Source organism: Cololabis saira, chromosome 4 (genome assembly GCF_033807715.1).
Source record: "Cololabis saira isolate AMF1-May2022 chromosome 4, fColSai1.1, whole genome shotgun sequence".
In the NCBI taxonomy this organism is placed as follows: Eukaryota; Metazoa; Chordata; class Actinopteri; order Beloniformes; family Belonidae; genus Cololabis; species Cololabis saira.
Genome location: NC_084590.1, coordinates 27,055,671 through 27,199,849, shown reverse-complemented (window position 1 = coordinate 27,199,849; position 144,179 = coordinate 27,055,671). Strand labels below are relative to the sequence as shown.

General features: G+C 40.4%; 1 protein-coding gene across 2 annotated transcripts; it reads left to right on the top strand.

Annotated features, from left to right (window-relative positions):
• The first annotated feature begins 55,566 nt into the window (after positions 1-55,566).
• LOC133441707 (cGMP-inhibited 3',5'-cyclic phosphodiesterase 3A-like) lies at positions 55,567-141,859 on the top strand. Of its 2 annotated transcripts, none has more exons than XM_061719283.1 (15): positions 55,567-56,029; positions 113,003-113,248; positions 119,000-119,145; positions 119,225-119,340; positions 119,427-119,670; positions 120,769-120,845; positions 120,950-121,146; positions 122,996-123,133; positions 124,892-125,003; positions 128,293-128,400; positions 128,905-129,104; positions 129,841-130,044; positions 130,128-130,289; positions 136,023-136,287; positions 140,167-141,859. In XM_061719283.1, the coding sequence occupies exons 1-15, from the start codon at positions 55,724-55,726 to the stop codon at positions 140,496-140,498; spliced, it is 2,853 nt and encodes a 950-aa protein (XP_061575267.1). In that variant the 5' UTR covers positions 55,567-55,723; the 3' UTR covers positions 140,499-141,859. The 2 variants fall into 2 exon arrangements, with proteins under 2 accessions (XP_061575267.1, XP_061575268.1); XM_061719284.1 differs by lacking the exon at positions 55,567-56,029 and adding an exon at positions 106,334-106,416.
• Positions 141,860-144,179: the final 2,320 nt, after the last annotated feature.

The window sequence follows — 144,179 nt, the reverse complement described above, 5'->3', positions numbered from 1 at the left end:
GTGGTTTTATGATTTGACCACAGCTGCTTGTGCAAACAAGGTACCCTGTTAATAGCATGTTTGTGGATAAAACACATGATAAACGTCTCTATTGCTTTCCAGCAGCATGACATTGGATTTGGGTTAAAATTTACCCATTAGTCAGAACAATGAGCCGCGCATAATAACGTGCAGAGATTATTCTCATTCAGATACTTTTCAGTTCAGTCTTCAAGTCTCTCAGAATATTAGGTCATGTCTTTATTTCACATTGACTCTTTGAGATACTTTCTATCTTAGCTTTTTTTTTCTCCATTTATATTTTTTTGCATCCTTTTCTCAAACAAATGAACTTGAGAAGCCTTCATTGAGATTTTAAACAATCCACGACACAATGACCAAACAATTTAGCTGCATAGAATTTACAGACTTTTTGTCAGCAGCACGATAATGATAGCCTGTGATGTGCTCTTGAAATAGCAGCAGTGACATCGGTGGTGAATGGCAGGAAGGAAGTTCTAAAACGAGGAGATGAATGCGCATAGAAAGCAGCCGTCCACAGAGTTCCACACAACAATCGAGCCACACAAGACCAGCCCATCCCAGCAGTGATGTGACAAAGAAAAATAACAATAAAAACCCCCAACCACAGTAATCCAACATTTGAGCCAACAAAAATCGCGAGCACTGACCCGATTTACATTCACACGAGATTTGAAAAACAAGACAAAAAAAGGGATTTTTTAATTCTTTGGGAGTGAACATTGAAAAGGACTATTGTGTTGATCTCCCCTGACAGGTCTCACAGGAGCAGTGCTGCATTAATACTTAGGTGAGAACAGTTCTTGAGGATGTTAGAACTTATTCTTGATGGATAATGATGCTACCCTTTTAGGAGTGTAAGAACATAACAATAACTAAAGCCATGTGAAAAAGAAAAGTATATTGATTTTTGATCTTGGATCAAGATGGCTGCCACTAATCTTCCTGTGTTAGAGTCTCCTTGCAAATCTGCCTAAAATCACCAAAATATTATGCCATCCATATGCTATGAAAGCATTCTTGGTGGTAAAGTGTTGGTTTAATTTTTGAGGACATTTGCTCAGTTTGGTGCTTTTGACCGTAGATTTTGAAAGGGGCCTGAGAGCACATGGTGACCAGCAACAGAGCTTCAAGCTTCCTAGAGCATACTATTCTGTAAAAAGGGTTGAAAACATGGCAACAACAACTAAAAAGTTGGCAGAGGGAGTTGGAAGAGATTAAAAAAACACTCAATTTCATGACTGAGGAGATCAACAAAGTGGTTAAGCAGTAAGCCAGACTGTTGGGCCTAGTGGAAGAAGTCCGTGAGCTGAAGGCCACAATCAAACTTAAAGATCAGAAGATCCAACTACTCGAAGAAAGGATTGATGATTTGGAGCAGTACTCCAGGGGAAATGACTTGATCATCACTGGGCTGGATACCAGACATCGCAGCCAGGACTGCAGCAAGCGACCAGCAAGGTGTGGATGCACCACCTGAAGAACTGCTCACACTAGAGACACAAGTTGAGCAGTGATTACATTGATCTGGACAGTGAGAACATCTCAGCCTGCCACAGCCTTCCACGTAAGGATAAAAATGCCAAACCTACCATTGTTGTTCAGTTTACCAACAGAAAGTATACAATTAATTTAGTACGACAGGCAAGAAAACTAAAGGGCACAGGGGTGTACATAAATTAACATTTGACAAAGAAAAATGCTGAGATAGCTAGACATAGCCGCATACTCAGAAAACAAAATAAAATTCAAGCAACATGGACAAGGAATGGGAAAACATTCATCAAGTTAAATGGATCACCAGAGCAGGCAAAGGTGATTGCAGTGAGGAATCTGGGAGATTTGGAACAATACAAGTGACAATGGATGCAGCTTGGTTAGCAAATGGCACACTCAGTGAGGATTGGAAAATGTTGGTTTATTGGAACAAAAAAGCAAGATAAAGAGTTAGTGTCAAGCTTGCAGTATGAAAATAGAATTTGTTGCTTTTACTTTGAGTTATATCCTGTGCTCTATGATGACAAGAGAACAGTTGTATTATACAAGCACATTGTACCATCTTGTGACTCATGTCGATATTTGCTTTTTTCAGTTAGGATATGACAGATAAAAATATATCTTTTCCTTTAGAACAGGAGTATGATGATTATCCTTTAGAACAGGAGTATGGTGATTTCTAGGAAAATGAAAACTTTTTAGCTGAGCCCTGTTTCAATAGAATAGTGAAGAGTCACACTTAAAGGGGACCTATTATGACATCTAATACCTATTTTAAACAGGCGTTGAATGTCTTAAAAACAAGCTTTTGACTGTTTTTACTAAATAAATGAGAAATTCAGCCTCTGAGCCATGTCTTCAGCATCCCAATCTCTAACCTCATTATCTATGCGGGATTCTGAGTGGGCGGGAAGGCTATGATAATGAGGCTCTGTGCTGATTGGCTGCCTGAATGACGCGATACACCGCTACGAAAAAATGTCGGAAGCTCCGGCCGACGGAGTTTTTATTACACCGTGTCCTAACTGCATGGGACGCGAGCGAGTGTCAACGACAAAATCAATTCGGTTGCTTTATTTTCTATTGGACTGTCCTAACTGGCCGCAGCGATGCAGCGCGCCGTTTTGAGCTAAACTTTTGTCGGACGCCCTGCTTCTATTTTCTTCCTGTCGCTGGGAATCAAAATGAAAGTGATGTTAATATTAAATTAAAAATCTGTAATGTTGACATTGAAAGGGTTTTTGAGACTAAATTCCTTGGGATTGTCATCGACCAAAAGTTAACATGGAAACAACACATTGAATACATTAAAGGGAAAATTTCAAAATCACTTGCAATCCTGTATAAATCCAGAAATGTACTGAATTCCAAGGCCTTGCATTTGATCTACCACTCATTGATTGTTCCCTATTTATCTTACTGTGTGGAAAGTGGGGATCCACCTTTAGAACCACCTTAAATTCAATAATAAAGCTAGAAACGAGCCATACGTATCATCAATAAGGCTTATTACTACGCTCACACAGAGCCACTTTTTCTAAATTCTCATGTTATGAAATTTTATGATTTGTTTTATTATAAAATCATGCAAATTATGTTCAGAGCAAAATCAAAAATGCTCCCTTACTCAATACAGAGGTTCTTTTCAATTCAGGAGACTCCGTATAATCTAAGCTAAAAAAGGTATGAACATCGAAAATTGAAAAAGGTATGAAAAGGAGATGTCTCCATTAATGGAGTTAAATTCTGGAATGATGCCAACATAAATTTAAAACATGTCATCCTCTTTTGGTTGTTAAGAAAATGGTTTGTAAAGCTATTTTTGAAGCTTATAAGTGCGATTGACTATCTGTTAATGTTTCTTTGCTTTTCTGTTGTTTCTTTGCCTTTTGTTGTTTCTTTGCTTTTCTATTGTTTCTTTGCTTTTCTGGAGGTTGGTAGCCAAAAAAAGAAAGTTGATAACATAGGATAGGCATTTATAAGCAGTCTGCTTCTGCTTATGCCTTTTCAGTCATTGTTCAACACATGATTATTGGTTTTGTGTGAAATGTCAATGCTGTGCACAATGTTTTTTGGTGTTGTGTTGTTGTTTTTTGTGTTGTCATGATTGAATAAACTTCATTCATTCATTTACAATATATCTCCAATTCTCCAATTCAAAATAAATTTGGATGCTGTGTAAAGTTTAAATAAAGATATAATGGATTTTTTATAGAAAACAGAACACATTACATGTATATGTTGAAAGTAAGATACTTTGCCTTTTCATGAAAGCTATTGCTTCATTTTAAATTGATGGCAGCAACATTTTACAAAAAAAAACAACAACCTGGTACCTGGGAAAGAAAAAGGTAGCAACGCGTCATCATTCACAGTACAAGGACAAGGACAAAAGTCAGTACTGGTTGTCTGAAATCTTTGCGCTCCTCTGTTGGTTCTGGATTACAAACAGGCTTCATCATGTGATGCCAGATAGAAATGTATTGTTGATATTTGACATTGTTCACGTTTATGTACACCAAAGAAAAACAAGTACAAAGCTATGTACCAGAACATGAATCAATAAATCATGTAATGTCATCATTACATGAACAAATGCCACAATAACATGAGCGTGTACGTGCGTCATCCACTCCAGAAAGGAATGTTACATGCTAGGGTGGTTTTTGATGTGTTTTGCATTTCATATCAATGTTTGCAATCTGTACCATCTATCATCGATGTCTATTTGTTTTTCCGGACTTAAAGCTAAAAATACGTCCAGTGCAACCCTCGTGAGGCCTTACAATGCCCTCGTTGGCATCCTGCCTTAGTCAACAATATTTCCCAGGCTCTCTGCAGTGTACTTTATGTCTCCTCATCTCTTATTTACACACACGTCCTGCATCTAGATGGACTGTTTATGTCACTTTGCACTTATTAGCACTTTTACCTGTTGTGAGCCCTGCTTAAACACACATGCATCTCACAAATCAGGGGAGGTCACACTGGGGATTAAGAACTTGTTGTGATAATGGGACTGATAAATGGTACGGTAGTAACGTGAGAGGAGCTTTCCGTGCTGGGGTTTTTAGCCTTAAACAGATGACGTACACATTCAAAAACAAATTCATAGAGAGGATTACCTGCTTGTTTACACTTGAAAACTGCAGTGCATGGAGGGCATATTGCTGCTACTCTGACTGAATTTTTATGTAACTTAAGTCTTACAGTTTTCCCACCTGGGCCTGTGCAATATGGAGGCAATAATCTCACAGCTATCTCAAAGAGAAATCAAAGGGGAACAGCTTTAAAGTCCCCCCCCGCTTCATGCCTTGGATAGTTTGACAGTCCATCTCAGGACCACGCAGAGACAAACGAGACTTACAACCATTCACGTATGTGTGAACATCTAAACTGTACATAGAAAGGCCCCAACTGAAATGTGAACAGCAGACCCTCTTGCTGCTGCCTGTGTTGCATTTATACAAATCATTATGAACTGTATAAATAGTTTGCCTCTTCACTGTAATGCTACCATTTGTGTATCATAAGAAGTTATACATTTCTGTTTTCCTTTTAAAGAAGCACCATCCTGCATAACAGAAGTTGTAAATCTTGTCATGAAACATCAAGTTAAGGTCAACTGTCCTGTGTGTTTCTGCAAGGCAAATATGTTTTGAGTCCAAATGGAGAGAAGAATTCATATTGTGAGTGCAAGTACAAAGCTCATAAAAGGGAGCCATAAAATCGCACTCGCAGTCTTATTTGGACATCCACTGTTCAACTCAGGGAAGCGACTCCAAACACTTCCAGGGAGCCCAAGGTGAAAGCTATGAATAATGAAAAGAAACTGACAAATGTCACATTAACCAACCAATATTTAATTTAAATGTCCTGGGTATAGCCTCAAAATTGACATACAGTATATGTATATCTGATAAAAACGTATCTTATGTTGAAAAAACGGACTCCAGGAAAAACAGTATCTAGGAAAATTCAGGCATTTTTAGACCTTGTTATTTTCTCTGGACGAAGAACTTGTGTTTAACGCTTGGTGGGCAGTGTTAATGTAAGGTGTGTTATTACCTCCCCGGTGCCTAAAGCCGGGTTGAAGGGAGGAAAGCAATCAGGAGGTGTGATCGAGTGGTATTGTGTGACATGACGGCTCCGCTGTCTGCTTAGTTGACCTCGTTGGCTTCCCCAACATTGGAAGGTGGTTGATGTAAGACTGGGTGCAAGAGATGGACGGGTGCCAGATCCATGGCAACAATGGGATTTGCAGAGGGACAAAATCATGTACTGTAGCACAAATCAAAATATGACCAGTCCAATCTTCCTCTGCCGCTCCTGTCATTGTGTTTCTTAGAACCTTTTCTTCAATGTGCTAATTACCTGAGTTCTGTCTCTTGCTGTTCCCTTAATATGCCAATTTATGCAGTCCTCGAGTCTGAGGATGGGGACCTTGCACCCCTCCTCGTCTGTTTACATCAGAGCTTTTTTTCTTCTGTTTTAAGGTCCCAACACAGCATTTCAGATGGGTTGAAGTCTGGACTTTGAATATGCTGTTCCAAAACCTTGATCCCTTTCATTTTTAGCCATTTGCTACTGTAGCAAATCTATATCAAAATGCTGCTGTGCTTCGAATCATTATCTTATTGCATGATTCAATTAGCCAATTAACCAAGATGTAGATGTTTAAAAAAAACCTCAAGCGTACTCTGATATACATGCTTGACTTGATGACTGCAAGGTGCCCAGGTCCCATGCTCCCATGGTCTCATGGCTGCAAAACAACATCAAATCCTCACACCTTCACTAACGTGCTCAACAGTAGTATGATATGTTTCTGCTGAAATGCTCTTATTAGTTTTCACTAAATATAAAACTGAGAGAGAGAACTCTGATTGTTTATTCCCGCCTGCAATTATGGAAATAAAACCAGATATAATTTCTTTATTGAGATTTGTCTACTGTCTGTTAATGACGTTTAAGAAACTCTGGAGCACTTTTTAATATCATAGAGACAGAGCAAGAGCTGGCTGACAAGATCAACTTTCCGAAAATAGAAAGTGAGATCTGCTGTGGAGGATGAGCGAGAAAATGAAGAAAAGAACTCATGAGAGAGAGAAAAACATTTTTAGACATGGATTCAATAGTCGTATTAGCATTTTCAAAAAAAACAAACCCATATTTATGTGCGGTTGTTCCAATGATTAAATGCAAAATAGAAACAGGTGTTCAGTAACAAACTGTACCATAGCATATGTTTGTATTCATGGATGCAAACAAACACATTGCTTAATAAATACACAAGAAGCGCACCTGTTTATCAGATCTGAGACTGGGTTATTCCAAAACTACTATCAGCATCTTGCAGAAAACCCTCAAAAAACAAAGTATAGTGCACACTTTTGGTTTGTATTACATTTTAACATTTTATCAGCAAATGAAATACCAAGCATTCTAATTTTCATGTATCAAATGATCTTGAAAGCTTCATGCATGGTGCCACTGTCACTACTGTGCACTGTTACCTGTTTAATGTGGCAGCCACAGATCATATCAATAAAAATAAAAGAATGAGCTGCATACCAGCTTTGGGCAAAGGCTCAATATATAAACACCAAATGCTCAATATTGAAGGCTCTATTTTAGGGTGTGTTCTACAGTCTATCTCATGCTATAAATGATTTATTATATAGTATTGAAAGCTTTCTTTAGATCTATGAAAATACCTATAGCTAATTTCTTAGTCTCTGTGGTATTGGTAATTTCTTCAATGAAATCAGTTACGGCTAGAGGTGGACAGAGTACTCGACCCCAGTACTTGAGTAAGAGTACAAATACTACTGGTCAAAATTTACTCCGTTACAAGTAAAAGTAGCTCAGTCAAAATATTACTCGAGTAAGAGTAGAAAAGTACTTGCTTTTAAAGGTACTTAAGTATCCAAAAGTAAATGCTTTTAAATTTACTTTAAGTAAAAGTAAGGTTAAGAGTAAATTTCTTATTTGCGATAGATGTCTTGTCTTGACTTGTTGCGGCTCTGTCTTGACAAACGCAGGCTACTTTGGCGGTATCGTTTTGAGGAGGCTTGACGTATTTCTGCTTTACGTACATCCCAGTGGAGAGCGTGCACTGTGATAGGTCTCCTCCTTTGACAAAAACAGCTTGTGTCCAATAGGATTTTAGGGAAGAAGAAAAAAAAAGCAGACCTGAAAGTAACGAGTACTTTTCAGCCTTCCTAGAAATTTACTTGAGTAAAAGTACAAATATTTGTCTTGGAAATGTATTCAAGTAAGAGTAATAAGTACCAAAGAAATCTCATACTCAAGTAAAGTACAAATCCTCTGGATATGTACTTAAGTACAGTACTCAAGTAAATTTACTCCGTTACTGTCCACCACTGGTTACGGCCAGTAATGTTGACCGGTTTGATCTGAATCCATATTGGCTATTGTTGAGTAGTGTGTGTTTGTCTATGAATTTTCCTTATCTCTCATTGAAAAGTGTTCCTGGATTTCAGAGAACTGATTGAGAAGAGAGGCAGGCCTGTAATTTCAGATCAGAACACATACACACATAAATTTTTTAGGGGATTATGCACAAAAAAAGCTAAATTATTTATGTGTTCTGCATGTAAATAATAATAACAATAATAATGATGATGATGATACTAATAATAATAATAATAATTAAAGCTGCAAGCAGCAATGAACGGGCCCTCGCACTCACGGCCACCGCCCCCCATAAGTATCAGAAAAGACACCACCCACGACTTCCTATGTCAAACCATTGAAAAGTTATACCAGAAAATCGGGACAACCAATCAGAAGAAGGGGCGGGGCTAATTAAGGCCAACGAAGCTTAAGGACTCATTACAGAGTCCCATGACACCACCCACGACTTCCTATGTCAAACCATTCAAAAGTTATAGCAGAAAAAAGGGACAACCAATCAGAAGAAGGGGCGGGGCTAATTTAAGCCAATGAAGGTCAAGGGCTCCATAAAGAATCTGATGACACCACCCACGACTCTCTATGTTAAACAATTAAAATGTTATAGCAGAAAAAAGGGACAACCAATGACAAGAAGGGGCGGGGCTAATTCAGGCCAATGAAGGTCAAGGACTCCATACAGAATCTTATGACACCACCCAGGACTCTCTATGTCAAACCATTCCAAAGTTATAGCAGAAAATCGGGACAACCAATCAGAAGAAGGAGCGGGGCTAATTAAGCCCAACGAAGCTTAAGAACTCATTACAGAGTCCCATGATACCACCCATGACTTCCTATGTGAAACCATTCAAAAGTTATAGCAGAAAAAAGGGACAACCAATCAGAAGAAGGGGCGGGGCTAATTAAGGCCAACGAAGCTTAAGGACTCATTACAGAGTCCCATGACACCACCCACAACTCTCTATGTCAAACCATTCAAAAGTTATGGCAGAGAAAAGTATTCTAGGGGGCGCTGTTGAGCCGTTAGGCCACGCCCATTAATGCAAACCATGAAATATCAAATGTATCGCCAAGTCTGGCTTGCATGCAAAATTTGGTGACTTTTGGAGAACTATCAAAAATGGACCAATCACATGAAGGGGGGGGGGGGCGCGCCTTTTGGCGTCTAGCGTCGCCACGGTAACACTTTTGAAAGAGAAAAGTAATGCGTGGTGTCGCAGGATGTAGACGCACATTTTGATGTATAACACACCTGGGGGCACGTTACGGTTCGGGCTGAATTAACTGCCGAAGGAATGGCATAAATTTCGCCAAAATGACACAATGTATTCAAAATGGCCGACATCCTGTTCGGTTTCGGCCATGGCTCCAAGAGACTTTTCTTTAAGTTGTGCCATGATACAGGTGTGTAGCGATTTTCGTGCATGTACGTCAAACCGTATTGTGGGGCTTGAGGCACAAAGTTTTCTAGGGGGCGCTGTTGAGCCATTTTGCCACGCCCATTAATGCAAACCATGAAATATCAAATTTATCGCCAGGCCTGGCTTGCATGCCAAATTTGGTGCCTTTTGGGGAACTATCAAATATGGACCAATCAGATGAAGGGGGGGTGCGCTTGTTGGCGTCTAGCGTCGCCACGGTAACACTTTTGAAAGACAAAAGTAATGCGTGTAGTCGCAGGATGGAGACGCACATTTTGATGTATAACACATCTGGGTTCACGATACGGTTCGGGCTGAATTAACTCTCGAAGGAATGGCATATATTGCTCCAAAATTACGCGATTAATTCAGAATGTTCAAAATGGCCGACTTTCTGTTCGGTTTCGGCCATGGCGCCAAGAGACTTTTCTTTTAGTTGCGACATGATACAGGTGTGTACCGATTTTCGTTCATGTACGTCAAACCGTATTATGGGGCTTGAGGCACAAAGTTTTTTCTGTCGAACCAATCAGATGAAGGGTGGGCGCGCTTTTTGGCGTCTAGCGCCGCCACGGTAAATCTTTTGAAAGAGAAAAGTAATGCGTGTTGTCGCAGGATGGAGACGCACATTTTGATGTATAACACACTTGGGGGCACGTTACGGTTCGGGCTGAATTAACTTTCGAAGGAATGGCATAAATTTCGCCAAAATGACACGACTAATTCAAAATGGCCGACATCCTGTTCGGTTTCGGGCATGACCCCAAGAGACTTTTGTTTAAGTTGTCCCATGATACAGGTGTGTACCGATTTTCGTGCATGTACGTCAAACCGTATCGTGGGGCTTGAAGCACAAAGTTTTCAAGGGGGCGCCGTTGAGCCATTTTGCCACGCCCATTAATGCAAACCTTTAAATATCAAATTTTTCGCCAGGCCTGACTAGGGTGCAAAATTTGGTGACTTTTTGGGCATGTTAAGGGGGGCGAAAAGGCCTTCACTTTGTCAGGAAAATAATAATAATAAAAATTCCTGCAAATACAATAGGGCCTTCGCTCTGAAGGTGCTCGGGCCCTAATAATAAAAATTCCTGCAAATACAATAGGGCCTTCGCACTGAAGGTGCTCGGGCCCTAATAATAATAATAATAATAAAAATTCCTGCAAATACAATAGGGCCTTCGCACTGCAAGTGCTCGGGCCCTAATAATTAAAGCTGCAAGCAGCGATGAACGGGCCCTCGCACTCACGGCCACCGCCCCCCATAAGCATATCAGAAATGACACCACCCACGACTTCCTATGTCAAACCATCCAAAAGTTATAGCAGAAAAAAGGGACAACCAATCAGAAGAAGGGGCGGGGCTAATTCAGGCCAATGAAGGTCAAGGACTCCATAAAAAATCTGATGACACCACCCACGACTCTCTATGTCAAACCATTCAAAAGTTATAGCAGAAAATCGGGACAACCAATCAGAAGAAGGGGCGGGGCTAATTAAGGCCAACGAAGCTCAAGGACTCCATACAGAGTCCCATGACACCACCCACGACTTCCTATGTCAAACCATTCAAAAGTTATGGCAGAGAAAAGTATTCTAGGGGGCGCTGTTGAGCCGTTAGGCCACGCCCATTAATGCAAACCATGAAATATCAAATTTATCGCCAAGTCTGTTTTGCATGCAAAATTTGGTGACTTTTGGAGAACTATCAAATATGGACCAATCAGATTTCAAAATGGCCGACTTCCTGTTCGGTTTCGGCCATGGCTCCAAGAGACTTTTCTTAAAGTTGTGACATGATACAGGTGTGTAGCGATTTTCGTGCATGTACGTCAAACCGTATTGTGGGGCTTGAGGCACAAAGTTTTCCGGGGGGCGCTGTTGAGCCATTTTGCCACGCCCATTAATGCAAACCATGAAATATCAAATTTATCGCCAGGCCTGGCTTGCATGCCAAATTTGGTGCCTTTTGGGGAATTATCAAATATGGACCAATCAGATGAAGGGGGGGTGCGCTTGTTGGCGTCTAGCGTCGCCACGGTAACACTTTTGAAAGAGAAAAGTAATGCGCGTAGTCGCAGGATGGAGACGCACATTTTGATGTATAACACACCTGGGGTCACGATACGGTTCGGGCCGTATTAATTCTCGAAGGAATGGCATATATTGCTCCAAAATTACGCGATTAATTCAGAATGTTCAAAATGGCCGACTTCCTGTTGGGTTTCGGCCATGGCGCCAAGTGACTTTTCTTTTAGTTGCGACATGATACAGGTGTGTACCGATTTTCGTTCATGTACGTCAAACAGTATTGTGGGGCTTGAGGCGCAAAGTTTTTTCTATCTGAACCGATCAGATGAAGGGTGGGCGCACTTTTTGGCATCTAGCGTCGCCACGGTAACGCTTTTGAAAGAGAAAAGTAATGCGCGTAGTCGCAGGATGGAGACGCACATTTTGATGTATAACACACCTGGGTGCACGTTACGGTTCGGGCCGTATTAACTGCCGAAGGAAGGCATCAATTTCGCCAAAATGACGCGATTAATTCAAAATGGCCGACTTCCTGTTCGGTTTCTCGACATGACGCCCAGACACTTTTCTTTAAGTTGTGTACTGATACAGGTGTGTACCGATTTTCGTGCATGTACGACAAACCGCATTGTGGGGCTTGAGGCACAAAGTTTTCAAGGGGGCGCTGTTGAGCCATTTTGCCACGCCCATTAATGCAAACCATTAAATATCAAATTTTTCGCCAGACCTGGCTTGCATGCAAAATTTGGTGACTTTTTGGGCATGTTAAGGGGGGCAAAAAGGCCTTCCTTTTGTCAGAACAATAAGAAGAAGAAGAAGAAGAATTCCTGCAATTACAATAGGGCCTTCGCACTGCAAGTGCTCGGGCCCTAATAATAAATACTACTACTACTACTACTACTACTACTACTGATAATAATAATAATAATAATAATAATAATAATAATAATAATAATAACTAGACAATTTCTTGCAGAAATTTTGAGAGTGCCACGGCGGGCTGCTGCAAATTTGTGTACATTTTACAAGCAATAAAGGTGAAGGACTCAATACCGAGTCCAATGACACCACCCATGACTCTCTATGTCAAACCATTCAAAAGATATTGGACTTTAACGTATCAGCCAATCAGAAGAAGGGGCGTGGCTAATTTGCACCAATGAGGGTCAGGGACTCGATACTTAGTCATTTGACACCACCCATGTCTCTGTATGTCAAACCATTCAAAAGATATTGGACTTTAACGTATCAGCCAATCAGAAAAAGGGGCGTGGCTAATTTGCACCAATGAGGGTCAGGGACTCGATACTTAGTCATTTGACACCACCCATGTCTCTGTATGTCAAACCATTCAAAAGATATTGGACTTTAACGTATCAGCCAATCAGAAGAAGGGGCGGGGCTAATTTGCACCAATGAGGGTCAGGGACTCGATACTTAGTCATTTGACACCACCCATGTCTCTGTATGTCAAACCATTCAAAAGATATTGGACTTTAACGTATCAGCCAATCAGAAGAAGGGGTGGGGCTAATGTGCATTCCCTGGGTCATGTGACCAGTTCTGGGTCACATGACCCGGAAGTGTATACTGTATTATGCTGTATATACTGTGGATGGATGGATGGATGATGGATGGATGATGGATGGATGGATGATGGATGGATGATGGATGGATGATGGATGGATGGATGATGGATGGATGATGGATGGATGGATGGATGGATGGATGATGGATGGATGGATGATGGATGGATGATGGATGGATGGATGATTGATGGATGGAGGGATGGATGGATGATTGATGGATGATGGATGGATGGATGATGGATGATGGATGGATGGATGGATGATGGATGGATGGATGATGGATGGATGGATGGAGGGATGGATGGATGATGGATGGATGATGGATGGATGGATGATGGAGGGATGATGGATGGATGGATGATGGATGGATGGATGATGGATGGATGATTGATGGATGATGGATGGATGGATGATGGATGGATGATGGATGGATGGATGGATGGATGATGGATGGATGATGGATGGATGATGGATGGATGGATGATGGATGGATGGATGGATGGATGATGGATGGATGATGGATGGAGGGATGATGGATGGATGGAGGGATGGATGATGGATGGATGATGGATGGATGATGGATGGATGGATGATGGATGGATGGATGGATGGATGATGGATGGATGATGGATGGATGGATGGATGGATGATGGATGGATGATGGATGGATGGATGATGGATGGATGGATGATGGATGGATGGATGATGGATGGATGGATGGATGATTGATGGATGATGGATGGATGGGTGATGGATGATGGATGGATGATGGATGGATGATGGATGGATGGATGATGGATGGATGGATGGATGATGGATGGATGATGGATGGATGATGGATGGATGGATGATGGATGGATGGATGATGGATGGATGGATGGATGATGGATGGATGGATGATGGATGATGGATGATGGATGGATGGATGATGGATGGATGGATGGATGGATGATGGATGGATGATGGATGGATGGATGATGGATGGATGGATGATGGATGGATGGATGGATGGATGATGGATGGATGATGGATGGATGATGGATGGATGGATGGATGATGGATGGATGGATGATGGATGGATGGATGGATGGATGATTGATGGATGATGGATGGATGGGTGATGGATGGATGATGGATGGATGATGGATGGATGGATGATGGATGGATGGATGGATGGATGGATGGATGATGGATGGATGGATGGATGGATGGATGATGGATGGATGATGGATGGATGATGGATGGATGATGGATGGATGGAGGGATGGATGGATGATGGATGGATGATGGATGGATGGATGATGGATGGATGGATGATGGATGGATGATGGATGGATGATGGATGGATGATGGATGGATGGAGGGATGGATGGATGATGGATGGATGATGGATGGATGGATGATGGATGGATGGATGATGGATGGATGATGGATGGATGATGGATGATGGATGGATGGATGGATGGATGATGGATGGATGATGGAGGGATGGAGGGATGGATGGATGATGGATGGATGATGGATGGATGATGGATGGATGATGGATGGATGGATGGATGGATGATGGATGATGGATGGATGATGGATGGATGGATGATGGATGGATGGATGATGGATGGATGATGGATGGATGGATGGATGATTGATGGATGATGGATGATGGATGGATGGATGATGGATGGATGATGGATGGATGGATGATGGATGGATGATGGATGGATGGATGATGGATGGATGGATGATGGATGGATGGATGGATGGATGGATGGATGGATGGATGGATGATTGATGGATGGATGGATGATGGATGGATGGATGGATGGATGGATGATGGATGGATGATGGATGGATGATGGATGGATGATGGATGGATGGATGATGGATGGATGGATGATGGATGGATGGATGATGGATGGATGGATGATGGATGGATGGATGGATGGATGGATGATGGATGGATGGATGGATGATTGATGGATGATGGATGGATGGATGATGGATGGATGGATGGATGGATGATGGATGGATGATGGATGATGGATGGATGATGGATGGATGGATGATGGATGGATGGATGGATGGATGATGGATGATGGATGGATGGATGATGGATGGATGATGGATGATGGATGGATGGATGGATGATTGATGGATGATGGATGGATGGATGATGGATGGATGGATGGATGATGGATGGATGGATGATGGATGGATGGATGGATGGATGGATGAATGATGGATGGATGATGGATGGATGATGGATGGATGGATGATGGATGGATGGATGGATGATGGATGGATGGATGATGGATGGATGGATGGATGGATGGATGGATGAATGATGGATGGATGGATGATGGATGGATGATGGATGGATGGATGATGGATGGATGATGGATGGATGGATGATGGATGGATGGATGGATGATGGATGGATGGATGATGGATGGATGGATGGATGGATGGATGGATGAATGATGGATGGATGATGGATGGATGATGGATGGATGGATGATTGATGGATGATGGATGGATGGATGATGGATGGATGGATGGATGATGGATGGATGGATGATGGATGGATGGATGGATGGATGGATGGATGAATGATGGATGGATGATGGATGGATGATGGATGGATGGATGATGGATGGATGGATGATGGATGGATGGATGGATGATGGATGGATGGATGGATGATTGATGGATGGATGATGGATGGATGATGGATGGATGATGGATGGATGGATGATGGATGGATGGATGATGGATGGATGGATGATGGATGGATGATGGATGGATGATGGATGGATGATGGATGGATGGATGATGGATGGATGGATGATGGATGGATGGATGGATGATGGATGGATGGATGGATGATTGATGGATGATGGATGGATGATGGATGGATGGATGATGGATGGATGGATGATGGATGGATGGATGGATGATTGATGGATGATGGATGGATGGATGATGGATGGATGATGGATGGATGGATGATGGATGGATGGATGATGGGTGGATGGATGGATGATTGATGGATGGATGGATGATTGATGGATGATGGATGGATGATGGATGGATGGATGGATGATGGATGGATGGATGATGGATGGATGGATGATGGATGGATGGATGATGGATGGATGGATGGATGATTGATGGATGATGGATGGATGATGGATGGATGATGGATGGATGATGGATGGATGGATGATGGATGGATGGATGATGGATGGATGGATGGATGATGGATGGATGATGGATGGATGGATGATGGATGGATGGATGGATGATGGATGGATGATGGATGGATGGATGGATGATGGATGGATGATGGATGGATGGATGATGGATGGATGGATGGATGGATGGATGATGGATGGATGATGGATGGATGGATGATGGATGGATGGATGGATGGATGATGGATGGATGGATGATGGATGGATGGATGGATGATTGATGGATGATGGATGGATGATGGATGGATGATGGATGGATGGATGATGGATGGATGGATGGATGATGGATGGATGATGGATGGATGGATGGATGATGGATGGATGGATGGATGGATGGATGATGGATGGATGATGGATGGATGATGGATGGATGATGGATGGATGGATGATGGATGGATGGATGATGGATGGATGGATGGATGATGGATGGATGATGGATGGATGGATGATGGATGATGGATGATGGATGGATGGATGATGGATGGATGGATGGATGATGGATGGATGATGGATGGATGGATGATGGATGGATGGATGGATGGATGGATGATGGATGGATGATGGATGGATGGATGATGGATGGATGGATGGATGATGGATGGATGGATGATGGATGGATGGATGGATGATTGATGGATGATGGATGGATGATGGATGGATGATGGATGGATGATGGATGGATGGATGATGGATGGATGGATGGATGATGGATGGATGATGGATGGATGGATGGATGATGGATGGATGGATGGATGGATGATGGATGGATGATGGATGGATGGATGATGGAGGGATGATGGATGGATGGATGATGGATGGATGGATGGATGATGGAGGGATGATGGATGGATGGATGGATGATGGATGGATGGATGGTAGAGGAGGATGATGAAGGTAGAGGATGATGAAGGTAGAGGATGATGAAGGTAGAGGATGATGAAGGTAGAGGAGGATGATGAAGGTAGAGGAGGATGATGAAGGTAGAGGATGATGAAGGTAGAGGATGATGAAGGTAGAGGATGATGAAGGTAGAGGATGATGAAGGTAGAGGAGGATGATGAAGGTAGAGGAGGATGATGAAGGTAGAGGATGATGAAGGTAGAGGATGATGAAGGTAGAGGATGATGAAGGTAGAGGAGGATGATAAAGGTAGAGGATGATGAAGGTAGAGGATGATGAAGGTAGAGGATGATGAAGGTCAGGGTTCAGATTTCTCCATTTTCCAGGTTATATTATATTAAGTCTGTACTGACTGAGTCATGTGACCAGTCCTGGGTCACATGACCCAGAAGCCTGCGGGGGGGATGAGTCATCAGAACAGAGAAGCTTCTAGAAACTTCAAAAGCTTACTAGTATATATACAGAGGTAATGATTCAGCTATATTTTCGGTTGTGACAAACCTCAAATCACTCCACTTTGTCATCAAACCGTAGCTCTTAGCAGAAAAATGAAAACATCGTGAGCGACGGAGAACCCAGCAGATTCCGGAAATGTTATTTTCATACAGATATCACTTAAAATGTGTTAGTAACGGCAATTCGAAAACAAAAATGAGATTTTTTTGAAGAAAACTTCATTTAACATGGGAGTCAATGGAGAGAGAGAGAGGATTTGGCGTGTCTGTTGGACCTGCCGTTCCAATTTTGTGCACACAACGCCTGTCAAAGTCACATTATTTGAAACTCAACATCTATGTCTACATTCTGACCAAAAATTATCTTTCTAGCTTTTACGGTTTGCCCGTGAGCTCGAGTTACAAATAAAAATTATGATCATTTTTCGAGAGTCTCTCCACTCTAATGAATTCGAACCGCACTGAAGATTTGACAAAAAAGTGATTTCCAGTCCTCGCTTGAGCGCTCATATCTTGAAAAGTGTACATTTTAGGAAAAAACAGTTCCAGGTTCAGAGAGAGAAGAGAAGTTTTCCTCCGTTTTGAAGTTTGAATGACATTTCTACTTGCAAGTATGAGAAAGATACGTGACTGAGAAAAAAGGTGAATTTCGTCTTTTTTCTCCCATCCGCTTTGAATGGCGCCATAGGAATGCATGGGACGTGATCTCCCCATTAGTTTGGGAAATTTGGAAATGTTTTTGCACTTCGTGCAAAAACTATTTGTGCCATCGCTCTGAAAATCCACAGGACTGTAGTTAAATTCAGGGCCTACAACTTTCTAATTTGGTTCAGAATTTTTCGAGTAACCGTGTGCGAGTGGTGAGGCCCCAAAGTTCTCCCAATGCATTCCGGATGGGTTTTAGCGCGCACGTTTGTGCACGTTGCGCAAAAACGTGCACGCCAATTGCTTATAAAAGTCATAGCACACGATTCCCGATTAAGGCGCATGTTTCTACGTTTTTACTTTTCGCGTTTTCTCAAAGCTCTAGGAGGAGTAGCGAACCGAAAGTTGTCCGGAAGATGAATAATAATAATAAACCCGCAGAATAACAATAGTGCCTCTGGCCTCCGGCCAGAGGCCTACTCCTCCTTGCTATTGCATAGCTTTGGAGGAGTCGTGCCTCTGGCCGGGGGCCGTGGCACTAATAATAATTAAAGCTGCAAGCAGCGATGAATGGGCCCTCGCACCCTTGTGCACGTTCAGGCGTGCTGCAGTGGAAGCTTGTATGACTTGCATGCAGATGTCTTCAGGCCTGGCAGAAAGTAGGAACTATCAGATATCGACCAATCAGAAGAAGGGGCGGGGCTAATTCATGCCAATGAAGGTCAAGTACTCAAAACCATGTCCAATGACACCACGCACGAGTCTTTATGTCAAACCATTCAAAAGTTATTGCAGAAAATAGGAACCATCACATATCGACCAATCAGAAGAAGGGGCGGGGCTAATTTGCACCAATAAAGGTGAAGGAGTTAAAACCGAGTCCGATGACACCACCCACCACTCTCTATGTCAAACCATTCAAAGGTTATAGCAGAAAATAGGGACTATCAAATATTGACCAATCAGAAGAAGGGGCGGGGCTAATGTGCACCAATTATGTTCAAGGACTCAAAACCGAGTCAGATGACGAGAAAAAAAAATAAAATCATACAGAAACAATAATAATGAAAACACACTCAAAAAAGAACAATTGATATTTAACTTCAGTTAATTTAAAATTATTTTTATTATAGAGCACTATAGTTAACATTGTTATTCTAAGAATTAGATTTTTCTTTATAAATATAATATGGCAATTGTTTAGACCCGTCATTTTCAGTGTTTTGTCTTAAAATCCAACCTAGCTCTCAGGTTAATGCAGCAAAAACACATTTCTCGTTAGCAGAGGTCAGGGTAATGAACTGGATGGGGAGTATAGATTACTAAGAGCTCTATATGCCATCGGCTAATGGGCCAGACATCCCCTTTCCTGCATCTCCAACAGCACGATAAGGCTCAATAATTTGGAAGGTAGAGCAGTGTAGCATGGCCCATGTATTGTAAAAACTAATGGACTTGAACAAATATCCATTGACAGGCTCTTGGCGGGTTTATGTGTGTCATGCAGTCCAGAAAAGTTCATTTGATGAGTCCATTTAAAAAAAAAAAGCAAATAGATCTGTAGATAATATGAGAGCTGAATCGCTGTAGAAACATGTTTTTCAGTCTTTTTCATTGTACTCACTGAGTGTAAGGCTTTTTAAGAAACTCATTTCAAATGTAAAGTATATTCAGAACAACCAGGACACCGGAGGAGTGCAGTTTAGTTACAAGCATCAACAACATCCCAGTTTTTCTGGGTGTGTGTTCATCGCACCAAATTACTTCTCAAAGTGTTGCATTGCATCAAAATGTGGTTCAAAGCTAATAAGGCAGACTTTTGAACTCCCTGTGCCAAACATGAATACAGCCCTGACTTAAAACATTTGAACTTCGCTGTATTCAGATGAGAGCTCACTTTTCTTTTTCCATGCAATAGCATACACGCTATAAAACACAGACACCCACATCCAGCAACGTCCCCAGCTGACACAACCATTTAGTGAAGACAAAGGTGAGGGAATCAAGCAGTCCCTGCCCAGATCTCTCAGGATTGTTTAGCAGTGATCCAGCTAGAAGGAAAACATACTGTATATGTGCATTTGCAGCAAAAACCTGACAATCACAACTAGAACAGACAAAACAATAAGAGTAAGGTTGTGAGAAGTATTTTTAAATCTATCAAAACAAAGGACTGAAACAGAGTTTTTGTCCATGTATGCAGTTCAAGCACAATCTCGTGAGTTTACTAGGTTATGTGAAATGACAGGACTGTTTACTGAGGCAAGAGAAGGCAAAGGGAAAGCAATGGGGAGCACTTTGGCCTTCAAGCTTTTAGGAGCTTGAATGAGGTTTGGCGTAACTTCATTAGTGTCCCTAGGCAGCACTGAGAGCAGGTGGTCTGCACTGAGGGACTCGAGGGAGGAGGGACAATCCCATCTACAGCCAAACAAGCAATTAGAAGCATGGAGTCGGCCACCTGCTTCAGCTGTGTTGAAGAAAGGCCGGATGAAGATTGCTGTGTAATTATGATAGCTATCAAAGCCATCTATCTCGGTGTTTATGGTTGAAATGCACTACCCATACTGGATTATTGTGTTTGTGTGTATTTTAGAGAGTCGTTTGTAATACCTGCATGCGTGTATTAACAGAGCTAGACATCGGACCGCTGTCGGCTGAGCAACAGTCAGGGCAATGAGGGCATTCATAGATTTGTATGCTCAACACAATAACACATACAAATAGAGAGAAAAGAAGTTGACTGAAAGAAACTGAGGGACTGTATATGAGTAACCTTATGAACAGTATCTTTAAGGTCATGCTGCTTTCCATTAGTGTCAGACACTCTAAACTTTCACCTCGCAAAATATCAAGGTGAAAGGGTTAAACATTAGCACCATGGACAATCTTTTAAAAGTAAAATATATTAAAACATTTTGAAAGGTCAAGCAGACATCATTCAGTCCTAAATCTTTTATCTGAGGCTACACATGAAAATCCTCTTTAACTCTTCCGATGAATGTATGTGTTAGTGGCTTAAATGTGTTTTAAAACATAATTAAAAGGAGAGTGATGTGAGGCTGGGGCAGTTGTTTCTGTCTCTTCCTGATCAGTTCAAACAGCCTGTCCCTGCTCTGGATTCAGAGTTCAATTTCTGAAATACAGGAATTAGCATTCAAGGTTTTAATGATGGAATAACAACATTTTAATGTGGGAAATATGAGCTATGTGCTTTGTTTAAACAGCTCACTAGTATTGTTTTTTGTCCTGCAGCATCAGCTTGTGGATGGTGGAAGTACTGCCATAGAAGATAAGTGCCTGCTGGTTTGTGTATTGTACAATAAAAGCACGTGTTTAGATTTACATTTAAATATAAATTCTGATGCTTTGTTGGTTATTTACTGTGTCAGCTTAGTAAACAAGTCAGCATCAGTAAAATAATAAATTTGACATTTTGTTGGCCTGCCTGACTATTTCAGTAGAGAGCAAAAGTTATTAGACACAGCATCAATTTGCAAGTTAATTTTAAGTCTTTACAAGCTCTACTTTACACTTTAATACATCTTCTGTAAATTGTAAGCGGTCACCACATGTATTTATACTACACTGTGTATAAACTGGAGTCCTTATGAAGTATCATTCAAAATGTATGTTGTGAATTTTCTTAAGTTTGATGAACCTACTGGGAAAATGTCACATTATGTCATTGCAACACTTTGAGTAAGTGTAAAATATAGAACAGTGAAGGATGAAAAAGTATTGAAAAATTACCTCCATTTATTATTATTTTATTTATTCATATTTTTACTTTTTAAAGTCTTATTTTGTTTTTAGCAGGTAGGGTTATTTTTCATATTGAAAGAGGTCATTAGCAATAAATAGTACAACAATATTCATTGAAAAAAATGTAAAATAGCTTACTTTAGATTGGAAATATTTGAATCATTTTCCAGTTTACCATTAGGGGGCAGCACAACCCTTCTCCTCTGCCGTAGAGGCCTGGGGGCAGCTCATCACTTCCTCGGCAGCTGAAGCAGCAACTTGATGTCAGTTCAAAATCAAATTAAAGCAATAAACAAAACAAAAAAAAACTAAACAAAACTTTATTCTGCAAGAACAGCCATTCTGCACCTCCTTGCTTCTCTTATAGTGTCCGTCACAACGTCTCACATTTACCTTATCATTTTCTGGTTCCCTCTTAACATGATTAATTATATTATTTTTCCATTTTCAGATTAAATATCTGTTATATATGTACATATTTTATAAGGGCAGGCGTAAAAATCTGAATGGTTAAGAAGTGATGGCGGATATTTATGAACAGTGGCCTAAACAGCGCCATCATGTGGCCAGTAAGGAATCACATCTTATTTTAATTAATCATTTATTAAAAATAAAAATAAGAACAGTGATTTCTTCATGTAAGTTATGAACCTCAGATAACAACAAAACAAAACCCACCCTTCATTTGCATGTAGGCAACAATTAGCTGGTTATTTCTCCTCACTGTGACTCACTTATGCACGAGGGTAAAACATGCACAAATCCAAGGATTGTGCATGTGAGATCCCGTCAACGAGTATATTAGGGCGAGTATATTAGGTACAAAACACTCTGGGTAACTGGTAACTGGTATGCCTGCCTAACTTCCACCTGAGATGGATTGATGGTGTGTGTCAGCTTCATTCCAGGTCACCAATGGTGTCGTTCTTTTCAGTCATTATATTGATCACTTGTCCCTAGAGTTAAAAGGTTGTCAAACTGTATGGTTGAGAAACGAGTAAGCATATTAGAAATGTGGATTCAAATGGCATTTAGTCTAAATTGTGCTGGCATTTAGCAGCTCCCTAATCCCATATTTACATGATATGAAATAAAATGCTAATAAAAGTGTTTTTAACATATGCAGAACTGAAGAGGAAGAACGTTTAAAGTTCCCAGTTTCTAAATCATCCGATAAACATCGGGGGGTCTCCAATAAGGTCTTGGTAATTTTGTCATAGAAAAAACAACAAATGATAAGGATATTTATAGCCAAAGCTGCATGAGTCCTAACAACCAACATCCCACACAACTCTGGTGCTTGCAGAGACGAAGGGAGGACTTCTTTGTTTGGGGCACATTAAACAATTGTCTTGACTTCACATTCGTGCTCATATTACAGAACGGTCAGCAAACAGATATTTGGTATTCCTAATTCGAAAAGATACCAAAAAATATCGACGAGGTTGAGATGTTTCAATACAAAGGAAATGTTAGATGTTATGGTTAGAGCCTTCATTTGCAAAACCTTTCAAAGTCAAATATATTTGCATTTTATTCTTAAAGCAGGTGTTAGCCTTCTTGGTGGACGGACGGACAGACGGACGGACGGACAATTGGATGGATGTATTTCTCATTCTCATGCAACCTCTAAGCTTATGTTTTCTTTTCCTTTTTGATGAACTGGTTCAGTACAGTGATTTGCTGTCTGGTAGATTGTTTCATAAGTGGTTTAGGTGTAAATACTTATTTTTGTCATGTTCTACAAGACCCTCTTGTTTCTTGTGTGCTAAAAATAGTTATTTTTCTTTTTTTAAATGAGCTACAAAAGGACTTTTTTATAGACAGATTAGATGAAGGTAGGCTCAGGATTATCAAAGAATGACCATCTGACAGTATTCACTCATGCAAACACACTCTGAGACTGTGAGGAATGATGTATGCACTTATCACCATCTGCCCTCATGGCAGGCTCTTCCTTCAGATGGGAACCGGGATATTAACAAATGCTGACCACATATACACACAAACGCACGAGTTCTATTCCTGTTTCTGACAGCTACACGCATCACTGGCTGGTTTTGTCTCAGCCAATCACGAAACGGCTCGCTGGGTGTTTCCTTTTACTGCAGCAGGAGGGATGCAGAGCAGTGCAGACAAAGTGCTTGGAGGTGTACATGAGAGAGGGGGAGAGAGATCAGACCACTTACTACAGGGATGTGAATTAGCTAATTGTACGTCAAACAGGAGGGCCGTGCCACGCTGCATGGACCAATAGGATGCAAAGAAATGGGGCCACTTATGACATCAGTGCTGGCTTGGGAAGAGAGCTGCCTGCATGAGGGAGCTTTCCATTGAGTAGACAGACGGAGGGAGCAGGGTGATACTCAAACATCTGCGATATGGAAACCTTACCCACAGTCTTTTTGCATTTGCCATTTAAGTTGTGTATGCATACAGCTGAAAAAAAATTTGGAACTACACCAGCAGTTTAAATACAAATAAATGAAATAAAAATTATACTTGTCAGAGATAAAGTGTTGGTAAATGTGTTGACTCTAACTGGAAAAATATTTTAATGTCACATTGGAGGCAAAAACACTTTCTTTTATTCACAACTTTATCCTGTCAATGACAAAATGCATTATATATAAGTTACTATTCATATTTACCAATTTGCATGCATTTGACTTCGTCAGTAACATGCATGTATTGCTCATACTGACGTGCAACATCAAAATGTAATAATTACTAATAAATAAATTATTACTTTACTGTAAATGTATTTCAATAAATGCACAACTTTGCCAGCTACAATTTGACGAAAATAATTTTTCTGACTAAATCAATGTGTAAGAACTCACAAGGACTAAAGATTCATATAATGCGTCAGGCCTGAAAAAACTATCTTATTGTATTTTTTTCTGTCTTGAGCATATAATCTCACATGCACGGATTACGAATGAAACAGCTATGCCCCACTCATAGCATCCTGTTTTTGAGTGGAACACAGGATTATCTGTAGTTTGCTCTACTCAGTATTACAGTAAAGGTTTATACACATGCAATCCTAATACTCATTGTAAACACAACATTAAGAATAGTTTAAAGAAATTAGTTTTTCTTACTTTTAGAATATTCAAATAAGATATTCAGGTATTCAGGTAAATATTTGGCTTATCATATTAATGTCATTAACTGATCATCAGTGATACTTGTCATGACCTCTTTGAAAAGAGTTGTTTCAGCAGTGGTGGGCTCGAACATTCAGTGTTTAGCACAATGCCAGACATCAGCAATGATATGGAGGAGTCATTTATTCCTACAGATCAATAATAGGGGGGGGTACAAAATATTTTACTATCAATTTGGAGAGCATCACTTTATAATCAGAAAGCTTATTTACAATTGGGAACCTTTTAATGTGGTTGCCAGTCTTCACAGGAGTGGATGTTCCAACAAGATCAGCTCAAGGTCAGAACTTCACAAAACAAATCAAATTGCAAAAGCTACATTTCAGACATCATGAGCATGAAAAAGAAAAGATAAATGTTCAAGTTAGGGTATTTAGAACAAGATTACACAAGGACGGCTTGTTTGGAAAGGTTCCCAGGAGAAAGCTTTTTCTCTCAAAACAAAATGGCAACACAGCGTAGATCTACAATATTGTGCCAGGACTTACCACAATGCTATTAGTCCTTCCACCTTCAGACTTTATCTAGAAGCTCTCCAGGTGTCCTGAAAATGTTGCATGATGCTTTGAATTGAATCAGATATTCAAACTGTCCTGATGCACCCTTGTCTCTTTTCATGGTTGTTTAAATTACCTGTATAATCACTGTGATTATTCCATTTTTTTAGATTTAGATGCTTCAGTTTTTTTCCCTTTTGAATATTGTAAAGAGTGTGCTCAAGGAAAGGCCTAACAGGAAGGGATCAAGAGTCAACAGCTGTGACTCAGGAAACTGCAATGAGAGAGATTCTCAAATTTACAGAAGAACCTCTGGGAAATGTGGGAAATCTGTGACGTCATGATGGCCTGGCGTGACATGTTTTTCTTTAGAGAGGATTTGCTATGTGAAAGTAAGACAGAGCTTGTGTATAAACTGAGGAACATATTTCCACACTTTGGATATACTCCACAGATACTCATATATTTATTCAGACAAAGAGCTGGCCTCATAGCTGAGATAGAAAAAAAACACTTAACAAGATTCATTTTTGGTCTCAGGAGCAAAATGTGAATTGACCAGCTTTATTTGGACTGCCATTGTTAATAATACGTTCCATTTTAACTCCTACACACAGAATAATAACAGATTGTCCATGCGTGTTTGTTTGGAGGAGCTGAGTTGATTGCTATAAAAGAGTGTCACTCCATAATATGAATCTTTGGATTTTCCTGTACACAAATCTAGTTCTTTTTTCTTTAAAAAAAAAAAGTTTTCTCACCCTCCCCCAGCTCTCTGCTCTTGTGAGCCCACAGCTCCTATGGGAAGGTGTCGGGGCGATAAGAAACAGACAGCGTCAACAGCAGGGAGAGGCAGGAAGGGAGGAGAGGAGTGGAGGGACCTTTACAGCTGTGTCTAGTGGTGAACTCTCTTCATATTTATGATTCCCAGATGTTCATATGACAAATTCTTCTTCAGTGGAAGTACACAAGTAAATGCATAAACACAGATGCGTGATGCACACAACACACACTATGAAGATAAAAATCTGGTGGGTTTTCTATGTTCTGTAAGATCAACGAGTGGTGAATTTTGTTGCATAACCACTTTTTTTTTGTCATGTTCTACTTTCCTAAGAAAAGAAGCAGGAGCAGTTGAAGATAAATAGAAAGAAGAAGCTTTGGGGGTAATGACATTGCCAGTGACTTTGTAAGTTCTTTATTTATACAAGCTGAAAAACAATACTGTGCTTCATGACCTAAAAGCTGCTCTCTGCACAGCTGCATTATTTTGCTATCTAGTCACTGACATTGTGATGGTAGCATTGAGGCAGCAGGGAATGTTGCTTATTTACTTTCTACGATCTGTTGCTTGCTGCTGTTGATCTAAACAATCATCTGTACAGAGGAATTTTGAATCATACCCTTTGTGTCTGGCAGGTATTAAAAATATCTGATCAGATTTTTACCACTTCATGCAATACATTTGCATTATCATCATAAACTCTTGCCATTTTAGGGGATTTGCATTGGACAATTGCAGGTATGTAAGACAAGAATCAAGGAACACTGGGAATTACAGGCAGCAATGCTTCTCCAGTGCTGAACCTGAGACTCAACTACTGAGAGCATTTCCTGCACTGTGGTAGTTTGACTTCTCAGACTTTGAGTCTTCCTTCCATAAATCTGTTCATTTTTCTTCACTTTTACAACTTTGTTTTTGTTAACCTTGTCCAGGGACTTTGGAGCTACTCGAGTCAAGAAGTAGATAATCTCTGATTAAGCCCACTTGTGATCTGAAAGGGCAGGGGTGAGGGATCGCATTATGATACACCACAAGTGACTGATCTTCACAACAAACCTTCTCCATATTAATGAATTACAATTTGGCAAAACAGTATGTACTACTAATAATCTAGAGTACAGTACAGGTATAGTGTTCATATTAAAAGACAGCCAGTGTATGTATTTCTATGTATGAATCATCATGAACTTCCTGCTGCACTTTTTCTGGGGCTTTTCCTGCAGTCTAGCAACAACCTCTTCACAGTACCAACACCGAATGATAAAGATGAATTCTTCCGTGAATGAACTCTGGATCAACCTCTAATATAAATGTATTTTTCAATAAGAATGGTAATGTGTTCCTCTTTATCACAAATTATATTTGATTGCTTCTAAAATTGTAGAAAAAGGTGCAAATATGGCTCCAAAGAATCTTTTTCCCTTCTTTAGTCTGGGTGACCGCTGCTGAGTTTATGACTTTACAAAAGTGTTTTTGAGTGTGCCTGTTCATTGTGAACCAGTAGGATGCTGGTAAAAATGGCTCATAATGGCTTGCTTGCTGTGCAAGGAACCCATAGAAATGACTAAATAGATGTTTTTCTCTGAATCCAGGCAGTGTTAGTGTTGTTCATCTGCACATGTGCAGATGAGCTAGCCATCCATCCATCCATCCATCCATTATCTATACCCACTATATCCTTTGCAGGGTCACGGGGGTCTGCTGGAGCCTATCCCAGCTCATTCACCCTGGACAGGTCACCAGTCCATCCCAGGGCCACATACTGTATATACACACAACCATGCACACTCACACTTACAGGCAATTTAGAATCATCAATTAACCTACTACGCATGTTTTTGGACTGTGGGAGGAAGCCGGAGTACCCGGAGAGAACCCACGCAAGCACGGGGAGAACATGCAAACTCCACAGAGAAAGACCTTCTTGCTGTGAGGCAACAGTGCTAACCACCGAGCCACCGTGCAGCCCGCTATATGAGCTAGCATGAATATGTATTTAGAAACTAAATGCACTTGCTATTGTTGTGGAATTTATCAAACCAGTTCAGAAGTCCGCTTTGTGGTTTTTTATGAGGTTTTATTGAGCCGGCGGTGAGCACGTCTGCACAGACCAGAGGTCTGGTAGAAATGCTGACCTCGAGTGACGTTGTAATCAGATTTTTATACAAGAAGTTTCAGGAATACACCAGCCCAGTGAGAGGTGGGACTTTTAGCTTTAGGACCACCCCTGAGGGATCAGGAAGTCCGTATATGTTCTTTGTCTCTGTGGGGGCTGGAAGTCTCGGCAGGGATGCAGAACGCCGGACCTTGCGTGACAATGTCCCGGCAGGGGTCCCCAGGAACTGGAACCCGCATGTCTATGAGCATAAGGGGGGCTTGAGCAATCTGCAAGGCGTCGTTGTGTCCCTGCAGGGGGGCCAAATGGTCAAAATGCTTCATCAATTCACAATTTTTTTTTTTTTTTTTTTTTTTTACAGTGGAGTACATCATTTTAGTAATAGTTTGAGTGATACATGTGTTTGCAAGTAAACCTTAGACATGTGGTCGGAAACCAAATAACAACAAGCCAACAAAGCAAATTCAAATATCAAGTAACCAACGTGTCCTAACTGTTCTTTAAACCAATGAAACAAACTACTTATGACAGGTGTATGTAACATTTTGGCAATATCTTTCAAGTGATGCGTTATTTCTTGGACTGTGGCATTGCGGGTATAAATGTACAACATTCAGTTTTAATGACAGCACAAGTTCCCCTTGAGAAGCTAGTAAGTAGTCCAATGCAGCACGATTCCGCAAGGCCATCATCCCTAGAGCAGCCATCTCCCGTGAGAGCATCGGCATGCCCCCTGTTGCGGTCCTTGCCGAATCCTCAATGGAATCGGGCAGTGGTTTTTGGCTTGTTTTAGGCTTAACAAGCGGTTCTTCAGAAGGAGAGTATGTGGAGTCACATCTCGATGCTACACCATAATTGTCTCGCTTGTGGGGGTCTGCGGGGCCTGTGCTGCTCCTCCGCTCCTCAGCTCCTCCACCAGTCGTGGAGGTCCTGGGTGTTGGAGCTGGGCTTTCCTGCCCGTGTTGCTCCCCTCAATGGCTCCGACGGGGTACCACAGAAAGAAGAAGGAATCGGCCGGTCTCCGGTGCAAGGTCGAGGAGCTGTGCTCCCGCAGTGGGACGCGTGGAACCAGGCCAGCGCCCCCCACCCTTGAGTGTCGGTGGTGCAGGACGTGCTGAGCCCTGGACCACCGAGGCCCTCTCCGACACAAACCCAGTCTCCGGGTTGTGGCATGGTTTGCCACTACAGAAGAGACTGGACAGCTTTTACTTTTCTGTGGATTGACTGAACAGCAGAAGTTTAGAGTACAACAGAATGATATCATGGATTCATCCATGGCATGGAAGTCCATCTTCTTCATATATACAGAACTGAATTGCTTTGTATGGTCATAGGTCTACCCATGATCCTTTCATGAGGCGTGAGTTTTGTGCTTCCTAATGGGTGTTAACAGGTGTCAACATTGTCCATTTAAGTCCAGTTTAAAATTCTCTGCACATACCAAAACATTTTCATACATGAACATTTTCATACAAGAATAATTTCATATCCCTCACATAATGTCTATTTGCAGAGCTTCAAAAAAGTCACGGTGGGGGGGAGTGTTGATAATGTTTGCAATATTTTTATAGGATGCAAATCTTGGAGCTTATCAGTCTTTCAACACTATCTGACACATTCCCCCTTTTTCTCATCTGTGATTGCCAACTGTGATCAACTATTCACGTGTACAAGGATGTGGGTGCAACAACGCGGCCGTCGTTGCTGACCCACAAATTATTTACATTTTTACAACCATGGGAATGCTACAATCCGTTTTTTTCTTCACCTCAGTAGTCTTCTTGTAGGAGAGCTACATCATTAGGAGAAACCAGGTCGTTAGCGGGTATAGAAGGGCAAAGTTTTACATAGACAGGTAAGCCAAATTTGGCAGTTTCTTTTGCTGCATGGTCAGCTGAAGCATTGCCTAGTGAAAACAGGGTTGGACTGGGTGTGGGCTTCACATTTAACAAAGCAATAGATGAAGGTAGTTGACAGGCTTGTAACAGTTCACCAATCAATTAACCACATTTATCTCCGAGGATGAAATAAATCCTTGGTTCGCCCAAAAATATAAAATCTATAAAATACAATATACACAACCAAAAGCATATCTGGAATCTGTATAGATTGTAACAGTTTTACCTTTTGATCAGTATATAGTTTCATCTACTTGGGTGGAGCTGGAGATGGAGGGCGCTTTCAACAATTAAGAATTATCACAAATTGTATAACCTGCGTATGGTATTCCATTTTTATAAGCAGAGCCGTCAGTGAGGAAAACAGGAAAGGTCAGGACGAGTGTTAAAGACAGAGGTGTCAAAAGTATTCACATTCATTACTCAGGTAGAAGTATAGATATTAGAGTTCAAAAATACTCCTGTAGAAGTTGAAGTATCAACTCAAAATTTATTTATTTTATTTTATTTTTTTCTCAAGTAAAAGTATAAAGTACTGGTTTCAAAAGTACTTAAAGTATAAAAGTAAAAGTAATATAAGTGGGGAAAAACCATTAAGGCTAAAAGCCATTGAAAATGAATGCATCTTAGTATAATGCAAATATATTAAAGAACCATATATGTGCATTATTGAGCATTAACATGTGTTTCAGAGAGCAGACACGTACAAACCAAATATGTTTATACTTCTCATCCAACCACAACCAAATTCACTCTATCCGGATGGCACAATTTAACTGGATAGTTTTTTAAAGGCCGAAATGAAATAGAGTAAGGCTGTTTTTAAAACGTAAGGAGTAAAAAGTAAAGATAATTGCGTGAAAATGTAAGGAGTAAAAGTAAAAACCGTCTGAAAAATAATTACTCCAGTGAAGCATACACAACCAAAAGTTCTACTTAAGTAAGGTAATGAGGTATTTGTACTTCGTTACTTGACACCTCTAGTTAGAGATTAGTTATACATGCATTCAGAGACGTTATAGTAGGCCACAGACAGATTTCCATGCACTTACATGATGAATTTTACCATAGGCAGGATAAGATTATGTAAATTGGGATGTTCTGATTTGGCTCACCCCAATGGGAGCCGATCATTGGCTGTTTCCTCTGCGCCTCCTCTCAGCGCTCAACCTGTGTAGGAAACACTTTTGAAAAAGACATTAGTATTTTCATACATTTCAGATTCTTTTTTTTTTTTGCGTTATCCAGGCCTACCCTTTGTGGAGGGCAATTAGCAAATATATATTTTGCATGTACCCTGGAGGGAATCCATCAATCTGATCTCGTGACAGACCACAATTCTCTTTTGCTGTCAAAATTGTTTTAGCATAAAGTTCCCTGGGATTATCAATTTTCCCTTTGAACTGTTAAGGCAATAAATACTGTGAAAAAAAGTCTGAGCTTGCTCTGGTGTGATTTTGGCAACAGCTGTGGGATTAAAAGGGAATTCTACAAGCATCAAGTACTTTGCGCATCAAGTACTTTACTTTTCAAATCATGTGGCAAAGTTAGTTTAACCGCTGTTTCCTCTAGCCATTTTGTTTATTAATTTAAAATCTCTTACCATTATTTGGCTCCAAATTTTGTAGGCAACAGATCTTGGATTTTTGTAAAATCCAGTCGTCATCAGAAGTGTCATCGTCATTTGATTCTTTAATCAGTTTCACCGGATAAAGGTTTTGATTTTATCATTTAACTGGTTCTCTAATTTCTTTTTCGTCTGCGTTGTGTTTTTAAATCCTTCTAGCCATCAGCTTTTTATTTTGATCAGTAAGCGAAGCTATTTGAGATTCTGCATTACGGCGTCTACCTTCATCCCTCCAAAAATCTGAGGGAGTTTGAAGTGCTTTTTAGTTATTTTAACAATATTTAATACTAACTAAGTAACAAACAAAACTAACAAATAAAACTATCGGTACCGTGATTACCATACATGTATTTAAAGAACTGAAAAACTTCCCAAAAACTTTCCAACTATCAGTCTACCTGAGCATATAAATCATTCCTGTTGATGCAAAGAAGAGCGAGTCGATTCTTGCAGAAATGAAATATACTCCATTTTGGGAGAGCGTGTCATCCCCACGTCTATTTCTCACAAATATATCAGTGTTCCAACACTTACGGACCCCACGTCCTGCATATGCATAAGAATAGTCCCCCTGGACTATCTTTTTATTGGTACCAGACCAACCATGGCGCTCTTGGCCATTTCTCTCTTTAATGTTACCCGAGATATTAAACCTTTTTTTAGAAGAGCGAGTCAGATTCTTAAGGCAGGAGAAGCAGAACATTCTCACAACACAATCAAATTCAAGTGTTATGAAATTGTCAGCATTCCTAAAACATCTCTACAATAACCTTCCCAATAACACAAAATAATAATAAAAAATATAACCTTCACAACCACACAGCGGACTTACCTAAATTTAAGGATAACGTCAACTTTCTCTGGCACTCCAGTTCACAGACTTTCGACAACAGCCCAGAAACAATAATTTGGGATTTAAATGGATCCCTTACCTTTGAAAATTTAGATAGAGTCGCTGGTTGTGTCGTTGGTCTGGAAAAGGAGTTTCCGTCGAAGGTTTATTGTCAATCCGGGTCACAGCACCAAATTGTTGTGGAATTTATCAAACCAGTTCAGAAGTCCGCTTTGTGGTTTTTTATGAGGTTTTATTGAGCCGGCGGTGAGCACGTCTGCACAGACCAGAGGTCTGGTAGAAATGCTGACCTCGAGTGACGTTGTAATCAGATTTTTATACAAGAAGTTTCAGGAATACACCAGCCCAGTGAGAGGTGGGACTTTTAGCTTTAGGACCACCCCTGAGGGATCAGGAAGTCCGTATATGTTCTTTGTCTCTGTGGGGGCTGGAAGTCTCGGCAGGGATGCAGAACGCCGGACCTTGCGTGACAATGTCCCGGCAGGGGTCCCCAGGAACTGGAACCCGCATGTCTATGAGCATAAGGGGGGCTTGAGCAATCTGCAAGGCGTCGTTGTGTCCCTGCAGGGGGGCCAAATGGTCAAAATGCTTCATCACTATCATAGCGTCCCTGTGCATTCTATAGAGAACATGCAATAGTGAACATACAGGGAACAGTTTTAACCACACAGAGAGGAACAGCAGCCAAGAATACATTTTTACTCAAAACCTGGATCCTTTCTTACAAAATACAAACAAGCTCACAAATAACCAAAACACGTTACATCACACCAGGCTTCATTCCATATACCGTATTTTCTGGACTATAAGCCGTTACTTTTTTCATAGGTTTTGAACCGAACCATGCGGCTTATACAAAGGTGCGGCTATTCTGTGGATTTTTCTTCCACCGCTCGGGCGCTCTAACCGGAATTAGAATCAAAACTAAGACAAAATAAATGCAAAGAAGAATACGCTACTTCTTCTTTAGCAGATAGAAGTAGAAGCAGATTTCAAACAGATAAACAGATAAATAAATACTGGTTATTTTCTCTTGGTTCTGTCCCGTTTTAATCAGCAAAGTTGCTGCAGTGTTAAAAGACACTGTTAGGAAAGGATCTATTTAGGTACAAACATGTACATCATTTACAGTTCAAAATGGTTCTGTACATGTAGTAAATATCTAATCTAACAACATAAATATTTGTGGCTTGCATATCTTTTTTTTTTGAATAGAGCGGATGCGGTTTATATACGGGTGCGGCTTGTATATCTTTTTTTTATTGTTTTTTTTAAAATAGAGCGGGTGCGGCTTATATACAGGTGCGGCTTATAGTCCAGGAAAATACGGTAATCATAATTTTTCTTTATTTTGGTCCACCTTCACACTATTTCACATTTTGGAAATCCACTTATTTGACATAATTTGTGGTGATAGAGTTGGTATTAGTAGAAGTCCAGAATAGAAAGTACTAGAGAAGGTTAACTACAATACTACATTGGGCCTGAGGGATGGTTACTATTTCAGTGTAAGTACACTATCTGCCACTGGATATGCATGAGGTGATTAGAGGAGGTTTGTAAAGGAGAGGGATGGGAATCTGCTTGGCAAGTCCCTCCGCCAGTTAAGATCATGTTATCTATCCCTGATGGGAAAGCATATGCTGCTGAACATAATTTATATTTGGTAAAATGCAATATGGAAAATAACAAATGATTAAAATTTCAGCAAGAAACCAGCCTTGTTATTGTTTTTTGTCTCTTAACTCAGTGTAGAAAAGAGCTCCATTCTTTATAAAAAAGGATGCTGACGTTCATTAACAACCAAAAACCTATGTTCAAACTGTATGTCTGGAAGCAGTCTGTTCACAATGATTTTGTCTTCCTGAAACGTTACAATGTCTCTGAGCACTTGTAGTAAACTACTCTGGAGCTTGTACATTATAGCACATTCACGATAATCTGGGTCTTTTGGCTTTATGGACTAAACTAACACTTCCAATTATAGAATGTCACAACACAGGTTTGTCAATTCAGTCAGTCAAACGGGATTGTTGGAATGTGTGCCTACAAACAAAAGATGTGATGTTGGTACTTGCTGAGCAAATAGGCAGCTCAATTAAATTACATTTTTATTAACAGGACAGATTGTGTTGTACTTTCAGCTTTTGTTTCTCTATTACATTGTCGGCTCTGGTAGGAACAAAATGAACTAGCAAACTAATACTTTACACCACTAGGTAGCTTTTAACTTTCGCTCTTTGCCAGTTGTAAATAAGTCCATCTTTAATGTCTGTCACTGCTGATTATGTTGAGCAATAATAAGTCATAATGATGATTTCAATTGTATTTTTAAATTTACTTCCCAAATCAGTGGCACTAATGAAAGACTTATGCCATCACACCTCAAACAGAGTTTTCCCCACATTACCAGTTGTTTGAAAGCAGGCAACATGCATTTGCAAGTGCATTGCTTTACATGTGCAAAAAAGAGGGATATCAACACACAGATGAACATCTGTACCATTAAGAAATCTTGTGCATGTGGCAGAGTGAATGGTTTTTCTTTAGTTTTTCATCCCATAGGCTATATGTCATTTGTTCCCTGATTTCTCTTGTAAAAGCATTTACAATTGAGATTTTTCCTTTCAAAAGCAATAATTGTCTTTGTTAAACTGTGAGGCAACATCTAATACCTTTTTTCATGATCTCATCACAAATCTGGTTTACAACTCTAAAGACCCCTTGAATTTTGCTTTAGTCATCACTCTAGAAATAACTGGTTGACTATGTCCCCTTTGGAAGCTTGTAGTATACCTACTTCTGCTTCTGTATTTACACAGGAACTGAAGAAACCTGATGAACCTGATGGTGATCCTCCTGTTTGTAATATAACCAATCTTGATGCAGGATTTGTCACTGGAATTAGGAATAAAAAAATCACTTTTAAAAGTTTGCTTATAAATATTTTGTAGACCTTACATTTTGTATGTAAGTTTTCACAGTAATACAGTCATAGATTTTGTAGGAGACTGTATGATAAGTATCAGTGAAATAAGGCCAGCGCATGATAACATGCTGTAAGTGTCACGGTGCCTCACGGGCACTGTGTGACGACAAGGGAGCTCAAGTTCACGAGGAGCGACAGACGAGGACATACATGGGTCAGCATCATACAGACAGCTTGGAATGCTGATCCGCGCTCAGCCAGGGACAATAAAAAAAGAGATCCTGATGTTAACATGAAGTGAGAAGGGAGAATTGCGCTAAATGGGCTGGTTCTGTCACACACAGTAAGATCAAATCTGCAGGGATCTGAAGTCCTGAGCCCTCTCACAGAGGATGAATCCCTCCTGCCCTCCACACACACATAAATACCTGTGTATAAGAATAATTGTCAAAATAAGATTCTGTTTTCTACCTTTTATATCAACACTGCTTAGCCAACTGTATTCATATTTGAGAAGATACGTCTACATCCACATGTGAGTCTTTGTTTGTGTGTTTGTATGTGCTGGTGTCACCGTCTTAACGTATGCAACCATGCTTGACCTGGTACAAGCGTGTTTCCATTCTGCCTGAATGTATCTTACTTTGAATGTTTGGTCTTTGTCAGCATGTGCTTCAAATACTGCATGACAGCATGCTTTCAGATGGGAGTATAGTCATAATATTTTTAATGAGTCACTTCTGCACATTGTTAAATCCACATTGCTTTTGCACAAAGATAGCTGGGATAGGCTCCAACAGAACCCCATGAATAAGAAGATAGGACCCTAAAGAGGAAGAGGCAAGGATAGATGAAGGATGGGTTAATGGATTGATGAATAAACCAATTCATATGGGTGAAATATTGCATTGCTTTTCAAAATGAGCGGATTATTTGGATGATTATCCAAATAAATTACCATTAAATTGCCCCAGTTCTACCCAAGGTGGGAAGTAACTATGCATACAGTAAACACATGCATGTGTTGTAGTAGTTGTAATTAATAAGAAAACTACATAACAATAACATTTAGAATTGAATAAAAAAATAGTTGGTATGTTTACTACAAGTATACATCTTGAGCAGCAGGTTCTGCTACTTCAACAAGCCACTACCCAGTTCTCGTATGTTTATTCCTCAAAATATTGCAACTTGACTGCACCCTGGGGCAGCACAAGGGGCTGGTTAGCACTGTTAGCTCATAGCCAGAGGATTCCCATTTCAAATCTCCGCAGGAGTGCTAAACCTCTGGTACCTTGTGGTATTTGTTTGCTCACTGTTCATTTTAGGCTTACTTTTGGGACTTCTTGTCTGACATTATTTTGTAATCCTTACCAGGCAGTGGTGGATATATATTTCAGGCTGCACTGAAAACAAAGCACAATCCTGAAATGAAAGCACAGTTTTCTGTCTTCGTTATATCTAACCAATGCTGTGGGCTACTTGAATGGCATGGTGAAGTCAGTAAAAAAGAAATATTATACATCATTACATTTTAGACATAGCTTGAGGCCATAAAGATGATAGCTTTGTGCTAAGCTAAGATTCCTATTTGCACAAGATCAGCTGAGATGTAATGTAAGCTTTAGAGATCCTCATAATTTCTTATTCTTGGACAGAGCTCAACTAGTTGTCCCAATGTTCTTGTTGTTTGTTGCCCTTATTCCCACCTTTTCTTTATGGAAAACTAACATATCTTAAGTAAGTCACAGGATCCCATTTCAATGCATTTAGTGTTTCTCATAAAAACATCATGTGAAACTACCTGGGTTGAGGCAGAGCTTCCAGGAATTATGAAAGGGAGCAACTTTATAACATTAATGTACAGTGAGATAAGAAATTGTGCTTATTGTATTGTGTTTAGTGTTTAAGAAAAATAAGATGATTTGTATGATCTAAGTTCAATGGTTATTTTTTGCAGTAAATCCTTTAAATACTTGCATTTTTTAACCAATTTTCAGTGTCCTTTTACAAACTGACAGCAGCCGAATTTCAGCAGAGAAATGCACACTGAGAAACCAAAAATCACATTTCCAACACCAGCAGAGGTCAAATCCTCTGTTTTGTTAACCTCTCTTCATTGACTCCCTGAGAATCAAATTCCTCACCAAGATACATGATACATATTCTGCTCTTTTGTTTTTTTAGAGGTTGGCTCGATTTCCTAATATCTAAATGAAAGGTTGTGGCATTGTTTGTTTAAAATATCCTAAAGATGGTGAACAATAGCTCCCTTTTCAACCATGTCTTCACAACTCTGACAGCTGATTTTAGGGTCTCTACAGACTCTACTGGACCCCACAGCTTTCCTCTGCAGTGCGGTGAATCTTTTGAAATCCGAGTTACAGCTATGTGCTCCCCACTTTAGGGGAACAGCAGCATGCAGCATCAAGTGAAGATGTGTGGCGGAAAATATGGGGAATTCTACTCACAGGTGAGTCTTTGATGTCATCATACAGACAAATCTGAGCAGCTCACTTGACTACTGAATTCAGACTCTGGCTGTCCAAAACTTAAGCACGCCAAAATAAACAAAAAAACATAAGGAGTTAGATAATGACATTGTTTTCCTCATTGACCTCTCTTTGAAACATGAAGCAGCAGCTTCTGCAATTTCTTTGCTCTTATGCCTGTTGCTAAGTAATAAAATTGATCTTCACTGTTGAATTGTTAAACTATAATTTATCATTGCATACCAATAATGCATTTTATACTCAAGGTAAGATTTATTATAACTTTTTTAACAGTCAAAAACTCTCAACTTTTTGGCATGAAAAGTGTAAGCATTTACTATCCAATGGCAGTGAGAAATTAGTGCCTCAAATGTAAGGACACTGTGCTTTTCGTGCCTCGCTCTGTTGCATATGTATTTATAGAAGTTTCCTTTTCAGAGTTTCACAGAAGAGATTATTTAAATGAATATGATAGGCTTGTTTATACTTATTTGCTTTTACAATTTGCAGCCGGCTGCCTTACTCCTGACTGTCATAATCTTTAGGGTGTATTTATGCTTTATAAATGATAAATAGAAAATATAACAGTTCAAGACAAAGTTCAAGCTGGAGTTAATCATCCTTTCTGGGTCTAACTCTCAGGTTGAGGCCCATGTGTAGCCAAGACTCCTTGCAGTTCCTCTACTGGCCCCTAGAGGCTGGCTGCAAAAGCAAGTCACTCTCCGTTGAGTCCCATTTGAAAATGTCTATTTTAAATAAACATATTTACAGACTGGTTAAAAAACAATGTTTTGGTCTGAATTATTTGATCTCACATGCATGACAACTTTGAGGAGGGTGAATTGTTTTTGTACCACATCAGGATAATTTATATAAAGCAATAATTGTATTTCTAATATGATTGACTGTCAGTCAGCTCAGCAAAAAGAGCTGAACATTATCACTTCCTCATCTCAAATCGTCATGCTACCAATTTACCAAACCAGCCGATGCTGGTAAAGTACAGAGCAGCAGGAATTTTTGATGTCGCCAGCGAATTATCATGTGAAACGGGATATTCTGCTGTAAATGTGTGCCAGCAGCTCTGCAGCTATTTTGGCAAGGATTGGCTGAACGAGCTGGTAGCCACTGCTAACTTTGATTGGTGTGTTCCCGTTGGCTTCCCAGGTAACTAGATGCATCGGTTCACACATGGCTGCGCTCTATACAAAGAAAAAGAGGCTTCAAAACCACTCTTTACAAACCACTGTGTTACGGTTTCGAACCCGCCACATCCACATTCTGCGCACTACCCATTGTGCCATTGCCGTTCTGTCACTTAGACACTCAGGATCACCTCAGAGTTTCCTTCCTGGAGGTGAGCTGGCTGAGTGTAGGCACTGCACACCTGCCATTTACCAATCAACACCAGAGTCTTCAAGTAACCTGCCTTTTTTCACTCCTCGCCAGATCATCCCATAGAATCACCCGGCAAGTACTGTATCAATAGAGGCGTAGATGTGCCGTTCGTGTATTGTGGAGCATTTTCGTCCGTTATTCTGACTGCTTACACAAACCTGGATTTGAACTACTCTTCCTGATTTTTCTGGCAAATTAAAACGCCCAGCAGGGCATTAATCCGTTCCTTTCTCCTGAGTGTTGCATTGGTGTTCAGACACTACCCAGCCTTAACACAATGGGTCTCATGACTTAGTGGTCGGTTCACCGTTTCTTCAATCCAAACGGGTATAGTTAAATGAAGTTTGTTGAAGCATGCTGCATTTATTTTAAATTTACACTGTTTGGCACAAATCTAAGAAATATAGTATAATTAATATTTGTCATTTTTAAGATTTTAAGATTTTTTTTAGGTCACTGAGATGGATCCTGTGATCTGTGATATGTTAAAAATACAGTAGTTTAGTTATAATCATCTTCTGACTACTGTGAAAACCACAGCCTTCTGTGGAGCGAAAACTGGCTATTATTCATTCAGCTGTTCACAGAGAGGCTGTATTGGAGAAAACAACAAATAAAACATCATTGTGAATTGCAAACGGGTATAAATACACAATTACCATAAGGTTCAAAGGCGAAAAGCAACAAAGAGATTCTCGTTTCAAGGACAAACAGTTGTAGACATAAAACCACAATGTTTGGAGAGCCCTCACCACCACCACTCTGTTTTAATTCTGAGCACAAATTACCCAGATTGTTTTAGATAGATTTTTTTTTAAAAATATAATAGACCACTTAAACACGTCCTTGAGTACAGATGCAAAATAGGAATTTGCATATAAATAGTCCAGAACCTACAATGAGTTGTTTTTGTGAATTTGCTGTATTTATTATTTTGGTTGCCCTGTGCTCTTTATCACAATACCAAATTATTTAGATATTAAATAGTTATCTTTTACATCATAACATAATATAATGCATATCAAAGGTGAGACCCTGTACTTTAATACAGTATCCATTAATTACTTTATTATAATTGAATGCAGTGTGCAACACAATCATATACAGCGCTGTCAGAAAATAGTGACAGCCCAAAGACACAAAGCTTCAAGAGGTTAAGAAAAAATGGCAAATTTGAACCTGAATTATAAATCATTTTACTTAGTCACAATAAAAGAGCCTTACTTCTTCTACAGGACAAAAAGCAATGTCATGTAATACAAATCCTCACAAAGGGGAAGTCTGAGCTAAAGATATGTGGTAAGGTTACATTAGCTTTAGCTTTAGGCTAGGGCTGTGAAATTAGTAGCAGGATTTATTTATTGTAAATTAATGTAAATCAATTTAATGGGCTCAGTTGAACATGTGGATTCACAGGGTGTTGTTCTTTACCAATGTAACAATGTATTTAATGTAAATAAAAAAAAGGGATGCAAGAAAACCTGTGGAGCATTTCCCCAGTTGCAGAGAAGTATAACTTCACCAAATGGCTCGGAGGGAGTGAATCACCAGCAGAATTACAATAACGTGTCTTAATTCTCCAGAGTAATAGTGGTTTACAGATATCCCAGATGTGGACAGCTGAAAACTGGCCCTTCGTTAAGTGTAAAAGTATTTACCAGTTATTGTTATTTGGCCTCGTGTTAGGCATTAATGACACTTTTTCATTTGTGTGCGGTGTCTAATCCTGAACAATAAAAGAAAACATTAACACATTTAAATGCAGTTAAACTGAAGTCTGACACAAACAAATTGCATCTGTACTGTTGGTAAACTACAGGCTCTGGAAAATCAACAGAACTGGACACTCCCATCAGCACTGTTTATGGTCTCCCACAAGTCTCATGAAACTCAACTTGGGAGTTATTCCACAATCTTACTGATGGACAACCAGACAAATGATACTGAAAACATAGTTTCAAAGTAACCTTCACTTTGGTAAATAAAGTGTGTCCTCTGGTTAACTCACACAAGCAAATACTCAAGACCTGTACTGATTTCTGTTGACAGGTGTGTTCTTTCATAGTGAAGGACTTTACTGTAGAAAATCAAGTCTACTTCTTACATGTTTCTTATATGACTTCAAATATCAACTACATGTATCTTTTATCAGGATTTAACCAGTTATAATGATGTGTTTCTTTGTGTCAACAATATTGTACTTGTGATTGAAAGGTGTTACTTAATGAAAGTCTTATTTTGTTTCATAAAAAGTAGGATCTTGTAGGTGAAAGTGACACACTGTTAAAATATTACCAACATGTAGCACTTCTATATCATTTATTGCTACAGTAGGATGCTCCATCCAACCTCTCATCTCAAGCCGCTACTGCAGTCACGCTAAGTTAGTCTTCATTTTTATTCGATTTAAGCAGGATGCACAAAGCACAGTGGAATGAGTAACCCCGTGTGTCGGTGTTAAGTGTGTGCTCTCCTAGCGGACCACAGAAGCTTGCAGATATCTGGACAAACTCAGAGTGACAAGCGGGCCACAATGGAGGGCCTGCGAGCAAATAAATTGAAATGAAACCAGTGGTGAAGCAATGGTACCAAAGCATGCATAGATAGAGGAAGGAATTTATGTTCAAGCCACAAAATTAACACTATCCACGGAGCCACAATAGCCAGCTCTATGGGAAATACACCAGGATGCTATTAACCAGAATTATCCTGAAAGTGATAAACGCATGGACACACCCACCCAGGCATCCACCCCACCACACACGCACGCACGCACGCACGCACGCACGCACGCACGCACGCACGCACGCACGCACGCACGCACGCACGCACGCACGCACGCACGCACGCACGCACGCACGCACGCACACACACTCAAACACACTGCTATTATCGTTCTGATAAGCTTTTTTTATCCATGGATTCCTGAAGGGTTACCAGGCACAGCTTATCTTGGTCCCCAATGTAAAATTACCCTTTCTAGTTCTACCAGCAGGGACTAACTGACTTGGATTTGTTTCCTGGTCTGGTTGGATCAAGAACAAGCAGGAATCATAGGAAATATGCTATTTAACTTTGAAAGAAAAGACGAATATCTTTTCTAGATTTTTCTATTAGTATCACAAGCTTAAATTTTTCCTATTTGTATGATACAAGAACATTCAATTGCAAAGTTCAATTTCTCCTCTTCTACACACACGCACAAGCCTGTAAACAAAAGGGCATTTAAGCTACATTTTCCAAGTTATTAATGGTGAGAACAGGCCACAGTTTGAGATTTATGCCTGTGGACAGAAAAAAAAACAGGATAGGTTCTACTGCACTAACTCATAAACAACTCCTAATCCATCAACACACAGTAACAGTTATGGCGAGACTGAAAGGTCCGGTACAAGGTGTGCATGTGTGTGTGTGCGTGGTGCGTGTAAGTGTGTTGTTTGAGTGAGTGATGCCAGGAAAACATCTTGTAAAGTACTCTAGCCAATTTATATCTTGTGTTTTTCTGTAATAGATGTTTGGTGGTAATGATTTAGCAAAAAATATGTAAATATTATAATATTTATAAATCATTTATAATAATATATGTATTTAATTTGCCTGTAGTTTCCATTTACCTTGCAGTGCGCTCATCTTTGTTTACTGTAACATATATTTGAAAAAGAAAAGCTCTACACATTTTATGATGATTATTTTTACTTTTCTCAGCACTGACAGGATTTTAGAGAAGCTACATATTGACTACGGCACACTAAAATCCTAAAACCCTAGCCCATGCTTGCGCATGTTTCTGCAGTACACCCAAAAAGAGTTATAGTTGCATGCAAATTTGTATTGTTAAGAAGAGAAGTGTCAGTTATGACGTACTGTCCACAAAAAGCATTATTTATGTGCTGTAAATCCCCTCACATTTGCCATGTAGTCAACCAGCGCTGCTGTGAGAATCCAGCGTAATTATAAAGCCCTGCTGTAATTGAAATAGTCTCTGAAAGGCACGAGCAGTGGTCAGCTCCATAGCATGTCCACAATGTAACAAAGATTAATAGTCCATGGGACAGGGGGGCAACATGAGAAATGTAATATTAATGATAATAATAATGTGATGGCTTGGTGAGCTGCCCAAGGCGTACCACACTTCTCATCCAGTGACAGCAGGGATAGACCAGCAGACCTCTGTGAGCTCAGGAACAGGAAGAGGCAGGTATAGGGAATAGATGGGTGGAAAAAGAACAAAAACTTGACTTTTACTGTGATATTATATCATTGTAGCTCATTGTGTCCCTGGTACTTCAAGAAAATGTGTCCAGACCCATTTTGGTTAAAAGTCAAAATAACATTTAAATGTGTTTGTAGAGAATTTGTTTTATCCTGTTCCAAAACTGGAAGTTATTCATTGCCTTTCTGTTGCCCTTTCTTGTTTTCCGTCATAAGCAAGAGCCTTTATTGTCATAATCTGTTATAGCTTGGGTTGGTTGGGCTTTTCCTGTTTTCTTTGCATTATTGCTTCGATTTTTGTTGTTCTGTAACTGTGGTTTCAGCGGTTTGTTCTGCTCATCGTCTGCATCTTTCTTGATTAGTTGTTTTTTATCTGTAATACAGAGAAAATGTATATTCGTTTTCAGCTCTCCTTTATCTCATTATTTGTGTTTTCACTAGTAAACCTGACATTTATTCATCTTGAATGAAAGAATTAAGCTGATAGCCCAATCAAACATGACTCCCATTGCCTGCACGCTGTTTTCAGCCTAACTTTTGCAAGGTGTTCACTGCAATTTCTCAGAAATTGGAAGTCTTGTTTGAAGAAATCTACTGTAGAAGACTATTTTAGACTATTTTACTAGTTTTAAGAATTCTGTAACCTCTCAGATGAGCATATGAAGATGGATGAATGGATGCAACTTTTACGAGACCTTGTAAATTGTCTTTTTTTAAATAATATTTTTAATTAGGCATTAAAGTCAGTATTCTGAGATGGCAGCTGAAAAAGAAGTAATTTTCCTTCACTATTTCAAAGTAACATCAAAGAGATACATACTGTATTCCATATCCTACAGGCGTGTTTTCTTTGCACTCCTATTTGAGGCTCTTACTCCACAGAACAAATTCAGCAATTCATTACAACTCCACTGCTTTTTTTATTCCAAAGATATTACAAACCTGAAGGAGCTCCTTCTCTCTGATGCTCTTACTGGATCAAAGTCAGCTTTTTCTGTGACATCCTCGGGCAAGTGCTAATTTGGCGTGCCTCGTTTGGAGCAGTGAGTCGTATGTCTCTGAAATACGGGATCCTGTCGGTCACTCTTTCAACGTGCCACCGGGCCAGCAGGAAAGGGTCAAAGCTGCACCCTCAAATAATATCTCTGGCTGTTTGCACAACAAGGAGAGGCAGGAGAAATAAGTGAGGAAGGGAATTCATCTCACCACTGCAGGCCTCTGGAGACACGCTCCCCCCTTGCTCTTCACATTTGTACAAGCACACAAACTGAGGTCCACTGAGTCGGGACACGCGCACACGTCTATGCACACACGGGTTCTCGTTTAACGGAAACAAAGAGCTGCTAGTCTGTTTTCTCTGGAAGCCAAACAACTACACGTTTTTTTCTAGCTCAGTGTGTAAGAACATGACAGGAAGATGTATGTGCCATTATTTAAAAAAAAAAAAAAAAGTAAAACCACGCAGATATGGTCTTTTACTTCAGAAGGTTGAACAAGAAGACATACAGTATGGTTGCGTGTGATGTTTCAATTTGTACAACAACAGGTTAACCAAAGAAGGTGACATGTTTTGTTTTGGTTGACAATTTCACACATTTAGAACAGAACACATATGAATCATTGTATATTTAAAGGTGTGGATGGGCAGTAGAATGAGTTGGAAATGATTAGTAGCAATTAGACCTTAGCTCAAGATAATTGTTTTTTACTGAAGAGAAGAAAAAGAAAAGCCAAAAGCGAACCAGAAAAACTCTTGATTAGAGGCTCAACATCTCAGTAGATTCTCAGCAACGCTAATGTATCTAAACCACGAGGAAAATAAACAGTTTATCATTGTGAAAATAAACAGTTTATCATTGTGAGCCACTGTTGTATTTTGATACTTATATCTGTTGCTGGTAATTAGGGATGGGAATTGATGATATTTTTATGATTGCCAATTCCATTTTTGATTCTGCTTAACGATTCAGTTCTTATCGATTCTCATTTGGAAATAAAGGACAATAAAAGGTTGATTAGCATAACCAATATAACATTTTAATAATAATAAAATAAATATTCTTCCCTAGAAATTAACAAAATACAACATAAATTATTCTGTGGCAATTCCCCGAGAGTGTCCAACATTTCTCTAATAAAAATTAAATTGGTCTTTTTAAAAGGATATATGAACTGAGCACTCAAAAATAAAACTATGTCAGCCAGTGACAAATACTGTCAAGTAAAGTCCAATCAAACTGTGTATTTTGCAAATCTGCAATCCTAACCATTTGAAAAAGAATCCACTTGGCAAGTATTGCAAGTTGCAGTATGTGATTTATATATCAACAGATATTTTAAAGAAGACAACCTCCATTATGAAAAATCTCATTCTGCTTTGATTGTTTGGTAAAATGTTGCATATCTTCAAATCACTGATGGATTATGAGGAAGTCTGACTAAATAAATATACACCTCTCGTAGTAGCTTGCTTTGATGCATTTCATTTTAAACAACCATTAATTCTGTCTGCTTGCGGAAACTAGCATGTTTTTGAACATTTGGATGATGCCGATTTGGTTCTTTAGGTGAAAGGTGGGAAGAATATTTACAAAGGAAACTACTTTTGGTTCCTAAAAGTTACAAAAGCAGTTCTTTCCTAATCTTAATCAAGCAGTGACTCAAATCTAAGGTAAAATACCCTAAATATAAAAAAAAAAAAATCAAAAAGAATAAAAACCCTACCACAAAACTATGAGGAATTATTCCTCTAAGGAATAAAATAAAGTCTTTTTGTTGAAATCCTTAAATCTATTTCTCTCTCAGAAACTGCCGTCCAAGGACAAGGCCCCATTTCTTCCTTGTCTCTTAGGAAACACACCAAAATGTATTGAGTCCTTTTTTGAACTACGCCCTATGGCCCCATTATATTTCATAAAATTTGTAATGCCAATTCCAAGGCAGAAGAACTATTCACAAGTTTTTACTGGCAAATCCCCAAAACATGCCTCCTTCAAACTCATGTCAAGTTTAAACCCCACTATATTTCAAGATTTGTGAAACTACATATCAGTTCAAGATGAGGGAAGAAAAATAATTGTACATCTGACAGGATGATGTAAGAGAGGAGTTCAAAAACAATATTTTTTTTCTTTTTCGTGCAACACACAAAGATAAAAACATTTAACATAAGCGAATAAAGGGTCAGGATACAAGAACCCTCACTCCATGGAAGTGACTGATTGCTGTATCACAGTAAAACCTCTTTGACCTATTGATGTTGTTTTGTTTCTGCGAGTTTTAATCTTTGCATTCTTCTAAAAGTTAATCCCACATGTCTTGTAGGAAAATTTCGTGAGGACATCTGGTCATCCACTCCTTCAGATCAAAACATAAAAAGGAGTGCGGATATGTATCAGGATGAGCAAGTGTGATTGCGTAAGCAACCCCATACTGATAACCTGGAAGAAAACAAAACTATTGTACATACACTCACATCCAGTTCTTTTCAAACGCTTCACGATGACAGATGACACTGTTGCAACACTTCCGTTGTACAGCTGGAGGACTGTGCCTGGACAATTTCTCGGAGTGGAAAGGACAAGGAATGTTATTATTGTGGCTACCTTTCCCCACAGTGATTTATGGCATGTTAGTGATGAAGTATAGCAAAGACAGGACGGAGCCCAGTATACTGTATTGCCATATATCACCCATTATTTTATTACTGAGCTAGAATTCTTAATTCAAGTTGCAAATTCTTCCCATTTTCGAGTGGGTTTACTGCAGTTACTTCAGTCCCAAAAACATCCATGTAAGGCTGATGGGATGTGCAATTTGAAAAGTGGAAAATAACCCGATCGGGAATGAAAAGCAAGAACATTTTGTAAACGAGTTTTCAAAAATGCTTTGAAATTAAAACCAAAACAAATAAAGTTTGGATGTTGGATGGATGGATGTTGTCCATGGATGTTGTTGATGGATGGATGAGAACTGAAATTACATATTTACAGCATCATTAACATCCCATTTGTGTGGCCATTTGCAGTCCCTGCTTCTGATCAGTTTAATTTAAGGATTTAACTTTAATATTATCCCCCATGTGTCTTTATTCAGCAGCCTTCCAATATTTTCCATCCATCCATCCATCCATCCATCCATCCATCCATCCATCCATCCATCCATCCATCCATCCATCCATCCATCCATCCATCCATCCATCCATTTTCTATATCCGCTTTATCCCTTGCAGGGTCACGGGGGTCTGCTGGAGCCTAGTTGGGATGTTGTGTAACATATAAATCCGATCAGAATGCAATGCTGTGAACCTCTCAAACTCATTTTATTCCCAACATAAACAACCTGTCAATTGTTGAAACAGACATTTTTCCATTTCATGGAAAGTATGAGCGCATTTTCAATTTGATGGCAGCAAAACATTTTTAAAAAAATTGAAAAGGGCAATGTTTACATTGTGCAGCATCTTTTCTCAGCCATGCTGTTGTGATGGATATGCAGAATGTCTTGCTGAAATATGCAAGGCCCTCCCTCAAAGAGATGCTGCCTGGATGGGGCAGATGTTGCTCTAAAACCTATATCGAGGGCCGAAGAACATAACTTCCTATCTGAAAATTTCACTTTTTTGGGAAAACACAAAAAAACTGTGTTGTTTTGTTGTAGAATGCTATTTTTTTTTAAGGATACCTCTATACATATGGGTGGAAATAAGGTACAGACAGGCTGAATAGGTGCAGCCCACCTTGTGATGTCCTCTAAAGTGAAAAACACCAGTCAGACAATTTTACAGATAGGAGGTTATGTTCTTCGGCCCTCGATATGTACTTTTGAGTCTTGATGGTGCTTTTCCAGATGTGTAAGCTGCTCACGTGATGCAACCCCATACCATCAGAGATGCAGGTTTTTGAATTACATGCGGATAACAAGCTGGATTGTTCTTCTTCTGTAGTGTGCAGAACATGGCAATTATAGTTTCTAACCTCAGAACACCTTTACATTTTCCCTCAGACCATTTAAATGAGTTTTAGTCCAAAGAAGATGGCTGTGTTTCTGGATCGTGCTCCCATATGGACTATTTACATAATAGGGCAATAAGCTGCCTACATTGACTGCAAGCCAGGCTGCATTCCCGGACAGTGATCTCTGGACGTGTGCCTGATTCCATGCAGTTATTTCCAGTAGGGAATCATACCTGTTTTTAAGGCGGTGCCTGAAGATCACAAGCATGCAGCGTTGACATTTGGCCTTTTCGCTTGCACACATAAATTCTTCCTGATTCTTTGAATCTTTTGATGAAATTATACACTCCAGAGTCAAAGTCTTCTCAATTTCACATTGAGGAACCTTTTCCTGAAATACTTCCAAAATCATTTTTGACCCAGTTTGTTGCAGATTAGTTAACCTCTGCCCACCTTTACGTCTAAAAGGATCTGCCCTTCTGAAGTGCTCCTTTTAGACCCAGTCTGTTATTGACCTGTTGCAGATTAACCCAATTGTGAAATGCTCCTCCAGCTGGTTTTATTTGTGGCAATAATTTTTCCTGCCTTTTGTTCCAACATTTTTGAGGTGTGTTTCTGCCTTTATATTTAAAATGAACTAACATTTTCAGTGAATTCTCAAAATGTTTTAATTATACATCTGAGATGTTGTTTATAAAATCCATCCATCAGTCTTCTCTACCTGTTTTAATCCTGTATAGGTCACGGGGGTCTGCCAGAGCCTATCCCAGCTCTTTACAGGCGAGAGGCAGGACCCTGGACGGGTCGCCAGTGCATGGCAGGGCCACATATACGGACAGACAACCATGCATGCACGCTTTCACACCTACGGGCAATTTAGAATCATCAATCAACCTAACATGCAATTTCTTGGACTGTGGGAGGAAACTTATGCAAGCAAAGAGAAAACATGCAAACTCCACACAGAAACCCCCCCCTGGGCCCAGGAACCGAACCAGGAATCTTCTTGCTTCATCAGATTTGCAATTCAATGAATTCTGTTTTTATTTACATTTTAGGCAACATCCCAAATTCATTGTAATCGGGGTTGTAAATAGCCTACTCAGATTTACTCAGGGGTCAGTCCCAAACATGCTTTAAAAGTTGTCATCTGATTATTAAAGTCAATTCTGAAATGTAAATATAACCAGTGTGGAGGTGGAGTGATGATAATCTTTTATCCATTTTTTTTCTTGACCACAGTGCACATTTCCCACAGTACATATATCTGCTTAATCCTAAATAGGGTCACAATGGTCTGCTGCAGCGTATCCCAGCTGTCAGTGGGCAGAAGGTAGGGTACACCCTGGACAGGTCAACAACCATAGTAGTAGGAGCAGAATAACAGTCACATATGGGCAGTCTGAGTTTTCAATCAGTATGGAGATTATAAAACGGAATCATCAAAAGCCAAATGCCTCTACCGGGTTAAACTGCCCTTCCTCTTTAGTCAAAACTCACTTAAATACCAGTACACAAAAACACAAGATGTATATTACTGACTGCACTAGATTTATCACACTGAGTGGTGTTGTGTAACACCCCTATACGTAGGAACCTCAGTCTTGCACCACATCACTAGTCGAACAAGTAATGAGAGGAATAAGAGCTCTTGTACATTTCTGACGTACTTCTATAAAAAAATCCAACTGTACCCATCTATTAAACAGATGTTTTTGATGTCTTTTCCAGCAAGCCAGAGATAATCCAGCAGATATAATGCTTCTCTTTGTAGAGAAGCAATTTAGTTGACTTTATTGAATTAATAATGCATCAGAAAGAGATCACAGAATTGAATAGCTTCGTGAGATTGCTTTGTTTTGTGTGCGTTTTTAAATCCTCTCATACAAAGTAGAGCAAACTAGTGAAGTCCACAAACCTGCCCTGCACTCTGCCACACAGCCGAAAGACGATGATGCTATTACATATTTGCATCCAGGAATTAAAAAAAAAAGACATACACATATTCACAATCAATATTACAAGCATAAAGTGAGTAATGTGCTGTTTGCTGGACTGGTTTTTTAATTTTTTATTTGTTTGTGGTTTTAGAGCTCCATACTGTGTACATCTATGGAAATCAAAGGTGGGGGAAATATTCCGAGCCTTTATAAAAATAAAAGTCCTCGCTCAGCAATGTCAAAATCTAACCATCTAACTTCCGGATTGAGCCTCATGCGGAAATAAAATGTGTTGCTGTTCCTCGACTGACCGCTAGATGCCGGCTGCAAAAGCGAGTCCATCTCCACTGAGACCCACGTTAAAATGTCCAAATTGGGAGCAGAAATAAACATACTTACATATCTAATTGCACAACCTGACAAATCTTAGGGGGGTGAATTGTTTTGTACCACACCAGGAGAATGTATATACAGCATTACATTTTGTTCTAAATTGTTGATTGACAGTTGGGTCAGCCAATGGCTATCCCTTATCATTTCGTCATCCATAGTCGCCATACTACCCTGCTTAGTGAAGCAACACCCCGTTTGTATTAACCCAGCCTTGGCGCGACTGTCAGTTTTGATTTCACCATCAAGTCAACAGTTTAAACGGTATACCCTGCTGTAAATGTCTAATAGCAGTTGTGCAGATATTTTGGCAGGGTTAGGATGAAGGAGCTGGGAGTAAAGCTAACTGATTGACATACGGTGGGCGTGTTTCTCAAGCAACAGGCTATCAAAACCACTTTTTCGCAAACCACTGGGTCTTGTGACCTAATGCTTTGTCCATTGCTTTATAAACTGTATGGGCTGGAGACACATTTCACTCCAGAAAGCCTCAGAGCTGATGTGACTTACCAATTCTCACTTTTCAATATGAACTTTGAAAAGATTCAAGTCTGTTTTTCATGATTTATTCTCAACAGCAGAGTTCTCCTGAGTTGTCCACTTCGACTCTAAGAGTGACGAATGGTGTAGTCTGACACAATTGTTGTGGCGCGGCGCAACCTGCGGCGAAGCTTGCCTTTATAGACTTCACCTTTAACATACTTGATTTTAGTTTTCTTTCTGATCTCCTGAGACAACACTCTCCTTTGCTTTCTCTGGTTTATGTCCACTGTGGTGAACACCATGATAACAAAACAGCAGCCAGACGAATTTCCACCCTTTAAAAAAGGCATACCGGCTGCTTATGAAACTGAAGACACATGTGATGCTAAATCAAGGACACATTTATTTTCAATCTATTAATTCAATCTATTATTTTTATGATTCCAATGAACCACAATTCAAAAGCAATGTTTGATTTCTATGACTCAACCTCAGTAAATTGTCATTTATTATTGCATTTACTGTATCAGTTTCTTTCATCTAAGGGTACAAACATATTTGTCCACATGTGCGTGTAACGCAATCAAACCAATAACACTGATTCTTCAGTGTGTGAGCAGCATGGTTCTGTTGTAGGAGCTGGAGATGGAGCTGATTTAAATTCTATAAGCTGAACATTTACTTTAGATACAGGAGACGTGGCAAAGTGAAAAAGAAGAGAAAAAAAGTGCAGTATGTAAACAAAACAAATTCCAAATGTATGTGTTCACAGAAGAACAAAAATTTTGACTTTAAGAAAATGTGGAATTTTGTGAAAAAAAGGTCATTTTAAATTTGATGACAGCAATATACAGTATGTCAAAAAAGTTAGGATAGGATGATGTTTACCACTATCTCCTCTTCTTTTAACAACAGTGCATGTATGTCTGGGAACTGAGGAGATCACTTGTTGAAGTTATAGGAAGGACTCTTCTGCTACTAACCCATGCTTTTAAAAAGGATGTACTGTAGTATGATGAGCTTTGTCTTGTTGAAAAATTTTCACAATTTATAGATGCAGTTTTTTTGCAGACTGATGAATCCCTGCCCATCTTACTTCTGAGAGACCAACTCGATAAAATGTTCTTTTTTACGCTCAATCTTGTTACTCAATCTATCCCAAATGAACCTAATTAGTTGCAAGATGTTCCTCCAGCTGTTTCATTTTGGTATCACTTACTTTTCCAGCTTTTTTTTTCCACATCCCCAACATTTTTGGCACATGCTGTTGCCACTGAAATCAATACAAGGTAATATTTTTCATGAAATAGTAAAATATCTCACTTTTAATGTTCAATGTGTTTTATGTGTTCTATTATTAATAAAACTTGGATTTATGTGATCTGTAAGTCCTTGTCTGCTTTTACAGTATTTCCATTTAACACTGTGCACCATTATTTTTGGAGCAGGGGTTATACTTTTAGAGAGTTTTCATCCCTTGTGAAAATGACATTGGACCTAATTCTAATGATTGGATCGTCATCAGCTTCTCATCAAGATCTACACAAGTCTGTCAATGGTCCACTAATTTGAGCCAGGAGTAATCGAGCAGAGCAATATCTAAACCATGCAGGACAGTGGGACCTGAGGAAGAAGAACACTGGAGAGAGATTTATGCAAAATTGGTGAAAGTGAAAGATTTAACGGCGACTTTCCACGGGTTTCTATAGCATGACTTAATTTGGATGCAGCCTGATCTTGTACCAATTAATCATTGCCTTCAATGTTTTGTGGCTGGTACCATATCCATTTTTGGTGACCTGTCATTACAGTGAACCGTGCTCCAGAAATATATTACAGGATTACTATAGTTAATTCTCATAATGAGCTGCTCCATCTTCCAGAGCTATTGCCAGGAAATCTTCCATGTAAACATGGCATGCATCCACTGCGAACTGAGTCACATCCAGGGCAGACTGCAGCCCCCAGACCGAGCTGAAACGTGATGGAGTAATCACCGGAGCGGCACAAAAAAGGGATAATGTCTAGTGGGAGGGGAGAGAGAAGGAGAGAGTCTGAGAGAGAGACTATGTGGAGGCATTATGGAAGTGGCCTAGATGTGTGAAACGCCGGGGGTTGCATTTTGGTTGACAACTAGGGGCAACTCAATAGTCCACCAAATATAATACGAAGTTCTGACCCAGATAAGTAAGAGAAAAGTTGCGCACCCCAAAAGAAAACTCTTGCACTTTTGAAAATGATATGCAAACTTTAAATCTTGGAGTTCAGTTTCACCTGACAAGTGCCCAGACACACGCATTCACTGCAAAAACTCAAAATCTTAACAAGAATATTTGTCTTATTTCTAGTTAAAATGTCTCATTTTTAGTCAAAGAAATCTCATTGCACTTAAAACAAGACTCATCACTGGAAAAAACAACAATTTTCACCTGTTTCAAGTAGATTTTCACTTAAAATAAGTAGAAAAATCTGCCAGTGGAACATGGTTATTTTGCTTGATAAATCTTGTCCCACTGGCAGATTTTTTCTACTTATTTCATATATTACAGGTGAAAATTGTCAAATAACAAGTTATTTTTCTGGTAATGACTCTTGTTTTAAGTGTAATGAGATTTTTTGACAAAAAATGAGACATTTTAACTAGAAACAAGACAAATATTCCTGGTAAGATTTTTTGCAGTGTTAGGATGTGAATGAAACATGTGGACTGAGACCCCAACACAGAGTCACAGGATCGATTGTTTCCCAGGACGGTGTGGCGTGGGTGATAGCGATGGCCTTGGAGGCGGACAGCGGCAGAGGTTCATCCAGAGCTCAGGACAAACACCCCCGGGTGCTGGAGCGCAGTTACGCGAGGACATCGCCTACATGTGTCCAGGGGCGTCAATTGGGTATGGCAAGGTATGGCAGCCGCCACACCTTTGCTTCAAGGGTTAAATGTAAATGTTTGTTTTTTTAAATATATTTATGGAATAACTACAAATGCAAATAAGAACAACATGATCGATTTCACTAGTTATTATACACTGCAAAAACTCAAAATCTTAACAAGAATATTTGTCTTATTTCTAGTTAAAATGTCTCATTTTTAGTCTCTTTTTTTTTTAAATCTCATTACATTTAAGACAAGCCTCAAAAACAACCATTTTCACCTGTTTCAAGTAGATTTTCACCTCTAGAAAAATCTGCCAATGGAACAAGATTGTTTTGCTTGTAATGAGAAGATAAATCTTGTCCCACTGGCAGATTTTTCTACTTATTTCAAGTGAAAATTTACTTGAAACAGGTGAAAATGGTCAAATAACAAGTTATTTTTCTGGTGATGACTCTTGTTTTAAGTGTAATGAGATTTTTTGACTAAAAATGAGACATTTTAACTAGAAATAAGACAAATATTCCTGGTAAGATTTTGAGTTTTTGCAGTGAGTGAGACTGCATTTGAAAAAGTTCCAATTTTCTTAACCAGACAGATAAGCTCCATAGCAGACTTCTGTGATGAGTATTTGCTGGACGTGTTGATTGATACTCTAGTTCAGTTCTGTGACTCGTAACCTTGCCATACCTTAGCTTTGACTGAATTGACGCCACTGCATGTGTCACCCTGCTGCTCCGGGAGGAATAGAGTCGCTCGTGGCTGAAGCCTGATTTATGGTTCCGCGTTAAATCGACGCAGAGCCTACGCCGATAGGGTTCTGCGTCGGTGTAACGCGGAACCATAAATCAGCCTTGAGACTCGCCGTGACACGCACTTACCGACGCGCGTCGTCTGCGCTGTGCGTCGCCTCTCCTCTCTCTCAGTGATTCTCGCTCATGTGCTCAGATTGGTCGACTGGGATGCAGCCAGCAGCAGCAGCAGCAGCAGCAACGGAAATAGCAGCAGCTCGGACTCTCCTCTTCATTTCAGGGGCTGCGCCGTGGAACTGTTTTTGCCTGCGTGTTATTGCGTCTCCCCCGCGTCTCTCCTCGCATGTGCCTTCTCCCGGGGCTGGCTGTGGTTGATCCGCTGCGGGCCACCTGGAGACCCTACCTGGCCTACCTGCTGGGGCTGCTGGGGGTTCTGCTTGCGAGGTATGCTGACCGGCTCCTGCCGGCCTCGGGGACCAGCGGGACGGGGTGCTGTGGCTCTGTGACCGGGGCGAAGGAGGAGGACATCCCTGTCTTCAAGAGGAGACGGAGGTCCAGCTCCACAGCGGCCTCGGAGATGATGGCGCACGGCCAGAGCAACTGCAAGTCCCACCGCAGGACTTCGCTGCCCTGCATTCCGCGGGACCAGGTAAGGCTCGGCCAGCTTTCAGTCCATGGGCCAGACCAGATATGATATCAGTACCACTCAAGGTGACAAAACTTGCTTATCATTTTTGAAAATATCTATGTCTGTAGATGATATTCTGGTATGATAACCCTTCCTGAGTGGCAGCAGTACCATAGTTATCAGCTCATGAAGTTACCCATCCCCTACAGAAAATGACATTTTAGATGCTGGTGCATATCCTGGTTTAGACTCATGTACAGGATATCTGTCAATGTTTCACAATATTGTCTTAAAGGGGACCTTTTAAGCATTCATTCAAGCTAAGATGTGAATCTTTCTGACCAACATAGAGGTCACTGCAGCTCTTTAAACTTTAAACAGAGCACATTTTTACACCATTTTCGCCTAAATAATATACTATCTTTTAGCCGTGTCATCTAAGAACAACAGAGACACAAAATACAAAAACTGGAATACTCACGGGACCATACTGATTCAGGAAATGTATAACATCTTAGCTTGAATGAATGCTTCAAAGGTCCTCTTTAAAATGATACCAAACACAATATTGTGAAACATTGACAGATATCCTGTACATGAGTCTAAACCAGGATATGCACCAGCATCTAAAATGTAATTTTCTGAAGGGGGTGGGTGACTTCATGAGCTGATAACTATGATCCAGCTGCCACTCAGGAAGAGTTATCATACCAAAATATAATTTATAGACATGGATCTTTTCAAAAATCATAAGTAAGTTTTGTCACCTTGAGTGGTACTGACAAGTGAAATTTTGGGCTCTGGCCCATGGACTATTTCAGCATAGATAGGGCAGACAAACGCCAAATGTTTGGGTTCTGCTTATATGACCTTAAAACATCTATGGGCCTGTGACATTTTCCCCCTATCCACGTCTCTGATGGCATGTGCAGCAGCTTTACGCGCGTTTCCTTCATTGCGCCGGGACAGCTGGGATACGAGATTGCAACAACAAAGCACTGTCATCATCCTCATCATCCTCATCCTCATCATCATCATCATCATCATGGCTGTTTTCTCAGCAGGTCCTCGGCTAAGCCAATCAATAATCTTATTTTTGCTCTTATTTCGGGGCTTGCTTGCTTTGCGTGCATCTGGCGTCCCTCGTCTCTCTCCTGCAGCGGGGCTGCAGCGGGGCTGTTTACATTCCCCTCTGCTGTCAAATGCGCCGTCGTGCGCTGATAAGCAAATACATGGTACACACAGCCCACGCCAAGTTTCTACGTGTCTGCAAGGGTGTGTGGCCGCATGGATAAGTGTGAAGTCCCATCAAAATATTTTGAAAGCCTCTGCTTATCGTGGTCGCTGGCGTGTGCTGCGGTGCCAGACTTTAAGCCTGAATTATGGTTCCGCGTTAAATCGACGCAGAGCCTACGCCGTAGGGTACGCGGCGACGCGCACCATACGCCATAGGCTCTGCGTCGATTTAACGTTGGTGTAACGCGGAACCATAAATCAGCCTTTAGACGTCGTGGAGCCTATTGCAGCAGCAGCAGCAGCAGCAGCAGCAGCAGCAGCAGCAGTGTCTTTGATAGACTTTCATCTGTTTCCCTTTTCTATGTATTTATATTCTATTTTGCACGCACATTTCTGTAGAAGTGACCACCTAGTAGTATGAAATAAGCAAGAAAAGAGGAAGGGGTTGTGTGCGGATGAAGGGAAATGCAGTATTTATAGTGTGACTCCCGACACGAAACTAGATGTGATCAAAAGACCATGGATGATGCAAATGAGTTGCACTTTAGAGAGGACTGGTTCAGTGAGCAAGTTAGAAATGGAAGTCTGGGGAAAGTACAAATATATATTTTTTTACCTTCCAATATTTGTAGTCTATCCTGAATTAAATCTATTTAGCTTATTTTGGCTTTGTGGTATATTTATAAAACAGTGGGATGCTTTCATTGTGAAAGGGTGTTGTTGGAGTAATGAACAATACAAAAAAAAAAACAGAAAACAATTTTATTAAAGAAAAATGTGAAGAGGAATTTATACACTCTAAATCAAAGAAACTGGTTCATTTTGAGACCGTTTTATTAGTTTGTGGATGAGTTTCCATCCTGCTGAGATATTCATTCTTTTGTTGCTCTTCGTTTTATACTAATACATGTATCCTGTCTGGTCTAAATGTTCCTTTGCTGCATCTTATAACATACTGGGATAAAACCAAAGTTATTATTTTTTTTCTTATAAAAGGCAACTTTAACTGGACTCATTACAAAGAAGAGAACATTTTACTGTTTAAAAAAAAAGCTTAATTTCAGTGGTTAAATGTCTATATTTGTGTTTTGTGAAGTTCTTTTTTGTATCTTCTACATGTCATCTACGTCACTGAGGCAGTTACCTTGGGTGTATCTGCCCTCTCTAGCCTTCAAACTTTGTAGCCGCTTATTGGTCTCTTTTCATTTTCTAATCTTGTTTTTAAAGACGTAAACATTCTGGAATCATGTTAATTTGGATTTTATTTCTCTGTGTGCTAAAACATTTCCAAATGCCCTAGCATAAGTTAATGGAACACCATCACTGCGAATTACCACCACCAACAGTGATGAGCACAGCAAAGAAAATGCTCCTGAAAAGCAGTAAGAGAGAAAAAAGAAAAAGAAATAATGAAAAAAAACAGTCAGTTAACTAAGGCCTTTAAAGATTTGGGTTCTTATTGATAATTTCCTCTTTCAAACCAGTTTTGGAAATTCTGATGTCAGAGGTTGTGATTTCACAGAAACTGATCTCTGATAAGCAAGGCAATTCGACTGCCTGATGGTGGTGAGCTGCCACACACACACACACACACACACACACACACACACACACACACACACACACACACACACACACACACACACACACACACACACACACACACACACACACACACACACACACACCTTACAGAGTGCCCTGAAATGGGACCACACACATCCCAAGTTCTTGTTCTCTCAAATGGAGGCTGGAGTTGTTCACCCATCAGCTGTCTGACTCTTGATGCTTGGTTGTTCATCACTAATTGGTATCTAGGGAACACTGAGTTAGTGCACTATCTGTACTATTAGAACAGCTCCATTACCCGTTCTGCTTCATCATGCCTGGGACAGGCATGATGACAAATTGATCTCTACCCTTTAAAAAAAAAAAATTGATGCTGAGGACAGTGTGTCCTGCTGGTGCCTGTCCTCTTTGTATAATCTGTAGGACCAGCATGTTGAACAGGGAGACTCATGTGGGACACAGTGAATCACCAGTAGTAGGAATAAGCTTTAAGTAAATAATCACAACTAGGGGTGTAACGGTACATAAAAATCTCGTTTCGGTACGTACCTTGGTTTGGAGGTCACGGTTCATTTCTTTATATAATGTTGTCTGCCGCCCGCAATATTTTTTCTTTTTTTGGCCGGCGCCATAGTTGGCTGGCTACAAACTCTATACATCCCATAATGTATAATAATATGCCCCCGCTCTCAGCAGCGGTACTCGCATCGTTATGGTGCCGCGTTACACCAACGCAGATCCTAGGGCGTAGGGTACGCGGCGAGCGGCTGTACGGTGCACGTCGCTGCGTACCCTATGGCGTAGGCTCTACGTCGATTTCACGCCGAACCATAATTCAGGCTTTACTAGGCAACGAAGCAGGTTGACTCACGTTGCAGAACAGCGCTGCAGAGGCGCTCATAAACGTAAATGATCATTGTTTTTTTTTTTTAGGCCTGGCCAGGCCCCGCCAGGCCTAAACAATGGTAGGGGAAACACTGGACTTGTCACAATTATGTGCTTAGCTCTTTAGTTCTTCATTAGTTAGTGCTTTTTTCTTTAATCTTAATACTTTCTTGGTGTGAGCGCAACTGCCTATGTGCAGCAGCGCTCTGCTCCACAACGTGCGGTCCTCTACTTAATATGTCCGTGTGGAAACTCGTTCGGTACGCCTCCGTTCCGAACCGAACACGCTATACCGAACGGTTCAATACAAATACATGTACCGTTACACCCCTAATCACAACAGTGCATATTTCTCAGTTATGCATTCGTGTTTTGTTGTATAGACTTATTCATACAGAATATGTACCGACTGCATTACTAACGTGCAGACTCGTGGGCCAACAACAACTCGTGAGCCAAAACAGTTGCACAGGCCCTCAAAGTTTGACGATAAATGGCTGTCATTGATCTCATTCAATAATCACATATTACAGCTTTAGCTTTGTCTCATGCGATGTGGAAACACTCTTCTTATGGTAGCAGTTGATGCTTGGCAATTTTGGATATTTCAGTCTTACTTCTAACTTTGGCTTCTAATGATTATGAAAACAGTATAATTGAGGTGGAAATATAATTTTGCCATATTCTGTTTACATGCACGTTTCCAAGGCTCTGAGTAATGATGTGAAGTTATGATGAACGGCACTGTATCGACCAAAATAACCATGATTCTAATTTTTGCCATAAATTAGAGGTCGTACCTCCAGATAATTGCTTTGTGCTAAAATGTTGATTTTGAGTTATAAAAAACATCCTAGTCAGAAATATCCTCTGCGGACTTGCTATGATAGAGATTACATGTGACAAATGAGCAGCGTTTTGATGGCGTTATCCTGCCACCCGGGCGGTCTGAAGTCATTTAGCGTTAATGTTGTCAAACTGACATCTCAGATAAACATGCACAGATTATTTGGAGTCACCAAACAGAATTCAAAGACATTTTTCAATACAGGAAATTCAGATTTGTACTCTTAATAATCTATTCTTCACTAACGTTGCAGTTTCTCTCTGACACAAACACACGGAGGTTGTTGGTACAGTTTATCCACACTGTAGATAATGAAGCTCTCCAGAGTGCAGTTGTACCTGAGAGGAGTGGGGGTTTTCATCAAGCGTAGGCTGTGCAGTATTTATGAAGCAGGCTGGTGCAGACTGCCAAGCCAGAGGCAAGACAAGCACTCTGCTGATCTGGAAACGAGGAAGTCGCATTGGCTCAGCTTCATGGCTTTATTTCTGTATTTTCCTCTAATGTGAATGGGATTTGATGTTTCGTTCATGAACTATTCTGCATTTTTTTCTGGCGACTGCATTGATAAGTTTGTACACTCAACAAGATGGAGTTTGAAGCTAGTCAAAGATTTTCACATGGCTTTACTCTGCTATGATGTTTCTAGAGTAGGTTTTCAAACAATTTGTTTGTTTTGTCCCAGTTGGACGGGGATTTTGGGGAGTAGTGGTTTTTGGGTCACATGTATATGAGAAGCATTGCCTGTATACAAGATAACACAAGCTATAAATAGAATACTAACCCCCCCCCCCTCAAAAACAGAGCAAACTTTGACAGCGCTTTATTTTGTTTTATGCAGTTTTCTGGTCCTCCAGAGAGAATTGCACAAAAGCTTGGCCATTTTTTTCATCTTCATGGACGATTACGATGGCTAAGTTATGATACACTTGACTATATTATGCCACCAATAAAGCAATCCTGTCTTTCAAAGTACATTCATCCTTTCATCAGTGCATACAGTATCTGTATCATACCGGAGGAGGGAGGAGGCAGGGAGACATACTTTGAAACAGAAATGTGTGCTCTGAAATCTATTTGAGGGAGGGCCCACAATCTCTCTCTGACGCACATACTTTCCCAAGGAGACACACAACCTGCTCCAGTCGCCAGAACTATCTCACTCTAAATGGTATCCAGGCTTAATTTATCATTTTCAAAGATGTTGGTTTTTTGGTTGTTTTTTTCTTAACCTTTCTTTTAAATGATCATCAGTGCTTTATCAGAAACAACGCAGTAGCCTCCACAGTCAGTTGGCAGCTGTTTGGGACACTAAGAAAGGACACCTTAATGGTTCACTGGAGTGGATCGCTCTACATGTATGGCTGATTTACAAAATATTTTCCAAATTGCAGTTGTATGCATGGATATTAGCAGTTAACATGGCTGATTAACCGCTTACAAGGGATAAGAGTATAATTCATCATTCAGGATGGAGCAGTGTTCTCTGTCAAGCTGCCCCCCGACTCACTTGCCGTTATTGAAACCATGAGTGCAGCGTGTTGCTGGATTAATGATAAGCTCCATTTCTGGGGCTGTAGGTGATATGTTTAGTTGTGTTTTGCTCCTGAGGAGATGGTTGTTTAAGAAGGAGAGAATGACTTGCTCACTTGATTGAGGACAGAGAGTGGCTCTGACCTGGAGTGACCGTAGGGACGCTTGTACATAAAGTTCATTATTTGTAATTGAAAGCTTGTCTGTTGGACAATTAATCAGGCCTGTTGATGAAAACTTTTTAAAAATCTGCACCACTCTGCCTGAGAATATCGATCTTAACAGTCATGTGCATCTGCTGGCGGCCAGGTTGTTAACCACATTGCAGTGCCACTTGTGTTATTTAATGAATTTCATGTGTGTATATGAGGGCATCATAAATTGGCACCAGGTGACCTGATTTCTAAACTGAGCCTCATCACCAGCCATAAAAACCCAAATATGTCTTCTATTGTGGGAGTGACTTGGAAACGTAACTGCTAAGAAATCTTTGTTTCTTTACATGTAGTTTTACACAAGTAGTTCTACATTTAAATGTGTTACTCCTACAGTTATTCTTACAAAATTAAATGGAACATTGAACAGTAAAATGTCTGTGATACACATTATGAAATCTGGGATCAAATTAATTTTTAGTGTTATTATTTGAAAAATGTTATGCGCGGCAAAATAATGATATACCATAGTGCAGACACCTTTGCTTACAATATTTTATTATTATTATTATTATTATTATTATTATTATTATTATTATTATTATTATTATACAAAATAGAGAGCAAAATTGCTTCATTGTGCTTAAAATTCACATTTTGGATCATATTTACAAAATAGAGAACTGAAATTACATATTTACAGCATCATTAACATCCCATTTGTGTGGCCATTTGCAGTCCCTGCTTCTGATCAGTTTAATTTAAGGATTTAACTTTAATATCTTCCCCCATGTGTCTTTATTCAGCAGCCTTCCAATATTTTCCATCCATCCATCCATCCATCCATCCATCCATCCATCCATCCATCCATCCATCCATCCATCCATCCATCCATCCATCCATCCATCCATCCATCCATCCATCCATCCATCCATCCATCCATCCATCCATCCATCCATCCATCCATCCATCCATCCATCTCTTAGTTCTAATCACCAATCAAGCTAACATATATATATCTTTGGACTGTGGGAAGCACTCAGGGTACCTGGAGAAAACCCACACAGGAAATTTTAACATATCATCAACATAGATTGCAAAGCCAAAGCACTGATATAGGCGTTTTTGGCTATAAGCCAAGTAAAAAAAAATTAAATAAATAAAGGAGAACGTATCTGAATGATTTTGGCTATTTGTTTTAAAGAGGATAGCCAAACAAATATAAAACTGTTAGTGCCACAATATTACCACATTATTAAATAAAGCAAATTAAACTGTTAATCCGAGACATTTATAAGACAATCATTTATTTATGACATTTTCATGTGTATATAGCAATAGCTTTAATTGACAATTTTATGTTAACACACTCAAAGCCAAAAATTCCACGTGTTCATCCTTTACTTACAAAAATATTATATTTTCTCATAACGAGTAAAAATAGTCTGGATGTAAGACACTTTGATGAAAAATTCATGCAAATGTGGGACACGAATGCCGGTTAATACATTATAAAAACACATGGCATTCATTTCTAAGGACTGAAGATGGGTGAATGCAAATGCAATCAGGGACCAAGAGTGCCCCTGCATTTATGGATGAACTGTTAACTGTAACAGGCTTGATTGTTCATAGAGATAAAAAAATGTAAAAAAAAAAAATTGAGAAAAAAATACAGGCAAGCTTTGAAAACTGAAAGAGTGGAGGCATGAATTCACAAATTAGGTAGTTACCAGATCTGTGGAGCTCGAGCTTTCATGTAAGGACGATTTAATTCAAAGGGAACTATAGGAAAAACAGAGAGAATATAAAGTGGTGGAATAGTGATGGAAAGGTTTCAAATGGATAAAAGAAAGAACACAAGGTTTCGAACAGGTTGCTTCCATCTCTAAGCAGCACTTTAACAGCCAAAAGTGGAATCGTGAATGTGCATGCAGTTTTTGCAAATGTATGTTTCTGTGTGTGAGAGACAGAGAGAGAGGGAAGGAGCGTGAGCAAGAGGCATGGGGGACAAACAAGCTGGGGGGGGCAAATGCAGGAGAGACGTGAGGGAGAAGGAGTGAGGAGTGCAAAGCGAGTGTTGAAAGATTTGCTGAGAAGGGTGAGAGAAAAAGGTGTCGTAAGAGGAAGTTTGTTGCTCAGCACAGGCGAAGTATTGATGGTAAAAGGACAACTATCTGATCCCTGCATTCGGCCTCGCTGCCGTTGTTAAAAACACACCATCATTCTGAGCTTTGAGCGCTTACACGGACACATAAATGTGCCGTCCGGGCAAGTTTGCATCGATTGCCTCTGGTTTGCACATCAGACATTACACATACATGAGTTTTTGTGTGTTTGTGTCCATGTGAATATGGCTTTATGCCAGACAGGGCCCGAAAATGACGCAAGAGAAGTGAATGCAGCCTCCACAGCTTGCTGGTGAAAGGCTGCAGCAAATCATTTTTAATCTAGCCTGGCCACTTCTGTATACTGTACACATGCTTACACATTCACACACATATACACATACAGTGGCTTCCCTGCTGGCTGTCCACATGAGGTTTGGTGGCCCTGGACAAGGGTTTCCTTGTTGCTCCCTTCAATGGTGTGTTTTAGCTCCAAAATATGCTTGGTGAGAGGTGAGGGGGGGAGGGATGTTGGCCTGCTCAGGGGGCAGCGTTGAGAAGCAGACTTGAGACCTGTCCATATGCCTGTCCTGTCTATCCACTCTCCACTGTAAACACTGTGACAGACTGTCAGCGGCGGGGTTATAGACAGTTCTGCACCAGTTCGCTTTACTTTTCTGATATTGGTCAGTCTAAGCGCTTCAAAAATGTGTAAATCTATTTTATACACCGATATTAGGGAATCTTGATCTTTTGAGAGCCCTAAGATCAAGCTATGGATGACAGGTACAATTTTAAAACTATTTATTCAAGAATTTGTGGTATTTATTTGTTTCTTTTACTACTTACAGACGGTGAGCACACTTTCATACCTAGTAATGGCACCGCTGTAATCCTGACTGAGTTAACTAGCTTTGTTTGATTGTACGATTATATTATTATAATCAAACCTTGTGAATTCATCAAAGCCACATAACACTGGCCTCTGTGCCATCTATAAACACTTAAACATCATCAAATGCTCAATCTATTGTACTGTGTTAAGCATCGTGATGAGTATTTACGACAAGCTTTAGTTTACTTCTTTTGTTATACAGTATTCACATTTCTAAAAATGAAAAATCGGCAAAAATCTTCTGCTGGGGGGGCTGATGAGAGACGGCTGTAGACTTTGCCCTGTGGCTCCGGTTTGTTCCTTTCTGCCTTGCGCCTCCTGCATAGGACAGTACGTGTCTTGCCCCTCACGGGGCAGCAGACAGTGGCTGGGGCTGGCGGCCGCACCCATGTGCCATCTCCTTGGCATTGCAGGTGTGTTGGTTGGTGCGCTTTGTGGATCCTGGGCTGTTTTCGCTTTCTGCCATCTTGGGAGTGGGGCCTCATCGCCTATGCTTGCCAGTATCCATGCGGAGGGCTGGCCGGGTAGATGGTTCTTGATGGGCGGGGTACCGAATCTAGTGCACTGGGGGAGGACTGCTGGATGATACAATACAATACACCAGTACCAACTGGGATTCAGGCAGAAGTTTTGGTTGCGATCACAAGTTATTCCTGAACTCGTGTTGAAGGTCAACGTCACTGTTTTATGTGTCTCTTCAGCTCTGACTGTTTCAGCTCTTGCACAAATCAGGGGGTTACATCAAAGAGAAACCACAAAACAGTAATCATAGACTCACTTCCACACATCCCACCACTCTACACACACACAAATGCATTATCAACAACACATATAGCATCCATCACAATCTTCTGTTTGTCTGTCTTTCTGTATTTCACTGTCTGTGACTTTAGTCCTTTTTGACAGAATCTGTCTCAGGTCCTAATAAAGTTTTACAATTAGACTGTCATGATGGCACTTTCACCATCACTCTCACATATATACACAAGAAAAACTTATGTCTGATGCAAGATTGCATATCAATAGTTATTACATTTCTGTTGTGAACAAATTAAGGTTTATTTTAGACTCTTTATTGTTATACTTAAGTGTTTCTCTAATGGTTCATAGGCCATTTAACATATGTCAAATATAAAAATATAAGCTTTCTTAAAAAAACAGTGTAACGGATAGAATTAGCCACATACTGTATATCCTTACTTAGTGTTAAGTTAGTCTTTTAGCCACACAAAACAGAGTGTAAGTGTATGTATTAATGTGAACAGGAACATCGTTGCTGTGAGGCAACAGTGCTCATCACCAAGCCACTGTGCTGCACCACATTTAATCAACTCATTCAATTAGACATTGCAGCCTTGAAACAAATTAACTGCTTGAATTAATTATATTTATTGGATACACTTCATATCTTGGAGGTGTCATTTATTTATTTATTTTTGACAAAAGACAGCATGATAGACAAAGAACCAGCAGACTGCAACAGTTCACATAAGTAATTCAAATTAATTACATGAGCTCTTTAGTGTCATCTTCTTTTTCTGCTTCAAGCCTCTTTCATTTAGCAGAATGATTGATGCAGAAGTTCTTTATGGTAAATGGTGTTCAGTTTGGTCTGTTCTCAATTCATAGTTTTATAACTTTGATGACATTCCATGCCCCAACAATCATTTTCGGCAGCATGTCAATGTCTACACGTTTAGTTGCAGCTCAAAATATATTGGACCCAACCCATTGGTGGTGAGCCCACAGGAGGGCTAACCCATAGCTCATTTGGGCCGAGCCAGGTTGAGCCAGGAACTGATTGATGAGCCCCTACCCCAGGACGGGCTCCAGGGTGGTGCCTTGGTTACCCTGGTCCAGGCAAAGGAGTTACATTGGAGTCTTGGCTTGATTTATTTATTTATTTAAAATTGTTTTATTATCCAGATTAATCATTTAAATCAACCTTTGTTTGGTCCATTCCCAAGTACCTCTTTTCCTAGGGAAACCCAACCCTAAGGGTTGTTTTCCTGGACAACATACTGTAGGTCCTGGAATCTCTTCAATCGCGTAAAAACCCTCCATCACGATTAGTGTCAACTCCCTTAGAGATATGATGAAAAGTTCATTCATCCCAGGGACAGAGCAGAGTTGCGTCTCCTACACATCAAGAGGGGAAATTTAGGTGGTTCAAGCACATGGTTAAGATGTCTCCATGATACCTTGATGTAGACCTGGGACACACTAGTACTTTTCTTGATCGGTCTGGGATCCCTCTTGAAGAGCTGGAAGAGGTGGCTGGGGCGAGGAATGACTCTGATCAGTCCTGAAGCCAGATTAGCAGAAGATAATAGACGGATTGATGGACAGATAGACGGATGGATGGCTGGATGGATAGACTCTGATATCGGGGTTTGCTTAGTAGTAATACAGCTGTTATCTGTGACAAGGGCATCATTTAAGTTCTACCTTTTGGGTTTTTAAACAAAAAAATGTCAAGTATTTATGAATATTTTGAACTTTTATGCAGAAGCAAACACCCATTTGCACCTGTGCCTGATCTCTTGTTTTCTGTAGTGTGGCGGGCGGTCCAGCTGCTTATGCACATTAGCTTACGAGATACAGGGCGAGTCAAAGGCAGGGATAGTGTCTACGAGGTTGTGGGGGGCTTGTATACGTTGATGATGGACACGCCTTCGATTTTGGTAGCTGTCCATTCTACTGCAGAGTTTTGAGGGGAGGTAGCAATCGCCGTCCACCTTGCATAGCTCCTAACGAAGGTGGCTATCCCATGGATGTCACTCTCTGTAAAGGCGGCCAAGGTGAAGCCAGGAATTTTGAGGCGGGAGCTTTCACTCGTGTGGGTTTCTTGAAGGAGGATGGCGGTAGGATTATGGGCTTCTATTAGATGCTCGATGATCGATGTCTTGGCCTTGGTGAGGCCTTCCACATTCAGATGAAGCACAATGATGCCGTCCCTTATGACATCTTCTGACGCCCGCCCTGAAAAGCAGCCTGCCCATGCGGAGCCGAGGAACAGACCACCCACCACATCATCCACGAGTGCCCCACCTTCCCCCCACCCGATGACCTTGACCTGAATGACCTGAGTCCCGACACAGAGAGCTGGCTGCAGCGGCTGAGCGACATTGCCTAGCTGCCTCACACGAAAGAAGAAGAAGAAGCTTACGAGAGACACTGAAAGAGAGAAATAAGACCTAAATCTGCATTGCCATTCCTTCCCTGACATAAAAATGTTAGAAAGTTATACTGGACCTTTTGGTCTGCTCAAGCACAAATTCCAGTTATTTCCTAAGAACCAATGATATGAAATCTGAGCAGTAAACAGCCACCAGGAATTTATACAAAATTTTCCTTTCTATTAATTAAAAATAGGAGAAATTTTGGTGATATATGCTTTGTAACAGCCAGGTATAGAGGCAGCCATATGCGCAACAGTGATCAAATGAGCTCAACTGGTATGTCTTGGGTATTTTAATAGGATGAAATTGTTTATAACAATTCGTGGATTTTGAGAACATGGGTTCTCCAAACCTCTGTTTGTCTTTACCATCTATGTATGATGATTTTTTGAACAATTTTAGAGCCTCATTCTAGATAATATTGAGCAGAATGACTTAAGCCATTGACTGGTGAGAGGATGGAATGAATTCATTTTCTTTTAAGCAGGGTTGCATAAAGTACTTGTAAGTTGCTAGTGTCTTACTTGCAGTACACAGAAGTCAAAGTTTGGATAATCAGGGAGGAATTCTGACGGGTAGGTCAGCTAACAGCTGCTCAAAATGAAAAACATAATCAGCTAATTTTTCTTGATTTCTTCCATAACAATAACCTAACTCCCATAACTTACTCTCTTTCCTTCTACTCCCATCCACATCATACTAAGCTGTGTGTACACATGATGCAAATACTAATGTTTTGTGAAGTATATAAAAAAAAACTACTGTTTTTGTCGTAGTCTTCCTGCGTGGTGTTCATGATATGTCACTGAGCACATGCTTAAATACAGGTGTGTGTGTGTGTGTGTGTGTGTGTGTGTGTGTGTGTGTGTGTGTGTGTGTGTGTGTGTGTGTGTGTGTGTGTGTGTGTGTGTGTGTGTGTGTGTGTGTGTGTGTGTGTATGTCCATCCACGTGGTTTCTGCTCAGTCAACAGTCTGCCGACACCATGTTTGTTTTGGACGCCTGTAGATTACCCAATCAGATAATCAAGGGTATAATTGCATCACATGCATCTGGGAGTGTTTTTCCCTTCCATTATCCCTCATAATGCACACACACACACACACACACACACACACACACGCACATGCACAGACACACACACACGCAAACACAAACACTCACACACACACACACACACACGCATACGTGTACTCTGCAACTACTCTGATGACGTTCATGAACCATCTAATTGCCAGAGGTTATTGCTTTGAAGGATAAAAAGTTCTGCTGTAGTTTCATTTGGACATGAACATGCAACGCTTTCCTGTCAAAACAGGGTCCAGACAGGTTTGCATGTTCATGTCCAAATGAAACTACAGCAGAACCTTTTAGAGCAGGTACACCGGAGCCTCTGTCTTGAAAGCACCTTTGAAACTAGGCCTGAAGTTATTATGATGATGGGGAAGTGGACTGTGAAATGACAGATAAGAGATCATAATGACATTTTGCTTCTCATGTTTACGATAGCTCACAAGGGATATTGTGGTTTTAAATTGGTCCCTTTATGCAAAGTTTCAATTTTCTTTCATTTCTTTAAGGCATTAAGGTTTCACACCATTTATGTGCAGAGATGCCTTAAAGTTTGTGGAGTGTTTTTGCGTAAACAGGACCTTAAACACCCCACCATGTCCTAAAACTAAATAAAGTGAACCAATTTAAAGAAACAGTATGGAGATTTTGTACTTAGTTTGTTATTTACTCAGGAAAACGATTCAGTGTTACATATGTGTGAGTGGCAAAAGTATATGTAAACATTAGCTCAGTGCTTTAAGTGGGCCGGTGTCATGCGGCTCTTGCAACTTTATTTGATAGGTGCAGTGAAAGACAGACTCGTAGGAAGTGGGTGCAAAATATGCCGCGACTGGAATCGAACCCAAGTTCGCTGTACGCAAGTCGCCTGAAATATGAAGGTAAACACAGAAGGTTTTTAACAGAGTGGGAGAGTTTAATATATGTATATATATATATATACACAAATTTACATAGTCCCATATTTGTATGACTGGAGGGGGAGAGTACCGGCACTTATTTTTTCCCACTTAAAGCACTGCATTAGCTTTAAAAATCTGAAGTGTGACTGCTAAATGTTTCCAGTAACCTTTAATCAGTACTTCAGCTTGGAATAATTTAGTACATTTCCACAGAGTAGCACAGTTAAGTCTGGGATGTTTTTTGTTTTTTTTCTTTGGGGGGAGGGGTTTGGGGATGTGAAGTCCTTCTGCAGCATTTCTACTTAGTACGCAGTACCTGTACACTTCACAATGTATAACGTTAATTTAAAACATCTGCAGCAGTGACTTGTGTGCTTATGACCATTGTCTTGCTGTGTGAATCTATCATTGTGGAAGAGTTCACAGAAAAATTTATTAACATAACATAACAGAATTCATGCGTACAGTATAGAATCATAGATAGATCAACGAAGGAAGCTGCAGTGACCAAAGTCACTAACTTATGATACGTCATCACGTTTCACATTTTCCTAACATCACGCATCAGTGTTCTCTTTTTTTTCAAGCATTAACATTTCTCATTTAGACATGAATAAGTCAAGTTCATGACGGTCATGATGACACATGGAGAGGTAGGAATAAAGAGTGAAGACAGGTGTTCAAAAATATATCCACATTAACATGTTACACCGCTTGAGTGTGTACGCATCACTTTAGCGTTGAACGTGTATAATGTGCATGTGCAAGACAGATCAGAATGAAAAATGAGCCGCAGGATACCGGTCAGGCTGAAAATCGCAAAAAAATAATATTTCCAAAATTTTGATCCTCTCTGCTTGCTGAACGATAGATAGAAAATCCAATAAAATATTTGTGTATTGACTGTTAATAATATTAATTTGGGATGTAACGATTAGTCAACATTGTCGTCAAAAATCGATAATAAAAAAAATTTGCAAAGGAATTTAATTGTCAGCAAAAAAAAAATCAACAGAGGTATCTTCTTCTTTTCTATGTCTGCTGAGAATTGCACAGTAATAGCGTTCAGCCACTATTGTAGCCACATGTGTTTTTTAACAGAGTGACCCATCCTCCTCCTTTTACATCTTTGCTCTGAGTTGACATCAGCCCCCCGGTCTCGCACTCAGAAGGCACGCCGATTTTTCCCAGTGGCCAACCGCGGTACTGCAACAAAAAATCCCATGGGGCCCAAAAAGCTTTTTTATTTTCCAAAGACCGCAATAGTAAAAGAGAAGCCTCTAAAACTGTTCACAGGACACCTCCAGCTGTAATCACCGTCACTTACTAATCTTTGTATTCTATATTTTTAAGTCATGGACTTTATATCCGTCAAAAATGTTTTATAACGGCCAGAAAAGTCAAAGAAATGTCTCTTTCTGGGCGTGACGTCACGGCTGACGTCACGGCTGTGTCCGTGCACTCCATGGATGTATTATATTAATATATATATATATATATATATATATATATATATATATATATATATATATATATATATATATTATATAATTATATTATATTAATACATTAATAATATATGTAATACTATGTAATAATATACATTAATTAATATATTATATTAATACATATTATATTAATACTTGCGTCATTGCCCCGGGGCATGATGGGAGGCCCCAGAGCATCATGGGAAGTGACTCAACTGCGCATGCTCTATGGGCCGCATAACGCGGAAGTAAACCTGGAAGTCCGGATCTTTTTTTGGCTTATGCGCTACGTGAGCAATTTACATTGAAATTTACATTGAAAACATTTTACTGTGTCCTATCCAGTTATTTAATACATCCATGGTTGACATGCCCAATAGAGTACAGCACCCTGCAACATCAGGGTGACTGGGAGCAAAATGAATTGTCTTAATTAACAATTAATTGTTAATTAGCACATCATTTAAACAACCTTGTGTAACTTTTTAAATGCTGAAAGCGAAATACGAGCTGTTTGATAGTTATGAGATTCATAATTTGATTAGTCAACTAATTGTTTCAATAGTCTATGACGAATCAACTGTCAGAATAGTTGTTAGATGCAGCCCTAATATTCATGTATATGGATAAGAAATATTTTCCTTTATTATTTTCCTTCTGCCATGGGCATCTGCACACCCAAAAAAAAAATTCTTTATTTGAATCTGTCCTCTTATATGCTTTCTCTGTTTCATCCCTTCCACCTCTATCTTTCCCTTTCTGCAGTTTTTTTAGTTTGCTTGTCCTTCTCTCTTACGTCTCCCACTCATCGGATCTGTCCAAGTTCCACAGGACAAATGCCAAAGGCAGTTTTATTGTGTCCTAAGCTGCCATCACTCTCTGTGTTACGTAAGACACCACTGATGTGTGTGTGTGCTTGTGTCTTTGCTCGACTTCAGTCCTGATAGGTGTTTACTGGTTTCACTCCTAATTCTCATCAGTGTAACCTGGCTTATTTCACTTCTATGGACGTGTGTTGTGTTTTGACAGTTAAGTTGTTATGCCCTATTCAATTTGATAAGGCCTGACATCTAGCAGTTGGTTTTCTAATCTCTTGCTTCAGAGGTCAAAGATGTAAAGTTTTACCTCACTAGTTGGGAAGGACCCAGAGTTAAAGTAGAATGAGAACAATGCTTGGTCCACTACATTAGGCTGTTCTGGGAATTCCAGTTGCAAATTGTTGCAAATTGTTGCAAATTGTTGCAAATTTTTCAATTTTCAAATATGATAAATCGACCTCAGTATGGATAAGTCACATGTGGAAAAATAATAAGAGTCAAGCTTTTTTCATGACTGTAAAGCAATTTTGGCCTTCTCTTATTTACATTGTAGCTTCAGTTGTGGACATTTGTTTATTCACAGCTTATTTAAAGGAGACCTATTATGAAAAACACGTTTTCTCTTGCTTTAACATATATAAAGTGGTCTCCCCTCAGCCTGCCAACTCAGAGAAGGAGGAAAGCAACTAAATTCTGCAGTGTCTGTACAGCCGCCTGGATGAGCCATCCAGTGTGATGTGGATCTACGAGCCGTTAAGATTCTGCTCCCCGACGACGGGAGGGATTTACAGAGGTTGGCCTCCGATGCGTGAAACCACACAACTAACTCTGGCCGGAACAACAACAACTCCGCCGGCCGGAGCTTCCGCCATTTTCTACGCGTCATTCAGGCAGCCAATCAGCACAGAGCCTCATTATCATAGCCTCCCCGCCCACTCAGAATCCCACATAGATAATGAGGTTAGAGACTGGGAAGATAAAGACATGGCTCAGAGGCTGAATTTCTAATTTATTTAGCAAAAAAAAACAAACGCTTGTTTTTAAGACATTCAAGGCCTGTTTAAAATAGATATTACATGCCATAATAGGTCTCCTTTAAAGTTCTGCAGCTACATTTAATTTGGGTTGAGGTCTTGACCTTGAGTGGACCATTGTAACACCTAAACTCTTTTCGTTTTCAGCCATTAAGTTGTTCATTTTCTAGTTGACTTAGGGTCATTGTATTGCTGCATGACTCAATTTGAAAGTGCCTCAAAACAAAAGGACAACTTTAAAGCAACTTCAGTAGAAAATGGTAGAAATCACCTCACATTTGACTAATGAATACTTTTGTAAACAGAGGGACTTTTCCTCAAGGAATTCAGGGTATAACTGTAAAAAACTGAAATCATCATCCCTACACCAATGTGCTTGATAGTTGTAAAGAGTTATTTGTGCTGATATGGTGCACACTACGGCCAAACAGCTCTGCTTTGGTCTCATCTGTCTGAAGGATGTTGGTGCAAAATGTCATTGTTTCTTCAGCAGCGCATCAAGGCAATGCTGTAATGATCATTTTTGAGACATTAAGTTTTTCCTGACAACCCTTTTGAAACAAGTAATTGAAAAAAAAAGTACTGCAATGCATTATAACTGTAACTTGCTTGAGTATTGTAGACTCCTATGTTTATCTTCTGAAGAGGGGTAGAGTATATTTTGTTGGAAATGGTCGTACAACTCCTCTCAGGTTGGTGGGACTTGCTGAAGTCTTTCCCCTTTGACACTGTATTAACACAATTTTGTAAGCTTTATCCTAGGAAAGTAACACAAATTCAGCTTTTATGAAAGCATTTTTCGTTGTATATTTATTTTAAGATGTCCACACATTGTTTGTCTCCAGTGGCTGGCATATATCAGTTGTAACACATTAGTGATGTACTAGCAGAGCCACGTTTTTCTCACTTTTTTAGGGAGTCAAACTGTCCAGGCTCTCTGCCAAAGCTCAAACCAGTGTTGCTGGACGAGGTTGGGGAAGAAACTCTTAACAATTGCACCTTTATTTTAGAAGAGTCATGGGGAGTCCTATTGCCATTGCATCAGAAATATGTATGGAGTGCCATTTCATTCACAATTACATTTAAAAAAATAAACTTCTTTACTTTCTGTAGACTTTTATTTCATAATGGCGTCTTTTTTTTATGAGTGAGACTTTTATTTTGCATTGCCATTTTTATTTCAGGGCTCTTTTTATTTCAGTTCCTTCAAATGAAGGGGTGTGGTTATCTAGGTGACTTGTGAACTTCAGCGAATCCTCATGAGGGACAGGAAAACTGGAAGAAAACAGAAAACTGCTGTAAAACAAAGGAATAAAAATAAAATGCATTAAAGTTTTGGGTAGACTCAGACTTTCCCAGGAGGTTTCAGATTTTACTATTGTTAAGTGTCTGGGACTAAAACTATCTCAGACTTATTGAAAGAGGCTGCCAATCACCTTGATGAATGGCAGCGTGATACACTCCTGCACTGATGCCGAATTAGTCACACCAAGCCCCAGAACCCCTGTCCATGACCAGCGTTGCCAAATATACAACTATCTAATAGGCCTGTGGAGCGCCATAGAATAATTATTATATTTATTAATTAATTAGAATTGTATATATTTTTCTATTTTATTTTATCATTATTAATCATTATTGGTGTTTTTATATGGTGCACCATATAATGGGTTATTATATGGTGCTAGTGCAGGATCAGCCAGTGGTGGCTTCATGGATGTGCGAATCATGTACAGTCTTGATGCGGGGGGATGGGGAATATCTCCTGCCTTGGCTGGAGCTGGGAAGGACTGCCGTATGAGAACTGGACTGCCAGATGATGCGGGGGATCAACAAACAGAAAAATAGCCAGAGGGGTCCGAAAAATGCAAGATATAGTGACAATGTCTAAGTTAAGATGGTGCTACTGACAGTGTTAACTTCCATCACAGTTGTTTCTTGCTATTAGTTCTTCATGGTACAGTTAGTGTACAGGAAGGTCTTAGGTTTGGGCTCTTCAGAATGTCCTCCGGATGTTTTGCTGATGATGCTGTTTCATCAGATTATGAGCTGCGTTTAAAGGGGGCCTATTATGGCATCTAATACCTATTTTAAACAGGCCTTGAATGTCTAAAAAACAAGCTTTTGATTGTTTTTGCTAAATAAATTAGAAATTAAGCCTCTGAGCCATGTCCCTTATCTTCCCATTCTCTAACCTCATTATCTATGCGGGATTCTGAGTGGGCGGGGGGGCTGATAATGAGGCACTGTGCTGATTGGCTGCCTGAATGACGCAACCTATAATCGCGCCCGTCGTTACGTAGCGACGGGAGCAGAATCTGAACGGCTCGTAGAAGCCACATCACACTGGATGGCTCATCCGGGCGGCTGAACAGACACTGCAGAATTTGGTTGCTTTCCTCCTTCTCTGAGTTGGCAGGCTGAGGAGAGAACACTTTATATATGTTAAAGCAAGAGAAAAACATGTTTTTCATAATAGGTCCCCTTTAAGAGTGGGGTGGTTTGACGCTGTATGAGGAGATTGTGATCAGCATTAACTCCCCTGCAACAAAGGTTTTCCCACCTATAACTAAATGCAGTTTAGATCAAGTTGGTCAAGGATGACAGAGTTGAAGTGTCTTGAGGTCTTAAATGTAGAAAACAATTGTATTGATTGATTGATTTTTTTTTCACATCAGCAGTGGGTGCATTGTTCCACTGTTGTTGTGAAAAGTAAACGGAAGGCAAATGGTTTTAATTTATTATTTCATTTACAGTCAAAAAGACGCATACAGTTGAAATGAGTGCCTTCTTAGTGTGATGGGGCTCTGCATTAGAGAGAAGTTCAGATATCCAGAGATGAGTTTTAGTAGAGCCACTGGTGCTTCGCTTTATACGTCTGAGCTGACCTCAAACAATTTGTTTCATGTCACATGGATTCAGACTAGAAATGGCACCGTTTTCCGGGGCAAAAAAAAAGTGAGTACTTCGTTGTTAACTGAAGAGCAGACGAAAGACTTGGCCTTTGATTGTAATGTTCATACTGAATGACATGAACTACACTCAGGAGTACATGCACTCTCTACCACTCTCTATTCTCATAGTCTCATTGCCTCAGTCACATAAAATAGTTCAGTTCCATCATGCTAAAAGCAATGTTTTCCCTGTTTTCATTCAATTTTTTCCCACTGATTCATAGTTTTTTTTCTTTTTAATCTCTTGAAAGATTTGTTTAAATTAAGAATTTGCCTATTTTTCTTTTCTTTTGAGCCAATCAGTTAGTAGATTCTTGATTTCTGCCATCAGATCTGGTTGCTCTCTTTGGATTTGATCTCTTGGTGTGATCTTGATTAGGGCCCTCGGGTTTCACACACTGAGTGTATTACCCATGCATTTCAACAAGTTCACACACCACACACGCTATCTCTCACGCTGAGAAATTATTAACTTTAGTGCAGAGAAATCCAACAGCCCATTTTACAAAGGATGCACAGGCAGACTTACTGTGTGCTGAGCGCTCATACAGCTCAGAACAGCTGTCTTTGAGTTATCAACCTAACGGCCAATCAGAAAATAGAATTTTTTGTTGCCCCAGTGAAATTAATTACAAGATGTTTCAGAAATTACACAGACAAACTTAAAATAACTTTTCAAAAGGGGGTAATTAATCAGCTATTAATGAACTGTCAATAAGAAATGATGTGCTGAATAATGTGCCAGAATTATCTGCAGTTAAATTAATACAAACTAGAAATAATAGTGTTTGGAGCCAAGGAAGAAAGATTAAAAGTCAGTACTCAACTTCAAGTAATGCAGCTAAAAACCAAGAGCCATGCCAGAAATCTGGGAGTGGTTCAGGACTGGAATTTTAACAGCCACATTAAGACAATAGTGACATCATCCGATTATCACCAAAAGAACATATCAAGGATTGAAAGACTGATGTCTCTGCAGGAGTTAGAAAGACTTGTCTATGCTTCTATCTTCAGTAGATTGGACTCTGTTCTCAAAGGTCTCCCTAAAACATCCATCAACCAGCTGCAGTTAGTCCAGAACGCTGCTGCTAGAGTCCGCTCAGACTAATGGCCTTTTTCCACTAGTACCTACTCAGCGTGCTTCTACTCGCCCCGCCCCCGTCTTGCGCTTTTCCACTACGGGCCGAGGCGGGTAGAGCCGTGCAAAGCAGATACTTTTTCTCTATCTATTCTGCCGAGGTTCTGAGCGTGCTGAGTCGGCCCTGGATCTGACGTCATAACCCTCCGTGCCACCGATTGGTCGGGGGGCGGGGCCGTTAGACGTTTGAATCAGGAAGCGGGAGTCAGCGCGAGAACGACTGGCGGCTCGCAGCGATTTTATTATACAGCGCAAACGTCTGTTTGGGGATCCAACTCTGAGGTGCAGATGTTCATAAACCTGGTGGCTGATCAGAGAATAAAAAAAGGGATGTAGACAGGCGATAAGGAACGATCAGATCCACCAGGAGCTCTGTTTTACTCTCAGCCACTCGAAGCTCAAGCTGATTTCTGATCAGCGCCGACACAAACAAAGGGGTTGCGCAATCGAGTACGTAACAGCAGCTTCACCCCAACCCGCCCACTTCTCACCTGGGTGTCGAAAAACAAACGAGGACAAAGCGGGTCGAGGCGGTACGAGGCGTGACGAGCCGTACCGAGTCGAGTCGGGCTGAGGAGTAGGTACTAGTGGAAAAGCGCCATAAGAGAGTGGACCATATAACTCCAGTTCTTAGATCTTTACACTGGCTTCCTGTCTGTCAGAATATATTTTAAAATCCTGCTGTTGGTTTATAATGCTCTGAATGGTCTCGGGCCAAAATACATCTGATTTCCTGGTCCATCATGAACCAACCAGAACCCTCAGGTCATCAGGTTCACGCCTACTTTCTGTACCCAGAGTTAGAACCAAACACAGCGAGGCAGCGTTCAGCTTTTATGCTCCTCACCTGTGGAACAAACTCCCAGAATGCATCAGGGCTGCTGAAACTCTCATTTGCTTCAATCCTTTACAGAGCAAGTGACCATATTATCAGGGGTGCACACAAGCCGGTACTCGAGGGCTAGTCTACTGCATGTTTTAGATGTTTCCCCGTCTTCAACACACCTGATTCTAATCACTGGTCGTCATCAACATGTCATCTAGGTTTACACAACTCTGTTGGTGACACAGCCTTGTCTATCAGGGTTGTGTTGAGGCAGGAAACATCTAAAACGCGCAGTAGACTGGCCCTCGAGTCCCGGCTTGTGTGCACCCCTGCATATTAGCTAACTTCAGAACTACATACAGTACTATGATTATTACAAAAAACTTGCAAAGTTAATAGAGGTTCTTTAAAATTGTTCTATAACCCTCGAGAGTTGAAATTTTAGGTATTTTATTCACTGACTGTCCTATAAAACGTTAAGTCAAGATTGAAAACCTTTTATATTTACTGCTGCATTTCAGTAATCTCCCACAATGCACCTTTATTTCTTGCATCTCATTTGTTTTATTCATTTTAACGTATGTCTGTCAGTCTTTAATTCTGCTTTTTAACTTTTATTTTTTAATGCATTTTTTGTTAAGTTTTGTGTTAAGCACTTTGAATTGCAGTGTACATGAAATGTGCGATACAAATAAACTTGCCTTGCTTAAATAGAAAAAGGAAATACTGATCAAAACGGTAAATCCAAAACAATTAAAGCAATATCTTCCACGTTATGCAATTCTCCTCAAAGGTTTTGGAATCCACAAATATATAAATTGCAAAAACATTATAATCAGCAATTCCCTGAAAAAGAAAGTCACAAGAAAGATGAACTTTAAGAGCCAAAAAGACAAAATGAGATGTAAGCTATTATGCATGCAGCTTCAAATGGAAGACCAGTGTCCGGGCGCTCGCGCTGTTCCCACGAGACCACGCCGGAAATGCTAATGCCTGCCGATGTCAGTGTCAAACAGTAAGAGCAGAGAGCTGTCACAAAGAGGTGGGTCACGTGAGCTGTGACGCACACACTTTTTTTTTTACAGTATCTGGAGAAGAGAATGACAATCTGGCCCAACATGAGAACAGCAACACAAGGGGAAAGCACTTAACTTAGCAGTGGAGCCTTGGAGAGGCGAGGGAAAGGGGCTACAGGCAAACGACGTGTGTTTGTGTGTTTTAAATGAGTGTTTTTGAACACAAGTTGGCTCATCTGCTTGTGATGCCGCATACTGAGTGAAGTAAAGATTATATGTAAGGTGGAAGGTAACGCATAGTCGAATTTCAACTTAAATAAAGAAAATAGTGTTATTTTACTTTTTAATATAATTTATGTTACTCTTATCTCCTTACACTTCTTTATTTTTATTCACTGCATTACATTTATGACACATTTTAGTGTTATTTAGATCTGTGTGTGTGTGTGTGTGTGTGTGTGTGTGTGTGTGTGTGTGTGTGTGTGTGTGTGTGTGTGTGTGTGTGTGCGTGTGTGCGTGTGTGCGTGCGTGCGTGCGTGCGTGCGGATGGGTGGATGGTAAAACAGTTTTTGTATGTATATATGTATAAAATGCTGAATAACAATTATTGCCATTCAAATAATTCCAACAATAATTTAATTCTTCTCTTTTCACTTTTATGTCACTTCAATTGCATTAGGCAAGGCAAATTTATTTATATAGCACAATTCAACACAAGGTAATTCAAAGTGCTTTACATTGACATTAAAAGCGGCAAGACATAATAACAAATAGGTAAGAATAAGAAAAGAAGTAAAATAATAAAAAGCACAAGCTGTTAAAAAAAAAAATACGTATTAGCGTATTATTAATGTCATAATTCCTACAACACATTAAAAACAACAGTTATTATTTTGGAAATTCATTTTTGACATTAAGAGGTGACATTAATGTGGTATGCTTGTAAAAAAAAAAAAAAACTGTTTGCATATACAGTATGTGGTGGGTTATGGTCAAGATTTGCAACAATAACAATTTTTTCATATGTAATGGATGTGTCCTTCAGCCCTCTTTTTAAATTTTATTGGGACCTGAGACTGACTGTCAAAGGGGACTAAAATCACAGACGGACAAAGACAGAAGACAGTGATGGTAGTAGAGTACGTTACACGCATTGGTGTTTGTGGAGCATGTATGGTGTGGGTAAATGACTGTATGATGGTTGTGTGGTTACGTTGTGATTTTGAATGTAACAGCAGCGCAACATAAAGCAGTACAACTGACCTCCAAGACTAGTTCGGCAACAAATAGTTGAGAGAGCAGCCAGAACTTCAGGCTGAATCCCAGTTGGTACTGGTGAGTTGGGTCAGTGTCATCCAGCAGACCTCGACCAGTGCACTGGATGTCGTCTCCAACCCATGAGAAACCATCCACCCTGCAGCCCCCAAACCTGGCTGTGAAAGCATAAAGGGGGAACCTGACCTATGGTAGAGCTCCACAGGCCCCCCAGCTGCAGCGGTCACCACTTGTCATGGAGAGCTGGCCATCCTGTATCCCCCACCAGGAGCTCAGGTGCTCAGGTGCAACCCCCCACACTCACACCCAACCCACCACAGCCCACCAGGAGCCCCCACATGTAGCAGACCCGGGGCTAGCACGACTGCCCTGGCTGTGTCTCCCCAAGGCAGGTCAGCACCAAAGAGTCTCAGAACCTGAACCCTAACCACATGTGGTGATGTGAACGTGACGTTTAGGCTGTTTTCTAACTTCCTGATCAGAAAACAGTGAGTGGGATGCTGCAAAACACTGGAATCCCCAACTAAAGCCTGAATTATGGTTCTGCATCAAATCGACGCTGTGCACACGCCGTCGCCGTGACGCCGTCGTGAACCCTTCGGACTTCTTCGTCACTCCATTTCTCTGCAGTGCAGTACCCCCCGTGACTGCTAATTCGCGATCTTTTCCTGAATGGTTTATCCGACTTTTTCCGGTCACAGTGAATCAAAGAGATGAGGACAACTATTGTGCAAAAAAAAAAAAAACGGAAACCGGAAATGCGTTGCTACCAAGCGACCCAATCACAGCCCTCTCGTCTGGGTTTGGTCTGCGTCGCCTCAATGCGTAGTTACAATTTTTGGGAGGTGCGTGTCAGTGACGGCGTCAGTGACGGCGTAGGGTACGCGTCGACGCGTACCACACGCCGTAGGCACGGCGTCGTTTTGACGCAGAACCATAACTCAGCCTTAAGTGATTAGGATAGTTGGATGCTTTAAAAGGAGCACACGAGTGTGGTATACTTTTGGTCACACCTGTATTGTGTTTGAAAGTATTTACCCAAGAACACATTTGTTTATTTTTCTCTCTTTTGCTTAAATCTTTTTTAATCGCATGTCAGTCACAAAGTTCACACATATTTAAAGGGGACCTATTATGGCATCTAATATCTATTTTAAACAGGCCTTGAATGTCTTAAAAACAAGCTTTTGATTTTTTTTGCTAAATAAATTAGAAATTCAGGCTCTGAGCCATGTCTGCAGCATCCCATTCTCTAACCTCATTATTTATGCGGGATTCTGAGTGGGCGGGGAGGCTATGATATTGAGGCTTTGTGCTGATTGGCTGCCTGAATGACGTGTAGCAGGGCAGGGCACAGAGACAGAATACAGACATTTGTGTTGGTTTTTACAACCAACAACAGAGCAATTTGCATGTCTAGCTCGAACAGACGCCATTACGATACACCGCTACGAAAAAATGGCGGAAGCTCCGGCCGGCGGAGTTAGTTGTGGGCGTGGTTTCACGCGTAGAAGGCCAACCTCTGTAAATCGCTCCCGTCGTTACGTAACGACAGGCGCAGAATCTGAACGGCTCGTAGAAGCCACATCACACTGGATGGCTCATCCGGGCGGCTGTACAGACACTGCAGAATTTGGTTCCTTTCCTCCTTCTCTGAGTTGGCAGGCTGAGGAGAGACCACTTTATATATGTTAAAGCAAGAAAAAACTTGTTTTTCATAATAGGTCCCCTTTAATATCCAGAAAAATGGGTTGTGTTTATCACGAATATCAGTTTAAAGATGGCAGTAAAAAATCAAATACATTATCAATGTAGCTTTCAGTGTTAGTCATGTCTATAAAATTCTATATTTACATTCTGCATTGTTACATCGTCAACTGCAGAATGCCTTTTTGTTTCCTGCCTGACTCACAGTCACATTTTTATTAACCATGCACTCTTACTTCTTACTTCAGTCATCATTATGGCACTGCAACATTACAAGCATATCTCAGGCAGCCTAAAGTGTATCATTTTTTCCATTATGTTTTCTGTAAGAAAAAATTGCTTAAAGGGTCTAAAAAAGCAGAAACGTTGCAACATGAATTCTCCAGCCTCAACCGTAAAAGCGGTCCTTTTGCACATGATCATTGATTTAGTGTGTCTGCATTTAGAGGGGAGGGGTTGTTGTAAGGTGAGCATGAGAGAGAGCGGGGATCCAAAGAACTGCTGCTCGCTGTTCCGTAGTAAAAGAAAACGTTCATATTTTGGGTAGTTAAAATAGCTAATAATGTTAATCGGCCACCAAATATATGTGAGCAGCTGTTAGATACAGGGGGCTGATTAGCATCGTGGCATTGTAAATAGATGACAAGCCTATATGTATATATATATATATATATATATATATATATATATATATATATATATTTATATATATATATATATATATATATGTGTGTGTATACTGTATATATGTTCATACAGTGGGGAGAACAAGTATTTGAAACACTGCCGATTTTGCAGGTTTTCCCACTTGCAAAGCATGTAGAAGTCTGTAATTTTTATCATAGGTACTCTTCAACTGTGAGTGATGGAATCTAAAAAAAAATCCAGAAAATCACATTGTATGATTTTTAAGTAATTAATTTGCATTTTATTGCATGACATAAGTATTTGATCACCTGTCAACCAGTAAGACTTCCGGCTCTCACAGACCTGTTAGTTGTTCTTTAAGAAGCCCTCCTGTTCTCCACTCATTACCTGTATTAACTGCACCTGTTTGAACTCGTTACCTGTATAAAAGACACCTGTCCACACACTCAATCAAACAAACTCCAACCTCTCCACAATGGCCAAGACCCGAGAGCTATGTAAGGACATCAGGGATAAAATTGTAGACCTGCACAAGGCTGGGATGGGCTACAGGACAATAGGCAAGCAGCTTGGTGAGAAGGCAACAACTGTTGGCACAATTATTAGAAAATGGAAGAAGTTCAAGATGACGGTCAATCTCCCTCGGTCTGGGGCTCCATGCAAAATCTCACCTGTTGGGGCATCAATGATCATGAGGAAGGTGAGGGATCAGCCCAGAACTACACGGCAGGACCTGGTCAATGACCTGAAGAGAGCTGGGACCACAGTCTCAAAGAAAACCATTAGTAACACACTACGCCGTCATGGATTAAAATCCTGCAGCGCACGCAAGGTCCCCCTGCTCAAGCCAGTGCATGTCAAGGCCCGTCTGAAGTTTGCCAATGACCATCTGGATGATCCAGAGGAGGAATGGGAGATGGTCATGTGGTCTGATGAGACTAAAATAGAGCTTTTTGGTCTAAACTCCATTCACCGTGTTTGGAGGAAGAAGAAGGATGAGTACAACCCCAAGAACACCATCCCAACCGTGAAGCATGGAGGTGGAAACATCATTCTTTGGGGATGCTTTTCTGCAAAGGGGACAGGACGACTGCACCGTATTGAGGGGAGGATGGATGGGGCCATGTATCGCGAGATCTTGGCCAACAACCTCCTTCCCTCAGTAAGAGCATTGAAGATGGGTCGTGGCTGGGTCTTCCAGCATGACAACGACCCGAAACACACAGCCAGGGCAACTAAGGAGTGGCTCCGTAAGAAGCATTTCAAGGTCCTGGAGTGGCCTAGCCAGTCTCCAGACCTGAACCCAATAGAAAATCTTTGGAGGGAGCTGAAAGTCCGTATTGCCCAGCGACAGCCCCGAAACCTAAAGGATCTGGAGAAGATCTGTATGGAGGAGTGGGCCAAAATCCCTGCTGCAGTGTGTGCAAACCTGGTCAAGAACTACAGGAAACGTCTGATCTCTGTAATTGCAAACAAAGGTTTCTGTACCAAATATTAAGTTCTGTTTTTCTGATGTATCAAATACTTACAGTATGTCATGCAATAAAATGCAGTGATTTTCTGGATTTTTTTTTTTAGATTCCATCACTCACAGTTGAAGAGTACCTATGATAAAAATTACAGACTTCTACATGCTTTTCAAGTGGGAAAACCTTCAAAATCGGCAGTGTATCAAATACTTGTTCTCCCCACTGTATGCATACACGTAGGAATACCTGCTTTTCTTTTTTTTCTTCACAATTTCCATGCTGTCCTACATTTTTTTGAAAAAAAAGAAAAAAGATTTGACATGAGTATTAAAAATACTTATTTTGTCTTTTGATGAGCAGACACACATATTAACAGAGACAATCCAAACTTTAAGATGTTTTTTAATGTCCGTGTTGGATTTATCTCATGGTGAAATTTTGTTCATCAAAACTAGATGCACATCCACTGCTGCAGTGCACACGGTCACATAAAACTTCAAAACTACACATGACAGCTCATGCATCAAACATGAAATAGGGAATACAAATATGAGACGTTTTCATTTGAACTTGCTGACATATTCATGCATGCGTTCACTTGAAAGTATGTGTAAGGCCTTAGTCATGCAACTCCACTTGCAGCCGGAGGCTACTGGCTGCCATCAGCACATGCTTTACACATGGGAAGAAAAGGGGTGTGTATGAATTGACAAATAAATAAATGTGGATATTTTAGCTTCTATTCCATGGAAGCAAAAACAAAAAATGCAAAGTATTGTGTCAATGCTTTGTTAGCGTTAACACAGTCTCCATTTTAGAGAGGACAGAGCAACCATTTAGTGGGAAAAGTCTTTAGGAAATTCTCCCCCAAGACACTGGCTTACTTTTAGTTACACATAAATGTTGTATTTACACCTGTAGGGACACACTGATCTAGGGTTACATTGAATTGATTGTGTATTAAAAAGTGTTTAAACTTACTTATATGGTGTTAATTACTCAATAATTGTGTCATTGTCATATGCTCACTACAGGGTTAAAGTGATATCTTGGTATTCTAAGCAGATGCATTTACTGTCCTTCTTTTTCCCAAAATTAAATAATAAAAACTAGGCTGTGCATATAATACAGTACATGTATTGTACAAATAAACTCTCTCTCTATATATGGAGGTTTATATATATATATATATATATATATATATATATATATATATATATACATATATATGATATGCTGATACAGGTCGGAACTGATCAGACAATTATCATCTGATTCCAATCACCAGCCGATTAAGTTGGTACATTTCAAGTCTGAATGAGGTCTATCTAACCCACCATAGTCCCCAGTTGTGTTTTGTCAGTGTAACTGAGTTTCTCCACTTGACATTTTATTGTGTAAACTATATAACTATGCAGTCTTGAATGATATAGAAATTATTCGTCAGACTACAGAAAAAACGTTATCAGGTTTTGCAGAATGTATGCTTAAATGGATTTCCTTTGTTTATACTTTATACCTGCGTGAAGTCATGTTTGACACATTAAATGCGAAAAATAACATGAATGCTTCCAGTTTGCAATTATTATCAGCAAATGATCATCTGTATATACTTAATAAAAAGGGGGAAATGTTTCTAAAGTGCTCAAACTACTTGGTCCAACTTTGTTATAATAAAGGAAAGTTGTAAGTAAGGGAAAAGGAATTGTTTAAAGGAAACGTGTACATGGTCAGGTGGCTTATCGGGGAATGAAAATGCTCAGGTCATCTCTGAAACCAGACTTTCTCTCCAGGAGGAGTCCAGAATAGTGTATAAGAATAAGAGTTGCCACTTTTCGGTGTACTGGGCTTGTGGGCTGCACCGTCTCCTCACGGTGTGTCTTAAAGAGTTCCCCGTACATATGAAATATTTAACGGAGTGGGGAGATAGTCTCGATACGATAGAGAATGTTTGGTTACTTTGGTTACTACAGAAAACGACGTGGCCTTTATTGACAATTGGGAAACGTTCTGGGGAAAGCAGGGTCTTATTAGAAGAGAAGGCATTCATCCCACCCGGGATGGTGCTGCTCTTGTCTCTAGTAATTTGGCCTGTTTTATTAGACCCTCTCCCTGACATCGCAGGGTCCAGGCCAGGATGCAGAGCTGCAGTTTAACACACTTCTCTGCTGCTTCTCGAGGACCAACGCCTGCCAACAAAACTGTAGGATTGCATTATGTAATTGGCGACTCTAAAACTATAGGATTACATGGTGTAATTGGTAACGTTAACCAGGTGCCTAGCAAAATAGAAGTGGTTGCAGTTCCCCGCCCTCCAAAAGTTCACCAGGTGCGGCGTTATAGAGGCGTTAACCAAAATAATCTTGTAAAAATTAAAACCAATGCACATTTGGTACCAATAAGAGACCGAAAAATTAGATGCGGACTACTAAATATACGATCGTTAAGCTCCAAGTCTCTGTTAGTAAATGATATAATTACAGAGAGTAGGAGTGATGTTTTCTGCTTAAAGGTATTGTGACATCATTTTTAACATGCTTTTAACACTATTAAAAGTCTTGGCCAACATCCCTCAAATGTGTCTAAAAGAGTGTAACAAGAAAAACTTCACTCTAGTACTCTATTCCTGGCTTTTTATTACAGTGTTTTTTTGCCCCGTGAAAAACGCTTCCTTTCCTCCCTTTCCTGTCAATCATTGCGCCGCTCCTCCTCCAAACCTCCTCCTCCTCCAGCCATACGCTCACAGCGGCGTCGGAGAGTTAAGCCGGGAGCGACAGGCAAAGCATGCACGGAAAAGCAGGAGGGCGAACCACAGCAAACAATCATAAAAATAAAGGCATGCAAGCAGCACTGTCCCCTTATCTTAAGTCCAGTCAGTGGCCGCGGGTCTTCTTAGCAGTTTTCCTCCGGTGTTGAGAACAGAAGAGGCTGTAAACAGCTCCGTGTTAAGCCTGATTTATGGTTCCGCGTTAAATCGACGCAGAGCCTACGCCGTGGGTTCAGCGTACGGTGCGCGTTGCCGCGTAACCCTACGCCGTAGGCTCTGCGTCGGTGTAACGCGGAACCATAAATCAGCCTTTATGGTGCGCTGGAGAGGAGAGGAGCTGGGTGGAGGGGGCGGTGATTTAGCGGGCCGTTACGTAACGGCCCGCCAGCAAACCACATGCGCCGTTTTTGCATAGTTATGCGGAAAATCCCAGAAAGCACACAATACACTGAATGTTAAAAGTTCGTTGTTTTTTGGGTGTAATTGATGTCAAGACACCCAACAAAACACAAAAAATCAAGAAAAATGTGTTTTTCATGTCACAATCCCTTTAACAGAAACATGGTTACAGGAGGAAGAGTATGTTAGTTTGAATGAATCGACTCCGCCCGGCTATTTTAATCATCACATTCCTAGAAATACGGGCCGAGGCGGAGGAGTCGCAGCAATTTATAACTCCAGTCTCCAAACAAAAATTGAACCTAAGTGCAATTATAATACATTTGAAAGCCTCACGATTAGTCTGAAATTTCCGAGCTGGAAATCAGAGAAGCCAGTTGTGTTATTGGTAGTCTATCGGCCCCCTGCTGGCGCTTATCTAGAGTTTTTGTCTGAATTTTCAGATTTCCTTTCTGGATTATTGATCAGTACAGATAAATTCATCATAGTGGGTGATTTTAATATTCATATGGATGTTGAAAGCGATAATCTTAAATTAGCTTTCAATTCTCTTCTAGAATCAATGGGTATCTCACAAAAAGTGGACGGGCCGATGCATTGTTTTGATCATACTCTCGATCTCGTTCTCGTTCTTGAAACTGATGATCTGTTGGTGTCACCTGTAAACTCCCTTTTATCCGACCATTATTTAATAACGTTTGAATTTAATGTTGTCGATGTTGAAGTGCAGGGCAGGAGGTATTATTTTAGCAGATGTTTGTCTAATGAAGCTATTGCTAAATTTAAGGAGGCCATTGCTCATCTTGCGACAGTGGAAAATAGTGAAGCCTCTACTGAAGCAATAGAGGCCAGTGACCTGGGTTCTACCTCTGATGTTGATGTTGATTTTCTTGTTAGTAACACTGCTGATCTGTTGCACTTAGCTTTAGATGAAGTTGCTCCTTTGAAAAGGAGGGTTTCTAGCCACAGGAGCTTAACTTCCTGGTATAATTCAGATATTCGCATGTTGAAACAAAGCGTGCGTAAAATGGAAAGGAAGTGGCACTCTTGTAAGTCTGTAGACTCCTATCGTGAATGGAAAGATATTCTAATAGTATATAAAAAAGCCATTCGCAAAGCCAGAACAGCTTATTATTCAACGTTGATAGAGGATAACAAAAGTAACCCACGTTTTCTGTTCAGCACCGTAGCCAGGCTGACAAAGAGTCACAACTCTGTTGAGCCGTGCATTCCTGCAGCTCTCAGTAGTGAAGATTTTTTGAGCTTCTTTAACAGTAAAATCACGAGGATTAGAGAAGAAATCAACCAGCCGGTTGTGGGCGTTTCTTCAGCTTTAGCGACTTCCCTAGGCTCTGACTTGACTCTAGACTGTTTTGATCCTATAGACCTCCCTGAGCTGACCTCACTCGTCAATAGAGCTAAGTCAACCACATGTATGTTAGACCCCATCCCGATTCGACTAGTCAAAAATGTTTTTTCTCTTATTGGTGTGACAATACTGGACCAAATCAACCTATCCCTAAGCTTAGGATATGTACCACAGGCTTTCAAAGTGGTAGTAATTAAACCTTTACTTAAAAAACTTTCTCTTGACCCAGACACCTTAGCTAATTATAGGCCAATTTCCAACCTTCCATTTGTATCTAAAATTCTGGAAAGGGCAGTTTCAAGCCAGTTATGTGACTATTTGTATAGAAATGATCTGTTTGAAGTCTTTCAGTCAGGGTTCAGAATGCATCATAGCACAGAGACAGCACTGGTTCGAGTCACGAATGACCTTCTTATGGGCTCAGATAAGGGATTAGTTTCCATACTGGTTCTACTGGACCTCAGTGCTGCTTTTGACACTGTTGATCATGGCATTTTACTGCACAGGTTAGAGCATGTTGTTGGGATTAAAGGGACAGCTCTACGTTGGTTTAAATAATATCCATCTGACAGGTTCCAGTTTGTTCATGTACATGAGGTTTCTTCAGAACAGTCAAGGGTCTGTTATGGTGTTCCGCAGGGTTCAGTGCTAGGGCCAATCTTGTTCAGTTTATACATGCTGCCATTGGGAAGTATAATCCAGAATCACGGCATACACTTTCTTCCACATGACTGCTGTGTGCTGCTGACGTCTCCGACTCCCCCAGTCTGGCCCTCGGCAGGAGGGTCCCCCCTTATGAGCCTGGTCCTGCTCAAGGTTTCTTCCCTCCTAAAGGGGAGTTTTTTCTTGCCACTGTTTGGCTTAAGGCTTTTCTCCCACTATGGGAGTTTTTACCTGCCATTGTTCATGTAATAATTGCTCGGGGGTTTATGTTTATGTTTATGTTCATGTTCTGGATCTCTGGAAAGCGTCTAGAGACAACATCTGTTGTATTAGACGCTATATAAATAAAATTGAATTGATTTGTATTGAATTACTTTATAACCTTGGTTCTCTGAGTGAAGAGACTATCTCTCCAGCTTTCAGGCCACTCGGAGACATGTTTCGATCAAACTATCACTGGTTACACGCCAGCCCAGGTGCTTTATAGGTAAACCCGAGGGCGTGACCGGGCAAGCCGGTGTGTCTTAAAGAAATATCCATGTACCTTGACAGCAGGGGGGTTCATGGAGTGGAGAGATAGTATCTTCACTCAGAGAACCAAGGTTACAAAGTAACCAAACGTTATTGTAAGTTAGTTGTCGTAGGTTTGAGGAATCAGAGTATTTATGAAGCCTTAAAGGGGAAATTTTGTGAATAAATATTTGTCTTTGTGCATAAGCACAAACATTGTTGTGCTTGATGTGACTGCCAACTTCCACAAAGATCTCAAAAGTCAGCCTGCACCTGAATACACAAATATTCTAATAACTAATATTCAATCAGTTAGGTTCACATACAGTCTTCAGTTTGTTTATCTGGATAATGTTTTAACAAACAGCTGGCAGCAACACGCTTTTACTTGCTAGCTGCTATTCATGACATCTGAAGTAATGCTTCGGTTTGTTTTTAGACCTCAGCTATGTGACACATTTTAATTGAGTGATGACAATTTGGAAAATGAAATACTCCTCCCCCATCACACAAGTTTAATTCTTACAGTAATTTTCATATTGATAACTCGCTCGCTCTGATGCTGCTGTTGGTCTTTGGCTTGTGGACTTCACTTGTTGAACACGTGTGCCAACCACGCTAACTGCCACACGCACTTGTTTTGCCTCCTGCTCTATGATGCAAGGTATAACTATATTTTACCATCTTGATATTTTATGCCTAATATCCTGCATCTGTAAAAGCCTGTATTTATTCTAGTTAATAAAATTTATTCAATTCAATTTTATTTATATAGCGTCTAATATCTTATCTTCTTCTTATCTTTATCTTGTATGTTCTGTCTAACATCAGACAGTTATTTTTAGTTCTTCTGGATCACTAAAATAGTTGAAGGGTCTGTTATAGAGAGGCTGTTTCGGTCAGTCCATCGAACATCTGCATGCAAACACATAAGCAATTGGTGGAGTGCTGGAGTGACGTGAGCCTGTAATGAGATCAATAAGCAATCGCTGGTGTGGTCTGGTTTCACAGGGCATTGACAGGACCCCTGATGTGCTGACTGGGAACAATTAGCATCAGTGAGCAGGACTAACAGGCTTTTGAGTGATGATGGTAATGACTGGATGTCTGAATTCATGTGTGTGTGGTGGGTGAGTCATCATCATCCAGCCACAGGAGTCCCATCCTTTGCTCTCACCCTCCCTCACAATGCCGTAAACACACACGTGCAATCCTTGCACGCACAGCAGCTTTATCGACTCCACCTGGCAAGCTCGCACCTTCTGAGTGGGTAAAACTGAGCTCCTCTGAGTCAAAACGAGCCCGTCTATGCAGAACATACTATCTGTCTTAACTGCACGGCCCAGGACAGGGAGGAACGGGGATAACGAGCGACAGCACGACAGCACTAAAATGTTTCATTAATTCAACAGAAAATAGCTCAAAGGCAAGTAATATGCTTGTTTTCCAAAACATGTATATTTGAAATTGATGTCAGTGCCATTATTCAAAAATATTGGGGCTGAGCCAGAAAAAACTGGAAATGTAGATTGGCTATAAAAGAGAGCTGAGTTTCTCAGAAGATGAGGCGGGGAAAGGGGTCCCCACTCTGAAAGACACTGTGGCCAAATATTTCAAATAAGAAAAAAGCCTCTTAAAATATAGTTTCCAAGGATTTCATCATCTATGGTAAATGATATGATTAAAAGTTTCATGAGTTCCAGCAAAATCTGTACAGAGGGGACATGGCTGTGAAGCAATGCTATGTTGTGCTCTCTGCTTTAAATTGCTTTAAAGCATTGCCTAAAAAGTACAATTCTGTACATAGAAGAAACACATCAGAGAATATGTTTGACATTGTTGCACAAACAAATTTAAGTTAAAGTTAAATCTGTGTCTTCAGGAGAAACAATATCTTGAAATGCAGCAGCCTTTATCTGACTTGAAGTTACTCATGATGGACTGAGAAGTAGAACCTCTCCTGTGGAGTGAAAACCTGAAACAAAGTCCAGAACCGTCACCTACTGAGAGCCAAAGCTGCATTATAATAATAATGTCATGATTAGACAATGTGTTTATCCTGTAATCCTACATCAGCCATTATCCGTTATCACTTCCTCATCCGTAATCGCCATGCTACCGAGATTAGCGTTCTTCGGAAACCAACCGTTGCTTTCTACAATCCTGCTGCAAATGCACAACGCCACCATCAATGTAGGAACTGACCCAAATTAAACATATTTGTAATATATTTTAATGGGTTCATGCGCAGCTGACTGTCCAGTCTCACAGGAAAATATAAAATTGGTAAATTTGCTCACACGTTAAAAAAACGGAGCAGTCACAATTCAGGGTTAATAAACACATGGCAGCAGATTGCCCTGCTAAACTAAAACATGCTCATCCCTTTAAACCGTAAAAACATTTTTTTTCTGTGGTTAGGCATACTTGTGCAACTAAACTGTCTATATTAGATTAAGGAGATATGTGCTCTGTTGCAGATTTTAACTTCTGGTCAAAGTGTGTTACATGCTGCCATTGTGTCTCCAAGGCGGAACAATTTATTTGTTCTTTTCCATGCAGTAAGTAAGTTTCATTAAAATTGTGAGGTGGCATGTCTTCAACCCAACTCTGATCCTTTTCCCACACCAACCCCACACAGGAAATTGTAATAGTTTAACTCATCCAAGAAGCTTTGATGCATATATCTAACGATATAGTGAGGGATTTCTTTTTTAGGTAAACACTGAACACAAAAAAGACAGCAAGCTGCTATTCAAACACTTTTGAGTGCTTCATCACATTTTGAGTGCTTCATCAAATTTATCGTCGATTAAAGACCAGCAAGTTATTTATTTGTTTATTCCAAATATAATAAATGCCTATTATAACAATCATTTGTGCATTTTCCATACCAGCTTCAACTCTGTTCTGGGTCACAGGAACCTGGGTCTGGAACCCATTCCAGTTAAGAAAGTGAGTTATGTGAAAATTCACAATAAAAGCTGAAGGTTTAACTGCATCCTGAGTGATTACTTTAAGCGCCTCAAAAACTGAGAAGTAAACTTTTGTTTTTCAATGAGTCATTACTGTGAGGTTGTTCAAACAGCGCTTGGGTTTTAGGAGGCTGATTTAACACAATGATTTTTTTTTTAAATGCTTTTTAAGACAAAAATAATTGATCTTGGCTTGAAATGGACTACAACTTTTCCAAGCGCAAATTTTAGTCAGTCAGCTCTAGCAATAAATTATCTTAATGTTTACTTAACAATAAGATACTTGGTTTTGGCATCTAGGCTTCCCCCTAACACAGAACTGGGTTTTACAGGTGGAAGCTGAGGAGGAGGTGGAATTTGAAGAGGGACGGGTAACTTTTACTTCTCAAATAGTCAGGAATGAAATGGATTAATGGAAATAAACCATGAAGAGGAGTGAAAAAGACGCAAAAAACCCTGCTGGATATGTCTGACTGTAGTGCCTCCCTCATTTTTGCTAATCTTTGTAAGTGCTTTAATTCAAAAAGCATACAAGTATATGAGTATTTAGTATATATATTTTCACTTGCCTTAGCTGTCAATTGCATAGTATTTCTAATTTTCAGATTTCCTGGAGAACTAAAGGGGACCTATTATGGCATTTAATGTATATTTTAAACGGGCCTTGAATGTCTTAAAAACAATCAAAAGCTTGTTTTTTCTACATAAATCAGAAATTCAGCCTCTGGGCCATGTCTTCATTTTTACCGCTTCTAACCTCCTTCTCTATGAGGGATTCTGAAGGGGAGGGGAGGCTATGATAATGAGGCTCTGCGCTGATTGGCTGCCTGAATGACGTGTAGCAGGGGAGGGCATAAAGCCTCGCTCTGGCAGAAGAGCCTCTGACTGCGTACATTATTAAAGCGATGCGAGCGAGCGTCAGCGACAAAATCAATTCCATTGCTTTATTTTCTATTGGACTGTCCTAACTGGCCGTGAGTTTAACGGTTTCAATGTGGACAGAGAGCGTCCGATGCCATGCAGCTCAACGCGATTGTCGGACGCTTGCATGCAGTTATGACACGGTGTAAACGGATCTTAAGCCTGAATTACGGTTCTGCGTTAAATCGGCGCGTACCCTATGCCGTAGGCTCTGCGTTGGTGTAACGCGGAACCATAAATCAGCCTTTAGTTCCCTGAAGAGGGGGAACGGGTCACCTCGTCTTCACACTAATTCAGACAGGAAGATTTAATTGAATTCTAAACAGGTACACCACAGTTATTTACTCCGATTCCTCCTCATTTCATTTCTTATGTTACAAGACAAATGAATCATGTTAACTGTAAAGAAATCACAACACTGAATGTTCACAAATGGCAACTTTATTATTGCTGGCTCAAGGAATGGCCGTGCATCTTCTGAAGGTGTCGTTGAACAGCTTCAGGTGCACCAACCATAAACAGAAAAAAAATGTATTACTAATAGAGCTCCGGTGTTACCTAACGGGTGAGTGGCTCCGTTAGGGAACACTGGAGCCGCCGGAGCTGCTCACCGGTCCGGTCCGGTGAGTGGCTCCGGTGCTCCTGAGCTAAGCTAAATACTTAGCTCATGCAAAGATCATACTTGTAGACCAATATATCCATCCATCCATCCATTATCCCGCTTTATCCCTTGCGGGGTCACGGGGGTCTGCTGGAGCCTATCCCAGCTCATTACAGGTGAGAGGCAGGGGTTACACCCTGGACAGGTCACCAGTCCATCACAGGGCCACAAATAAACACACAAACCATGCTCACAACCACACTCACGCTCACACCTAAGGGCAATTTAGACCAGTGATTCTTAACCATAGGGCATAGAGCGACACCTAGTGGGCCGCGAAAAAAAATCAGTTTTGTACGTGTGGGCCGCGAGGGCCGCGGGACTGCATAGCAACTCCCGACCAAATGAGGAGAAGAAGACACTCAGCTAGCTGTACGTGTAATAGTAAGAGAAATGGTGTGTCTTTATAGAGAAAATCCTTCATTTTGCAGTAATGAGTAGGTAGGTTTAGATCCGCCAGGATCAGGGATCTATTACTTGGGTCTGCGCCCAGAGCGAGCGCGGCGTGATCATTTATCCCGGCGCGTCCCCGCGGCCGGGGAGGTCGGTGCCGCTCGGGCTTGCGGGCTCCGTCGTTTACTGCTGAAGGATTGTACATGTAGATGTGTGGGCTGACGTGTCTGCTGGACTGGACTGTTGTTCGGGCTTTCGCAAAAGCATCAGAAAGTGACACGGCTGCAGCGGCCAGAGACATGTTTAAAACATGTTTGGGTCCACATACAGCTGTGAAGCAGCTTTCTCCACAATGAACATAATTAAAACTAAATATCGTTCCAGGCTCACCAATGAGCACCTTCACATGTGTATGAGAACCTGACACCAGCCAGCCCAGATTTAAAGTCCTGGCAGGAGAAATTAGAGCTCAGTTCTCTCACTGAACGACAGAAAGTGAGGGCATAAGATTAAGGGGCAGAAAGAGAAACTGCAAAACTGTTCAATTGTTAAGATGTGTTTATATTAATTTATTATAAAAATGTGTTGAGACAATTAACAAAGAAAAGGGGAAATTCAAACTGCTGGTAAAGAAATAAAATAAGATAGCATTTGAAAAATAAAATAAAATCTATTTTATTTTTAAGAGAAAAAATGTGTAATTGAAGTTACACATGTTAATGGGCAAATATGTACTTTTTTAATATAACAGTCAGATGCAGATGTTGATACAACTATGAGGCTACTTGAATATATATATATATATATATATATATATATATATATATATATATATATATATATATATATATATATATATATATATATATATATATATATATATATATATATATATTTATTATGATGTTCTGGACCTTCGCTTGAGTAAATTTTCTCTAAATGGACCTCTTAAAGTTGAATACCCCTGCTATACAGTGTTAATATTTAACGGGCCCCGGGCCACTCTGTTCTGAAAAAATTGGGCCCCAAGGTCAGAAAGGTTAAGAACCCCTGATTTAGACCAATATAAATAACATAAAAAAATTTAGACCAATATAAATAACATACAAAAATAACGTCACTTACCGCTGACTCGTGTGCAGTTGCCAGGTCCGTACTGTTGGTACTGATCCTTTTATGAGGGTAAGTGTCGATGTAAAACCTAATTTTTACTGTCCCTCATTGTTGAAACAGCCAGCGATACACTTTGCTTCTGAACAATGGCGGATGCTCCGGCCGGCGGAGTTATGGCTGAATTATGCTTCTGCGTCAAAATGGCGCCGTGCCTACGGCGTGTGGTTTGGATCGACGCAGAGGACACGCCGTCACCTGCGGCGTCACTGACGTGCACCTCCTGAAAATTGTAACTACGCGTCGAGGAGACGCATAGTTGTCCTTATTTCTTTGATTTACTGCGACGGGAAAAAGTCGGATAAACCATTCAGAAAAAGATTGCTAACTAGCGGCCGCGGGGGGTACTGCACCGCGGCGAAATGGAGTGACGGAGAAGTCCGAAGGGTTCAGCACGGCGTCACGGCTGCGGCGTGTGCTCTGCGTTGGTGTGACGCAGAACCATAACTCAGCCTTTAGTTGTGGGCGTGGTTTCACGCAGCGGAGGCAGATCTATGGATTCTGCTCCTGTCGTGACGTCACGACAGGAGCAGAATCTGAATGGCTCGTAGAAGTCACATGACACTGGACGGCTCATCCGGGCGGCTGTACAGACACTGCAGAATTTGGTTGCTTTCCTCCTTCTCTGAGTTGGCAGGCTGAGGGGAGACCACTTTATATAGGTTAAAGCAAGAGAAAACGTGTTTTTCATAATAGGTCCCCTTTAAGTCATTAGAAATTTTAGTACTGTATCAAAGCTGAGTTGATCTTTTTTCAAATGTATTTTGCAAAGAAAGATGAAATGTTAGTTATTAAAACTTAAAACTTATTTGGGTGAGTGTAATCGAGCCTCAGTTTTCTTTTTTTCTTTTTTAAAAAAGAGATGAGCTGATTGTCCTGGCTCATTTTAACCGCTCATTATTTCAACATAGTTATTCACATTCCACCAAACTTCAGTTTGGACTCGTCGCAGAATGTTTTACATTTGCATCTGTGTGTCCAATCTCTCTATCCTGCTTTTCATCTGCCTCAGCTGGGATCTAGGGAGAACAGTTGCTCGCCAGTAGGAGTTTGGGTTTTTTACTTCTGCTATGTCTGAGTCGTGACACGCAGCATGTGTGTTGGGTCTGCCAGTGCACCACTATGTCTCTGTGGGCATTTTAATGAGTGGGTGTGCTTGTTCGAAGATGGCCTCAGACATTCATTTTTTTGACCGTAAACAATCTTTTTTTTGTCAGGGGGAATTTAATTTGACATGGTTTCCAATTATGTTCATTTTGTCATAATAATGACATAAATAAAGGACAGTGGGCAAGGACAGGACAAATGTGATGAAGATATGTATAATACTTCAGTATGGTTAGTTAGTACAATACATGACAATAAAGATACCAGTGGACAGAGTTTGTTTCAGAGACGGTTCCTGTTCATGGACAGTAAATCAAATCATATGTTTTTTGATTCAACTCTAATTTTCTTGTAGGATCTGTTCGCAGCTAGTTGTTGTCGTGCATTCTTCTTTTTTTTTTTTGTTTGTTTGTTGCTGTATTTTCTGCCTCTGTGGTTTGAGACCTTTCCGACTGTATCTCCCTGAATGCAGACGGGGAAAGCAAGTCCGTGTTTGCTTTGGTTCAGCAGCTTCCAATTGAATTTGCCTTTTTTTTTTGCAGATATATGTATACTCATGTATACTTATTTTGTCCCTCAGCCTCCTGAGTGAAAAGAACACATTTCTGCTCAAATTGGTAAAAACAATCCAAAGTAGTATTTTTTCATTTTTTTATTTATTTTTATTTTGTTTTTGAGTTTTTTGTTGTACATGATGTGCTGCCAAGGACTTAGTCCTGCAGCCTCATGCATAAGTGCTGCACACAAAAATCATGCATACTCCTTTTCCTCAATACAAGCAGGTATCTGTAAAACTAAAAAAATATACAGCGAGAATGTGCACCTCATACACTCTTCAGGCCATGCATACACACATTTTAAGTGCACCTTTCAGTCTGCTACGGTGAAGCGTAAATGGGAGAAAAATGTTATTATGTAGTCTTCTTTTTCGTTTTGTAAATAGCAGTATGGATGAGTTATAGTCACAAGGATGGCTGCTCTAACATTGTTGGAAGACTTTGCTGTTGCAACTTTCTCTGAGAGAAAGAAGATTTATAGATTGTTGTGACTTTCTGGCACGAGACAATGGTTGACTCATCTGCTGCTTTGTATTGTGAAACAGCCAACAGCCAACAGCCAACATATCCTTTTTCATGTGTACATGTGTGATTCCCTCCTAGATATCCCAATGTACTGTATAGCTAAATGACCCAGAATACTGGCTATAAATTCATCTGTTGTTGATAAAGCAGGGGTTTCTGGTTTTTCTGTTTATTCGTCTCTTTGTGGTCCTTTGCTCTGCATAATGTTTTTCCTTCAAGTCTTTTTTTTATTCCTTTTGTTTCTACACCTTTCACAGAGTTTTACTTCTGGAAAACACTGTTTTTATTAATATTATCATTATTTTCTTTCTTTTTTCTTTAAAGAACAAGAGACTTTAATACAGACTACATGACCCCTGTTGTCCTGTCTGTCCATTTCAGGATGCATTCCAGCCGGTTTTGAACCTTGAAAGGTCATTATGTGTAAAGCCTTTTCAGTGTTTGAATTTATGTCCATTGAGGTTATTATTTACAGAAAATACATTACTGCAGATATTTGTGAAGCAATATCTTTAAATGCACATTTTGCTTCCTTTGCATAAAAGCATTTAATAGAAGATAATAGATGTGTCCATGTGAAAGTATTTCAACCTTGCACATAACACAACCACCCCCCACCCTCGTCCTCCCAGACTAGCACTGCTCCAGTCAACAAAAAGAGCTCCCTCTGCAGAGAGTGGTGTGTTGATGCAAGCATCTGCTGCCCCAACAAGATAAACTGTGCAGCGTGGGACCGCCAAGCCCGCTGTTGAAGCACAAACTGTGAAAAAAGAAATTAGTGGCAGTCTAATTAAGAATGATTGACGGAGCTGTCACAGATTATGTGATTCAGAAGTACATTAGGCCCCTGATTTGCCAGCCCCCCTTTTCACTTGACAAGAGAACTGTATTTGGACAGTTATGTAGTCTGTCAAGGGACGAGGCAGTGCAGGGGAGGATGTCACAGCATGAGTGAGACGTAAAAGTGTTTGTTTGTTTTCTCTCTCGCAGATTCCAAAGGCTTGTGTGCCCGGTGTGTGTTTTCCATTGTTTCTCCCATTTCAGGCTTGCAGCGGATGCCCCTCCCCCCTCCTATCCCCTCATAGGCTATAGGATATGTTTAAAAAAAGACTGGCTTATAGGCTTCTGACCTGTTATTGCTGGTAGTTCTGAGTATTAGGGAAAAAAAGGAAAAAAAAAGGAAAACCTTTCTAATATATGGCTATATTCTTAATCAATACAAAATGCTGATCAGACAAGATCAACGGTCTATTTTTATCAAAGGAACTTTTCTTTTTTCATTTAACTATCTTGCTAGGCCACAGCCATTTGTTGAACAAAGAAAGGCCTAACATGAGATGTAAGGCCTGACCAAATGGTTCAAAAAAAGAAACCTTCATATTGACTCAAAACCCCAGAAGACTTTGCTCCATTTATGATACTTAGGGGATAAGGAATAAGCCTCTCATTGGGCATGGAGGGAGAGGGGGGTTAATGTGGGAAGAAACCGGGGCACCCGGAGAAAACCCATGCTATTTAGTTTTTAATGGTACTGATCACTGTTATTGTTGGTTTTTAGCTTGGCGTAAACAGGCTGCCCCATAAAGTTTAGTAGGGACAAGGCAGCACCAGGCAGGAACATTCCAAAGGTGAGCATTACCCCAACTTTGGACTCCAGGAAACAGGGAAAACGTTGTTTATCAGGAGGGGAAAAAAGCTGACCTCTAACCTGGTTCACAGATGACCTCAAGAACATTTGAGAAAGATGTCCCAGGGCTGCCATCTTCATTTCTAGGATATTTTCTTTGGTGAACAGTGGTGATGTTTTTCGCAAAAAGTCAAGAATGTTTTGTTGTAATGAATCAATCACCTATAGCTATTTATAAATGTATGTCTGCCCTGTGATATCATAATGCCCTGCGATGTCATCATGTCCTTTGATGTCATCATGATAAGAAGAAAAAAAAAGTGTTTGAGATGGAGAGAACAGACTTTTTCCACGTTTGGTGGAGCACAGTGATTCGCATCATGAATTTAATATCGTTCTTTTCTTAAACCATATCACAAAATGTAAAAAATCCTCCAAAGGATTTCAATGTAAGTGTACACGATAAAAGAATTGCATGTAGCTGGCTTTTATTCTTCCAAACAACCTTTCTTCCAGACCCCCTGGGGAGCTCACAATGAACACAAATCCACTTTATTAGACAGATTTTCCCATCTGCCATTCAAAATGCAAAGTCATCTCCAGCAGATGACGGCAACGCCGTCAGTTCATCCTATTTCTGACATCCAGCGATGACAGCCAGGGACTTCACAGTCAAATACGTACACACACACAGACATGCAGTTATACTTGTTCTAATACGCACCACTGCAAATGATGCCTATTTTTAGTCAGTTAATCGTTGGTTAGGAGAATACGCTAATCTTTGTTTTATACAAAGCTCTTTTTAGCAAGTCAGTCAATACCTGTGATGTAAAATGCAAATACAAACAAGTAAAGAACAGTAAAAAAAAAAAGAATTAATGAGTTATTGAGTAATTCCTCGTTCTTTAGACCAATATGTTGGCAGACAAATCCTGTGGTGGTGGAAAAGATGCTACCCCGCGTCTGCAGGGTCAAGTTATTGACCTGCATCAAGCTGATGGAGAATGCTGAATATACAAAAACTGGGTTAACCGTCCAATGTTTTATTATAAACCTGGAAGGACATGATGAATCATCATATTCAGGCAGGAAATTTGTCCAGAAAAAAATAAAATAAAAGTGGATGAAGATCACTTTAACATTACAGTTTAAATAAAGCGTTTTTATTTTGCACCCATTATTAATGTAGTTTTATCAGCCGTGTCACTCGCACATCTGTTGTTTGTCCAGAAACAAGCTTTGCAGTGACATTTGACAGAATCCAAATCACACAGAGCAACACACTTTTTAAGCCTAAAGGGGTTCATGCAAAAGGGATTTTCTCAACATTTAACCATTATTAATAATTAAGCCTTCAGTCCAATCAGCAGTGATACAAAGATTGAGGTTATCCCCTTCCATATTTAGTGTTCAAACTGTCATGTACAGTTGTCTCCATTCTTTTAGATTACTCTCACTTCTTATTTGCCAGGTTTCCCCAGAGCTCCAGCCTCCCACGTTCATCAACTCGTCTCCTGTTCTCACCTTGGTGCTCTGTTTACTTGTGGTGTTCAGCTCTGACTTCAAATTTTTATCGCTTGTTTCTGAACAGCTGAGCAGCCGTGCTCCATCTGACATCATGTACCCTCTCACCCCGACCACTGCTGCTTGTGCCCTCGGATGTGCAGTCCTTCTGTTGCTCCCAGCCCCCGAGGCTCGAGACATAAGGGCTGCACAACTGTGAAACAACCTGAGAATCAAAAAGGAGGCATTGATGTCCTCATTTCAAAACTGTACTGAAAAGAGTCGCACTAATTTAACATTTCAGGTTTTGTTTTAATCGTATTTGTGTTTTTGTCTCTCTCAGGCAGTTTTTTGTTTGTTTGTTTTCAATCTGTATAAAAGTATAATTCAGGTTTTATATAATTAGTTTGTATTACTAGTTTGACGCTGTCTAAAACACGAAAAAACGACAAATGTTCAAGTCAATCCCACAACTGTTGTCGGCTCTGCATTCGTCACGATCCTGCAGGATCTGAATTATCAGGTCTCCATCGCTGTAGCAGCTGTTAGCAGCATGTAATGTAGGTCAGGAGAGTACAGTACATTTGTCACACTGAATGATTTCTGTGCTGTCTTCGAGTGTTGATTGCTTTCCACCTTTTGCGGCCCCGCCTATTTTTGTGCGTTGCATCTTCACCCTGCGTGATCGATGCAGATTCAAGACTAAGACACTTTTAGTGTCTTTGAATGTACTGCTTTTATGATTTTTACTAATGTAAAGTGTCTTTGAGTATCAAGAAAAGCGCTATACAAATAAAATGTATTATTATTATTATTAAGATTTTTGTGTTAAGTCTGCTGCATAACAAGGACTGGAATGATAAGGAAAGAGCCAAACCTGTCATTTTTAGCTGTTTTAACCGTCACAAAGCCGTCATAACTTGTTGTTTTAGTGTGAAAATGAATCCCACTTCGGCTTTACTGAGGAGAGATTAAAAATTGCTGCAGCGAGGCCGGAGATGTAGATGGTGATGGGGGAGAGGTTAGATGTGTATGTAGATCAGCCTTCCAGTATTAAGGGTGATGCTTTCTTTTCTGTGTCTTCATCAGCGATGCATTCTCTTGTTTAATTTTTAGATAGCATGATGGAGAGCTGGGTGGAGGAAGGGTAAATTAAAGAGGGACAGCAGAAGAAAAGGAGACGTTTTGCTCTCATACGTTACCCTATAGTAGCGTGGGGTGGACACGTGGCTTTCGTTTCTATGATTGTACCATCTCCAGATCATGTGCCATCCAAAGTGGCATTACGGGAGAGATCTAAGCAGATCTCAGGTCAGTGCACCACACAGGGAAACCGCAGGAGGCAAGCATGTGCTTTTGGCATAATTTCCTCTGCTAATTCAACTGGAAAGTAGGTCTTTGTTTAAATGGCGGTATTAAGGTCACAAGTGTTTGATTTCCTTCGCTCCTACTAACCTCGGATTTTCATTTTCTTAAATCTGGCCAGAACATTTCAACAAATTCCTTAATGTTTGACTTTCACATGGATCACTTTATTTCCTCACCATCACATATTACACCGGGTCAACCCAGATGTATTAGTCAACACCAAAAAACTAAATAATCTGGACTGAAATAATGAAATGTTCTTTTCTTATTATTCAGCTACATTAATACATTAATAACTAATTTCTTCCTTTTTGCCAATAAAGCCTGGTTGTAGTGCATATAATGGGCATGCTAGCTGGTTATGGGCATGTTAGCTTTATCAAAGATGCATCAGAGGCTTTTTTTACGGCAATACAGTGAATTCCTAGGAGCTCCAGTTACCCAGGGGACGCTGGTGAGATTGTCCAAAATGAATGGCTGATCATTGGAGTTGTGACAGTTTAAATATAGTTTACAGGCGGTGCAGATTTTTTTCTTTAGATTTGAATTGTTTAGATTTGAATTGTTTAGATTTGAATTGTCCTTGGCTAAACAAATTGTCACAGAGTGGTTGATTAGGACCCAAATGCAGGAGAGACGCAGAGGCAGGAATTAAAAAGAAATGTTGATTTATTAACTAAAATCAAAAACAAAAGGGCTGCTGAGCAGGATCTACAAAAACACAAGAGCTTACCACTAGAGAAAACCAAAAAACCTGACAGGACACAAGTGGCGCTTTTCCACTAGTACCTACTCAGCCCGACTCAACTCTCCTTGCCTCGGTTTTGCGCTTTTCCACTAGGGTTTGAGGCGGGTCTTGGCGGATCGAGGCGTGCCGAGTAGATACTTTTTCTGTATCTATTCTGCCGAGGTCATCACAATACAGGCCACCGATTGGTCGGGGGGCGGGGCCGTCAGACGTCTGAGTCAGGAGGCGGAAATCAGCGAAAGAGCGACTCTAACGGCGACTTCTTGTTCATTTTATTCGACAGGCAATGGCAGCGCAAAAGTCTGTTTCATGATCCAACTCTGAGGTGCAGATGTTCATAAACCTGGTGGCTGAGGAGAGAATTAAAAAGGGATGTACAGTAGACGGGCGATAAGGAACGACCAGATCCACCAGGAGCTCTGTCACTTCATAGCTGCTCGCGGCTCCAGCTGACTTTTCTGCAGCACTGAGACAAACAATTTTTTTTTAAAAAGCGTTGCCGCTTGAAGCTTTTCTCACTCTCATTTTTTAACTTGGTATCGAACACAAGCCACAGACCCAGCAGCACATATATCATATACTCCATGTTCTACATCTTTAGTGTTGTTGTCTTCTTCGTTTAGATCACACAATCAAATACGTCACAGCAGCTTCGCTCCAACCCTCCTACTTCTCATCTGGGTATTGAAAAGAAACGAGGGCAAGGCGAGTTGAGTCGGGCTGAGTAGATACTAACTAGTGTAAAAGCGCCAAAGGAGGGCGGAATCAGTACAGACCAGCAGGGAGAAAGGGAAAGACAAGACTAAATACACAGAAGGCTTGACGAGACACAGGTGCACACAATCAGGGCAGATGGGAAGTCAATACATAACTTAAACACAAGGACACAGGCGGTGCGTCCGAAATGTCATACTAAACAGTATAAACTCAAAAAGTATACTTAAGTTTGGCACACTTTTGAGTAAATATCAGTAGTGTGCATTAATTCGGACGTACTACTCAGAGCCACACGTCACTTCCTGCCGTTGGGAGGGGGAGTTGTTACCATGGTAACAACTCCGTCACAGCAGCAGTAGCAGCGTTTATCCTGGCCGAAACAAGATTACATTATATAATATTATTATATAAAAATATTATAATATTAATATTATATAATAATATTATTATACATAATATTATACTTATGATATATACGTATCCGCACTTAGCAACCAAACACCGCTGCATTGCATTGTGGGAAGTTTCTGCTCAGCTAGTGTCCATCAATCCACACTAATAAATTTCTCCGGAATGAGTATGGATAGCGCATACTATTGTGTACATACTAATGTTTCGGACGCACTAAAAAATCTCACATACTGTTCTTGCTACTCATTAGGGTGGAAGTATGGGATTTCGGACGCATCCAGTGTTTCAAAATAAAACAGGAACTAAATTCCAAAACTGTGAAACAAATGATATGATACGATATTTTTTTTGTTTTACTGATGGAAAAAGACATTTTTTCATAAGAACAAGTATGACATCACATATTTCAATTCACTTTACAGTATTTTTTTTTGTTAAGTTGGTCCATGAATGGGCTTGGATCAGATTTCTTTTATTTCTTTATTTGTTATTTTAAACATAGATATCATTGGTTAGATTTTTTCTAACAAAGGTCTCACATTTTAAAAGTCAAATATTAACCAGACTTTTTCTTCACATTACACCAACTTACCACAACTAATGATGATATTCTCCATGAAAACAGGAAACCTGTCATCTGAACAGACATTTAAATGAATCGATGTACTGTACATCACAGTTTCCCGATGTAGAAAGGTCTTTTCCAATAGTACACCTCGCTCACTGCTCGGTTGTCAAGCATCAGCTGCTATCACAGGACAAGTCGGTAGTTGACAAGTAGTAGGCGTCCTGTAATTATCTCCGACTGAGTCCCAAACAACTATTTTATGGTTTATGGAAGAGTCCCTTTGATCTTTGTCCGGATGTATCCTGGCAACCAGGTATTTTCAATACAACCGATTTCCAAGTACCACGGGTCTTCTCACCCCAGAGCTGCTGAACACTTGCAATTGGCAGATGCAGAGGCAGGGGCGGGTGAAAGGATGGAGGGAGGTTCATGAAGCAGCCGCGGAGAGGAAAGAAGAGAAGAGGAGGACAGGAGAGGGTTAGGAAGTGCTGCTCTAGATGTTAGATGTTTGGACTGAGACCGTAAGTTATTGTTGAATCAGGGTAAAAGGAAGTAAAAAGACACTTCAAACTGCACAAATCAGGAATCTAGATTGCAGTTTTGTGGTTGAGCAGTTCACAGTGAAGATAAATGATGCAGAGGAGGAACTCAGCTTCTACCATGAGACGACATCAAGACAATGCACATCTCAAACAGGTTCAGTATGCTGTTGTGTGTGTGTGTGTGTGTGTGTGCGCGCGCGTGCATGGAGGGAGGAGCGTGTGCACATCATTTAATCAGTAATGATGAGATGATTTAAATAGGACAACTTGAAGTAATGTCTAAATTGGGCGTGTAGTTTTTAGGTCAGTTACGGATGTGAGACAGTGGTGACGATGCTGCTAAGAGTCAGTGTTGCTGTTGTTCGTAGGTGGGTAGCCTACTATTTACTGAGAACCGTGTTATATGGAGATGGCTGTGTTATCTCTGTGTTATCTCACCACAACACAATGGTTTGCACACCTCCTTCATCTCCGATTCAGCGTCTGTTATTTATTACCTATTGACTTTGCTACAGCAGCAGTTTTGCCCATTCTGATTTGAGTTGGATTAATTATAAAAGGAAATATAATGTTTATTTAACTTAACCAGCCCAGTCCATGCCCCAACAGTCTTTAAATCCACAAATGATATATTTTTTTAAATTTTATTAATAATAGTCTTGTAAAAATGTGAGGTGCTGCAATCTTACAACCTGACCCAGAGCATGAACTTCACCTCTGGCATGCTCTTTTGCTGCTCCAGCATTAGTTCTTGACGCTGAATAGGCTCTCTGTTGTACAGGCTCTCTGCTATTAACAAAAAAAACTCTACTGCAGTGTTGTATTTACTGTTGTGCCGTAGACTGAGCTGTGGAGGAGCTCAGCTGGTCTGCTGGAGTAAGCTGTTCTCTTTCACTTGACTGGCCATCGGCTGCCTTTAGATTCAGCCCCTTCTCTCCGTGTGTGTCTGTCACCCCTTTCCTTTTTCATCTCTCCATCTCTGCCCTCACCATCTGCCTTTATGCCCGATCAGGTCTAAATATTTTCCCAACTGTCTCTCAGGAGAGTGTTATGGGTAGAGTGGGAAAATTCAGACAGTGGGCAACAGAAGATGAGAGAAACCTGATGAAAAATAATTGTGAAAAGGAGTGGGGGGAAAAAAAGGGGTGGTTCATATGTGGAGCTTTGTATAAACCACAAGTTTATACATGTTTGTACGCACTGCCAAAAGACGGATCTAAGGAGATGGCAATGTATCCCATGGCTGTAGTTTTGTGGAGGCCAGAGAGCATGTGGCCCATTAATCGAAAAATGTCTAAACTCTGTGTTTGTTTTTTTAGCCCTCACTTTGAAATTTTAAGGCTTGATACAAACCTTTTGCAAGTAACAGCAAAGCTGAAAAGTGAAAGATCTGAGAAAGTGTGTTGGAGGTGTGAGGTCTCCAGCAAGATAACTGGAGAACTCCAACCCTCCAACCATCCATTCTCCCTCCTTGTAAGCGTTTGTGGCCAAATCAACAGTGACGAATGTGTACTTTATGTAGGAAGACATCAAAGCTTACTAACAAATAAAGAAAGATGTCGAACATTGATGTCATTGAGTTGGAGCAAGAACATCCATATGATGATATAGCCATCCATAAACTGCATGTTTGCAGGGGCAATGAGTAAGAAAATATTGCAAAAGTACAAACTTTGAGTATTTTTGGTGAAACTGCAACGTTCCTGTGTCCTGTGGACTAACTAGCTATTACATGCTCTGTCATGATCAAGTTGATCTGAATATACAGAGCAAGCCAGCTGTGAAAATTTGATCCTCAAGGTATGTCATATTCCACCGGTGTGGTGTTAGCCTTAAAATTGGGAATTGGTGTCAAAGAATACGGTTATAAATGAGGCGAACCCTGGGAACTATAGGCAGACATCTCTAGCAGTGTGTTATTCTGGCTTCTATCCGTCTGCATGGTTTACTCCAGTTACTTCATCTTGTTCATATGTCTCTTCAAGGAACAGGAGCTACTCATCTCTCATGTCCCCAAATATCTCTGAGAGCCTATTAAATGGGAACTGATTAGATCAGGGCCAAGAAGCCAAAGCTCTGGTGTTCTATCATTAAGAAAGCATTTGAATTCATGGAGTCAAATTGTAGTTTTGCAAGAACTGTCTTTTAGAAATTAACTTTCTAAGTTTCCCAGTAATTGTTTATTCAAAGTGGACCGTAGGTGTGAGTGTGCATGGCTGGTTGTCCGTGTGGTCCTGCAGCAGACTGGTAAAATCATTTTTGGTGTCTTCACTGATTGACTTTGTAGAAATTTGAAAATGTATGGAAATCTTAACTTAGACGCCACCAACACCAACAAAAGCTTGCAAAGACAGGTTTATAATTCACCGATTCCACGGATACTTTTTTAAAATAATTTGGGAAATGAAAAGACTTACTATTGCAGTTTAATGAAAAAAAAATCTGTATGATTAATTTTTAGGGATACAACATTTCAGAATGATTGCATTACGCATTTTGAAAAAGAGACAGGTCTGAATGCTAGCAGACCCGTCAAACACGTACACCCTGCGTTTGTGAAACAACACTGTTTAATACTGAGATCTGGCATTGTCAAGGTGAAATACAAGTACAATAATAAAATCTTCACATCTGACAAGTCACCTTACCACGATGAAACCTCCGTACCTTCACGACCTCTTGTTTTTGCAGCTTCCAGCATGGGCAGCCTGAGCGGTGTTTCTCACGTTTAGCTAAAAAACTAAATCTTGGACTCAGCTGACCACAGAACATAAGTTGTCTGTCTTTCTGTCCATCTGAAAAGAGCTTCTGCCCAAAGAACTGCCATTTCTGAGTGTTGATATACAGCTTCTTGTTTGTGTAATATAGTTTTAGGTTACATGTCTGGATACAGCAGCTGACTATTTGGAGCCAAAATGGTTGTCCACGGTGAACCAGAGCCTGTGTGCATATATTGATTGCGGTGGAATGAGGGTTATTCATGCACTGCTGCCTGAGGATTCAAAGGTCACGATTTAAAGACAGGAGCTCTTTGAAATATTGAATTGAGAAATTATTTATTTTAATTGGTCAATGATTCTCTGACAGAGTTCACCACAAAATGGTGAGCCACAATCCACTTGTACTTGGAAAGACTAAACTTTTGGTGGGTTCTTCTTTTATACCTAATCGTGACACCTTCCCCTTTGAACAATTCATCTGTGCTTGTAATATCGTTCAAGTTGGTGCTAATTGTATGTAGCTTCATTTACATGTTTCTCATATTTTTTTTTAAAGTGTGGCTGGGATCAAATTTTAGATTAATAAAATTTTGCAAACCCAACAGATTTGGTCAGTGAAGATACTGAAAATGATTCATTCTGTATTTGCCCTTTGTACTGAAGATGCCACTATTTTTACAATTTATATTTTGCTTCTAAATGATTTTGAATCTTTTCAATATTTTCCATGAGTTTGAAAGCCAGATCCATTCAGATTCTTTTCCGTCTTTGTTACCACAGAATGCCGGCATATTTTGCAGACTGTGTCAAACTGCTCCAAATCAGTTTTCAGAGTCCAACTAATGTTGTGTGTACCTTTTTTATCAACAATTTCGTCGGCTTGCGAGGGTAACACAGGTTTGCTCCCATGTGCAACAACGGTTTGGCGGTCCGCGGTCACAGGTTCACTCATTTCACTCATTTCTTTAATTCCCAGAGTAACATGGAAAGTCCTAAACAAAGTGATAACGTAACACATTATAAATGCTTCCCTTCCTGATTAGCGTCATTAACGCCTGCTATGTCTTATGCTTGATTGGCTGGAAGACCCTGTCCGTATCGAATAAAAATGGTCAAGTCTTATCATCGAGATTGACCATAATCTTATCACCATGCAACCCAACATTCGATATTTAGTGCAGCCCTGCTTTTGCTTCACAAGTGATCCAAATCAGCTTTTCTATTCTTAGGAGCTTGATATACACAAATCTCATTTCATTTATCCATGTCCATCAGAGGCCAAAGTGTCATATCGTCTTCTGTTACAGTGCACCGCATTTATTGAGGGATTACGACTCATCTTTCTATGTGCAGCGTGCACTGAATTACCCATAAAGCCTCACAGACTGGTCCCAAGGGGGCAGTTCTGGTACATTCAAGCCTGTCAGTGCGTACACACACACACACACACACCCATATATATATATATATATATATATATATATATATATATATATATATATATATATATATATATATATATGTATATGTATGAGTATATGAGTGAGTATATATACTCATTGACGATCACTCCCTCTGTTGTGTCCTTTTGGTCTTAATGCTGAGAGGGATCAATAACCTTCTCTCGCTTGTGTCTCCATTGTGTCTCTACCAGAGCAGCGCTCAGTGGCGCTCCATCAGCTGCCCCGTTGTAGTGAACACATTTACAAATTCACATACATGCTGTGGTTTGTGCTTCGAGTAAAACAGCACAAAATCCAACAAGCAAAATGTAGTAGAGAGGACAGTGCCATTAAACTCTCATCTGTGTGTTTGTGTGTGTGTGTGTGTTTGTGTGTGCGTGCGTGTGTGTGTGTTTGTCTATAGACACACACATATTCATGTTCATGTTCTTACTTTCTCCCTCCCTCCCTGACATTAGCTGAACAGAGCCCATTACTGCCAGGTAATAGGTGAATGTCACAATAGCAGGATGTCATAAAGCTCTGGAGTGGTCTAATGGGTTTTGTTCAGGTTGAGGTGATACGTGCACCCTCTTCCGCGCATGCATGAAGACACAAGCTCTTCCAGGAAACTGTTGCTCTATGTGCTCGATGCATTTACCCGTCACCTCACAGCCACAAGCCCTGCCATGTTTGAAGAGTTAATATGGTCTGTTAAAAGTAGCAAATTGTGGGAATCAACTGTAATTTTGTCTGAATGTAGAAGGATGTTTCTGCTGTCGCTTTTATATCTCTGCGTTTTGCTGCAGCTTTTTATACAGGTACAGGCGTAAGTAAGTGAAAACACAATGTAGGTAATGCATATGTAGAATGTAAAAATTGTGGGTTTTAAAAAACTTGCGTGTTTGGGAGATGAAAAAGAAAAAAAAAGAAATTATAAACACAATGAAGAAGTTTGGCAGGAGGACAAGGAAAGTAGCAAAAGCAGAAGCTGCTGCCAGTCGTCAGGCCTCGTAGCCTCCGGCTGGACGGCAGATGGGGGATCTGAGGCTCATGGATGGAGAGATCATGTGAAGTGCTGGCAGAGAGAGATGCAGGAGGAGAACAGGAGTGGAAAGTGGAAAACATGCTCTGATTTTGATACGCGACTCAGTCGTTTCATAAGATTTGGCTTTTCAGACCAGATATACTGTATGTAGAAATTAATGAAGGAATATTCTATTTGATCTCAAATATCCACTTTTTGGCGGCGTGTCTTTATTTGTTAAGGTGTAGTATGCCTCTTATCTTTTGTGTTTTCTGTACCGCTATCATGGTTAGTATTATAAAGACCTTCACATTTTAATACAAAATCCAAATCTGGGTCACTATGTACATATATGTGCATGTTACCATAGGACTTTTATTATATTAAAGACTTTTTTTACATTTGTTTTAAATGTTTTATTTTCAGTCTATATTTTGTTAGGTTTAGGCACCAGAACTACTTGTGCAGTTGAGTAAGACATTGCAGTGTGAGTTAAAATACACCCTTTGATGATACTGAATCACACTTTACAATAGAAGGTACACTTCTATTGGATTCCATTAGAGTCATTAGATAACATCTATTGAAGTTCACTTAATCAACCTGCTCTTTAAAAAGAGAGAAAAGAAAGTGACACTTAGGGATCCTGCCCAAGCAATCAAGCGAGAGTTGGTTACATTGACAAGCAAACACTGTCCAGCACTATGAGCCATTAAATGCTCGCACTGAACTGGTTCAGCTGGTGTGGCCAACTGCAACTAAAGAAAACAGAGTTTATCTAGGAATGTAAATGACCGAACTGATGACCCCCCCCCCGCGCAAAAAAAAAAGGATAGATAATTAGATATAAAATTGTCCACCTTTTAATACCTTCTTAAGGCTTTGAAAGGCTGCCTTTTATTTTCAAACATATTAAAAGTTGTCACTGCTAAAAATATGTTTGCAATTAAAACTCAATTTAGACTTTGTTTGGTTACGCACATGAGTGCGTGTTTGTGTGTGTGTGTGTGTGTGTGTGTGTGTGTGTGTGGGGGGGGGGGGTTAATAGAATGAGGTAATTGATTCGAAGTTAAAGAGGAGCTGATTAGCACATGTTGACATTAGAAAAATGGATGCAATTACAGAAACAACACATGGTTAACCTTTGACACATTTGGTGGACTCATCAGTCAATATGTTGAATTAAAAACAACTATACGTATTTAGACAGTAAGGGCTGCAGTCGGAGTCGGGAATGTTACTCTGTACATGGATATTGCTGTTTGTCTGTTTATGTGGTCATTCATTTGTCCTCGGTATTGTTTCTGTAAAACGCAGAAACAAGCATTACGTTATTGTTCAGTTTGGAGTGCAGAAAGACATGAAGCTGAGACAAAGTTGGAGCAATTTTTTTTTTTCAGTCTTCATTGTGCAGACAAATATATCTTCTTTCTACTTACAAAGAAATAAATCTGTATTAGTGGGGTGCAACATTTGTTCTCTTCTTCATCATCGTTGTATTACAGATGTCTTACTTTTGTTCCCCTTTTTCCTTCTTTTCTCGTCCTCTAGTCTTCCGGCACCAGTGTGGTCGTGGACATTGCGGTGATGGGAGAGGCCCATGGTTTGATCTCAGACCTGCTGGCAGACCCCTCGCTCCCCGCTAACACCTGCAGCTCTCTGAAGGCCGTCAGCAACCTCCTCAGCACCCAGATCCACCTTCAACCGCTCCACCGACCTCGCATCGCCGCAGACACACAGCCTTGCTCTGACTCGGAAGATGGGCCAGAAAAAGCTGAGAGATTGGCCATTCCAAAGGTTGATGTTATCCTCTTTTTTTTTGTTCATTGATGCGTTTGCTCTTCATTTAGATGAAAACTGCAGCTTTACCGCAAGCTAATAGTAAGTGTTCACTGGTTGAAGGAGATGAAGATAAAATACCAGGAAGGAATACTGTAATTTTGTTCAAACACAAGTTAAACAGTCTGTACAGAGCAGAGCAGTCCCATGAATAGGAAAATCAGTAGATATATGTAATTACTAACAATTGCACCCAATATGAAGGTCTTAACCTTACAAAGATATATTGGAGAGCTTCCTGCCCCACAAAAAGATCAGGTGACATCTGAATAATTGGGTTTTGCTATGATGTGGAGCCATCTCAGCATTTTTCTAATACCACAAGAAAGCAAGAAAGCTATTGCTATCTATACCCTTCTTAAACGGATTCTCACAAAACATGTCATTGACACACATTCGTCTTTTAGTAGATCAAACAAGCAACATCTACTAAGATTGTAAGGACAACAGTTATAAAATGAAAAAATAAAATATAATTTAAAAGATATATATGAAAAATAAAAGCTAATTATCATGCTCAAACTGGGTGGAAGAGCCAGTGCATAAAGGTGTGCTTCTAACAATGATTTAAAATGATAAGTGGTCTGTGCAGATCTGATGCTAAAAGGTAGACTGTTAAAGGTAGACTGGGAGCAACAGCAGAAAAAGCTCTATCACCTTTGATTTTGAGTTTGGATCTGGGAACTGTCAGGATCATGAAAGTTTAAAAGTTAAAAACAAGCAATAACATTTTTTTACTGGATCCTGTACTGGACTGGAAAGCCAGTGAAGGGTAGCCACCACAGGAGTGCTATGCTCACAGCGTTTCTTCCCTGTCAGAAGGCGAGCTTCTGCATTCTGGACAGTTTGTAACTGACGGAGCAACAACTGATCCATCCCAAAGTAGAGAGAGTTGCAATAATTCAACTAGCAGGTAACAAAAGCATGAATAGCTCTCTTCAGGTCTTTCAAAGGAAGGGAGGCTTTTCCCTTACTTAAAAGTTGCAGATGAAAAAAGCTAGCTTTAATCACTACTGTAACTAAGCTGTCAAATTTAAAACAGGAATCAAAAATCACACAAAGATTTCTCACAAATTGCTTACAGTACACAGATAATGGGCCAATTATGCTTTCATGAACATGTAAGATGTCAGATTGACCAGAAGCTATGATTTCTGTCTTGTTCGTGTTCAAATTGGGGAAATGTATCTCCAACTTCCAGCGTATTTCCTTAAGACAGTTCAGCAAAGGTTGAATCGACTCATTGCCCAAATATTAATTTTCATTGCCAAAATAAATTTGCAAATCATCAACAAAGCAGTGCCATGCTTTCGAAAAATGGAGCCCAAAGGAAGCATATACAAGAAAGAATTGGGCCCAGAATGGAGCCTTGCAGTTTCCTACAAACCGGCGCAAACAGACAGTGAATTAGGTCAAGGTATGACTGCAGTTGGTTACAAACTACTAAACTAGTTAATTTTAGACAGGAACGGAAGCTTTGAAATTGGCCTGTAGTTTGAAAGTGTAGGAGCGTCAAGAGTAGCCTTTTTGAGGAGGGACTGCACAGCAGTATGTTTGAAGGCAGCTGGAACGCAGCCTGAACGTAACCATGAATTGATCAGGTCAACAACACAAGGCCTTATGCTATTAAAAAACATTAATAAAGAGAAATTAAACATTGTTAAAGAGGTGAGAGGGGACACTGTCAAGAGGACAGTTAGGCCTCGTTTACACGTAGCAAAAACAGTGATGATTTCCTGCGTTTTGGCCGTTCGTTCACACGAAAACATTGGTGAAGTTGTTACTGATCTCAACTACGTCCCACTTAGAAAGAAATGATTGCAACCCGTTAGAAATTTTGATTTCTTGTTTACAAATTCTGGTTTTTAATTCACAGTACATTTGGCATGGAATTGACAAAATAGAAGTTGGTTTATTGATGTCACAGAAACCTGAAAACTCCAGCAGCAGCACGTCTGTCCAAGAATGACAAACCAGTCACTTATGAAAACCTTTATGCGATGAGTTTTATATGAGATTCTTTTTTCTACCAAAATACAGCATGAGTTTCTTTGTAGACAGAATCTGCACAAGGATAACATGCTGGTTGAAGGAATGCGTAGCATATGAGACATAAAATCATTTAAAATGAGCCTCAAGAAGAAGCTAACTTTATAATTAGCAATGGAAATAGTGCCAACTTGTGAATCTGACACCACTACTTTAAGAATAATCACAGAAGCAGCACCGGCTCTGTTAAAGTTAGTTTTTGCTTGTATACTGTGCTGCATGGAAATGTGTTCACAGGTGCACGCCCAAGTGTGCCCCTTCCTGCATACATCTCCCTCATCTCCTGCCTCGCTGCAGACATAGTGTGGGCCTAATGACGCAAAAGCTTCCAGAGGGCTTTTTAATGTTTTACAAGGCCAGTGCTTCAAAATGTATGCAGGCACTCAAGGCAGCAAGGAAACTAAATAAAAAAAAAAAGAAAGTGTGATGCAATTCAGGATAGCCTACCTGGAAAGTGACGACCCACTTCAAAGCTGCCTGTGTGCGCTCAAATGTTTGACGTATTTAGTAAATGTCAATTAGGAGCTGTATGATTTCAACACACTGGGGATTTGTTGCTCTGCATTCGCTGTTGGAGAAAGTGGGTGATTCAGTTCACGGCCACTGCCCTGTCAGGACTTTGAACTAAGAACAGAAACAGTTATATAAACATTGATGTTGGTGTCTGGGGGAGCTTCTTTTTTTTTTTCTTACTCAAATCTTGCCTTTGTTTACCAGTGTGGTAAACTTGCTTGACTCTTCCTGACTCACCTCCAGCACGTCAGGGTAGGTGAATATGTGCAGCATCATTAGACTTTGAATTATTCCAATAATATGTACTTCCAGTTTAAGTCTGGATTTATGAGACAGTTTTCACCAACTTTCTCCACTTTGTTGAAAATCCATTGGAGCAACCATGTCATCAAAGACTTAGGTATCTTCCTTTGAGGAACCTTTCCAGGTCTTTACTGCAGCCGCTTGGCAGTTATTTATCCGTGGATCTTACAGACATGTTCTCAGTCCTAGGATAGGCCTGAGCGGTTCATGGAAAATTAAGAGAAACAGACATTCAGAACCTATTACAGTCATAATACTGCACTTGTCAGTTATTTCAATTTCTTTTGTCATATCCTGTTGTTATTTTCCCGCTTTGTGTGTTCCTGTACGGTTCCCTTAAAAACTTGCCTAGACACGACTGCATCGTCCAGTCACCACATGGAAGCAGCAAGTAAGAGAGCTCAAACACAGATAACCAAGCGACTCCAAAAGCTCCTTTATAAAAATAAAATAAATATATTTTTTAAAAATGCAAAAAATTGTCCAAACATTTGTGGACATTGCCTTTTATCACTGCCACAGTTTCCAAAATCTATTGAGACACAAGATTGAAATAATAAGATAGAAAAGACAGCTGCTCCGGAAGAGAGCTGTTGAAACACAAAATGCAGCAACATGCAGCAGCTATGAACATCTTTTATCAGAATCAGAATCAGAATCAGCTTTATTGGCCAAGTTTGAACATTGCCCGACAAGGAATTTGACTTCGGTTATTTCGCTCACTGTACCCAGATTTAAAAGTAGCAACAGTAAATAACAAATGTACAGTAAACAAACAATGTGGCACTTATTAACATATATACAATTAAAAAAGTGAAAGGTGCAGCAGTAATGAGGTAGACATGGTAATGATAGCTCTTAATAACAAATATAAAAACATTTTTAAAGTGAGAAGTGCAGCAGAATGAGGTAGATATGATAGATTATTGGGAGGTGCGTTGTTACAGCATATTGCACGGTGATTGATTCTCTGAGACTCTATGAGTGGTGAGAGTTCATCAGAGCAACAGCTTGGGGGAAGAAACTGTCTCTGTGTCTGGAGGTTTTGGCGTACAGTGCTCTGTAGCGCTGAATAGTCTGTGTCCTGGGTGTGAGGGGTTTTATTTTTGTCATCTACATGTCCATTCCATAATCATGCAGTTTAAATGTTTCAGTTCTGCACTTTAAATTGCACTGAGATATAGTTATCACAGTTTACAATAGCAAAAGCAGATTTTATGTTTACAGCGACTGTTTCTGAACAAACTCTTTCTCTCCAGTCACTCACCTCAGTTACACCCCGTCGTTCTTTTGAACTCTTTAGGTTTGTGATCAGGTTTAACTTCACTGTTGATCGGAAAAACCTCAGAGAGGTGCACATGTGTGCCATATGTTTGTATTTGGATGACATTCATGCCTCTGTGTGTGTCTGAGTACATGAATGATCTCTGAAGTATGTGGAAATTGATCCTCTGCTGCCCTCTATCTTCCACTCCGGAGGCATGCTCTCAGATAACAGTCTGCTCGCTCAAAACACACTTTTCTTGTTCATCAGAACACCATTTTCAGTTTTGGTTGCTTTCGTACCGCCAATTTTGCTCATCAAAGTATGCATCTCCTCATCTCCTTTCTGTGCATTTCTCTTGCCTGTGGTCCAGAATTCGATAGTAATCGATAATACATAAATGCTTTCAGGAACGCTTCAAACAATCTTCAAATGTTTCAGAGGAGATTGTTAAACCGATGCTTTGCAAAGTCATTTCCAGATTTCCAGCAGCTGTATCGCACATCATTATTAACCTAATTTTCTTATTTTGATTTGGTTGGTTATTTTAACATTTTCCTTGTCTTTAATATGTCATCTAATCATTATCAATCATTATAGATTAGTAATATTGTATTGTGCCAGTGCTGATGTGACATGATATCCTTAAATGACCGGACTGTCTACATCCCAGTCACATGTGAGCGTGGGGTCCATGGGAGTACTAATTGGGCTGAAAAAAAGGAGCCTTATGGGGCTAGACAAAGGTTGCTAATTGGCCTTAAATGAATTGCCCATCTGTGTTTGCCCATGTGAGCCTTAATGGTGGATTACTCTGAGTGCTAAATAGGCCCCACATGAGGTCCTCCATTAATTTGTTAAACTCAAATCAGTGCCATTTATTGTTCCATTTCAAGCCGATGAAGCACATCTCATTAGTGATCTTGTTAAGACAATCATATATGGAGCCCACCTGGGTGGTAACGAGGTGAAAGAAGATGTCTGTCTTGGACTCAGCCAATTAATCAAACTTTTTTTATATAGCACCTTTCATACAACCTGTGCAACACAAAGTACTTTACATAATTAAAACAAAAGCTGATTGCACACGTAAAAACACTAATATATACGTAGACAAATGTGTGTGTATATACATATTTATTTATATATATATATATATATATATATATATATATATATATATATATATATATATATATATATTGTGACATATCATTTTAACTCCACATACATTAATTTACACATATATTCATAAACACACATACATACACACACACACACACATACAAATATATATATATATTGAACCCTCGGGGTATAAAACATTACAAAACAAGTATGAGATATTTCCATTCGTTCTCAGAACCAAAAAGTTACATTGTATATGGTTATTCTGTCCCTTTATTTCTCCACATTCATCTAAACGTGTGCAACGTGACTAGATCACTGCTGTTTTTTCATTTCAAAATGCTTTAAAGTGCAGTACCTTCCCACAAACAGTGCATCGCCTTTAATGTTTCTAAAGATACCTCAAAGGAGTTGTTTTTTGGTCTTTTTTTTTATACTTGTCTGCACTACAGCGTCTAAGGAGGAGTTTGCCTCCAGGATTGCTGAGGAGAATTTCATCAACATGGACCACAACCACCTCAGCTACAGGGCTGCCCACCATTGAGCCGGGCCCCGTACGCAGAGACCGCTCAGCCAGCGTTAAACACACTCCAGACAGGTGATTTCACTCACCCCTTTACCTTAAACAATATTGGAGTTCAGACATTTCTGAATCTGACGCAGTTGTATTCAAGCAGCGAGTCATGGAACAACGCATTGATGATGACCATCTCAAAGAGCCGCTCCATGTCTGCATCCTGCACAGCCACTGTTACTTCCAACCACCTCCACAGCAAACCACTGGGCAGACCAGGTGTCCTTTCTTCAATTTACTTTGCACACACACTAACAAGCATCGTTTAAACTACTATATTTAAAGCTGAAAAACATCTTTTTCAGGTCTCCCTCCCTCCAACATATCACCTCTGGGCTCCCCTTGCCCATCTCCTCCCGTCCAGGGAACCCCTGTCTCCAGCCCTACAGTGAAGACATGTTCAGTGCAGCTTCCTGAGCCGGCCGGGCCACTGACAGAGCGGATACCTGTCTCTGTGGCCCCCAGGAGCCATCACAGAGCCTTAACTCACAGCCAGAGCGCCCCCAGCTCCACCTCCATTCACTGGCGTCCTCCATCACACTGCAACAGGTAAACTGGGCTAAGTTGCTTTGTTTGTTTGGAAAAAAAAAGGAAGTGTTTAAATCGGCCGCATGCGGCTCTTTAGCGCCGCCCTAGTGGCTCCCTGGAGCTTTTTCAAAAATGTTTGAAAATGGAAATCGATGGGGGAGGGAAATATATTTTTTGTTTTAATATGGTTTCTGTAGGAGGACAAACATGACACAAACATTCTTAACGGTTTGCGTAGAATAAATATTACATTTCAACATTTCTGTTAACGAAGATTTGTACGGAAGAGTATTAGGGCCATGCAGGAGAAAAAATATTTGAGAGGGGAAGATTTTTTTTTTTATTGTGCACTAAAAAGTTTAAATGTTGAGAAAAAAGTCGAAATGTCGAGAAAAAAGTTGAAATTTCGAGAAAAAAGTCGAAATGATGAGAAAAAAGTTGAAATTTCGAGATTAATGTTGAAATACAATTTTGAATAAAAAGTTGAAATGATGAGAAAAAAGTCGAAATGATGAGAAAAAAGTCGAAATGTCGAGAAAAAAGTCAAAATGTCGAGAAAAAAGTCAAAATTTCGTGAATAAAGTTGAAATGTTGAGAGAAAAAAGGCGAAATTTCAACTTTATTCTTGAAATTGTATTTCAACATTATTCTCCACATTACGGCTTTTTTCTTGACATTTCGATTTTTTTCTCGAAGTGCAAATTAAAAAAAAATCTTCCCCTCTCAAATATATATTTTCTCCTGCATGGCCCTGATACTCTTCCATAGAGGATTCAACGTTTCTTGGAGCGAATCATTTGCATTCCTTGCCTGAATGTTTGCTCTATAGCGAGTAGTTGTCCGATAAAAAGAGTCATATGGAAAGACATTTGATGCTACATTTGCAGCCGGAGACCCAGTTATAACTGATATAGATACCTGCAGCATGTCTTGCCTTCATTCTAAGGCTTATACAAGACTTTTTATTTTTTGCGGCTCCAGACATATTTGTTTTTTGTGTTTTTGGTCCAATATGGCTCTTTCAACATTTTGGGTTGCCGACCCCTGGTCTAAATGATCAGGATGGACCAACGAGTGTCCTCTGAATGTGTTAGTCTCTTTCTGCTCTCTGTGTGTCAGTTGCGGCAGGCTGTTAAGCAGTCAGCTCCATCATGGGCTAGAATCTGGTGGCAAAGGAGACAGGTTACCCCCTCCAGGTAAATTGCACTTGGAAAGCTTTCTAGTTTGTCACAGTACTTATCAGATAAAATGGCTATAAAAAAAATTGTACATTTTTCTAACATGCATGATACCTTTCCAGATGAGCGTGTAGTAGCCTCATCAGACTATGACAGCACCTACGACAGCACCTATGAGACCAACCACAGTGACAGCAGTGACTTTGCACAAAATGAGGAGGAGGGAGAAGGAGGAAAGAAGCCGCCTGAAGTGAGGGAAGGTTGTAGGGATTATCCGACAGAAGGCATTGTTCTTCACCCACTTTTACCATCGCCAGAGGTAGGCTTTTTTTTTTTTTTAACTGAGAATGATCTTTTTCTAATGAATGAGTTGACATTTCTGTAAACCCTGCCCTGTTCTTTTTTCATCATACATGCTGCCATTGGGGTTGATAATTTCCCATCATCATGTCTTTTCATCTGTATACACATGATCTGAAAATCTATCTGCCAATAAATCCTAGTTCATCAAGTGGTCTGAAAGACATGCACAGATGTTTAGTTAACATTAAACTCTTGCTGCCTCAGAACCTGGGTTTGGGTTTTGATTAAAGTTTAAAATATGACGGATTAATTCTGTTGTCAGGACGAGCTTCTGGTAACTTTGACTCCTCGCAAAAGTCAAGCCATTCCTGAGAAGTGGTGATCTTGAGAAAGCTGCTCATTCTTTCATTAGTTTCCGTCTCGATTATTGTAATGATCTTTATTCTGGTATCAACCAAACTTTACTGCGCTGCTTTCAACTTCAACTGTTGACAAGTGCTCTGAAACATGACCACGTCACTCCTGTCCTGCGTGCTTTACACTGGCTCCCAGTTGAATTTAGAATCCATTTTATCAATCTAATTGTTTGTTTCTAGCGCTATGAATGACCTTGCTCCTTCATATCTATGTGATTTTCTGAGTTTCCATCAACCCAGCAGAACTTTGAATTCAGCAGGCTAACAGGTGTTAGAGGTTCCACAGATGAGGGAAAAAAGTGATCCCTCTTTTGCAGCCGCTGGTCCCAAACTGTGGAACTGGTTACCCGGTCGGTAACAAACCCTTGGTGACCTTAAAATCCCAAGAAAAACTTTACACCTGTCAGAATTCACTCAAGCACCTCGCTCTACTGGATAAGGAGGTGGTACAGGCATTTTAATTGCCAAAAAGTGGAATTTCACATCAATGTGCCCCACTGCTAACTGCTCATCACTTGAATATCAGGCAGTAAAGATCTCTAAACCCATTACTGCATACATTCTGGTCATATACCGCCGTCCAGGAGGCAACATAGAAGAGTTTGTCTCTGAAATGGACATGATTTTCTCTGACATTCCTCATGATGTCACTCCGCTGCTAATCTCTCTGCACTGGCTTCCAGTTGCAGTTTACCAATTTCCCAAACGGCTCCTGCCTACACTCCCTCTCTACAGCTCCGCTCAACCAGTGAAAGACGCCTGGTGCTTCCACCACAACGTGGCGTGAAATCAGTAGCTAGATTCCTCTATTGTTCCCCGATGGTGGAACGACCTACCTAAATCTGTCCGATCTGCAGGGTCCGTACCTACTTTTAAGAGCAAGCTAAAGACCCAGCTCTTAAAGGAGCATTTCTGCATTTAGTTAACTTCTCTGCTCATCAGGATGAGTTAGATTTGTCCCGCTCTTTGCATGACCCAGCACTGAGAAAGCTGCATGCACTTATGCCAAGATGACATTATGATAGTGAATTTAAGACCTAGTTTTGCTGAATAACGGGACTGTTGTAGGGTACAAAGGGAACCAAATAAATAAAATCCTCTTGCACTGGCATGGCAGATCCTGTGTCCAATTGGGCTCACAGCAGTCTGACCAGCACTTATCCATGCTGGACCCTCCTATGTGATTTCCTCCTTGTGTTGTTCTCCCAGATGTAAGTTGCTTTGGAAAAAAGCATCTGCTAAATGACAGTAGTAGTAGTAGTAGTAGAACGGCAATTGGCTCATAATACCACTGTCACCATCTTGCTCCTACTCTTTTCAGTCCATGGTTTTATTAGATTTTAGTTGTGAATCACTTCTGTCAACCCTGGTTTTTAAAAAGTGCTATACACATAAAGATTGATTGATTAATCTATGTTTAAAAAGAAACACATATCCTTTGCCTGTCAGGACAAGGCCGTCTCAGACCCAGAGGACCCGGTAATGCCAGGGCTGGAGCTGCTGATGAGTCAACTCAACAACTGGAACTTTCCCGTTTTTAGTCTTGTGGAGAAGACTCATGGCAAGACGGGCAGCATCCTCAGCCAGGTAAACTCTTCATGATGAGGAAATACTGCAGCCTAGATGCCTCTATGAATACATATAGATATATACTATAGGGGGGTGGCGGTCTAGTGGCTACAGAGGTGGGTTAGGGCTGGAGGACCAGGTTCAAGCCCTGGAATGGCAACCAAGATGAACCACCTTGGGCCCCTGAGCCTAATTGCTCCATGGTGTGTGTGTCTCAGATGTAAGTCGCTTAGGATAAAAGTGTCTGCTAAATGACAGTAGTAGTAGTATATAGTCAAAGAATAAGAGGGAATACTGACAGACATATCCACATCTGCAGTATGTAATTAGCAGTTTTATGATGCAGAGCTGCTTTTGGCTCTATAAACCATTCCAATGAATGTACAATAAATTCGTCTCCGAAAAGCAGTATGAATAAAAAAGCAGGTTTGCATATCATAAATATTGTCACAACTATGAAATGTACGGCTGAGTAGATTTCACAAAATAGTCTGATGTATATGAAAAGGAAGTATGTAGGAGTTGTAAAAGAACATTAACTGAGCCGTCTTGACTGAGGTTTTGCGATCTATTCCAAGGGTTATTTTCTAAAAACAAATAAGTCGTAGGTTATTCTGTATTTGCATTTCTATACATCTTACCTGAAATAAATGTATTTTCCTTCATGAAAGGAATGACGGCCTTTGAACTGTGTGCCCTAAGCAATATGAGCCCTCGCCGGCTTCAAGGACACAGTGTTCATGATTTTTCAGAAAAAATAAAAAATTTGAATCATCAGACAACACGACAGCTTTCTGCCTCAGTTCATCTGAAACAAATTAGGCATGGTGAAGGCAGCCTTGCCTCTAGTTGTTGTGCCTTTCTTTTCTTTTCTTTTCTTTTTGTGGGAAAGTGACCAGCATTTGTGACTGCAGCTTCTGGCAATTAACAGTGGCTTACACACCCACGCCTGAGATCATACAATAGGTTTCTACAGACTTTCCACGCTGAAAGACTGGACTTCACAGCAATAAATCTATTTAAACTTTTTACAATATTTTGTGTCATTATTCTTTGCAAATGTTGCACTGGGAAATGTCATTCTTTTATCCTGGGGATGCCTGTAAGTCTGCAGGTAGAGTAGGCTGCCCTGTAAGCTGCGTTTTATTATTTTACCTCTCTTCTTATCATTTTATTTCATTTTATTTGTTATTTACTGATTAATTGTGTCTTGTCTCTCTTTTAATGTTGATGTAAAGTAATTTGAATTACCTTGTGTTGAATTGTGCTATACAAATAAACTTGCCTTGCCTTGCTCAGCAGAAGATCGGGCCCTCATGTGGATCAATCGAGTTCATTGGTGCTTGACTGTGGAGAGAAAGAAACAAACGTGCAGACTGTAAAAACATTTATGTGATGGGGGAATGGGCAACAACATTTAAAGTTGGCTATGAGCGAAGAGTATTTTTTAATAGTTGAACTAATGAACTGTCCCAATTGATGTTTATCTTTCCTTCTGACAGACTCTCTGTGATGCTCATTATAAAACCATGTTAGGCCAAAAAAACTATAATTTGTGAGTCTTTGTGTTTGTTTACTGTCTTTTTTTTTTCTTTTTGAGGCATTCCACAATTTTTTAATCAGTCTATAGTTTTGACATGTTGCCTTTCTCATTACCACCGTCAGATGTGTGGTCTAAATCACTGGCAAGTCATTGCATTCTCTTATTGTGTTTTGGTAACATGGCTGGAAACGTCCACACTGATTCTCATGACCAATTCTGTCTTTATGTCCCAGGTTTCTTATAGGCTCTTTGAGGACACAGGTCTGTTTGAGACCTTCAAGATTCCTGTTAAAGAGTTCATGAACTACTTCCATGCTTTGGAGAATGGATACAGGGATATACCTTGTGAGTAGACAGTCTGATTATGTGTGTGTGCATGTAGACTTTACTTGCAGCTGCCACAAGGTGGATGTATTGTTCATGATATGAAGCTGTGTAAAAGCTGAACTCTATATGAGCATTATTGTAACACTATTGAATCCAGTTTCCAGGGTGAAAATGATTAGACATCTTTTCTTTAAAAGTATATACAAAGATGTAAAATCTTTAATTGAGCAGTTTTTCTTGACACAAGCCCCATTTTAATTGCATTCAAAATTTACTTACATACCCTGATAGCAAAATATGAGTGAATCAATGTTGAAATATGGTTAGGCAGAAACATTGAATCCATGTTGAAGCCATGTTGAAGCCTGGTCCGCGACAAACAAATACGTTGATTCAACATTGATTACACATTGGCATTAGAATTGGATGATTAATTTACAGTTGATCCACCATCAATCATCGAATCAACCAAAATTTTTGACCATAATTCAACATTGATTTAACATATTTTGCTATCTATGGTAGCAAGCAAATGCAATCACTACAAGATACTTCAGAGATGCGTTTAAGAGAAATTATAAAGTTTGAACAGATGGTTTGCAAGCAGCTCCAGAGCATGTTGTATTATAGCATGACAATTGCTTCAATATTGCTGTTACAAAGCTTCACTGCTTTCCAATTATAACTCGTAGAGCCTTACTTTGGAATACTCCATCTCTTTGGGATGTTGTATACCCAAATGTTGTCTGAAGGGGATCTAGTTTCAACGACCAAATACACGGCACTGGGATACACTGCTCAGATCGGAAGGGCATTCATTTTTTAGCTCATCCCTCAAAGCCTTCTTTGAGTGAACATTGAGGGTTTGTTTTGGATCTCTGGGAATACTGGAGTACTTCCTTTGAGCAGGGCATTAAAATTCATCCTATAATTTGTGAACATTGAGCATGACCAGAAAACATGAAAGCAGCTCCCTGTTTTTCTGGCCCACGGTTTTTTTCTTTACTTAACTGAGCGAGTAGCTCTCAAAATGTGTTGATCATATCTGGAATCCTGAGGGAGGGAAACAGAGCAGTTTCTACATGTTTGATTAGATTTTTTTCTGTGCTTGTTTGAATGGCATGTACCATGAATTTAAATGAACCATACCTAATGTGACCAAATTACAGAGAGTTCCTGCTCATTGCTGTTGGTTTTTTTCTTCTTTTTTTTCTTCACACATTTTGTGTAGTTTAAAGATTGGTAGCAGAACCCTGTTTGGAATGAATGCTGAGAAAAGAAGAGACATAGTCAGAATGCTGTGACTTTACTCATGATTTATCGTAATGATCAGTTTACTGGCAGAATGTTCGAGAAGTCAAGTGAGTATTGATGTGTTCAAAAAGAGTAGGAAGATATTATTCTACCAAACATCTAACGTGGCACAAACATGTCACTAATGTGAAAAGAACAAAAAGATAGTTGGTACGACTGGTAAACAGAAAGCTGCCCCCTTAGCTGCCCCCTTAACCACAACAAATCAGCACAGGATCCACATTACTGCAGATGCTGCACCGATCAGCCATCTCCTGTTCCATTCGTCCTTCACTTGTGAACAAGACCCTAAATACTTAAACTCATCCACTTTAGGCAGCACCTCACTCCCAACACGGACAGGACATTCCACACTTCTCTGACTCAAAACCACGGTCTCAGATTTAGAGGTGCTGACTCTTATCCCCACCACTTCTCACTCATCTACAAACTGCTCCAAAAGCAGCTGAGAATCGTGGTTTAATGAAGCCAACAGGACCCCAACATCTGCAAAGAGCAGAGTTGAAATCCTCTGGCCACCAAACCAGACCCTGTCTGAAATAGCAGGAGTAGTTTGCTAATTCTATCTTACAAGTTTGTGAAATTAACCCAGCCTTCATCTGTGAGAGAATTTTTTTTTAAATGCTTGAAGGACTTGGTAGCTAAACTAAGCCCATATTTTAATTAAATTGTCCAAAATGTGCTGTTTTGTCCACTCCGCGAAAATATGTCCCCATGAGAAAATGTGTTTCTGCTTTAAAGGAACAGCACAGCTAGATATTATCAGCATGAATGTGGCAAGACAGGCTGTGGAACTGCTTAATAGTCTGTCGAGGAGCGGCTTCGTGAAGAACAAAACCGGGCTCATAGTAGACCCCTGATGGACCGGTGTGCTGACCCTGTCCACTCTGAAGTGATCTGATATACAGTATACATGCTATTACTCAATTTGGAAAGACATTCTAAAATGGCTCCAGAAATGCCTGTGAAATTACGAAGTATTTAATTTCTGGTATCCTTATGAAAGAATAAATCTCTCTTATATGACCTATATAACCTAAATTCTAATAGCTACAATGTTATACTTGTTTAAACCTTTTTACTTGAGCAGGGAAGTATCACGAAAATTGCTTCTAATCTTTTCCTCTTTTGATTTCTATGTATTGATTTATGTTTTACTTTTCTCCTCTTTACCTTTCTCCAGTTCACCCTTCAAGTGTTCTGTATGAATTGGCTCTTACTGCTCTTAAGCATTGTGATCCTAGTTTTTTGTTGTTTTGTTTTTAAATTGTAAACTGCAGTACAATTGTTTTTGCCATTTTATTTATACACACACACATATATATGTATATATATATATATATATATATATATATGTATATGTATATATATACATGCACATTGCTCAATTTATTTCTAGCCAGCATGTTTTCAAAGGGATTTTTAATTCAAGATTTACCTACTAATGCGTCACACAGTGTGATTTGACAATCACAAAAAAAAAGCACAAAAATAAATAAATAAAATAGATAAACTGGAAAAAAAGGAGTGAATAAAAATATGGAAAGTAACATCAGTAAATAACAATAACTATAAACTCAAATACCTACAGATACATAAGATACATAAAGTAAATGACAGCAATAAAACAGCATTCAGCGGACAATGGAGTTCTCTAAACCAGAGAATAATGGGAACCAAAATTCTTGAAAAAGATGGTCACGATTATATTTTTCCAAGGTTAGTTTTTCTAATGGTAGAAATGCTGTGAGTTGATCTACAAAAGTCTTATAAGATGGAGGGGAATCATTCTTCCAAAATAAAAGTATACATTTCTTTGCAAAGTAAGTGATCAATATTAATAGCCAGTTTAACATGTGATTGCTTGTGTTTTAGCATAACAAGTTGATTTGACTACTGAGATTTTTTTTAAAGCTGCTGTGCTGCTGGATATTCATCATTGCAGTCTGACTGCTCATACTGATGTGAGTTAGCACTTTGTGATTTTCCTCAGATCACAACCGGATCCATGCTACTGATGTGCTGCATGCCGTGTGGTACCTTACCACTCAGCCTGTGCCAGGTCTGCCCACCCTGCTGACTGACAACGGTATACACACTGGTACGCAGCTTCTCTGATACAGTAAATACCTCAAGATTCTGCCCTTTTCTTCATATTCACTTGTATCTGAATCTCATGTTTTGTTCATCGTGGCATATGCCTCAAGGGACAAAAATTTCAAGTTAACTCTGGTAAAATACTGTACAGTATCACAGGCTAGCAGGAGTCCATTTATGAGGTTGAAAAGTGCATTTTAAAAGAACACGTAAAAATTCTCTTCCAAGATAAAGAGAGATCCTTGACCCAAAATGATCACTCTAGGATTGAATAAAAATCTACAGTTTTTTTAACAGTAGGCTACTACAAAAAACCCCATATTAGCACACTATCCTGAAACGAATAGTTGAGTGAAATAGTTCCTTTTATTTTTAAATGTGTTCTTGTCTCTCCTGTTGTTACTTAGTTCCAGGTGACATACTGATGAGTGAAAGAATGAAGAACCTAAAAAGTCCAACAGAAATAAAGTAGCCTGATAACAGTGGAGGTTTTCCTATCTGTTCATAGACTCAGCAAACGGCATTACACCAAGAGCCACAGGCTTCCTGGTGTCCAGGATGAACTCTGCGATGGAGGAGGACTATGGTTCTCTGGCTGGTCTTATACCCGGCCTGGAGCTCATGGCCTTGTACGTAGCGGCCGCCATGCATGACTATGACCACCCTGGAAGAACCAACGCCTTTCTGGTCGCCACCAGTGCACCCCAGGTAAATGAATGTGGTGGCCCCTGGATGAGAAGGGGTTCTGGTGATGGACTTTCATGAAGGTAGCAGTGAAAGATAACTAAGTTAATTGGCTGCAGTCTATGCAACATACAAGCACAGATTCAACGGAAATTCCTCCGACTCCAGACAAACAACTTGTAAAGGTTTCACGCTGGATGCATGGCACAGTCTGTGTGGATGAGATGACTCATTGCAGCACAGGCATTCTTTGTTTGAGAAAAGAAGGACAACTGTCTCATGCACACACAGTTTTTGACTAAATATAAAGATCTAGGAGTCCAAGTCCAAGTCACGCGTAATTTTTCATTTTGGCTCAGTTTATTTTGGACTTTGCTCTCTACTGCATTATCCATTGTTCTGGTTGCAGTTTATTTGAACATTGTTTTTGTCAACTACCTGACAGCATGTCCTGTTGGTTCGAGCACAGAAAAATAAGTAATGACAAAATAATAATGCTGATGTATCTTAGATAACACAGCATAGTACACTAAGTACTTCAAATAACAACTAACAGCAAAGGAAACTACAATGACATTTTTAACACAAGCAGGGTTCTAACTTGACATGCTTTGATCCGCGTGTTGACGTATTGCATGCCGTGAGAATTGTATTTTTTTAGATTTGTGATCCCAGCTTGTATTATTTACATGATGTGATAAATAAGGCCTGTGAAGTGCATTGTTGCATGTTTCATTCAACGTGCCCTTCCCCGCTGCAGGCTCTCCTGTACAACGACAGGTCAGTCTTGGAGAACCATCACGCAGCGTCGGCCTGGAACCTCTTCATGTCCCGACCCGAGTACAACTTCCTGGTTAACCTTGAACACGTGGAGTTTAAGCGCTTCCGCTTCCTTGTTATTGAAGCTATCCTTGCCACTGACCTCAAAAAACACTTTGACTTTCTGGCAGAGTTTAATGCAAAGGTACATATTCATATCTCTTTATGTTCCTGATTAGTGTCTTCTTCAGATCATATCAAAGAAAATCATTCCCTCTTTCATGCCAGGTTGGTGACGAAGGACTGTGTGATATTGACTGGAGCAACGAGAATGACCGATTGCTGGTGTGCCAGATGTGTATCAAGCTAGCAGATGTTAACGGGCCACTGAAGTGTAAGGAGCTGCACCTGCAGTGGACAGAGGGGATCATCAACGAGTTCTATGAGCAAGTAAGTTTATGACTCCCGGCCATTGGACCATTTTATTTCCTCAGGAAGGAACAATAAAAGATTGTTTAATTCTCTTTTACGTATGTTTAAATAGCATTTTTAGGTCTTGAGTTCTTTTTTATTTGTAATCATGAACTAGCTGAAATTATTGAAATGTTTGTTTATGCAATGTTTGCTGCCCAATCTTTAAAGCACACCACCTCTCATTCCATCTCTAAATGTGCTGCTTTGTGCACGTGTTTGATCAGGCAGCCTGCAGCGATATACTGCATGACTCGCACGGCAGGGCCGGATTTAGTGAGGCCCACTAAGGTGGGCAGACTGAAATGTAGGGTGGGCGACGCTTCCTGCGGCGAAAACATTTTGGGGGGTCAAACCCCCGAAATGCATAGAAAACTATGCTATCATCATATCAGTTCATCTATCTTCCCCTTCTTTGACCAACAGTATGTTAATCCAATTGCCCTTCCTGACACTACCCTCTGCATTCACCCGGGCTTGGGACTGGCACTAATAGGACACTGGCTTGTGCCCTGTTGAGGCTGCATTTATTTGATTTTTTTGCGCTTTTCTTTCTTGATTTTTTATTTTTTTTTTATCAATCAATCGTACCCTATGGCGTAGGCTCTGCGTGGATTTAAAAGGTCCCGCGGCAGGCTGGTGGCTCCAGAGCCTGCACGGCACCACAGCACCGCCACCCGCACTGGCGCTCTCCGCCCTCACCGGCGCTCTCCACCCTGGCCAGGATGGAGAGAGCCGTCTCGAAGGCTTTTCCTTATAGGCTTAAAGAAACGATGCATGTCGGCGAATCGGCGATGTCGCTCTCTTTCTTGATACCAGCAGAGTGGGCAGACGGGAGCACCGAGGCAGTGATTATAAACTTTATTTTCTTTTAGACAAAAAAACTCTGTTGTGCTCATTTTGCTGGGATGCCGGGTCCCTCCGCCGAGACAGAACTTTTGCGGTATGCGTTGATTGTTGTGTCTAAAAATTATGCGCAGTGTCCTGCCACCCAATCAGAAACGGAACAGATATTTTGTGATATTAAAAATAAAATTATAAAAACATAAAAGATCCTCATAACCTTTGATTGGGTGGGCAGGACGCACGTTTGGGTGGGCACAGCCCACCCCTGCCCCCCCCCCAAACCCGGCCTCGTCGCACGGCCGATACTAGGCACTCGTGGTCATTAGTTGGGAATACAGATGAAGAGGTGGTGGCATCAGAGTCAAAGAAATGCATTTTTATGGCCCGAGCACTGACAGTGCGAAGGCCCTATTGTATCTGTAGGAGTTTTTCTCGTTTTTATTATCGTTTTTCTTCCGACGAAATGAGGGCCTTTTTGCCCCCCTAAACGTGCCCCAAAACTCACCAAATTTTGCACACAAGCCAGGTCTGGCGAAAAATTTGATATTTAATTGTTTGCATTAATGGGTGTGGCCTAATGGCTCAACAGCGCCCCCTAGAAAACTTCACGCCTCAAGCCCCACAATACGGTTTGACGTACATGCACGACAATCAGTACCCACCTGTATCATGTCGTAACTTAAAGAAAAGTCTCTTGGCGCCATGGCCGAAACCGAACAGGAAGTCGGCCATTTTGAATTAATCGTGTCATTTTGGCGAAATTTATGCCATTCCTTCGGCAGTTAATACGGCCCGAACCGTAACGTGCACCCAGGTGTGTTATACATCAAAATGTGTCTCGATCTCGCGACGATGCGCATTACCTTTCTCAGTCAAAAACGTTACCGTGGTGACGATAGACGCCAAAAAGCGCGCCCCCCCTTCATCTGATTGGTCCATATTTGATAGTTCCTATTTTCTGGCATAACTTTTGAATGGTTTGACATAAAGAGTCGTGGGTGGTGTCATCGGACTCGGTTTTGAGTCATTCACTTTTATTGGTGAAAATTGCACGCGCGAGGACCTGTTCATCGCTGCTTGCAGCTTTAATTTTACTTATAACCACAGCAAAAAGGAAAGAAACATAAGCAACTGCAAAAATGTTGAATATGCGATTGTCGGCCAGACCTGTAACCAGTGGATCCGACATGTTTTGGCTTGCATTTTTCCATTCAAAATTAAATGCACACAGCCCAGTAAATCTGAATTAGTGTGACTAGAATAGAAGAAGAAGAAATGTAATAAATAGAAGCTGGTCAATGAAGACACATTATTTCATTTGTACTTATTTGCGTAAATAGAAGCACTATAAAAAACAACATAAATGCTAGAGACGTTGACCATTTTAGATCTACTCTTGACTGCTATGTGCAGCTTCATTGTGATTTCACCAACATCTGGATTATCTTGTCTACTGAAAATCATATTAATAAAGGGAAAAAAACATCTACCATTTTAGTTCTACATAAATCTCAAAAGGCATCTTTTTCCACATCTCCCTCCTTAGGATGTTGCATATGAGTGATGAAAACATGTATGTTTGGATATGAGAGGACCCTACTAGGGTTATATGTTCAAGGACCATTCACTAAGGTTTTATGTGGATAACTCTATCTCCTCTATCTACCTGAAATGGAATACTAAAAACACTTGAAAGCTCATGAATATGTGAGAGACCAATGTAGCTGGGCTCCTGACAACAAATCCTGTTCCGAACTAACAAGACAGTAAAGACTAAACATGATTAGCCAGAGAGGTCAAACGATTTGCTTAGCAACTGTATTGTGAAAAGCACTTTTAAGGTTGCACATATGCAGAATCACCCAAAACACTGATCTGCTGAAAGAAAAGAAAAGAAAATCTCAAAAAATGGGAACCATACACACAAGCTGTAACAGAACTTTATCATCAAAGGGTTCCTTACGCAATCAGTATTAGCATACGTTTGTTTAGTTGCTTCAAATGAAGGGGAACTTGCGTAGTAAGGGTATCAAAACACTGCTCAGCAGCGCTCTAATATGACTGTGGAGAGGGGGCGAGGGGAGGTGTTAAGAGACGGAGGATGTGTGTGTGGTCTCCTTTTTCAGATGGGAGATGGATGACCTAAATGTGCCATCCTTGACGGTTCTCATTCACAGTCACTGAGGAAGATCACAGACAAGACAGAGCTCTCAGTGGCAACAGAGTCAGTGCCTATGTTAACACACACACACACACACACACACACACACACACACACACACACACACACACACACACACACACACACACACACACATAGATTTAATTTATATTCTGCAATGCATCACTTTAATATCCTTATCATAGCACGGTTATAAGATCTCTCTCTCTCTCTCTAATCGGGCTGGCTCTACATATACACACCTATCACGGCCACCACCGGAGCTGCATACTGACGCCATTCAGGTTTTGGTTGCCATGGCAATCAGAGCTCTTGCCCCTCTGTCCTCCTTTTAAACAGCTTTGAAAACCCCAACATCAGACAACAAACAGAAGCCCAGACTATCATAACATTTGCACCGAAAACAAAATTGACACATATTGAAAGGTTTTTCAAAGACAGTGAATTTTACACGGATAACCAGTGGACAAAAGTCCAAACACCATTCCATACTGAGAAGGGCATTTGTCTGTGTTTGTGGATGCAAGACTGACAATTATCTGAAGGAAAAAGAAAGAACAGAAGCTTTGTTGCTCCTCTTTAGCCCTGATTTAACTCCCATTCAAATATTACGAGTCATTCAAATGACCCTTTTTAAGTAATCCCGCATTCATATACACACTATCTGTTATTAGTCTTTCCAACTTGCGTGTAAACTCAGCGCTATCTCTCCTGAGTTTGTCACATTTGAGTGACAGGCCTTTACCCATGATACTGATTATATTAATAAACTACTTTATATCAGTGTTATTGATGATAACATATGTGTGAATAATGTAGGACTTTTTTCTCATGTTGATACTTTTGTTTTATACCTTGTATACTTTTTTCTTTTAATATTATATGATCTTTTGTATCGCACCGTTCACAACAACAAATTCCTTGTGTGTGTAAAACTACTTGGCAATAAACTTCTGATTCTGATTCTGATTCTAAAGTTGGAAAAAACAAAACCTTGCAAAAGATCTATATCCAAGTATGTTCAAAGGAGATGACAGCTGCTGGTATTGGCTTTCCTATTCACTTTGTATTTAATTTGATGCGTGAAGGGTAAATATCTCCACGTGCTACCGCTGCACACACAAACAAGGAGGCGGGTAGGAAAGCGCGTCACTGCCCGTAATTTGCTATGGTTGGTCGGTCATGTTGACGACGTCAATACATCTGGGGCCTCATGTACAAAGTGTGCGTGGATTTCAACGTGAATCCGTGCGTGCAATTTTTGCGTACGCAGAAAAAAATTCAGATGTTCAAAACAGTTTCTGGTGGAGGATTTCAGGAGCGATGGTGTTGAACGCCGAGCTGAAATCCACGAACAGGATCCTCGCATACAGTACGTACCTGGGGTGTCGAGGTGACGCAGGATGTAGTGCAGTCCGATGTTGACTGCGTCATCCACCGACCTGTTTGTCCGGTAGGCAAACTGTGGGGGGTTGAGCAGGGAGCCGTGATGTCAATCAGGTGGGACAACACCAGTCGCTCAAAGGATTTCATGACCATAGACGTCAGGGCGACAGGCCTGTACTCATTTAGTCCTGTGATGGTGGGTTTCTCGGGGACTGGGATGATGGTGGAGCATTTGAGGCATTATGGCACCTCACACAGCTCCAGGAACCGGTTGAAGATCCGTGTGAAGGTGGGAGCCAGCTGCTCGGCGCAGGCTCTCAGGCAGGAGGGGGACACGCCGTCGGGTGGTGGGGGTGATGGTGGTGTACAGATTCCTGCTGTGCATGCTGGCCTGTTCATCAAACCTGCAGTAGAAGCTGTTCAGCTGGTTTGCGAGCCTGAGGTTTCCTGCAGGGCATGGAGATGTTCTTTTGAACCCAGTGATGTTCTGCAGACCTCTCCACACAGAAGAGGGATCAGGGTTGGCAGAGAGGCCATAGCTCCTCTTTGCTCTCCTGATTTCCCTCGTCAGAGTGTTCCTGGCCTGCTTGAACAGGGCTCGATCACCGCTTCTGTAGGCCTCCTCCTTGGCTCGGCGCAGCTTCCTGAGGTTCGATGTAAAATGTTTTTAAATATCCTTCAAAAAACGCTCATCTTAACAAGGAACTTGCAAAAACAAGTAAAACAAATTTAAAAAAAAACATCGGCAGTGAGCTGGGGACACTCCTAGTTGTATATTCAGACCATGTGGTTAATTGTGAGATTGTTGCAGCTCCACTTGTCGTGTCCTTCACGTGTGGTTGGAAACTTATTGTTGACGTCACGTTTCCTCATATTCTGCACTTCACTGCATCACCAGTGAGCGTCACCAACTGACAAAACCTCAGAAATGTGCCTACGCCAGACTTGATATGTGCGTGAACTTCGTGAAGGACCGTAACTTTCCACATTCAAATCACATTTTGAACATCCGACCGTGAGTGTAGAAAAGCGCACCCCTACTTCAGGTTATGTCTGCAGGCGTGGTAAATCCACAGGCGTGGACTTACTTTGATTGTGACTCAAAAGGTTTCCAGGTCTGTTAAATGGTACAAACTGAAATCTTTTTTTTGATTGTGCAGAGCAGCAGATGACTCTTATCCTGATATGGTAAACATTACATAAAAAAAGGTGTACTGTATATACTGTATATGTGACTGTAAGAATAGCTTACGTTTTCCAGCAAATCTTTATTTTATCTTTCCTGTGCCTTTTTCTAGGGCGATGAAGAAGCAAGCCTGGGCCTTCCCATAAGCCCTTTTATGGACCGGTCCGCCCCACAGCTCGCCAAACTGCAGGAGTCTTTCATTACTCATATAGTGGGACCATTATGCTCCTCCTACGACTCTGCCTCTCTTATGCCTGGACACTGGGTAAACCCATCCGGAGGAGAAGTGGAGCCAGAGATGGTAAAGGAAGGACAAGAAGACACAGAAGAAGAAGACACAGCAGATGAGGAGACGTCAACTGGTTCTGACACCTCCCGTATGTCAGCCTCTTAATTTCTAACATCTTAGACAATAACTAACGGTGCAGTGATGTATGGGGAGATTTAACAGAATCCCACAATTGTTTTATATATATATATATATATATATATATATATATATATATATATATATATATATATATATATATATATACATACATATCGTTTTAAATATATATATTTTGTTAAACTGTCTTCTGAAAGACAACAGTGTCACTGAACTTACATCCTACAAAATACTAAAAAATTATCAATGAATCATTTGGGTTTGCTTGCTATGCGTTTCTAGATTTGATTGAATTAGAATTAGAATTAAAATGTCTTTATCGTCATTTGTACAGGTACAACGAAATTGGATGCTATCTTTAAGGTGCATGGTTTAAAAAAATAGATATATTAAAACAACAACAACTATAAAAATAAATCATCTCTAAAAGGACACAAACAGGAAGACAACATACAGGTATTGCACGATTCTATGGCAGGTATTGCACAGTTCGGTCAGTATTGCACATGGAAAAAGTCAGTTTGATTATTTAGCAGTATTGAGTATGTTATGGCTCTGGCATAGAAACTGTTCTTGAGTGTGTTTGTGCGTGATTTCAGTGTCCTGAAACGTCTGCCCGATGGCAACAGTTCAAAGAGTGAGTGTCCGGGGTGAGATGGGTCCTTGATGATTTTCCTGGCTTTCCTGAGACACCAGGTGTTGTACAGTTCCTCCAGGGAGGGGAGAGTGCAGCCGATTATTTTTTGGGCCGCTGTGATGACCCTCTGGAGTGCCTTCTTATTTGCCACTGTGCAGCTGGAGAACCACACACATATGCAATATGTGAGGATGCTCTCTATGGAGCAGCGATAAAAGGACACCAGCAGCTGTTGATTTAGATGATCCAGAAACCGGAATCTGGAAACGATCTCCACACAGACCCCGTGGATGAACAGAGGCTGAATGTCTGTCTTTTTCCGTCTGAAGTCTATGATCAGCTCCTTAGTTTTTTCAGTGTTCAGGATCAGGTTGTTCTCTGAACACCACAGTGCCGTCTCGAGGACGGTAATCATTCAGGCTGCTGATGGAGTTCTTTTTCGGGAGTAGGACGATTGTGGAGGACTTCAGGCATGGTGGGACGGCTGCTCGAGACAGTGGTGATACTGCTATTATCGCTGGATGATGAACGCGTGTTGGGTAATATAAATCGAGGCATGTTATTTGCCACCCCGGGCCTGAGGGCGAGTTGAGGGGAGGGAAGCCGAGTCGGGAGGCGTTATCCGGAAGATTCATCACCGTCAGACAGGTGTAGTTTTCAGAATGAGGATGGATGAATGTCGGGATGAGCGTTTTTGACCGGTTTCTGCTTCTTGCAAACCCCTGGCTTGTCATTTTTGTGGCCAGTTGTTCAAACAATGGACCATCTGTGACGGTCTGATGACGTCGTCTGGTCTTTCTCCTGTTTTCAGACCTTATCGAGTGATTGGGAACACCTGGGGCCTCATGTACAAAGACTTGCGTGGATTTCCTACTGAAACATGGCGTATGCTTAAATCCAGAAAACGTCCTACGCACAAAAAAATCCAGATGTATGAAACTGCGTAGGCATGAATCCAAGCACATTTCCTTTGTACATCCCAATCAACGTGGAATTGAGCGCACATGTAGGAGTACCAGACTCCTCCCTGTCCACGCCTCCATTTAAATATGCAAATGTATTTAAATAGGCCCTCGAGGGCCGGTTTCCCTGTTTAATTGCACCATGATACAAGGAGCTGTGTCATCAACAGAACTATCCAGACTTTGATGACAAGCTGGTGACGATGATTAATTAGAATCAGGTGTGTTAAAGCAGTGAAATATCTAAAACATGCAGCACACAGGCCCTTCTGGGATTCAGTTTGACACCTGTGACATATTTTTTTATTTTTTTTTAATATTCTTTATTTCATTCAAAAAAATAAAATAATTCAATACAAATACAAATGTTCTTAACTCGTGAATGAAAGCAAGCAGAAAGAAGAAGAATCTTATCTGATCTGCCCCTTTTTCCAAGAAATAACTTCACAAATAACATAAATGAATCATATAATCTGTACATTAATGGAATGAAAATGCTTCCTGTTAACGTACACATATTCATCCAGTGATGGTGCTTTTATAGCAATGTGTGTGCAGTGGATAGCTCCGATTACATTAGGAAAACCAGCTAAATATTCTTTCTCTTCTTACTGCGCCATTTGCGATATCTTCTAACACTGCCAAAGCTGCCATTGTTGTTAACGGTATTTCTGCACCACTTTGCTTTTATATCCACTTGTGTAATTGCCGACAGGTGAATGTGTTAATTGTTCATCAGTGTGTCTCTGTGCACATCACTCTGAGGGCTAATTGTTTTCACATTATTAACAGTTTCCCATCATCACCACTAAGTGTCGCCAACGGACCAATAGCTGTGGAAACGTGCGTACGCCAGCCATGAAGTTGGCGTCGGGCACTGCACATTTCCACGGTCATTTCACTCTTGATTCATCTGAACGTTTGCGTGGAAAAGGGCGTACGCCATGTTTTTGTGCGTACGCACGCTTTGTACATGAGGCCCCTGGGCCCTGTGTTCCTGTCTACTCCACCCCTCCCACAGCGCAGTCCCTGGCTCTTCCCACATCCCTTTGATTTAGCTCATGCTATACAACATGCTTACTTCCATTGTTCACTCATCCATAATTACCTTCACTACGGATCCTACTGATTGCCCCACCTCATACCTTGTTGTTTGTTTTAGTTTTTGTTAAAATAAATATTAAGTATTTTCTTATCTCCTGTCTCCTGTGTACCTCCCTCTTTGTTTGTCATGGCTCTTGAGTCGGGCTGTGACACCATCCTTGGTAGTTCTGAACATACGCCGGTTTACGGCGTCCTCGGCTCCTCGGCTGAGCAGCTCACGGATCTCCTCGTCTCCCCAGTTACTCATCTTGCAAATATAGACCCTACCTGTGACCTCCTGCTGCTGGTGTTACTCTCATCAACTGTTTTCTTAAAGCAGCACAACGTAACTTTCACCTTTTGTTGAGTTTGGCGGCTCCTTTGGACAAAAGCGGTAGTGCTTTACCAGTAGTGTGGCAGGGTTCCTACCATGCTCCTCAAAGTTACATAGTGCCAGTGAAGGCGATACAGACCCCTCAGACAATGACAGAGGTGTCATTAAACCTGTTGTAAGTTGATGTACCATCACAATGACCTCCCCTGGTGCATTGTACTCAGTTTACGTGATCAACAAACTCCTCCCGCGACCCGCCACCCCGCGCTAGTTCTGTTTACATTAGACCTGACCCGCGGTTAAGACCACACTCGGAGACGAGTTATTTTCGCGGGGCAGCGCCATCCCACGTGGGTCAACGTAAAAAGGACAGACGACACGCTAGCTCACGCGTTAAACGCAGGGTATTTGCCAATGTAAAAGGGGATACTGAGTCCAAAAATGTCACCCTCCCCACAGTTGTCATGGATGTGAAATCTAGTTATAAGGACCAAAACCATTTGTTGAAGAAACGAATGTAAATAAGGTAGTTTCTATTGCAAAGTCAAAAATGTCAACATAGATGTTGATGGCAATTGTTAAAGTGTTGGCGCCTGATTTCAAGATAGAGAGCACTATTCGTTGTGTATAGGAGGTTGTGATAAGTGCTAGATCATGCATGGTGGTACTAAACAGAGGGGGCATCATCATATTTGAGCTTTAGATATATGGTTGGTAAAGTTATTAAAAGTCTGACCTGGGCCAAGCTATATATATAACAGAAATATACCCAAAATGCCCAGTTTTTCCTTAAATCACAGCTTCTCTCCCATAAAACTGTAACTTTTTTTTGTTTTTTTGTTTGTCATACAGAGCAGCAAGAAACCAAAAAGGCACGCAGGAGGAAAGTTTTTTGTCAGATCACACGGCATATATTGGAAAACCATGAAATGTGGAAACGTTTGATTGCTGCAGAAACCCCAGAAGAGGCTCGGGAAGAGAAGCCCCATTGCATCGGAAACCCAACCGATCCAATAACAGCAATTCGCGAGGAGGAGGAGGAGCAAGCAAGCAAAGAGGAAGAGGAGGAGGAGGAGGAGTCAGCTGACAACCTTGATGAAAGAGAAGAGGTGCCGGCTGTAGAGGAGGAGGAAATCCTTCCACAATCAGAGCCTTCAGGAGAAAAAGACCAAGAACCAAATTGAGATTACGAACTTCTTTGAATTCCTCTAAAACCAGGAATTTGAACATTGTTTAAACATGTTTTTTTTTTCTTTCCTAAACTAAACTCTTGATATAGTAGCCAGCACATCACTTTGACACAACACTGTAGAAGATGTTTTGGGTGAAATGTGCCTAACAAAAACAGGGTTGAGGACTGAGATGACGCATAACCAGCGCATCTGACCAGTAGAGAGATGTGAGATGAGAAGAGTAAAGGAGAGGAACATCATAACAAGATAAATAATATTAAAAATAGACTGTGTTTGTTTTTACTTTAACGTTTGTTTTAGTTCATATCCGTCACCCTTCCCTCACCCAGACTGTCCATATTGCACTATGGGCCAACCACACTTCTTCACACATTTCCCCTCAAACCCCCTCCCATCCGCCTTCTAGCTGCTCCCCTGCTATCAGCGGCCTGTGGAGCCGCCCACCTGGCCGGGGATGTGCAAAAAGCCCCTTCTTGAGGACAATAGGATTAAAGCCAGGGAAAAGGTTGTTTCCACTGAGGCTCAGCCATTTAGATCTCCTAAGGAGACAGAAAAGTCACTAGTAGTGCATTGTGTATACAGATATGCACACACACATAGAGCAGCCGCAGAAACACGTTCATTCTCAAAATCAATAGGAGGTTTGACAAGAAACCTGATAATTGCAAAGCTTTATTGTCCCTCAAGGAAAAAACATACAAAACAATGTTTTGTGCACATCAAAGAATGTGAGCAGTATTTTCTCCCTGTCTTTTGTTTACTGCATCAGCGCTGTTCACTGCACGTTTCCAAGGTAGCACAACAGAAACGTAAAGCAAAATAGAAATGTAAAGGAATGTCAATGTCCTTGGTGGGTTTTTCATGTCACTGCATCTGCGTTTCTCCTATTTTTCTCGAAATTCTGTCTCAGTCATCTCCCAAAACATTGCAGTTGCGGACATGTGCAAAATGTTGGTACCCCCTTGTTTAAAACTGTGCTTTTTTTCTGAAACACAGTACAAATAATTTGACTGTAGCGATTCTTAGGATTAAGCAAATATAATACAATACAATTATTGATTTAACGAAAGTGAAACAAAATACTAGGTACCCCCATGGTTCAAATGCTTTGTCAGAGGAAATGTGAAATATTTTTTTTCAGTCTCTTCCACTATTGTGGAAGAAATTTGGTCCATTCTTCGTCACAGTATTGCTTCAGGTCAGAGGTTTTGAGGAATTTGCTTATGCATAGCTCTCTTAAGGTCCCACCTTAGTATTTTACTGGGACTGTGTCTATACTTTGATTTGGCCTTTCTAAAACTGATAAATCTTTTTTAATTATTATTTACTGATTGTTTGTTTAGCCATGCTGATGATTTGCATCTTATCATCATCTTTTACAATTTTAATCAAGCTTTAGCTACCAGACAGATAGCCTCACATTTGCCTACATAATATTCTGGTGCACAGAGGAGTTCATGTTGAGATGCCCAGGGTCCTTTTAAATCCTCACCCCTCCACCATTTGGAAATGTTTCTGCAGGAATGCTGTGGTTGGTTTTCACCAAACGTAGGCAGAGGGCATGAAGGCAAAACAACTCTGCTTTGGTCTCCATAGGCTATTTCTACAAAAGTTGTATGTGTTTGTTCATGCTTCCAGGTACTTGTAGGACAGAATAGGTTTTCTTTTTGGCAAACCTTTCAGACAAACTGTACTTGTTCAGTCTTCTTCATGCTCAGTGAGGCCTGTAGGGTTTGAGATGAGAATTCAGGGTTTGTTTTTTTGGTTAATTTGTTTGTTTTTCCGTATTTCTCTGGGAATTTCCCGGACTGATATTTGGGTAAATTTCACTTTTTTAAAAATTAGCAACTGTCTTGAATGCTTTCCACTTGTGAATAATCTTTATCATTGTGGAACGTTGGACTCCAGATTGTTAGGAAATGGTAGACCTTAAAACTGTTGCTTTTCCTCATCGAGTAAATGCACTCCTGAATGCTCCAGATCAGCAAACTGCCACAATGTCTGCGTATATCAAGGTCTTTACACCTGCTGATTAGCTGCACCCAGCTGCAACTTACTTTCTTAAATCGTATGGAAATAGTAAGGGGGTACTTAGTATTGCCTGTATACTTTTTTTTATCATTTTTGTCAAATAAATAGTAATAGTTGACAAGTGGGGGAAGTAAGTTTTACACAACTGAATGTACAAAACTGCAGGATACAGGATATCAGATTTAAATTAATTAACATGAAATACATTCTAGATGATAAGGCTATGATTCTTTTTAGGCAAACATCATTTTTAATCTGCATATCATAGTTTCTTATAGCACAAATATCTTTGTCTTTCCACCTAATTTGAAGGCTGGTATTAAGGTTAAATGTTTTAGAAAGTGAAGTAAATTACAATTGCGGGCCGAGCCAGAGCTGAGTCATGGCTCCATATCACCCGAGAAAATGTCAGTAGCCCACATCCAGATCCACATTTGTAGGCACAGCAGAGTAACAGCAGTCAGACATTATTTCTATTGTGATTTAAAAAAGGCAAAGAAAATAATGTGGAATCAAAAAAAATATCTGTTTTTTAAAGTAGCATTTAAATTTTATGGAGAGCAACTTGTAAACTTGCATGATTCATTTTCTTTGGTTCCTGATACCAACCAGATACAACAGAATTACTGGCGTCTACTATTCAGAGAGGGGTAAGGCAGTCTCAGCTCTGTCAAAAACTGTCACTGACACTGTCACTCTGCATGTTATTGTCAGAAGTGCAGTGAAGTGGGGGAAGGTTTCAAGAAATATTGTATGAAGACAGGCCATCATTTGTAGACCTTACCTGCCACATAACCCGTGGCTTTACTGTGTGGTGTTTGTGTGCTCCTTTAATGACTTTGGAGATTCAGTTTGGTGGTGAAGGAGGACGGAGTGAACACAGAAAACAGCTTCAGAAATGGCAAAGGAGGGTGAAGCCTTTTAGTTCCACATGTAGCAGCTCATGAAGGGTCAGAGGGTTTTTGGTTGTTTTTTTTTCCACCAGATTCTTCCAAATGCAAGTCTTTGAAGATGAACCAGTTTAGCAAGAGCTCAACATCATGTGATGATCAATGTTTCCCAGTATGCCAAACAGATTAGAGACGTGCATTAAAGCATTTTTGATCTGACACCAGAAAGGCAACAGGAGCCCTTTCAGGTCCTCTTTGAGAGATACTTAGTGTGTTCGTTTACTAATCTGTAACAGGTAGTTGACCATCCAATATAGTAATAAACTTCTTATGACTTTAAGGAAAAGGTGCTTAAGATATGTAGCTGACAGAAAAGTAGCAAAGAAAAGTAGTACATTTAGTACTGCAAGCAGTGATGAATGTCTAAAGCAATTAAACAGCATTATTGGGTGATTCTGCTTCATTAGGGAACTTTCAACTGTGTGGATGCAAAATTACCACGGTTTGAAGCAATGCAACTCATACGTGGCAGATGAGTTGCTAGTAAAGAATTGAGTCATTCCCTTAAGTGATAACACACACACACACACACACACACACACACACACACACACACACACGATAATAAACACACACCTGCACATACATGCAGAAAAAAAACATCTGACATGCAAAAGTCACCTTGATATCAGCTGCAAGCACAAAAGAATGGTTGAATATATATATTGTTCTTATACACAGAATGAAAACA

Bases quoted from the DNA above. Each gene is read 5' to 3' on its own strand.
- LOC133441707 (XM_061719283.1), top strand. From the start codon at position 55,724: ATGTGCCTTCTCCCGGGGCTGGCTGTGGTTGATCCGCTGCGGGCCACC. The intron at 119,146-119,224 runs GTGATTTCACTC...GTATTCAAGCAG, and splicing joins GTTAAACACACTCCAGACAG to CGAGTCATGGAACAACGCAT. The intron at 129,105-129,840 runs GTAAATGAATGT...TCCCCGCTGCAG, and splicing joins TCGCCACCAGTGCACCCCAG to GCTCTCCTGTACAACGACAG.